At 48.6% G+C, this 103233-nt stretch overlaps 3 protein-coding genes across 15 annotated transcripts; 1 reads left to right on the forward strand and 2 right to left on the reverse strand.

Annotated features, from left to right (window-relative positions):
* Window positions 1–2971: 2971 nt before the first annotated feature.
* LOC122366841 lies at window positions 2972–6397 on the forward strand. Its single transcript, XM_043339454.1, has 5 exons — window positions 2972–3429; window positions 3602–3693; window positions 4149–4276; window positions 4524–4696; window positions 4945–6397. The coding sequence occupies exons 1-5, from the start codon at window positions 3025–3027 to the stop codon at window positions 5119–5121; spliced, it is 975 nt and encodes a 324-aa protein (XP_043195389.1). The 5' UTR covers window positions 2972–3024; the 3' UTR covers window positions 5122–6397.
* A 75-nt stretch (window positions 6398–6472) lies between these two features.
* Window positions 6473–34931, reverse strand: LOC122366847 (regulator of G-protein signaling 7-like). Its single transcript, XM_043339476.1, has 14 exons — window positions 34480–34931; window positions 33835–33931; window positions 33553–33603; window positions 24877–24986; window positions 24382–24498; window positions 23945–24016; window positions 23233–23418; window positions 22777–22952; window positions 22033–22236; window positions 21525–21746; window positions 21126–21254; window positions 15185–15398; window positions 14406–14448; window positions 6473–6721 (listed from the first exon to the last, which is right to left on the reverse strand). The coding sequence occupies exons 1-14, from the start codon at window positions 34594–34596 to the stop codon at window positions 6690–6692; spliced, it is 1770 nt and encodes a 589-aa protein (XP_043195411.1). The 5' UTR covers window positions 34597–34931; the 3' UTR covers window positions 6473–6689.
* A 590-nt stretch (window positions 34932–35521) lies between these two features.
* On the reverse strand, window positions 35522–71237 carry LOC122366842 (SEC14-like protein 1). Of its 13 annotated transcripts, none has more exons than XM_043339455.1 (19): window positions 71079–71167; window positions 68975–69066; window positions 68542–68691; window positions 62377–62508; window positions 59437–59565; window positions 52494–52618; window positions 48803–48915; window positions 47812–47886; window positions 45787–45905; window positions 41463–41652; window positions 41090–41178; window positions 40676–40813; window positions 40206–40439; window positions 39739–39870; window positions 39162–39309; window positions 38691–38833; window positions 37412–37575; window positions 37014–37162; window positions 35522–36342 (listed from the first exon to the last, which is right to left on the reverse strand). In XM_043339455.1, exons 2-18 carry the CDS (start codon window positions 69035–69037, stop codon window positions 37057–37059), a joined length of 2250 nt encoding a protein of 749 aa, XP_043195390.1. In that variant the 5' UTR covers window positions 69038–69066; window positions 71079–71167; the 3' UTR covers window positions 35522–36342; window positions 37014–37056. The 13 variants fall into 13 exon arrangements, with proteins under 13 accessions (XP_043195390.1, XP_043195391.1, XP_043195393.1 ...); XM_043339456.1 differs by having other exon boundaries at window positions 70987–71148; XM_043339458.1 differs by having other exon boundaries at window positions 70968–71139.
* Window positions 71238–103233: the final 31996 nt, after the last annotated feature.

Raw genomic sequence — 103233 nt, forward strand, 5'->3', positions numbered from 1 at the left:
AACAAAGAAATGAAACGTCAAAACAATTTTTATTTAATACTGCATTGCCTATAATCCTACCAAACAAAAAATGTGATTTATGATGACCATCTGAGCAGCCGGTTTTCGTGGAACTTGAAGTTGATCGTTGATCAGCGGATGACGCTTACGAATGTCTCTAAAGAGTTCGAATGTTGAAATTAAGCCAAATCTCGGTAAAATGGGTTCAGATTTTAATTCATTTCAACTTTTGTCTTCGCGCATTTCCGTTTGGTATAGGTACCAATATCCTGAGTGACGTTTCATTCGATATGGGCTGTCGCATGCAATCAGGAAAGAGCTAGGTCATAGGTGATTTGACTGTACTAGCGTTTTCCAAGTCATTAATTTATAAGGTTGGCACGAATGGCTACGGATCAAGGAATATGTCTGTCTGCTATCCAATTCCATTTTCCACGCCTATCTGGTGACCACCGAAAATGACCTATTTAGAGGATCCTAAAAGCATTGGGCTAAGACGGTGGCTTTCGACGGTGATCGTATAAATATAGGATTGTGTGTAACTATTGAGCCAGGAACCAATGTTTGAAGGAGGGATGGACGTTTAGAACGTCAACTTTTATTTGGAGTTTTGTCTTTCGGAGGACAGTTTTAACGAGACTTGATCAAATTTGCAATTAGTTATTATACGTAAGTATTTGAGCATCGCCGTATGCACGATTTTAGGCACACCCAGTTCACCAGTAAAGTCTATAGGAAATATTTTACTTTACATACATATTTTACTTTACTTTTTACTCGTATACCTAAACAGCACAGTATAAGACAAAGACAGTTCTATTTATATATATTTTAAGTACAGCTCACAAGATAGTTCACCAAGGTCGCAGTTTTGCTTACAATGAGTTGAACTGAAAATTGGTCCATTTAGTTGCACACGATCACAGATGAAAGTGAAACCCACATCAGATCGATGATTGTTCCTAAAAAAAAATATAGGGGAGAGAAAAGGAAGGGATACCTAAATAAGGTAACCCGTCAGTGCACAATTAGGTTACAATTTTCAACTCCATTTTTTTATTATCATGAGAGGTGGGCGACGTGAAAAATATAGCAGCTCTGAGCGAAATCTATAATTTGCCGTTACTTTATTTTATTGATTTCATTTCGCTTCAATTTCACGTACCTACCTATAGATTACCATAAAGCGGGCAATGAGCGGGCCAAGGCGCCAATCCGGTACCGAAAACATAGTCTTCCAGTTTCCACACAAAAACATGCGCAGCTTTCTTCGAACTTGTGCCGATGCCTACCTGCATAATTAACTTATTACCTATTTTGAGTATCAATACATACCTATAGTACATACATCAGAGTCATAATTTCTACAAATGTATGCGAAAAGGACTATAAATGAGTACCATAAAGCATAATACCATAAAGCCATGAAGCAACCATAATGCCGTAATGAATTATGTCGTAATAAATTATGAACAACGCAGCGTAGCTGTAGTATTTAACAACACTTATACCGTACGATTTAATATGAGGATTGAAGATGCATTGAAAGGAACTTATTTTATGTGACTAACCTTATAAAAATAAAACAATAGCAAATAAAACAAATAAAACAATAAAACATAGGTCTTAGACTAATCACTTATCCGCGAATGCTCATAAATAAACAAATGGCTTTATCTAAAAAAATAACTTTAGCAGATAAAACACTTTTTTAATTTACTTACAAGAGACTAAGGAGCTAACTTGAACATATACCACCAGACCAAAAAAGTCTGCGTAGCACAACGGAGAGGCCCTGAACGCTATGAGGATCTGCGATAAATTAACAATATCGATGAACGGATAGCTTGTTTAGGCTTTATGCATTGCAAAAGAAATGCATTTTCGAAACGCTGAATGTAAAAAAAGTTTAAAAATAAAAACATTCACCTGCCGTGACTATGACTAGATAAAGCTACGCCTACGGTATATTTCGAGGTGCCCTCCGTTGCTGACCTTGCCGCCTGTCTGGCAGGTGATGCGGCCGCGCCGCCCGGGCGGGAGCTGGTGGCTCGCGGGGCCGACGGCGCGTCGCTCTCCGGCCAGCCCGCCGCCCCCGACGCTGCGCCGCTCGGGACCGATGTTACGGAGCCGGTCGGTGTTACGGAGCCAGTCGGTGTTACTGAGGCAGTCGAGGCGACGGAGGAACCCGTCGCCGCCCCCACCGCCCAGCCCGACCCGTCTGCTGATGGAGAGGCCGGTCCGAGCGAGATTGAGGCCGACGGGGAGGCTCCTCCGACTGACCCAGCAGCCGACGGGGAGGCCCCTCCGACTGACCCAGCAGCCGATGAGAGCAGCACCGTGGCACCGTCGGCCACAGAACAGCCAGCGACACCGGCAGCGGAACCAGAGACGGAACCTGAGGCGGACGAGTCGGGAACACCCCCGGCCACCGCCGAGACATCGCCTCTCCCAACGGAGCCATCGTCTGTAGCGGAAACTGAGACGGCACTGCAGACGGAGCAGCCGACCACTGCGGCCCCCGCGGCCTTCGCCACAGAACAGACTCCCGCTGATAGTGAAGTGGTCACAGAGACTGCCGAACCCGGCTCTACACCAGCCACAGCACCGCCCACGGAGCCAGCGGCGGAGGGGCTGGCCGGGTCCGAGCAATCCGGGGAGGCGGAGAAGATAAGGTTACCAGGTAACTATTGCAGCGTGAAACACCCATTTCAGTATGCATCGGTTGTATTTAGTGCACGCTGCCACTGGCTCTTACCTTTAAAAAAATGAGAAATTGTTTTACCGTCAAAGGCACCACCTGCCAGCAACCTAATTATACCGTTTACTGCAACATATAAATTACAACCGATAAAATTGTTCTGTGCCTAATCTGTTTCGCGTCATTCCATCAACGTCATACGATTAAGTTTGAATTGTGCAGTGTACTCCAGTCTCATTTTGATCGGCATGTGATATTTCCTTTCAGAGGATGACGGCAGCCCTGGAGCGACGGTGAAGGACAGGACCCCTGTCTCGGCAGGAATGGATGAAGACCCAGGGAAGACCATGAAAGACGGCAAACCTAATGGTGCGGAGAAGGATGGCGACAAAGGAAAAGCAATGAAGGACGATGACACTGCGGAGGTCGCCAAGGGCGCAGGGAAGACAGCGAAGGACGACGGCTCTGAGGAGATGATGGAGGACGCCGACCCTGCGGCCCCAGAGAGGAAGGAAGGCCCTGAAGGCACAGAGGAGGAAAGCGACCCGATGGAGATGACAGTGAACCTCAATGACGTCTACAGTCAGGGCGTCACGTCTCACATCGACGGGCCTTCTGTGCTGTCTGACAGCGTGCACACCTCGATGAAAAACCTGTTCCTGCGGCCGCGCCAGGTGGCCTACCAGCTGGGCCGGCACACCGTCAGCACGCACGTCACCCAACTGGAGGTGAGGCATTGTCGCCAGGCGGGTGCACACCTGATATTAGCGCCTTAGCGATGCTGATCATACGCAGATCATATCCATGACTCAATCGTTATTGGATTCAGTTGCTATTCGGTATCTGCTGTTGTAGCGATGTTGTCGTTGACGCGTCTTACAAACCACAATTGTTTCACAGGTGTCCGGAATCGATAAGATGACTATTTTGAGTGTCAGCAGCAACGTGGACGACATGTCTCTAAACGTCACCTTCCAGTTCCCGGAGATCACGTCAGTGCCGATCGTGGGGTCGTAAATCTCCTCACCTAGTGCCGCTATTTGCTTGGGTTTATCAGCCCCGCGTTAGCTTTCAGCATAGATGACAGTAGAACTGTTATCTATGCTGTTCTGCTGTTATCTATGCTTTCATATAATGTAATGTGTTTGAGACACGACAAAAAGTAATTTGACTTCTTTTGACAAGATTTTATGCGACACTGTATCATCATGCCTGTTCCAGTTTTCGCCTCGAATTCGCTGCGGGAGATATGTATGGAACAATCATAGAGAACTTGACTTAAATTGGGCATTTTATTTGTATTTTATTCATAGCTATAAGTATAGCTGACTGGTATTGGGACCCGACTGAGATCCAAGCCACGTTCCCGTTTACTCATAACGTTTCACATGCATTCATGGTAAACACGAATGACTTAGCAGCTGACTTATTTTCTGTGCTTGTAAAGGTTCACCGGTAGATTCAACGCCACTGGTTCGATCCTGAAAAAGAAGCAGGCTGGTGTCCTGGTGCTTCGTGCACCGTTTCCCAGCTACGGAAGCGGCAACATCAAAGCGGTCATCGCCAATACCACAGGTATCGACAAGTGGCATATTATGCGGCATACGTCGTCTTTGTTTTAATAATTAGCATTTCTTCTTTGCTGTTAGTGGTGGCGGTTAAGGTCCCGAAGCTCATCTCGGTGATGTATTGTTATTTGATTGAGCACATTGCTGCTGCTGCTGCTGCTGCTGCTGCTCAGCAATTGTATGTAATACACCACGAGTCTGCTGCTGACAATCTGATAAGGTCCACCGTTTGACGCCGCTCTGTTCGTGCCCAGCCGTCAGCCAGGCCGAGCTTAGCCACTCGTTCAACGACAGGAAGCTGTCCATCGAGCTGCTGACCTGCCACCTGACCTTCGGGGATCCGAAGGTCTCCCTGACCGACGTCCGGCTGCCGAGGGCCCTGCGCAAGCTGCACTTTGAGCGTCTCTTTAGGGTGGCACTGGGAAAGGTAAACGATTGTCCCGGGTATGCGCGTTGCTCGTATATAATCATTACCTATGCTACCAAAATCCAGCATCCGTTGCACTGAACCGTCATTGAACTGTGATCAACAGTGATTTGAACCGTTTGTGTTGAACTCGAACCAGCTTCTGGAGACGTTCTCTGCCCGTTTGTGCATGCCGTTACGTTACTCGCTGTACGTCCGTCTGTCTGCCGCCGTTCGCTGGTGACCGTGTCTGACTGCGGCGCCGGCAGACGATCGCTCGCCAGCTCCCGGCCGAAGTGGAGCCGCAGGTGGACAGGTCGCTGCACGACGTCATCACCTCCGTCCTCGACCGGGTGACGCTGGACGAGGTCGGCGCCAGCGACTTTGCCACCCTGGTAGCCGGTCCGCAGGCCTGGCTAGACGCGAAAGCCAGCGACAAAGAGTGAAGAGGTATCCCGGCATTCGGCAGAAAACTCGTGCAATTAGATCGAGAGGTTTGAGGGAAGGTCGGAAGAACGGTGCTTCCAGTGTCACGGGGGATAAATACTCGATGAGGTTCACTGATGTCTTCCGATAAAACATGTATCGTCAAGTGCCGTGACTACTCATGTGGCCTCTGTAAGGAGCTGCTCGAGAGCGCGGGACAGCCGAGATCTACAAAATATAGCGCAGATATTGTTCACTATATAAAAAACGCCGCATCTCAGTTTCTGCGCGCTGTTGTTCTCGCCTGAATTATCATTATTCGACTGATGCGACGCGGAAGGGGCGGTGTATTTCTTTGGGTAGGCCATGTTTCCCAAAGTGACGTATTTTTACACGCCGATGTGATCGCTAAGAATGTATCTAGATGCCACCTTAGCGGCTTACCTACTAAATGAAGCCTGCTTGCGCAAGTTGAAAGCGGCTGGAGGAGTGGTAGTCTCCACACCGTTGGGGATTCGTGTTCGACTTCTATATTTGAGTTCATGTGTCGATACCGATCAGTGTCACATCTCGGTACAGCTACTCAACTCAGAGATAGTGGATAGCTCATTTCGTGCCAGAGTGGATTATTTATTCAGCTTCTCATCTTCCCCTCTCACGGCTATTTTAACATCAGCAAACGACTACGAGTATCTTACTGTGGCTCGGTGCTTACTGGACGGATGATTGAACGAAAACTATGCTGCCAGTGTGTGATTGTTGCAGGTCTGTACAGTGAGCAGTGTGATAGCTGTTTACACTCGGATGGTCCGGTGCGAGTCATGGCTGAGATATTACGATGTGAAATGTGGATAGACATATGAGATAAAGTGTTAACTAAAAAGTTAGATCCTTTCGTGGCAAATGGGAGCGCGTGCCGGTCGACGCTTGATGTGTGGTGCAGTTGTTGAACATATAAACAAGTCACACTTCTTTCGTTACGCATTGAGCAATGTATCGTAGCGCACGTGTCCTTATTTGTGATTGATTTATTGTCCGTGACATGTCTCGTGACTCGTGCACACTCAACTTTGTCTTACTAGTTCTGGTGTCATGAAAATACAAAATTGTCAGCATTATGTATTACTATTTTTTACTAAGCATTAATTCATTCATTACTGTCTGTTCCTCATAACAATCTACAGTAACCCAGCATGGAAATCAAGCCATATAAAACTATGGGGAATGGCAACGCTCTAACGGACTCCCAATATCATCGCATTCCAGTGTTGACGAAAATAAAATGGCGAAAATAAATCAAACGCGGCATATGACACGACCCGCAGACGAGGGTATATCGGCTGCCCAGTATCGCAGTCGGTACGTGGCACAGCCGTCCACATCCACCGGTGGAGCACCCCATTACCGTCCTTAGCATACTTTCCCCCACATTTTACGTCCTGCCACATGTAATTACAAGGCAAACCTTTTTAGGACCGCCAATAGAGCCACGCCGTCAGACAAATGTGCATAATGCATAATCGCATATAATATAATGTGGCATTTCTGCCTTCTTCGAACTAAACGTTTTACTTTGTGTTGAGTCTTGTCAAAAATGTCGTGTCCAGCTCACCGTTTTATCTGCAAACAGATGTTTTGTTAATATGCAGCGCAGCGCACATCGTTTATAGCTTCAATGAAAAAGGTTTGCATCGTTGGTATAAATATCATATTTTAAGTCAGAATTTGTTATTTAGAAATAAGAAACATGTTTTACTTTTAAGGGCTAACACACAATTGATGCCCTAATCACTCTAATGGGACCCCTTTACGGCGCGCGACTGGCGGCCCTGCACATGAGTTGCGGAGGCGAGGACGGCCGAGCTGCCTGGGGCCGACGGCGAGCGCCCGGGGGCAGTAACTGACGACGGCCGCCGGCTGATTGGTCGGTGGAACAGACAGCGCCCGGGGCGGTCAGGTTACCCGAGCGCGTGTCTTTCCTTGTAAGGACGGACCGGACGGACCGAGACAGTCGCATACAGAACGTCGACTGTGTCTCCGCAGCGTGAGGTCTCTCTAAAGGCTGACGAATAATAATCTAACAAGCCGGCTAATACCATTTTACCAAAGTTCTCGTTTTCTTACAACACGAACACTGCTTCTACCTTAGAGATACAAGACGCATGCCTGTGTGCGGAAGATCTATGGATAAGCTACCAATGCAGCGGTTGTCCATAGGGGAAGAGCGGACTGGAAAGCACGAGTATAAGGTAAGACCGGCCTTGGACGGTGCCGACCCCTTAATCCTCGCCGGCACAGGGGGGAGGGGGGTTGATGCATCCCCCCTAAGGTTTTTCGCGAATAACTCGCGTAAAAAGCGGCCGAACGCGACGAAACTTTCAGTACCCTAGCATTAATCAATTTTACACCTACCCTGAAAATTTCATGAATCTTACCCCAATGACCTTTGACCTGTGACCTCTTTTCCATGACCATTTTTTGTTGACCTGTGGCCGCCGCCGAGGTCGGACGTGCGCGCGAGCTCTCGCCCACTACCCGCCGGGTCCCGTGTGCGTTTCGGTGCGGTGCGGCGGAGGCGAGTCGGGGCGCTGACAGAGCTGACGGCTGTGCTGTGATTGATCGGCGGCGGCGGCGGCTGCGCTGTTGTGAACCATGGACGAGGACAGTGTGAAGCGTGCACTGATCAGTGCAATCAAAGAAGGAGCTTTCCAGGATCTGTTCCGCACAGAAGTGAAGGAAGCTGTCACGGCAGCCGTTCGAGAAGCACTAGCTCAAAAGGACGCGGAGATCCAGGAACTAAAGGAAGAGCTAAAGGAGACACGAGAGCAACTGAATGATCTAGAACAGTATTCCAGACGTCTGTGTCTCAACATAACCGGGATCCCTGAGGGAGGTGCAAACGAGGAAACGAACCGACTGGTTATGGACACAGCCAAGCTGGCGGGTGTAAATATCTCTCCACACGACATAGACACGTCTCATCGCATCGGCGGGACTGCGAGGCCCGGTAAGGAACGCACAATAATCGTGCGTTTCACCTCATTCAAAGCGCGACAGGAGCTATATAACGCTCGCAGAGAGCTTAGAAAGCCACGCCCTGTACCAGGGTCCAGTGTCTCAGCCGAAACTGCTGGTAAAATTTTCCTGTCGGACAATTTAACTCGTGCAAACCAGCATTTGCTTTTCCAAGCCAGACAGCTGAAAAAAGCCAACAAGATCTCAGCAGCTTGGTCTGACGTCGGACGGCTGAAGATCCGCGTCTCCCAGAACGGACCGACCAGGATCATCAAGTCCATCGACGACCTGGAGAAACACGCTGGCGTTCAGCTGCGCGATGTGGCGGCCGGCGCATCGAAGTCGGCGGACGGCGCCGGGGCGGGAGTCGGGCGCCGGGTCACCCGTCAGCAGGCGGCCCAGGCTTCCCAGTGATCCGATGCGCCCTGTCGGTCTCCCTGCCCGACGGCCCTCGCGACGCCGCTGACGCCATCGGGCAGCTGATGCATCTCAGCGCGACGATTTCCGACTGAAGCCCTCTCTGGACGCAGCATTCCGGTGCCCCGTGAGAAAGGCGCCTATCGATAAGGTTAGTCGGACTCGGATCAGAGACTGTGTCATGTGTGTGAACTCTCGGGTTGGGTATTGGGCCGCAAAACCGGCCACTCTGCAGTCCGGGAGCGTGTGGAGCCTTGGCCGTGTCCGTGCCACAGTGCGACCGGTCGGTCTGGACTGTCTGTAGCCCCGAGCGCATCCCACGGACGCCGGAGGCGGCGGTCGGCTGGCCCGACTGTCTGGCTGACCGGGCGGGGCGACCCGGTGCACGTGAACTTTGGTGGCGTCTGACGCTGCTCATACTGCTGTCAGCCGGTGGGCTGGGCTGTGACACCGCCGCGCTCCTCGGTCGGACCGGCTGGCCGATGTGTCCTGCTGCCGAGGCACCGTGTCGGGTGTGGGCACGGGCGCTGCCTTGTTAGCCGGACTTGGGATGTGACGCGGGCGGGTGCTGGCGGCCGGGGTCGGTGGCTCGTGCTGCCTGCTGGGGATTGCGGTGGGGTCGGGCGGGGATCGGGGTGTGTGTAGTGGTATAGACGTGGGGTTTCACTCAATCATCAGTCGTAGCAATGTTGCCTGTCACTTCCGTTTATGTCGTATTATGTTTACGTTTCGTTTCCTTCGTTATCATGTTTTTTTTACGTCGTATTGTTGTGGTCATTTTGCTTGTATATGTTGTTGATTATTATTATAACGTTCTGTCATTACCATGTTTCAAGCATATAATTTGATAATCACTGCAGCGCGGCCCGCCGCCGCCGCCGACGTGCTTCGTACACCGGATCGAGTCCACCGGAGCTGTCGCCGCCCCCTCGGGCGCGCCCGCCCGCCGACTGAACACGCCGTTGACTTTACTGCCTCGTAAATTCGCAGCCGCCGTCCGCTCGTCGCCGCTAGACAGTTCCTATCCTATCCTATCCTATCTTATCCTATCCTGGCCACATCACCTGCGAACTAAATTATTATCGCTAGAAACAAGAAAATGTCACATAACTCTTAGCATCCATACAACACACAAACACTGGAAACGCCTAGGGGAGCACAAAAATTTGCAAAGCTTGCTTGTTATAGGTGGCGTAGAAACAAATCCTGGGCCGAATATCACACACACTCTAAATGTTTCACATATAAATATCAACAGTATAACAGCGACGCAAAAGTTAGACGAGCTTCACCAATTCATCAACGCTAACGACATTAAAATCATGGCCCTAACAGAAACAAAACTGGATTGTACTGTTGCAAGCAGTTTGTACGCAATTGAAGGATACCACGCTCCAATAACCAAACACAGAACCAGACATGGAGGGGGAGTCGCAGTCTATGTACACTCGTCTTTGCCTGTGCAGAGGTTAATAGATCTAGAAGTAGGAAACCATGAATGGCTTTGGGTCAAAGTAAAGACTAAAGCTTTCACTCTAATCATATGCTGTCTATATTTGCCACCAAACCAACCAGTTGAAAAATTAGACAATTTCATTGGAAATTTCTCGGAAGCCGTGCTACAGGCGCAAAGACATGCACCCACTGCCACATTAATTTTAGGAGATTTCAACGCAGGAAACGCATACTTAAGTGAACAATTGCAAATTCGCAGCAGTGGAGTTACACCATTTGACAATGCGCTAAAAGACGCCGCTGATGGATTATGTTTGCACGAACTAATAACAGAGCCAACGCGTTTTTCAAGAAACTCATGTAATTTAAGAGACTTGATATTCACGAATTGTACAGAAATAATCACTAAGAGCGGTACATTATCTCCATTCGCTAATTTGGATCATTGCCCAATATTCGCATCGTTAAACTTCATGTTGCCCTTACAAAATCAAGCGGACACCAGACTGATATGGGACTACACAAATATGGACACAACTCGTCTTACAAATCTTTTAATGGACACTGACTGGGATCGTTTACTTGACAGTGACGTAGACACAGCGACAACAAATTTTACGAAAACAATATACGACGCAGCTGTTGCCTCAATACCGACTAAACGCGTGAAAATACAGTCCAACAAAAAATCATGGGTCACTTCTGAGTTGAAGAGGAATATAAGGAAACGGGATAGACTATTCAAGAAAGCCAAGAACACAAATCTGGACTACCACTGGGACAGATGGAGATACCAGCGAAACAAAGTAACGCAGCTTAATAGACGGTTAAAAAAATGCATACATGCAGAACGAAGTTAAAAAACTACTGGTGTTGAAGCCCAATCCGTTAAAATATCACCAGACATTGCGTAAGCTAATGGGAAAATCCAGAACTGACATAATTCCACCGCTAGAAACACCAAATGGCGACATTATCACAACGGACCCCGAAAAAGCAACAATACTCAACAACCACTTTGCCGCCCAATCGACACTCAACATTTCAGACTCGCAGCAGCTTCCAGATATTACACCCGAACAAATAGCCACACCTAATCTCGAAAACATCCGGACAAGTGAAAGGGAGGTATTACAACTGTTGAACAGTCTTAACGTCAACAAATCAACTGGCCCAGATGAAATTCCTGTGAGATTATTGAAAATGACAGCTCTTTTAATTGCAGAACCTTTGTCTCGTTTATTTAACAAATCACTTGCAGAAGGCAAATTTCCATCAACATTCAAAGTTGCCCACATAACACCTATCTACAAGAATAAAGGATCCCCCTAAGATTTTACTTGTTATAGACCAATTAGTATCTTATCAGCTCTTTCAAAGGTATTCGAAAAAACAGTTTACAGAAAAATGTATTCTCACTTTATAGAAAACTCACTCCTCACGGAAAAACAAAGTGGTTATAGAGAAAATCACAGCACTGAACAACAACTTCTTTATCTAACAAACAACATGTATAAATCGTTAGACACAGGAAAACAATTCACAGCTATCTTTTTGGACATTGCAAAGTACTTTGACAAAATTTGGCATAAAGGCTTGTTATTCAAATGCGAACATGATTTTGGAATAACTGGAAAACTTTTAGAATTTTTGGAGTCATATCTCAAAAACCGTATTCAAATGGTACGCATAAACAACACACTGTCAGAACCACAGACCATAAATGCAGGATGCCCGCAGGGCTCCGTCCTCGGACCACTTTTAGCTCTTATCTATCTTGACGGCCTTTCAAAGCAGACACAGCACAATATTTTATTTTTCGCTGACGACACATCACTTTATGCCTCACACTCAGAAACTGACTTACGCGAAACAGAACAATCGCTCCAAAAAGACCTGGACTCTATTTTCGAATACGGAAGAAATTGGGCTATCACTTTCAACGCCGACAAAACAGTGCAACAAACATTCACTCACAGACAACATTCCAAAATGCCACCGACTCTTTCGTTCGGAGGGAAAGCAATACCACTAGCAAAATCACACAAACATCTCGGTTTAATTTTCTCTGACGATCTTCGCTTTCATTGTCATATTAACGAAATATGCAAAAAAGTTAACATATCCCTCAGTCCATTGTATCCTATTGCACAACATTTGCCAAGACCCATCCTTCACCAAATATATACAACCTATGTAAGACCACACTTTGACTATTGTGACACTGTTTACGACGGACATATCACAGTACAGGACACGACACGACTGGAGACATTGCAAAACAGAGCGGCTAGACTGACGACAGGAGCACTCTTTAGAACACCCTCCGACAAATTACGACTCGAGACAGGATGGGACAGACTAACGACAAGAAGACGCATTCATAGATTGTCACTATATCACAAACTCGTTAAATCGAAACCAATTTTACCGAAGTACATACAAGAACTTATAACAAACACAAGGGTGACAGACACACAGTTGGTTTTAAGAAATGCCCATGACCACACGATCCAACGTCCGAAAACATCATCATATCAACGATCATTCTTTATCACCACAAGCAAAGAGTACAACGAACTACCGGCAACATTTAAATCCTTATCCATAGTAGAATTCAAAAAACACATTGTACACCATATTGGCTCCCCCCAGCCACCAAAATACTACTCGTTTGGGTCAAAGACAGGCAACATCCTACATTCGCGACTAAGAAATGGAATGTCCGATTTAAATTCACAACAATTTAACATTCAAAAACAAGATTCTCCGGCATGCCCTTGTGGTCACAGCATAGAAAGCGTTCGTCATTTCATCACAGCATGTCCATTGTTTTTACCTCAAAGACGCATCCTTTACCAAAAAGTATCGCAAATACTCCATACTAACTTTCATGAATACCAAACTAATAAAAAATTGGAAATCCTTCTTCATGGCACCAACCTAAATAGTGGCGACGGCCGGGCGGTGGCTCAACACTTCCAAACGTTCTTACTTAATTCTGGGCGCTTTACAATCCCAACACTCTGACTACTTAATTACGAGGCGGGATGGGCGTGTCTCGGTGGGGTGGCGTCGGCAACGGGGCTCTCTGGACAACCTGTAATGCGCGACGCGTTCGGCTTGGTGGCGGCGACCGGCGATTTAGTTTGTTTGAATCCATTTTAAGTTCTTGTATATGTGTGTATGTGTTTATTTGCTTGTATGTTCTTTAACAGAGCTGGTGCCTCGAATTAAGCACTTTCGAGTGCTTTTGCACCAGTTCTTACTTATCTTGATTTTGTGTATTCTTTTGTTTCTTAATAAACGTGATGATGATGATGATGATGATGACCATGTTTGGCCGAAATCGCGATTCGGCGTATGTCGGCTCGCATTAGCCGCGCGTTTGCAAGCTTTTCGTGGTTTCAAACGTTCACACATGTGATTTGATGTTGCTCCTATGCAGTAGGGTGGGTGTCAAGGTCACCTGAAGGTCAGGTCAGGTCATTGACCTTTGGTGACCTCGGTTCACTTTTCGAGTTTTACATGTTTCTAGGCTAGTTTTTGGAGCTGAATTCCAATTTAGCAATCATTTGAACATTTAAGAAATAGTTTTGGTGCCTTCGTAACATGTTACGAAGCTGTCAGAGGCGGATGACAGGTACTACGAATACCCGTCACGACCCCTACCGGTTGACCTGACCTGACCTGACCTGACCTGACCCGATCTGGTCTAAACGCTTAACGACATCATCTGTGATAAAAACTAACACGACATTCATGATCAGCACCCCGGAAAACCCCTTAGCAGCCACGCTTTACGACTTTCTAAGGTCCCGATATTCCCGATTTTTGGGTCATTGACCTGACCTGGAAGGTCAACCGATGACTTAGGACCCTAAAATTGGGTATCATTGGCTTCCTCTCGTGACGGGCAGCACGCTCGTTTTTTTCGCGAAGCTCTAGCTCTATCAGGGGCCAAACGCGAGGGGGGTCGTACCCCCCCCCCCCCCCCCGACCCTTGTGCCGTCGAAGGACTCAAAATGGCCTGTGCCGGCGAGGGTTAAGCCCTTTAGTATTTTACTTTTCCTCATAACTTCTCTCTGAGAATCCCCGGGCGATATGAGCTATGGCCTATGTCCCGGATGTGAATATCGGGATCAATATAATTAATTCATCCAAGGAGGGCCTTTGGCCAGCTCAACCATTGGGCCCTTTCGGGTGTGGAAAGTCATGGTCAACGATTTATGCACAGTACATACACACGCCCCGTGTGGAGGGCACACAATCCCCGTGCTACGTATAAACGCCACCGGACCGGGGTCACGGGTCATGGATCCATAAAGTCGCTTGCTGCATGCCCTGATGGCGCTTGTCATGCAACATGCTTGCCAATCATGCTCGCTGTGCTTAAGCAACTTCAGTAAATGCCTACCTTTCTTCTTCGCTGTTTTTGCAGCCGGACCGGTTTCCTCAGGCTGAAACCACAGAAGGAAAAGTTACGAAACGTCACGACACTTCCCTTTAAAATACAAATATCGCAGCAGATGATAACTCGGTTATAAGTGGTTATAGACTATAGTTCCATTTCGTGGTGGATGCCGACATAATAACTTGGTCTTCAAATGAAAAAAAGATAAAAAAACATGTCAATTTCTCTTTACTTTCGTACTGCCGCGCGATACCACTCAGTTATATAACTCGACATGCATTGAACCCGACATGATATCCAGTGATGCATCGATATGATAATAGATTTTGCTGGCATATCTATATGCTGTTTCATATCTATGGTGTTCCTTGGACAGGCGACATGACATGAAGTCTACAAATATATTTAGGAAGCAATTACCTACATATAATCAAGTGGGCCGGTTTCGTTTTTAAAGAACTTCTGCGCTTAAAAAACGGATCGACATGATTATCTACATGATATCTACATGATTATTCACCTACTCGCCAATTTCAAACGGCTCTCTACACTTGCCACGCATGGCGGCGCTCGTGGCGGATAATCCCTTTATAAGACAAATGGCAACAGCTGTACCATCCATAAATAATGGGAGACAAGCATCACCCTCGTGCAGTCACATTTCTTTTTGCTTGATTTCTACCAATCATTTTTGCTACTTTGTTAAAAAATCGAAGTGCGGGAAACATCATACCTGCAGGCCGCAGGGTCGAACATGCACTGCAGCCGGCCCTCTGACATACCTGCTGGTGTCGCTGCTGGGCGGCAGGACTGCTGAAGGCAGCCACCGTCGGACCGGGAGCTGTCGAGGGCCCGTTGCGCGGCGAGGAGGAGGTGACGGGCGCTGAAGCCGAACCGGCCGGAGAGAGCAGGGGCGAAGAAGGTGACGGTAGCGTCAGCTTGGGCAGGGAGACAGCCCGGGGAGACACGCCCAGGAAGATACCGGCGCTGGCAGCGCTGAAACACGCGGCAAAGCCGAGATATCACGACGGTGAACACGATCAGTACTAAAGGAGAAGTGAAAGCTCCTACAATTGTACAATTGTATTCGCACAATTGTACAATTGTACAATTGTACATACAATTATATTCGTTCTACAAAGAACGAATACAAGCAGCGCCGCGAAAATATGTAAACGAAAATATGTCGAGGGCGCGCCTGTTGATGCGGCGCCTTTCAGGTGACCTTGGCCTGGGCCGGTCACGTGGTGCTCGGGTCGGCCGCGAGCCGGGCGGCCGGAGTCAGTGGTTTTCGGAATACAGTGACGGCCGGATGCGCTGTGTGTCCGACTGCGACGGGTCCGGTCAGCTGCCGCGACATGGTGGCAGCGGTGGGATCGGTCTTGTTAGTCGGTGTGGCCGCTTTCTGTGACTATTAGACAGTGTCTCGGTGATATTCGGCCATGGGGAACCCGGACGAAGCAGCCGACGCTGGCAGCCAGCCGGTGATGCGAGTGGCACTTGGGGATTTTCCGCTGTTTGACGGCTCAACGTCTCTGGAGTCGTTTCTTCAACAGTGTGAGCGCTTATCTCACTTGGGTGGTATTCCGGTGTCGCAGCTGCCGAGTATAATCGCAGCCAGATGCCGCGGACTGGCACAGCGAGTCGTCGAGGGCGCAGCCGCTGGGGCAGAGGTGACGACAGCCCTTCGTCACGCCTTTTCTACTACCTCTACAGCGGCCGCTGCCACGCAGCTGAGCGGCCTCAAGAAGGGCAGCATGTCGGCCCTCGAGTATTCTCTGGAAGTGAAGAGAATGATACGGCTGGCATGTCCCGAGTTTTTCGACGCGACAGGGAAAGTGAAAAACTGTTGTGGCACCAGTTATCAGGCGGCTCTCTACCGACATCTGCTGGTGGGCCTCAGTGACCAGGAGAAGCTCCTCCTCTCTCGCCAGGGTGTTGCGACGTTTCAGGCAGCTGTCGACGAGTTGTTGCGAGAGGAAGCTCTTCAGGACGGCGGTGTTAGGGCCGAGGGGCCCAGAGTTCACTGGGCCGAGTGTGATGCTGTGGACGCGGCCGACGACGGCCGGCCGGAGCCGCCTCGAGCCCGGGAGGATCGGCGTCAAAGCGTGGACCGGGTGACGACTTCTCGTCGCTACAACGTGCCTCCGGGGCGCGACGGATGTGGATTCCGACGACGATCACCAGGCCCGCCGCTGGGTCGAGGTGGCCGGTCTCCCGGCCGCTCCCCGGGGCGGCGGCCCTTTGGTGACGAGTGGCGGAGCCGCGGTGACTCACGTGGCCGGTCACCGGGCGGCGGCGCTTCGGGCGCCCCGTCACCGCGATCTTCGCCGGGCCGGCGGGCCGGGGGCCGGTCCTCGGTCGACGGGCGGGATTCGTCCTCACCAGAGGACGAACAGCACCAGCGCAGACGTCCGCCGCAATGCTATGCGTGCAGAGGCTTCGGGCATCTCAAACGCGACTGCCCAAACGTGCGCCGGGGCGGACGGTGGTAAACCTTCCTATCACCAAAGTGAACATCAACGGTTTCGCGGTGAGTGATTGCCTTCTAGACACCGGGGCGACAGAAAATCTCATTGACAGTAGAGTTTTCAGTGTCCTCGCCCCTAACGCGAAACTGGAGCCGCCCGTCCCATTAGTGTCTGCTTCTGGACACAGTCTGAACACGCTGGGAACCTGTCGTCTCAGTGTAGACGTGCTGGGGAATGGTGAAACATTGACAGGTGTTGATTTTGTTGTTGTGCACAACCTGACCCATGATGTTGTGCTCGGGTGGCGGTTTTTGTCTGATAACCATGTTGTTCTTAATTGTTCCCCTTCTCAAAGTGCTAAGATTAAGTTAAGGCTGAAAAAGGCTGTCAATGTTCCCCCTCGTTCAGCGGTGTGCCTAGAGGTTAAGATAGATCGGAAGTTGTCGGATGCGGAATATCTTTTCGTTGGACAGCGGTCCAGTAACGTAGAAGTGGCTGATGCTTTGTTGAAACCCCTCTCCGACAACGTGATTCCAATATACATTAGGAATCGCACTAATCAGATGATTACAATGCACAGGCGGAGTGTGATCGGGTATGCAGAAGCAGTCGCAGATGTTGATATGTGTGAGGGTGACGCCGCTGCCGCTCCTGATGGCTGCGAGCCTGCCGATGAGCCCAACATTGAGGTGAACTCGGTTTCGGCGGATGATGGGCGGTTTGTTGGCAAGGACACAGATGAAATTTTGTCGGAATTTGTGATAGGTGACCCGATAACAGGCGCACAAAGGGACAAACTCGCCGCCTTACTAGCTACATTCCCGGAGGTATTTTCTCGCGGCTATGCTGACATTGGCAAGTTTAGGGGTGATGACGTAAATTTAGAATTACAGCCAGGAACAAGCCCTCAATTTGTCAAGCCCTATCCTATTCCTTGGTCTCGGGAGGAGCAGTTAAAATCTCAGCTTGATGAATTACAGTCCTGCGGGGTGTTAGAGGAAGGTGAGCCGGCGGACTGGAACAGTCCTATTTTATTGATTCCAAAGGGTTCGAACGAATATCGCATTGTACAGGATTTAAGGGCGCTGAATAAATGCTTGCTACCAAAGCGATTTGTTTTTCCTGAAATAGATGATTTCGTCTTTTCTCTGGGAGGTTGGAAAGTGGCTTCATCACTAGATTTGCGCCACGCCTTTTGGTGTCTTCAGTTGTCACACGAGTCGAGCAAGATTTGCGCATTCCACGCACTCGGTAAGACGTACTACCCTCGGAGAATGCCCATGGGGTGTATGCAGTCTTCGTACTTCTTGCACCTTGCAATGCGAAAAGTGTTGGGGGACATTGAAGGATGTTACCTTTACAGTGACGATATCCTATTGGTGTCTGAGACCGTAGAAGACCATTTTAAGTTACTTCATACTGTGTTTGAGCGGCTACAGTCAGCAGGATTGAAAGTAGCGCCTGAGAAATGCAAATTATTTCAGACATCTCTTAAGTATCTGGGCCATTTGATTACCCCAGATGGGATCGGGATGGATCCGGAAAGGATTCGCGTGATCCGGGACATGCCGCGCCCCGAATCGTTAAGAGAAGCGAAGAGAATTTTTGGTTTATTTTCTTGGTTTAGAAAATATGTCCCCTCGTTTTCAAGTATAGCCGAGCCGCTGGTAAAATTATGCAACGCCGAGAATTATTATTGGGATGATGAATTAACTCGGTGTTTTGATAATCTAAAAGCAGAGCTGTGCGGAAATAGAATATTGAGCTATCCAAAGAGGGGCTACCCTTTTCTCCTATATACGGACTCTTCGTCCACTGGGTCTGGTCAAATGCTCGCACAGATTTTCCCTGATGGCAGAGAGCGGGTGATCGCTTTCAGTGGAAACAGGTATAGCCGGGCTCAACGGAAGTGGACCATTTTCGAGTTGGAACTTTTCTCTTTTATTCAAGGGGTTAAAAAGTGGTACAAGTATCTAGCCGACGCGGAGTTTAAGTGGCTTTGTGATTGTAAAAGCGCCCTACAAATTTTGAAAAACAAGGATTGCGTGAACCCGAGGTTGATTCGATGGAGAGCATTTTTGAGTCAATTTCACTTCGAAACCGAGCATAGGCCTGCATCGCAAATGCAACATGTGGACGCAATTTCGCGTTTTCATGAGCGGACTGACGGGAAAATGTCTGTGTCAGATGAGGATGTGTCAGACGAGGACTCGGTTCACTCCCCCCCGGAGGGAGTTGACAAGGGCGGTGCATCAAGGCAGCCGCTGAGCCGGCCGGAGCGCGGCTGTGGCGCCTCCGGCGGCGATAGACGGGCGTCTGGGCGCGGCAGCGCGGCGGGTCCGGCTGCCGCGGATGGTGCCGCCACAGAGAGCGGTGTTTCAGGCCGGTGCGGGCCGACAGCACCGGATCCTCAGCCGGCGAGGGAAGAGGCGTCTGTGGGCGACGGAGGTGCTGGTTTTGCAACTCCTGTTGAAGCAGATCGTCGTGGCAAAGCCTACGAGGATTCAGAATCAGGGGAAATTAACCTGATTTCTGAAGATTTTCTATCGCAGTTGTCGCTTACCAGAGAATCGCTGATTTGGTACCAAAAACATGATAGGGACTGCAGATCCATCGCTCACCGTCTGCGGCATGGTAAATGGCCTCGATCCACTCCCGTGGCGCTTAGACGGGAATGTATAGCGGAATTCTCGCTGCAGAACGGGGTGCTTGTCAGATATCAGCGCGAGTTTGAGACGACGCCTGTGATCGTGTGGCCGGCGGCCAAACGGTTCGAGCTTCTGCGCTGTCATCACGACGTGAGCACAGCGGCGCACTGCGGTGCGGGTAAGATGTGCGAGGTACTTCGCCGCCGGGTGTGGCTGCCAGGTATGAAACGTCTTTGTGAGGAATACGTCCGTAGCTGTAGACGCTGCAGCAAGAAAAAGGACACACGCCCTCAAAATCCGCCTTTGATACCACAGGGGGCTGATTGCCCAAATGCGGTCCTAGTCATAGATATCGTTTCTATGCCTCGTAGTACCATTTCATCAAAATGTCAGTTGCTTACTTGTATTGACAAATTTTCAGGATTTGTTAGTGCATACCCGTTAGAAACGGGTTCGGCGGACTGTGTAGCTGATGCACTAGCTCATCACTTTCTGACGTTTGGTCCGCCTGAGCGTACGGAATGCGATGCTGGTTCGAACCTTTTGAAAAATAACAGGGTTAAAGAAATGTGTACCTTCTTTGGGGTTCAGACCAGAGTCAGTGTGGGCTATTGCCATCAGGCAGTGGGCAAAATTGAACGGCGACATTTAGACATTAAACGGCGTCTCAGAGCACTGTCGTCTTCCAATGGGGCCGATTGGGAGCTGCTCCTTCCGGGAATCCTGTTTTCGTTGAACAATGAGCCATGCCGGACACACGGATTCAGCCCATTTTTCTTGTACTTTTTACGATACCCTCATAGCCCTATTTCTGATTTAGCTACTCGTCCAGTGCGAAAGTACTCAGATGATTTCATTTCTGAAAGGTTGCGGTTATTATCGGAGGTATTCCAGCGAGCTCGGGAGCGGCAGTCTGAGCGAATGTGTGAATACAAACATTATTATGACCGGCGGCACCGAGCTAAGGATGTAGAATATCGACCTGGTGACCGCGTGTTGTGTAAAAATTTTGGAGCTAGGTCAAAGATGGATGATCCTTGGCTGGGACCTTATGTTGTAGTGCAACGTGTGGGCCGTCGCCATGTAGACGTACAGGATGATCGGGGTCGCATTCGTCGTACGCACATGCGAAATATGAAGCGTGTGTTTGAGTGTCCTGTGTGAAACCGGAAACGTCGAAAACAGGGTGTTTATGTGCGCCAACTGTTCTGTTGTACTTATGTGTGACTGCATCATATTTTGTTGTGCTGTGTAGAAAACGTTTTCGTTTTTTTTTTTTGAAAAGGGGGGAAATGTCGAGGGCGCGCCTGTTGATGCGGCGCCTTTCAGGTGACCTTGGCCTGGGCCGGTCACGTGGTGCTCGGGTCGGCCGCGAGCCGGGCGGCCGGAGTCAGTGGTTTTCGGAATACAGTGACGGCCGGATGCGCTGTGTGTCCGACTGCGACGGGTCCGGTCAGCTGCCGCGACAGATGTAGCTACGCTACGGTCAATGACTATGGCAAATCTATAACACTGAAACTCCCTCGAAGAGTTAAGTGTATGCCATGAAATGTGGAAAAACTGGCGACGAATCAGTCCCACCAGACGACAGGGTCCTACCTCACCTGGGAGTCTCTGCACAGTTCCCCTGCTCCTGATCTGAGCGGGTCGCCGTGCCCGTTGCCAAGCTCAATTTGGAGGAGGTCGTGGTCAGCGTCTTCTTTTTACCGACACCACCGAATGAAAACAGCTGCCTGCAACATCAGTATTTAATCACATGGAGTCATGGACAGTGCTCATAACGAGCGAGTACGGAGATTTAAGCACACTCCTCTATCACGGCGGAAAATCTTAGATTTAGTTACCCAGCCGATTTTTGGGGGGCATTGATAATATAGCAATCAGCGTATTCGGATCCCACTGTCTAGTTGAGCGTATACATTTTTAGTCGACCTAGGGCTAAAACTTTCCCGACTTATGGGAGTAGGACGTGGAATGCAAAACTGAAACCAATGCAAACTGACCGTTTCTTTGACGAGGGGTTGACGGCGTTGGTGAGCAGGTTGCCGTAGTGTTCGGACCGCAGGAAGCGCGGGTAGCAATCTTTCTTCAGTAGCAGCTCGTAGACGTGGTCGGCAGCCTGGTCGAACGTGAAGCGGCTCGGGTTCTTCATCAGCTTCTGGGTCTTCTCCATGGTTCTGCCGTCTATGTTGATCTCACACGGTGCACCGGGACGTAAAAACTCGCTGGAACACACATACATTTTGTGTTTAACTTCTATTGTGACTGATCTAGTCAAGTGCAATAACCGATAATCTCTAGATCCATAAATGCAGTAATCCCACGCTTTATCTAATCGGTGATCTTTGGGTTTAAATACGGTATTCCTATTACATCATCCACTGAGATAGGGATAACGGATTCAAAGCACTTTGATCGGTTTGACGGTGATGCATACAGATGTGGAAGCACCGGTTTTTGTACACGAGCTAACGGGACTCACTGCGTTAGATGGATTTATTGGTATCTTACGAGTAAATGGCGCTGACTCGGCTCTCCACGTCACTGAGAGCCGCCTTCCTCAGCTGGTGGACGGCCGTCCAGAATCGGATGTTCTCGTGACTGTGCTCCTTCTGCATACATTTGGTGATCTCGTGAAGGCCAGTCGGGTCGGCAGCCAGCTCATCCAGACTAATGGCCCAGCGGCGCACGCGCCACTCCGTCGGGCACTCCACCCTGTCAAAACACAGCCGAAACACCGGAATCGCTCACCATAGTGACACCGTAAGTATTTATCGCAACCGTGTGCACGGCAACGGGCAATATATTGTGCTGGCCATGGCTTGATTGACCCGCTCGTTATCTTTTGAGTTGTGTGCACTTCCTGTATCGGCATGTGAGCACGAGCGAATCTTAATTAGACGAGCTCTACAGTGCACACCACAGATGTAGGACTATTTCGAAGATAACTGGTAAATGAAATTATGACGAGCTGATCAGAAACCTTACGAGATGTCTGTACTTATTAGAGACTTGGTGGATGGCTCGGATTAAATTTCAAGCATATTAGCGTCACTAATTTATTCAACGAATAAGTAGCGAGTATTGCGAATAGCTAGCAAAAAAAAAAGTTATATAGCACACATACTCGAAACAGGGTACAGTAAGATGAGAGCCTCTCCATGGAAGCATTCATTAACGCCTTTGATATGATGTGCACTGTGTGGGATGCAGGTGAGAAAGCAGAGCGTTTGGACACTGCGCTCACTCACTCACAGGGGCTGGCCAAGCTCCATGAACGTGGGGTCGTCGGTGAGCCACGGGTTGCTGGGCAGCACGGGTGACAGCAGCGGGTCAAACTCCAGGTAGGTCTCGTAGCTGGCCACCAGACACTCGGCGGCCTGGGACACCTTGGAGCGCGCCCGCATCAAACAGCCACGGAGATGCCGTAGCTGAAATGCAAATAAATGTTAAATTGATGATAAAAAGTTGCTGATATGTCGTATCAAAAGCATAATGATAGAAAGAAGTCGGCCAGCGTTGAGTATACATAGTACATACGGTATCCGTATGCCAAACAATACAGGAACATATAGATAATGCGATGACATGAATGCGAGAGAGAAGATGAAACTATTGTGCTGAGTCGATGCGTATCATTTGAGTTTTCCGAGCACAAATGCCAATCTCGGTATGCTAACCCTACTCGACAGACTAGTGACCGGATCTGACCTCCGCAGTGAGGCTGGCCCGGCTGTTCCGTTCGGTGCCGGTAGCGGCCGCCCTGCCCGGCTGCACGGGCCGGCACTCCAGGCTGCTGGTGAACCCCGGCGGCGGCATGTACACCCGCCAGTAGGCACGCTCCTGGCTGTCCGCCACCAGCTTGTCGCCTCTGGAGCGCTCCTTCGCAGCCTTCAGCTGTGGGTCGTGGAACTGCTGTCAGCGCACGGTCACCAATACGCTCCTTAGTGGCCGTTTGCTGTCGGTAGGGTGTGGAACTGCCACGCCGTCGTGCAGAAGCAGAGGTTCACGTCTAAGGACAATCCTCGGCGCCCATTAGCAGTCGGCAATAAGCAAATGACTGTCAATTCCGCTTTCACAGTGCTAATACCCAAACTCAGGATGTCAGACCGTATGATGATTTGCCTGTTTGAGCGGGTAAATCTACCCATCATATAGCAAAACAACGGCATTACCTGGTGGTTCGATGGTTGGATATTTAGGTATTCAGATGTTACAGCTTACGCATAGGTATTACGCACCCAAAATACAAAAGCAAATGGGAAGACTTGACGTGGATCTAAAGGAAACAGTCCAATGGCCGTTGTGTCTAATGAACTGCATTTCCATTAATCTGAGTCGGTAATAAGCTAATAAAGTATCGTTCGTTCCACCCACGTTTAAAAACGCCACCTAGTTAAATTAGAAGTAAGTACGCACTCACCTGTTCTTCCGCTTGCATAACAATAAATTCCCATTTTGACGAGAGCGTTTTCTTCAGCTGGTCGTATGCTTCCTGAAATCAGAATTACCCTAAGTAAGGAAATTCACAGAAACTAAGCAGTTGTTAGCGAGTAGTCCTAACTAACAGGTTATTGAATTTCTTATCACTTTTTTAACGTGGACACATTTATTTGGGCACGTAGGTACAATATGGTACATAATGAGTATACACGATACAAAACCAGAGCCATGAACGTAACAGCTCCCGGGAGGGATCGAAAAACTTAGATGACCTAAAACGATCTCAGTGGAGTCAAATACGAGTATAACATGCGAGCGAGCGCAGCGCTATCTACAATTAATTATGTCGCATAATACCTACAACTTCATCTATAATATGTATATAATGAATCTCTCAGCAAGTAATAGCTTATTTACCATTTCATATTCCTCCAGCGCGTCTTTTTGTTTTCCTCTGATCATTTTCTTCTGGATGTAGATGGCATAGTCTGTGGGGTCGGGCACGTGATTCTGCGACGGCCAGTAGTAGGGAGTCTGCAACGCGAATCATGTGGCGGTTATCGATAGGTATGGATCGTGAGGCGAAGCGTATTCAAGTGAGAGAAAGCATTTTTATTTGCGTGCATTAGCATGAATAACTAGCCTATGTTTTGCAACCGAACAACCACATTACCTACCAACCATGGCTTAAAAATCAATTGCTTAATTAAATAAATCGATCAACTCACAATGAAGATAATAAACAAAAATAGGCTTATGCAGCATCACAAACACCGCAATTTTTTTCCAAATGTCTCAAAGTTATTTTTACCCCAATAATTTATCTCAAGCATCGGTCACAGCCTCCTTCCTATTACGAGTCAGCTAAGTGATAAGCGATCGGTCAGTGTCCTTGCGCATGGACCATCTCACCTGAAACCTGTACAGGGACGAATCGTCCCTGACCTGGAGAGTCTTGCCCTCACCAACGGGGAAGATATATCCGTGCTGGCAGAGCAGCGAGGCCAGATGCAGGGCCTCCGCTGCGCAGAGCAGGTGGGGATAGAAGAGAGAGAGAGAGAGAGAGAGAGAGAGAGAGAGAGAGAGAGAGAGAGAGAGAGAGAGAGAGAGAGAGAGAGAGAGAGAGAGAGAGAGAGAGAGAGAGAAGAAAAGCGTACCGGCCTCTGCCTTTTATGTAATATAGCGAGCACCGCTGCACCATATTTATCTACTGCATGCATATGATGACCCTGCAAGTGACTTATTTTCAACGGCCTCGCACTACAGCTACGAAGACAGGGTCCGCAAACGGCAAATGCTTCTACATAGTTAGTTCCGCTCAAAACCCAGAGTTAAATAATGAATCAAAAACTAAGGCCAAATTTTTGAATAGAATATACTAGGGTTACCCGCGTGCTCCGCAACGCGAAGGGGGGATTTTTTGACCCGTGGGTATTGGGTTGGTCTGTGTCGATTTGGTTGGTAGATATCCATTTCGTTCGATTGCTTTTTGACGGCCATGCATTTCGTAAGAAAACAAAAAGATACATCGCATCGAGGTGCCCGTGTCGTATTATCATGCGTTCTACTTTAGAATGATTCTAAAACTGGCGTGAAGTCTTTTGAGGGCCATCGATGAATTTCGCTAAAAATGACAATGTAATGGTTTGGAACATTTACATTTTTAAGGATACTGTTGCTAATCATGCAAAAATGAAGAGTGAATATTGGACAGCATTGAATGCTCTATCCAATGGTACCATATTCAATTGCCAAAGGTATCAGGTTATGCAGCAAAACCCGTGTAATTAATAAAGTTGCACATCATTGTCAAACACCATTTTCTCCTGTGATTTGCACCACCTTGATTTGGATCAATCAGCTTTTCACAATTTTTATATGAGAGGCGGTACATTTCTCTTGCAAACAGGCGTTGTTTCAACTCGCTCCATGTAACGGTCACCTAAAAATAAAATAAATTCCAAAATCCGTCAAAAACCGCAATTTTTTCAATAAAAGTATCCTCATGGGTGCACGTGGCGCGTGCATCCCCTGCACCGCACACCATTCAATAGCCCGTTCGATTCTCTACACGATGCTGTTTTCCCCGTACCGATCGGGCCCACGGTTACCGAGATATTGTACGGGGATCGGACCCGTGTCGGGCAAATTTAGCCATTTTCGCCCGATTTTGCAAGCCGATTTATACATGTAAAGTCTATGACGCGAATTTGCACTTTTTGGGCACGCGCCACGCGCTCCCTATAAATCCGATCGAGCTGAGACCCCTCAAAGGCACGTCGCGCATCCTTGATCTATAAGTTGTGCAAATTTCACCGGGCTAGGTGCAACGGTCTGGCCTGTAGTCCACGCAAAGCACCACCAAGTCGGGACCTCGGTAACGGACAGACGCACCCTCCTCAAATAGTAATATATCAAATAGTAATATCATAGCAAGCAAGCGGCTGCGCCACTTGCTTTGCTGCGTGGTAGGACAAAATTGCGGCACCGGCCAATTTGCTTTCGAATGGTGTTCGATTCAAATCGATGTGTCGTCTAGAAGCATAGATATGGACGGAAATGTGAAGAGAATAAAAAAAAACTGTTCTGAGGGCTTCGTTGGATGAAAGTGGGGTGATACGGGGTCAAGACGGGTCAAAGGGGTCAGCCCCGGTCACTTTGGGTTAGGCCAGGTCACCTAGGTCACCTCTCGTCCGATGGGATCAGCCCGGGCCACTGTTTAACTTTTGCCTCCACCACTACCCCTACCACTACCCCTACCACTACCCCTACCACTACCCCTACCCTTACCCCTACCACTACCCCTACCACTACCCCTACCACTACCCCTAACCCTACCCCTACCCCTAACACTACATCTACCACTACCACTACCCCTACCACTACTACTACCCATACTCCTACCTCTACCACTACCCCTACTACTACCCCTACCACTATCCCTACTACTACCCCTACCACTACCCCTACCCCTACTACTACCCCTACCACTACACCTACCCCTACCACTACTCCTACCACTACTCCTACCACTACCACTACCCTACCCCTACCCCTACTACTACTACTACCCCTACCCCTACCCCTACCACTACCCCTACCCCTACCACTACCACTACCTACCACTGGGTCATGTCAGCTCACATAATAATTGGATCCATTTAACTTTTTTTAAATCAGACTTTAAATTAAAAGTGCTTCTAGCCCTGCTGCTATTCGTGCCATTCCATTAGCCTTAGTCGAGTTTGTCGGAAATGGCGCCTTGTGACAAAAGTGGCGCATTGCGGCAAACGCGGCGCATTTTTACCCGGTGGATGAGCATGCATCTTTGCACCAAATTGCACCCACATCGGACCATATTTGACAAAACTGTGCGATTCGGGGCAAAAATGACGCCCTGTGACCAATGTGACGCCTTGCGGCAAACGCGGTGCATTTTTATACTTGTATCATCAACTGTTCCCATTGAATGAAAATCACCACATTCTCTCGCCACTTTTCATTCAAATTAATAACTTGCCGATCCGCCAATGCGAGGCACCCGCCGCCGATCGGCATGCATTCAGCTCACAAAGTTTGTCGACCCCGGCTCTCAATGAAGATCTACGAACCGATCAAAATTTCATTGGCGTTCTTCCAGCGCGCGCCACGTGCCAACCGTGCACCCCAGCGAGTCGGAACCTGGAAAAGGCGCTGACCCGCTCTGTCACCTATAAGGTGTGCAAATTTCAACTTCCTACGACGTACCGTCTGCCCTGTAGGCGAGGTTAATTGAACCCACTACACGATGCGCGGACACACAGACTCACAGACAGACGGATTCTGTTGGAATAGTAATATAGACAAGCGGCTGCGCCACTTGCTTTGCTGCGTGGTAGGAAAAAATTGCAGTACCAGCCAATTTGCTTTCGAATGGTGTTTGAGTCATGTCGATGTGTCGTCTAGAAGCATAGATATGGACGGAAATGTGAAGAGAATTTAAAAAGAGCTGTTCTGAGGGCGTTGTTGGATGAAATTTGGGTGATACGGGGTCAAGACGGGTCAAAGGGGTCAGCCCCGGTCACTTTGGGTCAGGCCAGGTCACATAGGTCACCTCTCGTCCGCTGGGATCAGCCCGGGCCACTGTTCTGCTTTTGCCTCCACCACTACCCCTACCCCTATCACTACCCCTACCACTACCCCTACCACTACCCCTACCCCTACCACTACATCTACCCCTACCCCTACCACTACTACTACCCATACTCCTACCCCTACCACTACCACTACCACTACCCCTACAACTACCCCTACCACTACCCCTACTACTACCCCTACTACTACCCCTACCCCTACTAATACTCCTACCACTACCCCTACCCCTACCACTACCACTACCCCTACCACTACCCCTACCCCTACCCCTACCAACACCGCTGGGTCATATCAGGTCACAGAATAATTGGATCTTATCAGTACTAAAATATCAGACATAAATTGTTCCCAGCCCTGCCCCTATTCGTGCCATTCCATTACGCTTAATTGTATTTGTCGGAAATGGCGCTTTGTGGCATATGTGGCGCACTTCGACAAACGCGGCGCATTTTCACCCGGTGATTGAGCATGCATCTTGACACCAAATTGCACCCATATCGGACTATATTTGACAAAACTGTGCGATTTGCGGCAAAAATGACGCCCTGAGATAATTGTGGCGCATTGCGACAAACGCGGTGCATTTGTAAATTCCTATCACAAACTGTTCCCTTTGAACGAAAATCAACACATTCTCTAGCCACTTTTCATTCAAATTAAAAACCTGCCCATCCGCCAATGCGAGGCACCCGCCACCGATCGGCATGCATTTCGTCCACAAAGTTTGTCGACCCCGGCTCTCAATGAAGATATAAGAACCGATCAAAATTTCATTGGCGTTCTTCCGGCGCCCGCCACGTGCCAACCGTGCACCCCAGCGAGTCGGAACCTAGAAAAGGCACTGACCCGCTCTGTCACCTATAAGGTGTGCAAATTTCAACCCCCTACGATATACCGTCTGCCCTGTAGGCCGGCTAAATTGAACCCACTACACGACGTGGCGGACAGACAGACAAACAGATGGATCCTGTTCAAATAGTAAGATAGATGAGAACGTTCTAAGCCCGGTACCAGGAGCCACAATAAGCATTTTAGTCGAGGCCGGTCGGTCTCCCACCGTCTCACGTCTCTCTCTCTCTCTCTCTCTCTCTCTCTCTCTCTCTCTCTCTCTCTCTCTCTCTCTCTCTCTCTCTCTCTCTCTCTCTCTCTCTCTCTCTCTCTCTCTCTCTCTCTCTCTCTCTCTCTCTCTCTCTCTCTCTCTCTCTCTCTCTCTCTCTCTCTCTCTCTCTCTCTCTCTCTCTCTCTCTCTCTCTCTCTCTCTCTCTCTCTCTCTCTCTCTCTCTCTCTCTCTCTCTCTCTCTCTCTCTCTCTCTCTCTCTCTCTCTCTCTCTCTCTCTCTCTCTCTCTCTCTCTCTCTCTCTCTCTCTCTCTCTCTCTCTCTCTCTCTCTCTCTCTCTCTCTCTCTCTCTCTCTCTCTCTCTCTCTCTCTCTCTCTCTCTCTCTCTCTCTCTCTCTCTCTCTCTCTCTCTCTCTCTCTCTCTCTCTCTCTCTCTCTCTCTCTCTTCGCCTGTATTTTAGTAGTCGCAGAGGTCATTTAACACGCGCACCGACGGGGGGCGGATATCCGCCCCCCCCCCCCTGAGGTTTTTCGCGGATAGCGGGAAAACCGCGGCGCGTAGCGCCGCGAAATTTGATACGACTACCTATTCTCTCATCAATTTTACACATGGTGTGTCAGTTTGAACCTCCTAACTTTTAAGGTCAGGTCACCAGGTCACTTTGAATGACCCAACCTCAAGTCACTTTTTTGCAACTTTGTCACCGTGCCAGAGCTACAGTAGATGTCGGAGGCCTTTGAAAGTCGCAGGATGTTATTAGATCATTAGTAGCTACAATTTGTTTATCTCGGAATTTTGATGTCGGTGACCTAAGGTCAGGTCAATTTCGCGACCTCCCCAAAGTCAATGGGGGAAAAATCAACTCCCTGTTTTTACCACTAAAACCGGTCGGAATGGCCCCATATACCATACATGACTTCATATACGATCAACCTTCACTACCTTGAGGTCTATTTTGCTGTTGGGCAGCTGTAAGGTCATGTGACGTCATCAAAGGTAACCAGCGGTTTTTTTTGCCAATAACTCCGTACAGGAACAAGGTACAGCCGCGCGGATGGTCTCATTGTGTTCGGCTCGTCAAGACACATCGAATGATATACATGATGACCTCGAGGTCACGTGACCTGAGGTCAACCTTTGACCTTGACCTTTCGAGGTCAACATATATATCATTCCATGCGGATTGACGAGAGGATCACGATGATGCCCTTAGTTTGTTCCTATCTTGACTAATTCGAAAGTTATTCGAGAAAAACTCTCCATATCTAGCGCCGCCATTTTGACTTTTTCGACCCCTGTGACGTCATCTTTGACCTGACCTGAAAATGACCTTAGTGAAAATTGTAGACCTTGCCCGTGCGTATCCTATGCCGTTTACCGCTTGTCGCTATCTTGCTTCGTTCTCGAGATCTCAGGGGGGCGGTCATCCGCCCCCCCCCCCCGTCGCACACTGGTCGGAAACGCTCCAGCGAGAGGCCAGCGGCCTTTCCGCAAAAGTTTTTTGCTTGTTATTCCACAACTAGTGAAGCAAACTTCATAAAACTTTGCATACCTTCTCTGTCATATGTAAGCTATCATTTGGATGTCAAGCACTAAATATATGACGTGAATCTGTTAAGTTATGACGTCATAATTGAGTATAATACAGGATCTAGCACCACTTTAAGTCAACAAGGGAAATTGGGAGCTACTATTCGGGCACCGGGAATGGTTTCATGCACTCCTTGCAAGGTCCAGTGCTTGACTTTAGCATTGTTGACTTTGCGTGACGTCATTTATGACGTCACTAAGGCCATATAAGTTTTTCGTCAATAACTCCTGATCAGATGGAGCTAGAGAGTCGGGAAAGTCACCATTGGACTCAGGAAGACCTGCCGAATCGAATGATATGCGATATGACCTCCTTCAACCATTTTCGTGACCTGAGGGCTCCGACCTGACCTTGACCCGAGGTTAACACCTTAACCCTCGCCGGCACAGGGGGGGTGGTTGATGCAACCCCCTAAGGTTTTTCGCGAATAACTCGCGTAAAAAACGGCCGATCACAACGAAACTTTCAGTACCCTCGCATTGATTAATTTTACACCTAACCTGAAAATTTCATGACCCTGACTCAAATGACCTTTGACCTGTGATCTCTTTTCCGAGACCATGTTTGGCCGAAATCGCGATTCGGCGTATGTCGGCTCGCACTAGCCGCGCGTTTGCAAGCTTTTCGTGGTTTCAAACGTTCAAACATGTGATTTGATGTTGCTCCCATACATTAGGATGGGTGTCAAGGTCACCTGAAGGTCAGGTCAGGTCATTGAACTTTGGTGACCTCGGGTGACCTCGGCTCACTTTTTCGAAATTTACATGTTTCTAGGCTAGTTTTTGGAGCTGCATTCTAATTTAGCAACCATTTGAACATTTACGAAGTAGTTTTGGCGCCTTCGTAACATGTTACGAAGCTGTCAGAGGCGGTTGACACGTATTACGAATACCCGTCACAACCCCTACCGGTTGACCCGACCTGACCTGACCCGACCTGGTCTAAATGCTTAAAGACATCATCTCTGATCAAAACTAATACGATATTCGTGATCAGCACCCCGGAAAACCACATGGCAGCCACAATTTACGACTTTCTAACAGGTCCCGATTTTCCCGGTTTTCGGGTCATTGACCTGACCTGGAAGGTCCCCCGATGACCTAGGAACTTAAAATTGGGTATCATCGGCTTCCTCTCGTGACGGGCAACACGCTCGTTTTTTCCGCGAGGCTCTAGCTCGATCAGGGGCCAAACGCGAGGGGGGGGCGGTCGTACCAACCCCCCCTTGTGCCGTCGAAGGACGCAAAATGGCCTGTGCCGGCGAGGGTTAAGTTGACTTCACCCGAACACCAAGTATAGCATTCAACGCGCCTGAGCTAGACAAACACTATTATGCCAAAATCGCGGCAGTGCGACCATTTTTGGCAAAGTAATTAACCTAAAACCGAGCCCGTGCCTTGTGGCACTTACCTGACCTAAGAGGTCACTGGCTGACCTAAGACCTTAAAATCGGGTAGTACCTAATTTTTGCGTCTTATAACGGCACACAAGCTTGTTTTTTTTCCGCGAGGCTCTAGCTCAATTAGAGGCGAAACGGCGAGGGAGTTGTACCAACCCTCCCCGGTCAATGTAGAAAACCAATCGGTCCGGCCAGGGTTAAATACCGGAATTGTGATCTAATGTAAAAAGACGACCCAAGGTAACCCGACGTCAGTGACAGGTGTCCTATATTTGCAGCGTCTTATATTCACGAAGGTTTCAATTTCCACTTTCTTCAGCCGAGTGATGGTTGTCAATAGCAAGGCTCTCTAAATGCAAGCCGTAATCGCCACGCAATACCTATGTGGAAGGCTTTTGATGTCAATACATACATAAATGCATACATAAAACGCGCTTTTCACAAAATTCATAAACTCAAGCGCATCTGTTTTTAATGACCAGTCAACTACGCATGGATGCGTGCAGCCTGCAGGCCACACAGGTCAGCGTAAGCCGGGCGCGGCGGCCGAGCCGAAACTGGGGCGGGGCGGGCGGTAGTTGGGTAGGTAGAGCGGCTCCTGCAAATTTTGCGCAAATATGCGCAGTTAGCTTTTATGTTGCCCTGGTGTAAATTTAAATCCTACTTCATCTCACAAAAAAATCAGAGTGGAACTAGATGGGACTACCTGTTGTTTCCTTACCTAAACTTTGCAGTTATATTCCAGCATCACTGTAGGAGAGCCTTCATAAAAAAGCTATAGTACATCTTAGTTAGGGAAAAAGTATGCCAAAAATGTTGCACTGACCAGTCGGCAACTTCATAACGAACATTTTGATGCATAATATGTGGGATTTCAATTTGGTGTCTATCAGCAATAAGACTCTGAATATCCGGCTCAAGAAACCTCTTGCTCCGCGTCAGTTTCCGAGTTCTGGGATACCCCATCTTCGGGGGCTGATTACAGCTATTTTTGGTCACCCGGATTAGTTTTTTTGGCCTAAGTATAATAATTTGATCAATTTCAAATCGATCTATATAAAAAATAATCCGAAACTCCGGAATCGCCCGTGGCCTCTCGTGAGGGCGTTTCCGACCAGTGTGCGTCGGTGCGAAGTTGGCGCAGACCCCCGTCGGTGCGCGGGTTAAAATCAATCGTTTCACGTAGTTACGTTATTTGTCACTCAAACCGATTAACGTTTATGTTTATGTAAACGTTCATCTGATTCTGAACGTTTAGGTAACGTTTATGTTGCATCGATAAATGCCTTCAAAAGAGGCCCAGCGAGATCAGTAAACGGGTCGGTATTGAACGTAAAAACCACGGAATTAGCTTCCAGCTGCATTTTCTATACGGTTGTGAATGATACGAGTTTAATTTTGCTTACCACTCTCATCGATGCTGAGGTTTGACATTAGCCATTCCATGATATCATAGCCTGAAAGAAGGGTAACTCACGTTAGGGAAGGGTAGGTTCTCTCCAAAGCAGGGCGAACGAACTGATTGGTATAACTTACATATTGTAGAAAAGGTAATTAAGCTCTGATGTTAGTTTCCCATGAGCACAAGAATTCGTAGTCGGCAGCCGTTTTCGAACTTTTGACTAAAAAGCCCGGTGGTTTGGGCAAACGGACAAATCGAGCGTCGCTGTCAGTCAGCGCTATCTCACCTGTGAAGGCTGAGGGGATGGTCGTGAGGAACAGTTTCTGGCTGCGGACCGGCACCCCGGTCTCGGGACTCTGCATCTCTCTCACTAACGTCTCCATCTGAAGGAGACAAGAGGCCGAGTACGTGAGCGATATCCTATGTCCATGTGATGGAGACAAGAACATGTGAGCACGTGACTTGAACTGAAACGTCTCTATCTGGCGGAGACAAGGACTGAGCATGTGAACGGTATCCAAGGTTCATCTAACGGATATAAGGGCTGCACGTCAACCGTATCCATCTGACGGGAGACGAGGGGAGTACGTGAACCGCATCCACAATGGGAGCACGTTAACCACATTTATCTGACGGATGCAAGCGACCACTTATGTTTATTTGTTTGCCATACTTTTTGCCAGACGAACATACGAACACCGCGTCCATCTGATATAGACAATCGGTGCACCTGTACCGGCATCTCATGCGGAGGCAAGAAGTGCAAGTGAATTGCAAGCATCCATCTCACGAAGACAGCCGGCAAAAAGAGGCACAAGATGGTAACAAAGCGGGTATTGACATCTACATGTATACGACGGCAATACGCTGACAAAGCGAAAATCAGTACGATGGGAAATTAGAATCCTTCCGTCTCCTTGTAGCGACTTACCCTATAGTAGCAGGCGTTCAGGGGCGATGTGACATCCTCGCGAGGAGCTAGCACGCCCGTGCCGCGGTGCTCGATCCGCCTCTGTCTCATCACCAGGGTCGCTGCCGTCGCCCCCATCGGTCTCCGCTGGAGCAGGCGTAGTTAGCGCCTTGACTCGAACGGTCAGTTAGGCAACTCGGCTGGATCAGTCGGAGTTAGTCTTGGCTCAGGCGATCAGCTAGGCAACTCGGCTGGACCAGACGGAGTTCCTAGAGCCTCAGACGGTCAGCTAGGCCACCATCCAGTTTCAGGAGCTGTAGCGTCTGGGTTAAAGTTCATCGCCGCCACTGGAGCATTGCCATTAGGAAGAACGATGCATCACAATGACAGCTTAGATGCATGACAGCCAGTCCAAATCTTCCCGTGCCATTAAGGAAATCAGTAAGTTTCTAGCAGAGACCAGTTAAGAGACACACAGAAGAGAAGTCCAGTGAGGGATAGAAACACAGACGTTAGACAGAGAACAGCAGCGGCCCGGTCGGCGACTCCTTTCGGTGCAGCGTCCAGACGGTCACTGAAGTTCGACCGCAACCCGGCGGCCGGCCGGCGATCCCGCCAGTAGCAGCTGCCGCCGGATGTCGGGCAGGTGGATCCCACAAATGGAGAGGCTCAGACGAGAGCCGGTCCCATCAGACAGGTCAGGCGACCACCGAGATAGCGGGGCAGGGGAGTGCGAGCGGTCAGAGGGGAGTCGCGGACCTCTCCGGTGCTTCTGACGAGAACACTCGAATAAGTGGCGCGCTACTGCATGACTCTTTTCAAACGCACTTGTTGATACATATAAAACAATGTAAAACATGAAAAAGATCAGCACTTATATTGGTTTTCTTATTTTCTGCACTCAGCGCAAAAATGCCAGCCTTCATTGTCATGATGAAAAAGCGGCCTATTAGGATGCGTCGTAACGAAAAAGCCAAATGCGCTATTCATTGTCCCCCCCCCCCCCCCATATCCAATCGCTCGGACCTCCCAGTTGCTCCCGTCGTCTCAAACCATCATCAGCTTAGTGTGTTATTTTATTGCCACCGATCGACTTCATGACATCACAAACACATTACAGATGCCTGGACACCTGTTAATTGAGGGGAAGCCATGTCAGTCCCGGTCACTCGGCCTGCCCGGCGCAATTATGTCACATTCGTCTGAATTCGCCACCGACCATGTATCGTACTACATCGCACCAATTCGCCAGCTCGGCACAGACAACCAAAGCAGCAGCATGACAGCGACCGCCGCGCCGCCCTATAGTCCATCACAAAATTGTACTGCTGCAGCCGCCCACAGGTGGCGAGACGAGCGCTACTGCTCTGACCGCCACTGGAGGGTTCTGCCAATAGTCGGTAATAGTATAACATGTATCATTAATATAGATATACGGGGATATTGGTAGCACGCCTAACAAGTTCGGCACGGATGCCGAAGGGGTCAACAGTTCCACACGTCGAGCCACAGCGAGTCGCATTTGTACCAAACCGTCCCGCGCGACTAACATATGGGGATCACATCGACTGCTTAACGATTAACCACGGGGCGCCGCAGGAGAATTATGTCACCTCTAACAACTACATTATACTGACGTCCATTTCACTATGCATCGCCTCTAAAACTCGCGCGTCTGACGGAAAATAATTTAAACGCGTGTCGGAGCCTATGAGCGTGCGCTCCGTCGTCAGTGATTCTAACTAGCAGGCCGTGGCGGCGCTCTCTGGCGCCGCGCACTGGATCGGTCCGGTGGCGCCGGTGACTGCCGGCGCGCGTCCCGTGCAGAGCTGGTGTGGACGGCCGGCCGCGGACGGGGCCGCCCACGGGTCGAGCGGCGGCAGACTGTGGGCCAGAGCGAGACACAGATGACTACAACAGGAGAATGTGAACCAGGGGGACACAGTTATGGATACAGCGAGATAATGTAAGCTAGAGAGACACAGAGAGGACACAGCAGAGTTCTAACTACCTACAGCAATAGGCTGAGTTTCAGCGCTCAAAGAGGGACTCACTTATGCGGCACTGGGTTGTGGACCACGGCGTATGACGTGCACATCATTTTACTGCAGCCGACTACCGATTAACTGCATACGCTGAAGGCACTGCTAGTTTGATCCAACAGACCCGGCGGGTCAGACGGCAAAACGCACACTGGCTCCATGGCAATGCGGGGTCCACTGGCGCGGTTGGAGTGAAACAAGTCGTTCGCCACTACATTGACTTACCAATCCTGCAAGCAAATACGAGTAGGCAGTATCGCTTGCGATCTTTTCGCGGTTCGTAGCAAGAAGCGGCCGAACGAGTACTTTTACGGAATATGACTACTAACAGTCCGGGCGGGGGAGGGAGGAGCCGCGCTCTTGACGAGTACCTCTGTCTAGGCTCGCTCTGGCCGACCGCCACTGACCTGCTCCGCCCTGGGGCTCCGCTCCGGGGAGCGACTACCGGCGTCATCTACTGACGGCCGATGACCTACCCCCCCCCCCCCACTGACCTCTTCCCTCCCCACTGACCTGCTCCGCTCTGTGACTCCGCTCCGGGGAGCGACTACCGGCGTCATCTGCTGACGGCCGATGACGCCGCCGTCGACGGCACGCGGTGAGAGTGGGACGACAGCGACGAGAAGCCCGACGTGCCCGAGTTGAGCGACGTCATCGAACCCCTGTGGAGAGTGAGGGCGCCGTCAGGGGTCGGCAGGATTCACATACGTTCACGATGCCAGAGTAACAAGCGCCATTTTCAACATCAACGCATTGCCATATCACCGATACGATACTCTAATCACAGACCGTAAAGGGCGCAAAAAGCTTAGTAGCTAAACACCCAGCCAAACCATTTCATCCTCATCTAATCACAGACCACTCATGATCACCTTCTGATAAACCCCAACCACCCCGCCCGCGTCACCCACTTGTAGTCGGCCGAGCGGAGCGTCTCGTAGAAGTACATGATGCGCGCCTTGTGCGCCGTAATGGAGTCAATGAGCTCGAGTGGCGAGCCGTGGTGTCCGCTGGCCGACTCCTGGTAGCGCCACTGCAGGATGTAGGTGCCCAGGTGGGCCGTCACGTGTGTGCCCTGTCAGTAAAGGTCACATGACTCGTCAGCACAGGAACCGACTGCGAACGGGCGGAACCGACTGGACGGTTGTAAAAGGTTACGGCGGGGTTACTTACTACGCTTTTATTATTATTTTACACGATCGTTTGGTGAGTCCCAAACACATTCGATCTATTAGGTTTCCGGTTACAATCTGAGGCCTGTTTCACTAACAAATAAAGTGTGTAATTACAAAGAAAAAACTTGAGTTTAAAAGAAATAATTACCAACATTTGAAATTTGGATTTCACGAAACCTTCGGGCATGAATTTTGAGTTTAACATTTGCAAACTTTTTTACAAGAAAAAGTTTGCTAGAAAACACGGGAATCGCAAACTTTCTGTTTCACGAAGACCAGAAACTTGAAAGAAAACATCGTAATTACAAACCTGAAATTCCAGTGGTCCTGACGTTCGGAATTTTGATACTTTTTGTGCAATGATGCAAAGCAATCAATTATTTAAAACAAATATGATATGCTGAGTCATTATATGCTCTTTTTCACTTAGCACATTCCCTACGAACCAGCTACGAGCAATAAATAAATATCGTCATGTTTTGTCATTCGCGCGCCATAATTGCATTCAACAGTCTTCTGCTGTCAAATGTTTTTTACGTGTTATTTTCATTCAATAATAAGATATTGTGAACTATCATTTATACCACTCAGAAACAGCATCATTATTTTTAATTTATTCCTGTAATTTCTGACATGAAAACTAGACATAGTTTGATAAAAAGAAGCAATATCTGTAACATGGTAAAGTTCTTGATTAAAAACAATTTTATTGTTTACAAGTTTATTTACCAACTCTTTTTATTGGAGGTGCCGCTGGTGATGAAGTTTAGTGAAACCCGATTTTACATAGTTTGCAAAAATACTTATGAATTGTAAAGTTCAAACACTTGTAATCGCAAGTTTTTAGTGAAACAGGCCTCAGACGGAAATCCAGCACCAACATGACATTTATATCCATGCAAACGGGCAGCTGAGGTGCCCAATGCGAAAATATGCCACTCAGCCGCTTATCCGCAGAAGTTACGGTCTTTATCTTCTTGCCCCAGCCCGCAGTCGGTCGGCACTCGGCACCCACCTGCACACTCTCTCCGTCGTGGCAGATGAGTGTGGGCTCCACTCGGAAGTAGTCGACGCCCTCCTTCCAGTTTTTGTCGATCACCGACCGGTGCTCGGCGTCCTCCGACAGCGGGTTCAGTGAGTCCAGCACCTGGAGCGGACCTGAGGAGGAGGGCACATAATGCTGGTCATGCACAGAGTCAGAAAACGAAGAGAGCACACTACAGAGTCAGTTAACGGGAAACACACCGAGTCAAAACACGGAAAACACACAGGGGCGAAGCATCGAAAACTCAGAGAGCCAGAACTCAGAGAACACAAGTGATCGGACCGTTACTCAGTCACATCGCTACCAAATAAAAATGTACCATGACTCTGCCACTCAGTGCCTGTGCTGTTTTGGATAAAGCTCACATATCACAACCTCCGACTCGCCATTGCTATTTGAACGGTCCTAACAGCCGGCCATCCCCTAACCAACAACACTCACCGGAGTGGGCGTGCGCGTGCGCCTCGTCTTTGTGTGTGATGGGCACCTTGGTGCGCAGCACGGAGAAAGCCACGTCCGACTTCATGATGTCAAAGTCCCAGCAGATGACCGAGCCGCGGTCGTCGTTCAGAATCAGCACCTCGTGAACCTGAGCCAGAGAAGGCCGGTCAGCTACCGCAGGTAGGCGACGGACCGAGAGGCGGGCGGACAGGCGAGAGGCGTGTAGACTGAACTGGATGGCAGAGGAGCGAGCTTATAGACTGAACGGGAGGACAACGGACTGGATGCAGTTGAAACAATTACGCCGGCCAGTTCCACCCAGACGTCACGGAAGATAGATTCACTGACAAAACTTCACAAATTAACAGAGCAAGACTAATTCACTGGTCAGACGGAGCTCCGCCGGACTAAATCACAGGTGCGACACGTCATAATTTTCCCCACGCCGACGTTCTAGTGGAAAGCAGTGCTCAACTGACCAATCCCACCAGGCCGACAGCGATACGGAGCTCGCAAGAATAACAAAGGCTAGATAGTCTTTCACTAGGAGCTCTACCAGGTGGATTGGAGCGCTCACCTGTCCACGCGCCAGGCTGACACAGTGGTAGATGGAGTCCATGTCGCCACACAGCTCAGCCCGCTGCTTCTCCAGCTCCTCGATCGGCATGTACATGGTCTTGGGGATGAGGCCGCCCTCGCTGATCCCGCACTGTGGGAGAGACGTGTCGGGGCCGATCCGACTTCAGATATAGTTAGAAGCAGCCAGCCTTGTGGCCAAGAAGATACTGCCACCTAGCCCGAGCTCGATATGGATTTCAAAGGTCAATGAGATATTATAAAAAATAAACAAATCAGGACGGACTAAGTTGCGAAAGACTCGCGACAGTTGACAACAAAGATGATGTAAATGTTTTAAGTTTCAGTGATTCCGCACTTAAAAGGCCATCAGATTCGGCACCCATTCACGAGCTGTCAAGAGCACCAACTATCACCGGGCACGTGATGCTCCAGTACCCCCACAACCACCACCCCTGTCTGACCCACCTCTGCCTTTCCGCCAAGGAAGACGGGGATGTGCTGCTCGGGGATGTACACCTTCAGGCCGTGCTCGAAGTCGTCGTCGTCGCAGAAGAGGAACTTGTCGCGTGTGCGCTCGTCGATGAATGTGGAGACGAGTGTCCAGAGGATGGGGAAGACGCGCGGCGCCTGGATGATCAGCACGCGGCCCATCGTCTCCGGGTAGTTGGCCTCCATTATCTCGATGATGCGCAGCAGACACTGGCAGCAAGGAAACAAGACCACGTTGGGAAGCGAATTTCAGCACGAAAGGCGCGACGAACTTTAGCAATCAGCACACTCACTCATTTCTGATGCATTTGTGCATGCTCTGGTCGTCAGATGAACCCTCAGTAGTTTGATTTTGATTATTGCCAAAAGTTCTCCCGGTTGTCCAAAGATAATGTTCATTTTTAGGACAAATATGTCAGCCCCGCGGCAGCACGGCGGCGACCTACCTTGATGCCGGGGCGCCACAGGTGTCTCATGTTGAGTCCGTCCAGGTCTGCCAGTAGCGTCCACGAGCAGATGGGACGGCCCTCGCGCATCGTGGCCTCCTCCGCCAGCCGCAGACCCTCCTCGCAGATGTGCAGCACCTGCGCAAGGGCGGTTAGAAGTCAGCGACAGTGTAGATACTCAGCTATCGGCAACTGCGATCATGCCATGGTTTGGCATTGCATGTGGACCCCTGCTACCATCCACTACTGTGAAGAAATTTTGGATGATCTTCGTGCCGGAGCAGCGCCAGCAAGAACCACCGCCGGTCCACCCCGGCCCATATGCACTGATGTTACCGCCGGTGGTGTCAGTCTCCCCCTCCCCCCCATCCTATCCCCTGACGATATATTCGGGTCTCACTACTCGCAACTTACCAGCTTGAGTAGGCCCTCCTCTCCGATGGACTTGATGAGGCCCTTGACGTCCATCTGTCCCAGCCGAAGGACGTATAGAGGACGGCCGTCTGTCGAAAAAAAAAAACAATGTGAACATCGTTGAGCCCGTTTGATACGATACATCGTCGAAATACATGATATAAATTGCAGAAGACCAAACGCTAGGCTCATACCGAGAGCTCGACCAGTGTCCCACACAGCCAGTAGACCCACTAAGGCATCTAGAACTCACCCGTCTGCATCTCTCACGGGAGTCAGAGGTGCAGAGCCAACACAGCTGAGTCACGGCCTACCCAGTGGAGTCAGTAGGTACCAACCCATGATTGGAGTCAGCACCCACCCGGTCCCTCACCTCTGTCCGAGTGGTGCCAGCCGCCGGGGAAGTGGTCGCGCACCACCGACGGCGACTGATACTCCTGCAGAATGCGGTCCACCTGGTACTTTTTACGCCACACCAGGCTCGCGCTGATCATCTCACGGGCACGCTCCACGTGAAACTCGCGCGCGCGAAGGAACCGCAGCAGCGTGGCGTCGCCCGGGGTCTGGGGTAGAGAGATGGCAGCGGTGAGCGAGGGGATACGCGGGGCAGGGGAACATCGTCCCGGAACTCGGCAGACATATGGGTGAGGAATGGTTCGGGTCTTTAGTGTCTCTACATAATTATATCGGATATGGCATTATTACGGAGCGAGCGAAGCGAGCGTAGTCTTTCCTTAGATTAACGGAAATTTCTGAGTATGAGTGGCCGGCCGGCCGGCCGTGGTCACGATTCTACGACGCTTATATCTCAGCAACCACTTGACCGATTTACACGCGGTAATTTTTGTAGGGTAGCTTCATTCCATCTACCAAGTATTGGACTATTCCCGATGCATGTGGGTGACCCCTTATGCACGTGCCACGTGCAAAACGAAGAGGTGTCACTTTTGTAATTGTTGCAATATCTCGGTAACTACTTGGCCGATTGCGCTGAAAGTTGGCATGTAGGTAGGCACCCACTAGGCAATGCACATCCGTGTGCCAGAATCGGGGTGCTGCTGCACGTGCGCACGTGCAGGGGTCGATTCCAGATCTCGAGAACGGCTGGACCGATGGCGCTCAAATTTGGCACATGGTTAGGGACCGGTTACTAGGGTGCCGTGCAAAAGTCAGTTGGGACCCATTTTGCACGTGCGCATGTGCAGGGTGCCGCTTCCAGATCTCGAGAACGGCTGGGCCGATTGTGCTGAAATTTGACACATCGCTAGCATAGGCGTAGGAACAGGGGGGCCAGGTGGGCAAGTGCCCACCCACTTTTCGAGGTGGGGGGACCAACCATGTGTTTTGGCCCACCCACTTTTTACTCGAGGCCCCTCGTCTCGATTTGAGAGGACGTCGTCACCTTCCAGAATAAACAAACTCGGTAAAAATAAGTTCCACGAATCCCCACGCACGGACTCCAAGGGGCCGTGATGGATCCAAGGAGGCCCTCTGTTCATACTTGTCAGTCGAAGCCCCTGAGACTGATGGCCTGAGAGGCCCTAGTGGATCTGAGGAGGCCCCAATATCCACACTGGTCTGGGGAGGCCCCTGACACTGGCGGTCTGGGAGGCCCCTCTATCCACACTAGTCAGAGATCTGAGACTAGTGGTCTGGGAGGCCCCTCCATCCACACTAGTCAGAATAGGCCCCTGACACTGGCGGTCTAGCCGAGGCCCCCTACCCTCACTAGTCATAGGAGGCCCCTCTATCCTCAATAGTCAGAAGAGGCCCCTGAGACTGATGGTCTGGGATGCCTATCCATCTACACTGTAGCCAGAGGAGGCCCCTGAGACTGATGACCTGAGAGGCCCTTATAATCACACCAGGCAGAAGAGGCCCATGAGACTGATGGACTGAGAGGTCCTTCTATTCATACTGGCCACAGGAGACCCCCAAAACTTTCGGTCTGGGAGGTCCCTCAATCCGGCACCAGTCAGAAGAGTCCCCTGAGGGCCTGGGAAGCCCTTATATTCACACTAGGCAGAGGAGGCCCCTGAGACTGATGGTATGAGAGGCCCTCATATTCACACCAGTCAGAAGAGGCCCCCGAGGCTGATGGCTGTGAGGCCCTTCTGTTCATATAACTGGCCACTGGAGGCCCCTGAAACCGGTGGTCTGGGAGGGCCCTCTATCCACACTAGTCAGAAGAGGCCCCTGAGACCGATGGTCTGAGAGGCTCTTATATTCATACTGGCCACAAGAGGCCCCTGAGACTGATAGTCAGAGAGGTCCACTCCTAATGAATCTGAGGGGGCCCTCTATCCACATTTGCACTTTTCTAGGGAGGCCCCCGAGACTGATGGTCTGAGAGGCCCTTTTATTTATACTGTCCACAGGAGCCCCCTGAGATTAATGGTCTGAGAGGCTCTTCTATTTATACTAACCAGAGGAGGCCCCTAGGATTAATGGTCTAACAGGCCCTTCTATTCATACTAGCTAGAGGAGGCCCATGAGACTGATGGTCTGAGAGGCCCTTCTATTCAAACTATATATACATATGTAGTGTCTCTTAGGGCCCTATATCGGTGGCTCTGGGGGCCCCACACCGGCGCCTCTGTGGGCCACCACACCTGTGCATCTTAAGGCTCTATAGGTACACATCTGAAGGACCCACACCGACACCTTTCAGGGCCCCACACCAGTATCTCGGAGGCCGGAGCTCTGAAGGCCCCACACCGGTGACTCTGACGACTCACCGGCTCCTGAGAGCACCATGTTGATGCCTAACGGCTCCACAAGGCCACTGAAGGCACCACACAAGCTCTCACTGAGCTCTAATATCCATGTACCGGCCTCTGAAGGATTTAAGCCAGCGCATTCATAGCTCCACACCAGCAATTGTAAGGGCTTCACACTGAAGCATCTGAGGGTTCCACACCGGTGTCTCTAAGGGCCACATACTGGCATCTCTGAGGGCCCCATACCGGCGTCTCCGAGGGTTCACATCTGGCGGGCACCCATCAGCGACTGAAGGTCCCACACTGTCGACTCCGAGAGCCCCATCTGCGTCTGGGAGCACCATGCCGTCTCTAAGAACCACAGCGGCTCCTCCGTACGAAAGATGGGCGTCTGCATGCCAAAGGGGAGCGGTTCTGAGACAGTAGGGCACCTACGTGCAATATCTAGAGGGGCGCCTATAAAGCCCATATCAATGCGAAAGAGGGGCGCCTCTGAGGCCTACATATATGGGCATCCACATGCAATAGAGGTCTGCGACTGCAATTGATCAATGCAATGGGGGTGCATTTATAAGAAACAGGGGAGAGGCATGGCAAAGAGAGGCGCCTTCAAGTGTCCATAAAAGAAAGACCCGTATGCTAAGCGCACATTGTATGCGACAACGGGGCGACTGTGGGACATACAGGGATGTCTCTGATGACTATACATAGGGCGCTTATATGCCAAAGAGGGCGCCTATGCAGCTAATGGGGGCACCTGGGAAACGAGGAAGACATTTGTGTGAAGCGGGCCGCCGTCCACTATGCGGAGCGCTTGCGGTCCGTACGGAATTTAACACAGAGAGAGCCCTATGGGCGCATGCGGTCTCCGTCCGGAGTCGGTCAGGAATGTCTCCGCATCCGGACAGCAAACGGAGAGCTCACGCACACTCGATATCAGTTGTTACAAAAAGAAAATATGGCCATTGCCTAGCATCACAAGATATTGGTGCCATGCCAAGGAAATAATATTAATTTACTTTGTCTTGAAAGAGTTGAAATTCAATCTTAAATTTGCAATTGAGAACTCAAAGACGGGCGACGGGCCATGTCCGGCCCGCATCCATTCCGTCTGCGTTCTCCGCACAAAGTTCAACACGTCGTACTTTGGTAGGTACTTCGTCTCTGCTGCGACAGCCGCGACAGCTGCACTTCGGATGTCGATTGATAACCCGATTTCGAATTTAGCTCGAGGGAGGTCACGCGCGACTTGCATAACGTGACTTCCGAGTCGGGACTGAATATAATTACGCCAATTATCAGCGATATGTGTCCACACAACATGGATGCGGTCCGCACACGATTTCCGTACGGACCGGATGCGCCCACCTTAATTCCGTACGGACCGCAAGCATTCCGCACAGTGGACGGCGGCCTTAAGGTTTTTCAGGGGTCATGCGCCGTTTGCGGCAAATAGATTCTAAAAAAAATCGGAGGGGGAATAAGTTTTAAAAATGGTGCGGACTTTCCGCACTGTTCGCTTAAGCGGTTACGCCCCTGGGTAGGTACATCTGCCCGATCTCAGAAGCTAGATTTGGAGGTCATACTTGAAAGCAGCCAGCAGGACGAGGCAAAAGCTGGAGGGCCCCTGAAAATAGGAGGCCCCCTGGAAAAGGAGGCCCCTTGACAGGGTGGCCCACCCACTTTTCATGACGTTCCTACGCCCGTGATCGCTAGAGACCGGTTAGTAGGGTGCCGTGCACAAGTCAGCTGGAGGTACCCTGTCGAAATTTCGCACGTGCAAGGCTCACCCTCTCGCTCGCTCCGTTAGTCGCCCCAAAAGGCGTTATACTGGTATATTAGCATGTGTTATGCTGACATGTGAAGGAATCTCTGTGCTGTGTTATATGGTAATGCTATAATGCTAATGCTACGACAGCGGGTAATGTTCCGGACACTAAGGTCGGTGATTGTGCCAGCAGTAGCCAGGTAACTGACCTTGCCTTTCACCAGCTCGGAGACCATGGTGCGCAGCTGAATCAGCTGACTCTCCTGCAGCGGTGTCAGGTTGCCAAGGCAACGCTGAATGTAATCCGCTTCCAGCTGACTCCTGCCGTCTATCGACAGAAAAATACAAAGGTCGGTTTTTAGTAATGAAAGAGCGTCACGGGGTGTAGAGGCATTGAGTCACGAAACAAGGCCGTCACCACGGGCACCACAACGATCATCGTGAATGTTAATTAACGAATCTCTCCTCGTCGTAACGAAACGAAAATCTCCGCGTCAAAACAGCGTCTGTGTACAGAGCACCGCGTCCTGCGCCTACTCTGCGAACAAAGGGAACCCAGAGCACACCCGCACCGGACCATCAGACCATCAGTCGTCACAATAGACACATCACAGTATGTACGGAAACGTTCAAAGGGGGAAAGCAGTCATGCCATTGCACGCACGTGTTCCACGGGTGACACTACAAAAAAGTTTCATTTGATCCCTTCTAAAAAGGTACTAAGATCATCGTCGCATGATGTGTTGGACGCCAGCTGACAACGCTAAAGACAATGAAAATAATGATCCTTCTAGCACGCATGCTTCCGGAACACTAAAACCTCAGCCGGCTACGTGTATCAGGTTATTAGTCGTAAGGTGAGCTAACGTACTGTTCTTTTTCTACGCTCTAAGCAAACACTATAAAATGATGACGATGAATCAATTGACACTTTTCAGATTGAAGTGACCTTAAAACAGTAAATACGATTAAGGTGAGACTAAGGGCACTTGAGCAAATAGAAATAGTGCCCAAGAATTCATGTCACATTCATGGCATGGTAATCCACCATCCGTAGCATAAAATTAAGTGGGAGTCACGGCTCCTTTAAATACCAAAGTTATCCCTTTCTCTTGATAAGCATGCTCATCCAATCCAATACGCGGACATCGGGTTGACCAGCGCCTCTGAGCTGTGATCCAGGACCATAATGCAGCTTGGCAGTTCTGCAATGCCCACAGGCGTTACCAACGCGATCTTCTCAACTTTTTTCGGACAGCCCCCAAGTCCCAACACGTTTTCAATTGGCGACAAGTTTGATAACAACACCATCCCACCCAGAAATAGCAATGTTGGTGTCGGATAAATAGGTATCGACTTGTAAATCGCGTGACCGCAGCTGCTAGTCAGCCTCCTTTTCAGTTCTGTCGAATGGCCTTCCTTGATAGTAATCTTTAGTCATGACAGGTTTTGACGCACAAATGACAGATGTCTTCCTCCTGAAGTTTTTCTTCTTTTCGAGCGTCTACCTGTCCGCATCGCTGGCTCGACTGCTCCACAACAGACACGTATAAAAACTCGTGTCCTAAGTGTCTCGTCAGAGCGTATGCATCGGCCAACATAGCCGGAGGTCCGGTTCTGGTGAGTAAGGGGTTAGAACGGACGCACACGCAGGGTGGGAAGGGGAGGGGAGGCACCCACTCACCACCACCCTCGCACGAGCACACAGTGGCCTGACTGGCGCGCCGGAGCGACTCCTCGGCCCGGGAGGCCACCACTGCGCGCAGAAACAGGGAGCTAATGTACCGAGAGGCTGGCGCTGCTGTGAAACTAACTATCATGGCCCGGGCGGCACACATAACTTCAACCCCAGACACCTTGACCGGCTGATGTAAACAAGATGCGCATTGTGCGCCTTAACACCAGTGCCCAGTTTTGAATGACTCAGTATTTCATTTCAGACATACTGAGAGCACAAAGGCGAGTGGTGAAGGACATGTCAGAGGGGGACAGGGGGGACATGGCGGACAGAGGGAAAAAAGAGGAAAGAAAAAATAAAAAGGGAGGACGGAAGGTCAAGAGAAGATCAAAAGACAGGTCAGAGGATGGCAGAGCGGGCAGCGAAAAAAAGGTAAGAGGAGAGAAGAGAGGGCATGAGGGAACAGTCGGGATGACACAAAACAATAGAAAACCGCGGCAGTGAGGCAGACATAGGACAGAGGGGGAAAAGGATAAAGAGGACAGAGGATACTGACCGAGGACGATGCAGGCGGAGACGGAGTGGCGGCGGCCGGGACTCAGAGCAGGCGGCAGCGGCCGGCGCGGCGCCGCTGCGGGCGCGGGTCGGAGTCGTCAGACGATGACGAGGAGCGTGAGCCGGCCGCCGAGGACCGGGACGACTGGGCTGCAGTGGAGAGACGGGTCAAAGGATCGGCCGGGCCGGCCGCCTAGGACTAGGGAGACTGGGCTACAGCGGATAGAAGGGTCAGAGAGTCAGCCCGCGCCACTGCCCGGATACCACTGATGGCTGCAGCTTACAGAGGGATGAAAAAAGAAAGACCAGTGGGCCTTACAAAATTGTCCTACCGCCGACCGCCCCCCAAACTCTCCTTAGCCTGGGTTCAGATACACCAGTCAGGTAGGCACGTATCCAACGAACGGCGGCCGCTGACAGCGCAGATCCACACTGACTGATTCGGTGGGTAATACCAGTCACAAAGTAAGAACAGTGATTGATGGGCGATGGCAGCATAGATCCGAGTGTGCGGGACATATGCGGTCTCTCCGGGTGGTGGCTAGTTGACGATGGGATAGATGGCCACGGTGCAAATATCGGCTGTGGATATAAAACTGTTTAAAGTTAATACAACTAATTGGTGTCTGTTCGCCAGTAGGTTCTCAGGAAAAGTGAGACTAACATTGTAAGGATATTATGACTGTGGCTTCCCAATAAGCTGCGTTAATACCGGCTGCTAGTAATAATGTTGTTGAAACAGTAGCATGATAATGCAATGACAGCATTTCTAACGGACGGTGGCGGCTGCACATTATTGCGTTTCCTCCATATCCAAGTCGGTATCCCCGCTCTTCCCGATCCCGTCCGCACTTCTGGATATCTATCTGCCCCTCCACAAAGCCGCTCGCAGCACCCTCGTTCCGTCGGGATACCCACTCGTATCACACCTCGTCCTATCAATACATCCGCCCGTATCCCCATCCGTCCGCCCATTCGTAGCGCCGACTGACCCGTGTCGGCAGTGGATCGGCGCCGGTGCAGCTGCGTGGCCGACACCAGCTGATTCTCAGAGTCATTGTCGGCGCCCGACAGCTCCAGATCAGACAGGTCCGTACGCACGCGTCTGAAACACATCGACGGAGCGGTCAGATCATGTTACTACCCACACACGTCTGCAATACAGCGCCAGAGTGGGTCATCGTTGGAGTTTGCCGGCGTGTCAACGGCGAGGTCATTAGCAGGTCTAGTCATGTAGCTCAGTGCACGGCTAAAACACAGTGCTGGACCAAGTCGGAAAAGGTCGATGGTGGTGTGGCACGAATGTAACCGTGTAAGGTAGCTAGATGTCCTAATTGAACATAGCTCATTACTGCAAAGGGGACAGCAGGATGAGTAGGAAATACGACAGATCACTAATGGATGTATAGCATTCGGTGGCACGACTCGCAGGAGAACGTTAAAGTTTGGTGGAATGTAAGCTGGTGCGCGAACTGTCAGTGATTGATTTCCAGGAAGCTGTGAGCGGAACAGGAAAACGCTGGGCGAAAACGAAACATAATGCAACTCAACCTATCGTTATAAAAACGAAACAAAACATTTCATTTTCTTCACGTTCATACTCCACACTGAACTGACAACATCCATGATCCAATCTACGCCTTCAAATAAATATTGTTTAGTCATGCGGCCCGATAAGGTAAGCATCACGTGCCAGGGCGGCACGGCACGGCCGGCCGGTACGATCACCTCGCTGCAATCATCAGACATCGGGCACCTGATCGTGCCGGAGCCGAGCAACGGTCAGCGAGCGGCAGCCACGGTAACTGTACCGTCCACAGTAAAACAGGGATGTAATGGACAGCGGCGGCCGGCCGGGGTCGGGCCAGGCCAGCTGGGGGCCGAGACAGAGATTGGGGCGGGGACGGGTGGGCGGGAGGGGGAGAGATCAATAGAGGCGGGCGCCCGAGACGCATGGAAGCGCCGGCCCGTCACCACCAGCGCTGGACGAGTCGGGAGCGGGGCGCGGAAAGGGTCGTAGTTAAAATACCCCGCTGGGCATGCTTATTTTTTTTTTCTAAGCCGCCGCCCATGATCAGACGACCAGGAGTGTCCACCCACTGACCCACGCGACAACAGCACCTTACGTTAACACCTCCCAAGACAAAAATATGAAGAAAGTCGCGACACTCCCTGCTAAGAAAAAGGAAAGCAAACAAAAACAAAGCTAAATACAATACTTAGTAAGTTAGTAAAATGTCATAAGAAGAGGCAAAGAAGTCAAGACTAAATGTAGCTTGACTGGCCGCTACACCATTCCGAAAGAAGATAGTGAGAAGGAGAGAGTGATCCAGGGGTTAGTGGTAATAAGCGCATGCAAAGCTTGCATTATAGAAGAGGGACAGAGCCTAGTCACACCCGGAGGAGTCAGATCCTCACCGAAAAGGGATACCGAGCTAAGCAAGCTTGTTGCTCGGTAAACCCAGGTCGGTGGGAAGTATCGTAGGGCTGATTTACGTATTGTTACGTATCCAGGAGAACTTAAGTGTGACTTGTAAGTACACAAAACAAGACGAGACGACCGGTATACAAATAGCAAGTAATGTAAATAGCAAGAAAGCTAGGTCATTGAGCGATGGCGATGATTCAAAGACATACAGTTAGTACTGTACGTACTGTATGATGTTTAGAGGGAGAAAAAGCAAAGCTTAACAAAAAGAAAAGGGCAAAACAAAAATGTGGGATAAAAGTTCGAGAAGAAGTAAAAGACAAACAGGGAAAAGACATAAGGACCACTAAATACCACCACCTCTTGTGGCGATCTAGGTACCCAGTTAGAACATACCTACCCAGTTACAGAGATGTACAATGTTCCAAAATTAGGTATGCATAAGTGATATGCATTAAAGACAAATTCTGTAATTGTTTACATATAACTATGTACTGTGCAAGTATGTACCTGTGAGAGAGCGGGTAAAAAATACATTATCAGGTAAATGTACGTACATACCCACAGTAAATAAAATAGGGGATCATTTCATTGGCAGGTATTCGTATGTTTACGAACGCAGGTGGAACACAAGAACAATAATGTCAGTGTTGGCAATGGTATCAGTATTGATCGATAAAAAACTGCTTTGAGAAATCCTTGATTTCTCTCTTTGTTAGTGGAACTGCTTCCATATCTGTGAACTTAGTACCTTATTTTTTTTTTGTTATCTTAAACCTTATATAACGGTTTATAAGGGTAAGCTGGAATACAAGACTAAAACAGGTGTCGAGCACGCCATGAAAAGGACAATTATCGCCCGACGAACATGGGTCCGAGTCCGGGATGCTTTGAAATACAGCAATTGTTACATTCTTGAGGGCTATTTGTCAGCGCTTTTTGTTGATAACGGTACAAGACGATTGTAACAGCTGTACGATCGCACCAAAATTTTGATGCATAATGTTCCTGTGCTAATTTTAGGTAAATGTAAGCCTAATATGCTGTTAACTTGACACAGAACCAAACACCAAAAGTATGCATGTTCCACGTTGGCCATAAAGACGAAAATACATTGTTATCGGAAAATGAATGAACACGGCAAACAGGTCTTCGACTGAGACGAAGGGACAATATTCTTGTCATAATTCAATACTGTGAACGGGGCAAACTTCTGAGTTCGTTCTGTGGTATTCAGCATGTTAAATAAGAAACGCTCAGCCAGTCAAAGGCTAATGACGCTGGCACTTAGCAGTTAACATGATGTGAACTTTGCTAGCCAGTATATCAAACGGGTTTGATATACTGGATACTGAAGTTCTTTTTTTTTGTTATCAAAAGTGAAGTTAAAGAGAAGAATATTATATGCCGAAACCCCGATAACCTCTTTTTGGAAGTAACTGGTCCTCGCAGATGTGTCTTATATTGCTTAATAACCCGATTCTGTAAATCAGAGTTTGTAGTGCGATTTTCAAAAAATAAAATAAAATATTTGTAGAAAGATTACCATTTTTGTTTTTTCCCAGTCGAAAGGAAATTGACGGAACTTTATTTCTGAGCAAAAATAATGGCAAATTTTAATGTACTAGGGGGGTAGCCAGAAAGTTTAAAAATTGATGACGTCACAGCTAAAAATCAAAATCATTTTTTTGAAAATCCGAGATGGCCAATTAATTGCCCATTTCACCGCCATCACAACGATGTACAGGTTTAATGCATTTCCTTCATTACTTTAGGAGATATAGCACCTCAAAAATCACTCTGCAGAGTGACCTCGTCAAAATGCCCGGGGCTATATCTCCTAAACCGCTGACCGTAGGGGCCTGGCGTTGTCACCATTGACTTCAGGGCATAAGAGAACCCTATAGACAAGATTTCATCAAAATCAAAAATGGTCGGGTGTTAGGCCTTGGTCGATCTATCGTGGAATGCCCCACCCGGCAAGGACATGACAGGGGGGGGGGGGGGCAAGAAAGTCACAGAGTCACCGGCTTTCCGTTGTTCGGTGCAGCGACTAGCCACTCCGGCCACCCTGTCTACCTTACAGACCACCTGCAACGGCGGCGCGACCCCCCTGCCCGTTGTCCTACCTTTGTTCTTGGTCCTCGGTGACTGTGACAGCAGGCAGGGCACTCCACCATTACCTACTCCTCCTATGCCTACCTCAGCTGGTAACATCTGACCACCTCTAGGGACCCCTCAGCCCGTTGTCCTACCTTTGTTCCTGGTCTTCGGTGACGGTGACGGCCGGCACTGCCGTGCTGGCACCCTCGAACGGCGCCACGTGAGTGATGCCCTCCTCCCGCAGCTGGGCGATAAAGTGCTCGATGATCTCCTTTCCCTGGAGACAAACACCACCACAGCCACGTTATACGACGAGAAAAGGGGTGTTGGTGAATGATAACAAACAACGGGAAACATTTCCATAAGAAGGGATCACATACCAAAAGTTATTTGTTTACAGTCGACTGACGACATTGTGCCGACATTGACCACAAAGAAAGGTCAGAAGAGGAAACGATCTACATTCTCTCAACACACGGTCAATGAAGACGCACAAAACGCGTGCTTCTGATGGCAGAACCATTTTACTGAAAACACCCTCTTAAATGGCCCTTGTTGCGAACGAATCGAATCCGGCCCCGATCGACCGGTAAAGTTACGAATATGCAAAATCCGAATAACACGGAAGTCGAATTAAAACTTGTTCCGAATCGATCAATCTATATTGTCCGCCATTTTTCCTTCTAATTTCAACGAGTTCATTCACACGACAACAATAGGACCGACGAAATTCCGACTGCGTGAAAATATGCAAAATGGCGCGTGCCATAAAACACTGGAGCCGCTACGGCGGCGACATCCTCCCCCCCAATAGTGACCCGTCGTCACCCTTGGCACCATGCCCATCGATACACACACTGGGCAGAGCGCAGTTGCACCACTAATCACCATCATCATCACTCCCCTCGAGGAGACACACTTTGCTAGCAGGACGGCGGAGACGTCCTCTAGCGGTCACTATATCCACAGAACGGACACGACCATCGGGTCCAGGGTACACCTGAGCGACTCGAGCCAGCGGCCACAATCCCTTTGGCGTGTCGTCGCCGGCTAGCAGCACCAAGTCTCCGACGCGCAGGTTCCGAACGTCTGACGTCCATTTGGTGCGCTGAGCGAGGGTGGGGACGTATTCCCTGAGCCATCTTCGCCAAAACTGTGCGGCTATGGCTCGTGCTTGCCGCCAGTGACTCCTGACATTCATTCGTGATGAGTCACTGAGCTGAGACGGCAGGAGACACGCCGGTCTGCCGAGAAGGATGTGACTGGGAGTGAGCGCTTCAAAGTCACTGGCCTCTGAGCTGACGTGCGTCAAAGGTCGACTGTTGATTACTGCCTCTACTTCTGCGATAGCGGTCAGTAGAGCTTCTTCATGAACGATGAAGTTTCCAAGGACTACTCGGAGTGCTCGTTTCACGGTTGCCACCATTCGCTCCCAAATACCTCCCATATGGCATGCGGTGGGAGGATTGAAAAACCAGCGGATATTGTCTTGGGCGAGCCGATCACTGATGCAGCCTTGATTTAGGCCGGTTAGAAGACGTCGGAGTTCAGCTTCCCCTCGGCGGAAGTTGGTTCCGTTATCCGAGTACACCGAAGCTGGCCTACCGCGACGAGCGACGAAACGCTGGAAGGCCATGAGGAACGATTCGGTGCTTAAAGATGTCGATAGTTCGAGGTGGACTGCTCTGGTAGACATACATGTCACCAACAGACAGTATCGCTTCTCCGTCTTCCTGCCTACTTTGGTGAGTATCGGGCCGAAGTAATCGATGCCGACGTTGCAGAATGGGTGTGTCACAGCTAAGCGCGCTTTCGGAAGCGCAGCCATTCTTGGCGTTTGAGGCTGGGCTCGTCTTCGTCGACAGAGCGGGCAGGCTGACAGGATCTTCCGCACTGTCGCCCGTGCCCTGGGGATCCAGTACAGCTGTCTGGCTTCGTTGATGACGTGTTCGGCGCCAGCGTGCAGAAGCTGGCTGTGGAAGTGCGTGACTACTAATCGAGTCACTTCACTGCTGCGAGACAGGATCACTGGATGGCGAGCCGTGGCTGGGAGTGGTGCGTTGAGGAGCCGACCACCGACCCGAATGACACCGTCTTCATCCAGCCAGGGTGAGAGTGCCAGCAGACTACTCTTGCTAGAGACCGATCTGCCGTTCTTCAGGTCGATCAGTTCCTGATGATACTGATCATTTTGCATCTTGCGCAGAATAAGGTTTTCTGCATCGTTCAACTCTGTCACCGAGAGCGTGCCAGCACGGCGCCATTCTTGCTCTTCTTGAGAGCCGTGTCTGGCCACGAAGTTGCAGAGAAACCGCATCAGCCAGGCGACGGAGCGTTTGTAGCGAGTCCAGCTTGAGAATCTGCTGGGGTCAGGGAGAACAATCCCTGTGCTGAGATCAGTGGAGGTGAGATTCACGACCCTGACCTCGGGATCACCATCGTTTATGGCCTTTTGGCGAACCTCTGAAGGCCATTGATCCGGCGGCTGGCGAAGGAAGGCAGGTCCTTGAATCCAGCGGCTATCCGGTGTCAACTGAGAAGCCGGCAGACCCCGCGAGCAGTCGTCCGCCGGGTTTAGGTATCCTGGGACATGCCGCCACCGCGATGGTTCTGAGCCTTGGCGAATCTCTGCTATTCGGTTGGCGATGAACGTGTGGAAGCGTCTACTTTCGTTGTTGATGTATTGGAGAACCACCATACTGTCGCTCCAAAAGTTGACTCCATCAATTGCGAGCTTCAGTTCTCTTCTGATGGCGTCTGCCAGTCGAACGGCTAGCACAGCCGCTTGAGTTTCAAGCCGAACGATAGTCATCTTCTTTAATGGAGCGACTCGAGTCTTGCTCATAACGAAAGAGACAGACACAGTGCCATCAGCCGATGTCTCTCTGAGGTAGGCCACGGCCCCGAAGGCGAGCTCGGAAGCATCACAAAATATGTGAAGCTGCCGATCACGTGCAGGTGAGTCGCATGCTTTGAAGCTCCAAGGAACTGTGAGTGCTTCTAAGCACGCCAATTCTCCCGTCCAACGAGTCCATTCTTCCGCCGTCGTTCCTGTGAGCTCACAGTCCCAGTCGAGTTTCAGTGCCCACAGTTTCTGCATCACGATTCTTGCGAGAAGAGTGAATGGAGAGGCGAATCCGAGTGGATCGTAGATGGAGGCAGCCATCTGAAGGATACCCCGTTTTGTAGGAGGCACAGTTCGGTGATGAACATGCAGCCTTAGCAGGTCAGTCTCTGCGTCCCACAGCAAACCGAGGATGCGTTCTGTCGGCAGCTGCACGGTCAGATCTGCCGCTGATGGCGTACGCTCGGACTCTGGCACAGCGGCGAGGACGTCACGAGCATTGCTGAGCCATTTGGTGAGTCTGAAGCCTCCTCGAGATACGAGTGCTGTCACTGCTGTGAGGCTAGAAATAGCCGAGTCGCTGTTTGGCTCCGAGCTGAGGAAGTCGTCCATATAGAAGTTGCAGAGGACCGCTTCTGTCGCCGCTCTGTCCGAGTCAGTGTCAGCCGCCATGTCATTGGCGGTCTTGCGAAGAGCATACGATGCCGAAGCCGGTGAGCACCGGGCTCCAAAGATAATACGGTCCATTTGGTACACATCAGGAGGCCGGGTGGTGTCCAAATCTCGCCAAAGAAAGCTGAGTGCCGGCTGATCGTCCTTCACTGCCGCCACCTGATGGTACATCTGTTCGATGTCGGCCGAAACGCCGACTTGCTGCTCCCTGAATCTCAGAAGAACGCCGGGAATCGTCTGAAGGAAGTCAGGGCCAGTGAGAAGCTGACTGTTCAGAGAGGTTCCTCTGTAGCTGGCTGCAGCATCGAATACCACACGGATCTTTCCTGGCTTGTTTTGGTTGACCACTGCATGGTGCGGCAGGAACCATCGTTTCTTGTCTGCTCTCTCGAGTTCTTCTGGGCAGAGCATTCGAGCGTATCCCTTGTCCAGATACTGTCGAAAGGTATCTTTGTATGCAGCTGCCGTCCCTGGTTGGCGGAGAAGTCTTTTTTCCGTGCTCTCAAGCCGATTCAGTGCTGCTGTGTAGTTGTCTGGCATGGAGACGTCGTCTGATCTCCACAGTAGACCGGTCTCGTACCTGTCCCCGCGCCATTTCGTCGTCTCAGCGAGCAGCTTCTCCGCGCGCCTATCTTCAGCTGATGAGGCGACGTTCTCGCTGAATTTGGTGCCGAAGGACTCGGTGGACCACCATTCCTTCACCAGAGAGCTCAACTCTTCTTCTCGAGTGTCAAGTCGTGCCATGTGCATGACGTGACGAGCACCAGGCGAGACCAGCTGTGTGATGTTGCCGCTTAGACACCAACCAAAGGCTGTACGAACGGCCACTGGCTGGCCTGGCCTACCAACGCGTGCCTCGTGCTGCACTATTGCTTCAGTGACGTTAGCGCCTAACAGTAGTTCGATCGGCTTGTCACTAGTGTCTGGAATGTCGAGATCGGAGAGATGGAGCCACTCATGTCGCCGACTCCAGTCGATTGTTTGCGGCTGCACGTTCAGCTTAGGAACGGAGTATACCTCTTGTACGGTAATATCCGTTCTTCCGTTTCCATCCGACATTGGCGATACCTGCAGTTCAAATCGGTGCACAGTTCTCTTCTCGCCGGCCCCTTCGACGTTGTTGAGTTGCAGCTCCTGGCGTTCTCCGATGATACCCAGGCGCTGCCTCAGCCGATCGGTGCAGAGAGAGGTTTGTGCTCCGGCGTCCAGTAGTGCGTGCGTGTCACTGCACTCGCCGTCTGGCCCGTACACACGCACTGGTACGACTTGAAGAAGTGTAGGCGTTCTGGTCGCATTCAGCGCGGCTCCGATCGTGCGATTAGTTGAGTGCTGCTCTGCTGGATCCATATGTTGTTGGATTTGCTCGAGCGCGGCAGCCTGCTCCGTTCCACGACGCTCGAAAACACGCTGGCTGCCATGTAGTAGCTGGTGGTGTCTGCCTGCACAGCCGGCAGAACTGCACTGTTGGACAGATGTGGACGGGCACCTTCTCGAGATGTGTCCCGTCTCCAAGCAGCGAAAACATCTGTCATTGTCAGCGATGTATCGAGCTCGTTCCGACACCGACTTTTGGGCAAATGCATTGCAGCGAGCCAAGTCGTGTTGGCGATTGCAGAGGGGGGCACGCCGGCTGGGAGCCATGCTGAGTGGCCACCGTGGCGAGAGCCGAACGCGCACTCGATCCATGCCTCTGACGCGACGCCGGCGGTCGGCGCTGACTGTCTGCCGCTGAGCTGATGCCGCTGTTCCCTTCACGCTCAGACATTGAGCTGCTGAGTAATATCCGGACTTGTAGAGCTAGCCAGTCATCTAAATCCGACAGTGTGACTTGCCTTGGCTCCAGCTCTACTGCTCGTTTTCCCCACTCGTGACGAAGTTGAATCGGCAGCTTCACGACTGCTCGTCGCAAGTTCTCGCGGCTCGTGACGTCACCATGATAGCCGAGCGATTGGAGAGTCGTAACCGCGGAATGGAGACGAGCTTGAAACTTTTCTAGGGCTGCTGCGTCGAGGTGCTTCAGAGGCTGGCTCTCGAAAACAGCCCTCAGGTGTGCGAAAACGATATCGTCACTCCTGCCGAATCGACTTTGGAGAGCTTGTAGCGCCTGCGGGTAGAGCTCGCCATCGTACAGCATCCCTTCGATTGTTTTCTGCGCCAGACCAGTGACTGCCGACTGTAGATGAACGATTTTTTCTGCGTTTGACAGCCCTGGTTGCTTGTGAATCAGCGCCTCGAAAAGTCCAATCCACTTTGGCCACTCCAGAGGCTCACCCGAGAACTTCGGCAGTGCTATGCGCGGCACGCTGTGGAGATCGGTGTGACGCGCTGTCGTCTCTCTCTGTTGAGCTGGTGAGGCCTCAGGACTGTTCAGCCTCCTGATCCAGTCTGCTGTTCTCAGGTTGCTGTCACCAACGTTCGCGCGTTCATGCTCAACTTCACAATCGGCAACAGCAGCTTCGTCTCTGATGTCATCAGTTCTATCCAGATTGACTGTCCCTGACTCAATGGCTTCTTGCCGCAGTCGAGCTTCAAGTTCGGCTGTTTCAGCCGCTTCTCTAGCCGCCTGAATCTTCAGGTTAAATTCCTTTTCGCACTGAAACGTTTTTCTTCCTGGCGACTCTTCAAGGCGGTCAGACGGGCCTGAATCACAGCCTCATGTGACTGAGCCACAGCTGCCGTCGAACGATGGGACGACGCTGCACCAGCTTCAGAAGCGGCCTCGTCAGATCTCGATTGAAGGTAAGTCATTATCTTTTGAACGATACTGTTCCGCTGCGCTTCGATTTCAATCATGTATTCGTTTGCCTTCGATTTCTCTTCCTCGTCCGTCAATACCAGCAAGTATGACTCATTGGAGTCCGTCACTGTGTCCATTGCACGGTCAATATCACCGAGCAGCTCTTGGAGAATGGTACGACTGCCTCGAACTGCGATCAGATTCTCGGCTCGATTGCAGATGCGTGTCAAACACGACTTCTTGTTTGCTCGGATCCGCTTCAATCTTGCTGCTTCGGGTGATTGATCCATGTTGATTATTTGCTGATGTTGAGCAGCACGATCATTCAGAGCATACGTTGTTATGCTTAGAAGCCATGCAATGCGCGGAACGTTACGTTATCTGTGGTCATTACGTTAAGTGCGAACGATGCGAAACTCAAAACGTAACTGAATTCACGATAATGACGTTAGAGCGAACGACGATATAACGCTCAAAGGCTACGTTATTCGTGAACATTACGTTAGAGCGAACGAGACGACACACAAATTACGTTATCCACGACCCGGAGGACCAAAAAATGTTGCGAACGAATCGAATCCGGCCCCGATCGACCGGTAAAGTTACGAATATGCAAAATCCGAATAATACGGAAGTCGAATTAAAACTTGTTCCGAATCGATCAATCTATATTGTCCGCCATTTTTCCTTCTAATTTCAACGAGTTCATTCACACGACAACAATAGCACCGACGAAATTCCGACTGCGTGAAAATATGCAAAATGGCGCGTGCCATAAAACACTGGAGCCGCTACGGCGGCGACAGCCCTACAACAAGGCCCTCTACTAGGTCCACCTCACCTTGGATATGCTGGCCGAGTACTGCTTCATGGCAATCTTCTCGACCGTGCTCTCGAAGCCGAAAAACGACTTGACGTCCAGACTGGCCGTCTGTTCAAAACACGTCCAGTCGGGGTTTTCTGGGTGCACCTGGCAAACAAAAATACAAAACTAGATAAACACAAAACTCAGGCACCGATTTTCAGATAACATCGCAAAGTGAACGAGTAAGAGTTGTTGAGAAAAAACTGCTTTGATAAAATAATTTGTTACGAAATTGTTCTCGACAGTTGATTGTTGGTAGGCACATGGCCTCGATAATTGCATTGGTCGCTGGTACAATTCCACTCTGATATTGAACATATGCCCATTAATGATTAAACTACGCAATGGTGAATATTATGGGAATACATGGGTAAGCGCAATGCATTAACAACGGATATGTATTATAGTCAGTAAGGGGTAAAAATCAAAAAGACCGTAGGAAAGCTGTCCAGTACACCGCACGTCTTGATCTTCACATGGACCCAACATATTCAATTCATCGCGTGTCTCTCCTTGTGCCAACATTGTTTATAAATCGTTCGTGAAGTTTCGTCAGAACGCATACTTCTTGCTTCATGGTTACTTCCGTAGATGCCTTTAATTTTTTTAGAAGAGTCGAAACTACACATATATGTAGTTTCATTTTTATCGTGAACAAACAGGTTGAGCGCAGGTTATGTGGCTTTGTGACGCCTCACCTCACACTTTGCAATAATCCGTGTTATCATAATATGTAAACCGGCAGCAGAGTAGGACGGCAGAATGGAAAGTTCAAGTCCTATAAAACGCAGAGCTAAGTCTCGACGACGTGCCAAGTCTGGGCAGCCACCGCAGGCACCCGTATCGTGTCAGTCTTTGGGTGAATAACTACGTGGGCAAGAGACCGGCGACAGGGACTCGCGGTACATGGAATAAACGCGTGTGCGGCCATGGACACGTTGACATCGGGCACTGTCCATATTTGCTCGCTAAATACGTCATGGAATTTAAAATGAGCTCCGTCGCTGACGTGCAAATCAGAGGCATCGGTTGTGTAAATTCTATCACACTATCAGTGACGAAGGTTGCGAATCACGAAGCAATAAAACCACCACTTGTTGATATTTTATATAAGCGTTTTAGAGGTTACGATAACGTGATCTAATGCCCCTGGTATGAAATCTGAGGCCCAAACGTTACATGCTGCCTGCGGAGAGCACGAATGTGTCAAAACATCGAAATACCTGAAACCAAGGAGCTTTGCAAAAACCCTCACCTGGCACGCGAGGATTGGTACATAAACACTCTATAACGCAGTCGCTTGACCTTTAGGGCGCCCCACGTCAACCGGGCCAAAGGTAAATGTCGATTAAATGTTTAATGACTCACTCTCCTGCGCGGAATCGGAAAGACGTCATTTACGTCACGAGATCGGGTGAGCGGGTGACGTGCCGACTGCCGGAAACAGCTGCCGCCTCCGGGGTCACGATAGTCCCAGAGGTCGTAGAGAGAAAGAAAATGTGTAAAGATAACCGATAAACATGAGAAACATGACAGATGATAACGTAGATAAATATGCTATCGGATGATAAAGCATTAGCCCGATAATGCTGAGCTTTTTATTTCGTTTCAGTTATGTAAGCGTCTTGACATTCAAGTGTACAGTACTGGGCAGTGGGTATGCAAATCTTTCGGCCCTGCGCGTTTTTTTTTTTTTAGAGACTTTGAACTGCATTCTTCATAATTTTGACATATCTAATACCAGTTTCAAATAGTATCTCTCATGTCGAGATATCAGTAATATGCCCGAAATCTGCGGTGTATCTCTTCCACCAGCCCTTCGGTTTCCAAACGATGCTATCGTCATTTCCGGCCGGCTGGGTTAGGCGGAAATGGTGGCCGCTGAGATACCGGGGAACGGGCCGGCCGTTCGCGCCAAGGTCAGCCGACGTCCCCCCTCCCCCTCCCCGGTATGGGACAGTTCGGCGTGGAGCGAGCGGTGCCGAGAGCAGGCCTGTCAAAGTCGCTCGGCTTGGACACATTTTCCCATACTGCCTATATTGGAACAGTCCCTTCGGTAGCAGTAGTTATTGAAGCTATGCGACTGAGAAGTGAGGCCAAGGCAATACATAGTTTGTTTGCTATCAAGTACCGGGTAGTACAGTTCGGCTAAAATTGCACTGATTTATAAATGCAACGTGATACATTTTACGGTAAAACAGCAGTCGGGGGCAAAAGTTGAATAAAATTCACAATGTGCGCCCACTTTTGGTTCATGCAACCGTTTATACGTAAAAGCGATTGAAACCAGTGGAAGATGTATGTAGCGTAAATTACAATGTTTACGTCTCATCGGCCACTGATGAAAATGCAGTTATTTTATTTTTGCTCTGGTTTTTAATCAGCTGAAAGTAATCTTCATATAGTCAAAATAATATAGTGCTTTGCGTCAAAGATCAAAAAGCCATGAAGCCAATCCGAGCACCCAGTGACGGTCGTGTATCAAGAAGCAGCATTACATATTTACCCGTCCCACGCCGTGCGGGCGCCGGGCACTCACCGGATACCGGCAATTTTCGCTCCTGACCACCCGGGCACTCACCGTATACCGGCAATTTTCGCTGCTGACCACCCGGGCACTCACCGGATACCGGCAATTTTCGCTCCTGACCATCCGGGCACTCACCGTATACCGGCACTTTTCGCTGATGACCACCGGGCACTCATCGTATAGCGGCAATTTTCGCTGATGACCACCCGGGCACTCACCGTATACCGGCAATTTTCGCTGCTGACCACCCGGGCACTCACCGGATACCGGCAATTTTCGCTCCTGACCACCCGGGCACTCATCGTATTCCGGCACTTTTCGCTGCTGACCACCCGGGCACTCATCGTATACCGGCACTTTTCGCTGCTGACCACCCGGGCACTCACCGTATACCGGCAATTTTCGCTGATGACGACCCGCGTGGCGTAGCTCTCGTTCCAGGCCTCGATGTGCAGTGTGCGCGCGCGTCGGTCCAGCGAGTTTTTCTGACGGAAGTAGATGTACTCGACGCCCATGATCTGCCAACACGCAGGATACATCGGGTCATGATAGAGCAACAGCACGCACATGTGCTTCCACGCCCGCATACGGCGGCAGTTTTTCCGACAGACTTTTCAGAGTGTTAAAGTTTTCGCTGGATGTTCAGGTGATTGGTCCTAAGTTAGACCAAAAGATATGCCATTGCACCGGCAATATGAGTCTCCTGAGATAACGACATTCCTCACATCAATGGAAAGGGGTTCCCAACAGTTTTGCTAACTGATACGTTGCAGGCCAAATATAAAAATATCGTCATGCAGATTAAGCTATTCGCTAAGTAGAAATTAGTTTAGGGGGAATCGTGATTAAAAGCTAAACATGTTTTATTATTGCCCCTGCAGGGGCCATTACTGGGCTGCTCGCGTCTTGTAAACAAGATTTGCGGAAGGAATCATTCTGCACCGCCCGACATAATTCGCCGAATTTCACGGGTATGCCATGGCCCATGCCTTCTGACTGTGGACGGACTATGAAATGTGGAATCTGCCAGCCGGGTTACTCTATACTTGTCAGTATGACGGCACGGCAATAACCATTGCTATAACATTTTTAAGCACGCATTTTCCGAGGCCCATCAACGTCTCTTCATTACACGCATGTATAAGTCAAAGTGTCTGCCACCGCCTCAATCGATGCGAAACGGTCCGGCAATCTGGCCCAGTACGCCCACAGCGACCATGTGCCTCTACCGACCCCATCTGTGGCGAGTGTTGACGACCCGACCGCGGCGGTCGGCCGGTCGGCGCAGCTGTGAACGGCCGGCCAGCGCGCCACACTGCAGCACGCGCCGCCAAGGTCGCTGGGTCACAAGGCCACCGGCCCGGAGTGACTGCGATTTCTCGACGGTGCGTCACGGGACGACTCGGACCCGCCGGCGGCCGCCCTGCACCGGTCAGCCGCGACGGTCCTCACTCCTCGCACCGCAGCGCCAGTCCCGGACCCGGGCGTCAGACGAGACCAGTTGAGACGGATTGTTATGAAAACGAGCAGCGGGTGGACCGGATAGGCGGCTCTACAAGCCTACGCGATGCTCAGGAGACAGGTGTATGTATGTCAGTAAAAGATACGACAATGGACCGACATACTGATTGTCGCAAGGTACCATGGCAAATGACTTAATTATTAAATAATAATGTCAGAAAATATTCGCACAGGGCTCAGAACAGACGGAAAATGTCCCCAACAAGACTTAAGACTTATAACAGTTTGAAGTTTCTACGGGCCTGAGACTGACTTGTGTAGGACTACCGGTCGGTGACCGCTTGTGCAGATAAATGTGGGGTCGGTGACCGCTGATGCAGGGCAATGTGGATTGTGGGGTCATTGGCCGCTGATATAGGGCAATCTGGATTGTGGGGTCATTGACCGTTGATACAGGGGAATGTGAATAGGGTTGGGACCTATCTGCATGCTCTGTATGTTTTGGTAAAATAAAAAAGCTCAGAATTTTTAATGATTTAATTTAAAATCACTTTGTTAAAAAAATGCCTAGTTAGTTCAGAAATTAATTATTTGTGGCTGAAAACAACTTGCTTCTGATTGGTCGGGCTAATCATGACGTCACATGTAGGTATATAACTGTCTGTATATTTGGCGCAGTTGAGACATACATTTTCTATGTATTTTCCTATGGTAAATCGGAGTGATTGGTCGTGTTTTCAGCGTCTCTTTATTTTGCGCTGGTATTGCGTGGCTAAGAAGTTTTATCAAGAATGGCATATACTAAAATGTTCCTTTAATAATGGAGCTTCAATATCTGTGAGTTTTATTGGCAAGCGATAACTGATTTCGCTGTTATTTTATCTGGAAATTACTCATTTTTTTAGGTCAATATTCAAAATATTTTACGGGAACAAGTTGGCACTTTTCTTGATTTTTGCACTCAAATCGCGTGCGATTCAACTGTATTGGAACTTGCAAAGAAGCTTGGTGATTAATTAACTGTGTTGTTATGGCACTGTTTGCAAAGCATGGATAATGAAACTCTGCCAAAGACTTAGCTACATAGCAATGCCTCAAGTAATACGCAAGAGGGACAGAATTCAGAGTCCGATCGAGAAGAATCGGTGCAAATGCTACGAAGACCAGGCAGCTCTGATACAATAGCTAGTCGTCTCACTACTCTCACTCCATAAGACCAGCTGATTCCTGACAGCACCGACTCGGATGCAAAGATCGAGCTCATCTTCCAAGCCAGAAACCAGTTCTTTGATGGAAGATGTGATGCTGCCTCTGTCTCTGCTTTGTTTTGTTGGCCACTTTGGACGGGGCGGAGCTCCGCTCCTTGCGTGAGCGGTTATTCGCCTGTCATCCAGAAATAGTTCCTTCGTTTGCTGGCCGTTCCCTGATTAGGTGCAATACGGGGAGCTGTAATCAGGGAAGTAACTTTCCATATGAAAGGGGTGCAGGTGCACCCCCGTCCCCCATCCACTAGAAGTGCACCCCCATAGGCTAAGCGGCGCCCCACACGCCGCCCCACACGATTAGCTCTAGAGCAGATGGCGAGGGTGATTTCTCGGCTACATTCCATCTCGGCGTCGTGATGCTTGTGGGCTTGGAAAGCGTCCAGTCGTATGTAGGGTAGTGTAGGGGTAGGGTTGAGTTCAATAAGGTCCTTACATTTGAAAGGTTTGAACAACCCGCAATCAGCACAACATACCACAAGTTAAATAAAAAACTACCAAACTCCGCCCAACTAATATTAATAAACATTACAGCCAAACTAATGGCCTAAATAAAAATATATCTCAAATCCTAACAGTTATCGCGAGTGATGGCGCCATGAGTTGCTATTATTCAAAACAGATGCAAATAAACATGTTTGTATGTCCTATGTATGTTTGTTTTAAAAACGTTGCAGCGGCGCTGGGAACTGCAGTCTTAGATCTGGGTATGTTTGGCATCTGCAACTCTTCATATACCTACACATTAACCCTATTTCGGACGGGGAGACCTTTTAGGATTTTCTTGTACAATTGCCAAACGCCGCGAGACATTCAGCTCATATTTGGTGACTTTTCCTAAATGCTCATTTCGCACATCTCAGCAAAAAAAAAAATGCCGGGTCAGGTCAGGTCAGGTAACCAGAGCGGGTTTGTTGACCCCACCTCAGAAAAGTTTGCAAACACGTCAGAGCTTGAGTTTTTCACGAAGTTATTTCCTTTCATCAAGTCTTCAAAACAGTACCTGCAGTATGTGTCGTTTGTATATCTCAGAATTTTTGATCTGTGACCTGAGGTTAGGTCAGAGTCGTGACCTTTACATTGCAAGCCTATGGAAAAGTATTGAAATGCGACCTGCACCTCGAGTAAACGAGTCAAAACCACCCAATTCTTTAAGAATTATGACAAATTATCTTATCTGTAATGATCCAGGTGCCATTTACTGACAGGGACACCGGAGAGGGTTATCTGAGCCGAGATCATGTGAGGTGATATCTACCAGTATAGCGCCTTTTGGGGCGACTAACGGAGCGAGCGAGAGGGTGAGCCTTGCACGTGCGAAATATCGAGGGGGTACCTCCAACTGACTTGTGCACGGCACCCTACTAACCGGTCTCTAGCGATGTGCCAAATTTGAGCACGATCGGCCCAGCCGTTCTCGAGATCTGGAAGCGGCACCCTGCACGTGCGCACGTGCAGAATGGGTCCCAACTGACTTGTGCACGGCACCCTACTAACTGGTCCCTAACCGTGTACCAAATTTGAGCGCCATCGGTCCAGCCGTTCTCGAGATCTGGAAACGACCCCTGCACGTGCGCACGTGCAGCACAGTGCTGGAAATGAGGCCGCTTTCTGGTCCCGGCGTTTTATTCTCCGGGTGAGTTAGCCCCGTCTAGCGCTTAGCCTTTCGGGACCCTCTCAGAGCCGCGGTTGTTTTCGCCGCTCGGCCCATTCGAGATGCAAAGTTGATAGTCGCATGAAGTTTATTTGGGGCCTCTGAATATACGACTTCGAAATTAATCGATTCTACAAAACCTTTTACTTTCATCTATGTGCATACATTTAACAGTAACTCCAGACTAGACTGGTTTGGCAAGCCCTAAATAAGCTTCGTGTGACTATTAACTTTGCATCTCGACTAGGGCGAGCGGCGAAAACAACCGCGACCCTCAGTGGGTCCCGAAAGGCTAAACGCTGGACGGGATTAACCCGCGAGGAGAATAAAACGCCGGGACCAGAAAGCGGCCTCATTTCCAGCACTGGTGCAGCAGCACCCCAACTCTGGCACATGGATATGCAGTGCCTAGTGGGTGCCTACCTACATGCCAACTTTCAGCGCAATCGGCCAAGTAGTTACCGAGATATTGCAACAATTACAAAACTGACACCTCTTCGTTTTGCGCGTGGCACGTGCATAAGGGGTCACCCACATGCATCGGGAATAGTCCAATACTTGGTAGAAGGAATGAAGCTACCCTACAAAAATTACCCCATGTAAATCGGTCAAGTGGTTGCTGAGATATAAGCCTCGCAAAAGCGTCCGCACGGCCGGCCGGCCGGCCGGCCGGCCGCTCATTCTCAGAAATTTCCGTTAATCTAAGGAAAGACTACGCTCGCTTCGCTCGCTCCGTAACCATACATCAATGCTCACAATGCTTACAATATTGACAATGCTTTTGCTTACAACACTAACAATACTTACGATGAGACCAGCAAGCACTCTGCCGTTACAGTTCTAACTTCTGTTTCGAAAAACGACGTTACACACATTCGCTGCCAGCATAAGATGTATTGTTTGACAGTAACAAAATACAATTGACATCTGAACCCCAAACGGACCGCCATCCACTCAAATTTTATTACCCTGACCGGTCAGGGGGCGAATGGAGGTCATTTCCTGGGCATTACACTCAGCCCTTGCACAAAATATCTCACCTCACAGTGATCATTACAACAATAGCACCGACTTGATAGTGGATTTCAAAGTACTTGCATCAGCTCTTCCTGCTATTGCAGACGATCATCTCCTCAGGGTAATGTTGTTCGGGACATGAACGAAGATCGTTTTCGGAGTTTCATAAGTGCTACTGCAACAGCCTGGCATAAAACAGGACTTGTACGCTCTTCTCTGCACTTTGCCCTTCAGTATATCACAAAAGAATTGTTTAGAATCCATCTTACGCTTCTTTCACAGTCTCCCTTGCCACCGTAGGGCGTAGATAGATTGCTGTTGCTGGTAAGTTAAGGCACGGTAGATAGAAATTACCTCGGTTCTCAACGCCTTAAGTTATTTTCATAAAAAAGAACAAATAAATGATCAATAAGATGACAGGAATGTAAACATTTTAATCGTAAAGTAGTCCAAATATTGCAATGAGCTTTTGCTTTTCAGCATCCTCCGATTCATCATCTTTATCATTTGAAAATTCGAGGTACATAAAATGTTTATCACGCGCTCATGTTAAGTGGGAATATAGTACACGGCAGACACATCAATTTTTGACACTGAACATTTCATCCGTAAATGTTTTAGCATAATTTAAAGTTAAAAACAGCGCGAATGGCAGAGTGAAGCAAACAACATCTTTCACCCATTGATATAACATGTAATCTGTGGTGCGCCAGATGCGCCATTATTTGTCAACCGCAGAAGGTGACATGTGACGTAACAGCATCAAGAGCATCTTTTTTCAAGAACTTTTCAAAACAAGTTTCCTATCTTTCTTCCCCCATTTCTCTCAGCTTATTGATTTTATGAGGCAATGGTATGCACCATAAATTCTGTGAAAATAGTTTGATCATTTTCATGCATTCTTAAAAAATCGAGTTCCCAACCCCATTCTAATGTCCGCGAGACCAATGGTGCAGGACACTGTGAGATTCCACCGTTCATAGGGGACACGGTGGTGTCGGTGAGCGGTTAAAAGCGGTGTATTAAAAGCGGAGTTCTATAGCCTTGGTGTATATGTGCGACAACCGACACAATACACCGCTTTTAACCGCTCTGAAACGGCATTGGGGGATCTACAAGCGCTCTTTAGTAACAGCGACAAGTTCATGAGGACTCACCTTTTTCAGGAGGTAGGGCACGTCTACGTGCAGGCTGCACTTGCGCTCGACCACGTGCTCGGCGCCGTCCTCGCTCTTCTCTTCGACCACCTTTTCGGTGTTGGCCAGGATGGGTATCATGTCGCAGGTGGGAAACCGCCGCTCGTACGCCTGTGGGCGCAGACGGCACGGTAAGGGTCAGCCGCAGCTGCGATGGGAGTAGGACGATCAAGGCAGTCCCAAAACCGAGCGGCAATGTTTACTCGATTTCGTCTAAATATATCACAAATTCCATTTAACAAGCACACAAACGAGCGAACTACTGGTGAAACAGTAGATAAAATAGCTAACAATACCGAAGCAAGCGATCTGAGATCGTGCATTGTCCTTCTCAAGATGTAGCATTATGAAATGAGACACGCTGGTCCAGGGTAAGCCAGCAGTCAGCACTCACCTCCATTACTAGTTCGAATGGGTATTTATACACCCGAATGGGTGATGTGTATTTTTGCACCATGCTTGCTGAAAAGATGTGCACTCCCGGGCCTGTGAAGAAATGCAGGGCAAGTAGTTAGTTTCAAGAAAGACAGAGTTGAGGAAAAGGTGAGGTCAAAATGATGGCCTAAACGAATGAGAACACTGCTAACAAGATAAAAATTTAATGCATTGTGCATGCATACATGTGTGAAATATATGAAATAATTGTATAAAAATATTTAAACTATATTCAAAGAGCTGAAACGTAACAATATCAGAAGACTTCAAATCGCTCCCCTAAACGGTAGAACAAACACATTTACAGAAGAGGCGAGAGAACAGAGAGAATACAGTGTTACTCGCTAATTTCAGTCATAACGAAAAATGACGACTGAGTGTAATCGAAAAATGTAATCGGTTTCTGAGTATCTTGCCAGCAGCTCTCAGTAGGTCTGGCTTCAAAACGTAGTTTGCTACGGGAGGTCATCAACAGGGAATATTGAATTAGGCCACCACATCGAACATACATCTCACGTTTTGTTCAGCTGTAAGCTGACCTTGCCACAGGGAATACACACAGGTTATTGGAATCAAATAGGACGACTTAATAATATTACCTACAGGGTTGCTAAAATGCAACATTTTCAAATAGCTCTCAGCACCCTATAAGCAGGGCTGTGGAGTCGGAGTTCGAGTTAAAGTCGGTTGGAGTCGACAGTTCTGCCCGGAGACGGAGTTGAATTCTGCATGTTATTTTTGATACAAATTTGCAATGCAAAGCCTTGGAACGCACAAGGGATCGTTTCAGGGAAGGGAAGACATCTCCATCGTGAACTTGATCCAGCATTGATTTCACGTTGATTTTGTGTTATAATTGGTTGAATCCAGTTTGATTGTCAACATTGAGGATCAATCGACTTTCGACATTGATGAACTTTGACTTTCGACTTTCGACACCACATGGATTTGATCGATGAAAGCCATGAAACAACAGCCGCTGATATCAATTAGCTGATATCAATCCGCAATCGAACAGCACACGCAACAGCACTATCATTTGTGTGAAAACCCAATGACATTAAATGGTAAATGATGCAACGTGTTTGCATAAAGGTAGCATTTGAGTTACCATTAGTTTTGATTGGGTCAGTTCTTTTTTTTTACCAAAGAAAAAAACTTAATTTAAGATCAAGCTTTCTTTTTAAAATCACGGCAACTAACCACTATAACAAACACTAGCCTATCCCTATTCCATCACACTTGGCCATTGATTCAGCAAGAATCAGGATAATTAACATCATAAAGGGAGGGCAATGCTGCCATGCAAAGGCAAAAACTACTAAGGTCGGAGTCTGACCTCACATTGTAGTTTTTGCTTTCGCACGGCAGAATGACCAGAAAAAAAAAATCTGATCACAGGGTGAAGTACTTTTATGTGCAGCAAAAGCTTAGTAGCTTGTTATGTTGATTGAGACCTAGCAGTTGATAACTTTAACAGCCTTTTTTAACAGTACACCAAATGTATAATCGTCACTTGTGTTGAGCTAGAAATTTATATAGATAGATAGATAAATTTAGGCAGGTGTAACACTTGTTTTTTACAACCAAGGAGAGGTGCTATGCCCAGAGATGCTTTCAAATCAAACCACACCAAACCTCCCAATACTAATAGACAGTTCATATCAGGGTATATAGAACAACGTTTATATACTTTTGCGGTTTAACTTAAAATTGTAATACTCAGCAATCAGCATGTCCGACAGTTTTGTGACTAATTTGTTGCAATTTGTCATCATAAGTAACATAAAAATACGAAATAACCTAATTGCACTGAAATAATAGCAATATAAAATATACAGAGGTTAAACCTAGACAAATTCAAGCAGTCTCAATGCTAAATAATATATGAATAGCTCAGCACATTAGTGTCACACACATCGATCCACAATATGAATAGTAATCCTACATACCAGCTTGAGCTGCATTTACCTAAGGAGTGCTTGTCACCAGCTTAAATGTGATAACCTTATGCAAATGCTTAGTGCCATTCCAAATGATGCACAGATACCAACCGAACTCACCTAAGTTACCCCAATTTCTGAATATTTATCCTACAATACTCAGTCCACCCAGCTCCCCACACAAATGTGCTACGCGGGTGAGTATTGAAGCATCCAAGAGCGCAGCATCCAAGGGACGCAACATCCAAAACCTTAGCATCCAGCGATCAAAACGTCCGAATAACATCCTAAACCGACCCCTTAGGGATGATTCAGACTCATCCAAGAGCGAAACATCCAAAACTGCAGCATCCAGGACCACAGCATCCAAAATCGTATCATCCAAATTGGCAGCAACCAAGGACGAGGAATTGCAGCATCCAAGAGTGAAACATCCAAGGGTGCAGCATCCAAAACCGTATCATCCAAAAAACATTTTTGGCACCGCAGCATCCAAGACCGTATCATCCAAAATAGTGACATATGTTGTACAAGCTGTAAACTATTAGTTCAATGGCTGTCCGATAGGTGGTGGCACGTACGGTTCATAAGTGACGGAATTGTATGACATCACTGAGTCTCTATACAGTGGCATCCCTATAATGACCTTACATCCTCAAGACGGAGGTGCGTAGCTGCTGGTAGCGACATCGCTGCGATACCACTACAAACCTGACAGATGACATGAAGACGCATTGCAGCGTATCCAAGCGCGGCACGTATGTAGGTAGGCTGAGCCGCTGAAGTGTCGATAATGGAGACCGATACCGAAAGTGGGTTTATTAATTGCCCTTTGTTTTCACACCAGAAGTGCCTAATAAGTCGTGAAGTGTCCACTATCCCCGTAACCAAGCCTCCGCAAGGATCTTCATCTCACCGTCAGATCGCGCTTATCATCGTCAGCTCCTCCCGTTCCTTTACAGTTAACCTTTTTCCTGTCCTATGTGATATAGGGCCTGTTCCAGCGCCTCCAGTAGAAATTCTTGACTGGAGGCTCTACCAGAGGTTTCACTGGAGGCGCTGGAACGCAATCTGGAGATTTCTGGAGGTTGGCGTCACAGATATCAAAAGAATGACGATTGTTCTTTCTTGAAACGCAAAATTTGTTTTCAATTTTATTAAGAAAGATTAACAAAATTATAGCAATGTAATTTTCTTTACATTCAAGTTGTAAAATAATCAGTCAAAAGTCCTTTGTTTACATTCGTGATTGTCACATGTGCACCATAATTGTAGACCAGAGCCTCCAGAGAAATTTGGACCTCCCAACTCTCTGGAGGCTACTGGAGGTTTCTGGAGCTTTGGCGAGAGCTTTCTGGAGCTTTCTGGAGGCGCTGGAACGCTCTCTGGAGGATTCTAGAGCTTTCTGGAGCTTTCTGGAGGTTTCTGGAGGCGCTGGAACAGACCCATATTCCATGTTCCAGAGGGCAAAAAATATAAAATAGCCGTTTATACCAGGGGTGCGGAGCCGGAGCCGGAGCAGCCGGAGCCGGCATATTTTGCCCAGAGCCGGAGCCGGAGCCGTAAAACAATATAGCCCGGAGCCGGAACCGGAGCCGGAGCCGTCAAAAAAGGGGTGACTCCGGCTCTTTTTTTAAGAAGAAAAAATTATTGACCTAGTTCGGCTTGACAGTACAAGGCCATGTGGTATTTACTATTCAAATTAGCCTTGTTATGCAAATACAGAGGCAACGTGTACCAATCCAATTTCAATCGCCCTTTCTCTTCCACCCGTAGGTATTTAATTAATCGCATAGGGGATGTACCTACTGAGAAGGAGCCGGAGCCGCCGGAGCCGGACCATTTTACTCGGAGCCGGAGCCGGAGCCGGACCGTCTGAAATTTCCACGGCTCCGCATCCCTGGTTTATACGAAAAAAGTTTTAGGTAACAGATTTTGACTGAAGGGAGCCACGACATTACTTTTACCAGCAACGTGTTCCCCTCGTCGAGTCGCGTCGAATGAAATTCGGACTTCTAAGGTCATTTGGAAAATTTGACCTCGGGTCAGGGCATGGCCTGACCGGAAAGGGTCATGCTGCATATCAGTTGATCCGTATCGCCGAGTTGAACACATCTGACATGTTTTTACCGCTCTAGCACGTCTGTCGTCTCTTATATGTATCAATTAAAAAGAAGTAGTTTAAAAAAACTGCTGGTGACCCTTCATGATCTGAGATAACCTCAGGGTCACACAAAGGGGTAACGGGTGCAATATTCGGGTGTGTCATGTTTTCCAATAAACCGATGTTTGAGTGTTTATAGATAGCATGGGCGTCGAAAGCGGGGGGACGGGGGACGCCCCCCCCCCCGGCAGTCGATGAATCCGGGGGGGGGACGTCCCCTAAAAAAATCGGCCATAAAGGATTTCAAAAGTGACTATTTGCAACGGTCATTCAACATGGAGTCATGTAAACAGAAATAAGCCATTTAAAAAAAAAAAAATACCTACTGATGCTGGTCAGTTCGACGGTACAACTGAGAACTCAGACACTTCAGCGGCTCAGGTACAGCCCACCGCTAAAGTAATGTAGGGTTTTACCAATCTCAACGGTTGGCTTTGACAGGCGATTGTTTAATGCGGAGTGATCGAAAAGAAGATGTCAATAGCTAAAGTTGCAGCTGCAAGGGTGACGATACATAATCATATACCTAAGCTATATTCAAAGTTTCATTGTAGTCTGGCTAATCGTTCCTAAGCTTCATAAGCAGAACATACTCATGACTGAAACCCCACATTACTTCTGCTGTGGACTGTACCAAAGGCTGAAGTCACCCACCAAAGGCTGAAATTCGGTCCTCTGGGTGGGGTGACAGCTGCATAAGCCACACATTCGAATATTCACAATACTCAAGCACTTCTAAACGGCCATCCTCCCGTGCTAGGCAAAACGACAGCCGAAGGGGCTCACCAGTTCACCATGACCTTAGAGTACCTGATGCTGATGTGAGAGGTCAGAGGACCTCGCCACGGTCTGGGATTTTTTTTTTATTGGTTTAGGACTTTTCGGTCTGACGAGACCATTTCAGAGCCGGAAGGAGATGGGAATTAGGGGGAGGGCGAGGGGGGACATTTGGTCTGGGCGAGCACCCTGATGAGTCGACGAGGCTGAGCCCGTCCAGAGGGGCAGGCCGACCAGCACCCCAAGCACACACCAGTCACCGCACGGCGCACCCGGTTACGGTCGTGCTCTTATCGGGGGTTCCCGCATGGGATAAAGTTGCCCGTCCAGCCCGGAACAAGGAGTTGAGGCGTTGAGGAGAGGGATTTGACTGTCCTGAGGATAGGAATGACGGAACGGTGTGTGGTATGAGAGGGTCCAGGAGGTTTGAATACTCAGTGTGGGTCTATATTGGTCTGACCTCTTTACTGATACAACCACCGTCCACCAGTCACAACGGTCAACAGAACCTACAGCTCTTATCCCACCTGCCCACGATCGGCTAAAACGGCTTCATAAATTTCGACTAACCAGTTAAGAGCAATGAGCATGACTTCAAGCCAGAGAATGTCGACTCTGACTTCGGAGTCGAAGTACAAACGACTTCGGTGACTCCAGCTCCGACTCTGGCCAGAGCTGTCAAGTCAAGCTGACGAGCTGTCAAGCTCCGGCTCCGATCCCGCAGTCCTGCACTTGCACTACACAAAATTACAAACTTCTAGGAAATAAGTTATACGGTTAAAGGACCACATTTTTTTTAGAGGGCTATTTGACTTTGTGACCAGACCTTAGTTAACCCTATTCCTGGCGGGCTCCGCCGGGACAAGAAACTGGCGGGGGGGGGGGCCGATTCGGCCCCCCCCCCCTGAGATCTCGAGAACGAAGCAAGATAGCGACAAGCGGTAAACGGCATCGGATACGCATGGACAAGGATCTACAATTTTTACTAAGGTCATTTTCAGGTCAGGTCAAAGATGACGTCACAGGGGTCGAAAAAGTCAAAATGGCGGCGCTAGATATGGAGAGAGTTTTTCTCGAATAACTTTCGAATTAGTCAAGATAGGAACAAACTAAGGGCATCATCGTGATCCTCTCGTCAATCCGCATCGAATGATATATATGTTGACCTCGAAAGGTCAAGGTCAAAGGTTGACCTCAGGTCACGTGACCTCGAGGTCATCATGTATATCATTTCGATGCGTCTTGACGAGCTGAACACAATGAGACCATCCACGCGTCTGTATCTTGTTCCTGTACGGAGTTATTTGCCAAAAACCTTTGGTGACCTTTGATGACGTCACATGACCTCACAGCTGCCCAACAGCAAAACAGACCTCAATGTAGTGAAGGTTGATCGTATATGAAGTCATGTATGGTATATGGGGCCATTCCGACCCGTTTTAGTGGTAAAAACAGGGAGTTGATTTTTCCCCCATTGACTTATAATGGGGAGGTCGCGAAACTGACCTGACCTTAGGTCACCGATATCAAAATTCCGAGATACACAAATTGCACATACTGGTACCCTAACTAAAGCCTGAAGAGAAGAAATTGATCGGTCAAAAACTCTAGCTCTGGCGTGATTGCAAACTTTTCTGAGGTAGGGTCACCAAACCGCCTCTGGTGACCTGACCTGAGGTCAGATCAACTCAAAATTTTCAGACATGTTGCGTAGAAGCCTTTTAGGAAAAGTCAGAAAATTTGAGCTTCCCAGCTCAACGCGTTTGGGAGAAATAACCAAAAAACCTCAGGGGGGCTCCTGAGGCCCCCCGCCAGGAATAGGGTTAAGGAGCCGTTTGGATGCCATGCCACATTTCGAGTCGGGAGACGTCACTGCAGACTTCGAAACTCCAAAATGACTTTATTAAGCGGATTGATAAACTATGGATATCTATGGAGAAAATCCGGGAACAGCTCAAGCCAGTAGCGGCGGAACACCTTCAATTAAGGGGGGGGGGGGTGGGCACTGCCGACTTTAGGTCCCATTCTTTCCATGCGTCGCCTATAGGGCTCATGTTAAAATGCCAAAATCAAAAGGGGACACGGTGCCCCGGTGCCCTCCCCGTTCCGCTGCCTATGGCTCAAGCGGCCACAATAAGCGGCTGGATTTATTATTCGAGGATTTATTCAGCAGATTCCACTGTACAGCATTAAAAAATAAGTCCACTGCAGGCCTGCGTTGCTAATGGGTAGGTACATCGAATAGTGACTATTTGCTTAGTTTTGATATGGCCCGAGTTTTGATATGGCCGTGAGGAAAACATTGGGTTCTAATACCGCCCGGTCGGTATTAGAACTGCCCTACCGGCCGATTACCTACTGACCGGCCCGAATTTATACAGGCCGGCCTTACGGTCATTATTGATACGGGCCGGGCAGCATTAATACGGGCCGAGTTTTCAAACGGACCGAAACGTTAAGCATACTAAGTGTTAAGTGTTCTACAAAAAGCAAGACTGTAGAGCTTTTGCGTGTATAGATCTTTTGCGCTGATGTTGATATTTTATTATACAGAATAATTATATTTTTAAAAACACTTTGGATTATGGGGCTGCGGATTCCGGCGAGGGGGGAGGCAGGGCATGTGCAATTGCAGACGTTGAAAATCCCAAGGTGTGCAAACTGCAAACACTAATTTTTGCACATCCACATTTCATTGCGGGCTCATGCGGGCTAATAAGGGCTCTCACAGGCGCTTGCTTGTCTCAGCCCGATGCTCGAGGGCCCCAGCCCGAGCCTGATGGCCGCGCACCGGAACTTTAAGTCCTAAACAGGTACAGTCCACAGCAGAAGTAATGTGTGGTTTCAGTCATGGGTATGTTCTGCTTCTGAAGCCTAGGAACGATTAGCCAGACTGCAACGAGACTTTAAATGTAGCTTACATGTATCTTCACCCTTGCAGCTACAACTTTGTCTATTGACGTCTTCTTTTCAATCAGTCCGCATTTAAAAATCGTCGGTCAAAGCCATCCGTTGAGATTGGTAAAACCACACATTAGGTACTTTAGCGGTGGGCTGTACATACGTGCGGGTGTTAACTTGCAGGTTATCTCAGGGCCCCATGGGCCAGTATCGAAAGGCTCTCGCCGACTCTTAAGGGCCCCAGCCCCCTTAGGTCTCTTGGGGCCGAAGTCTGAGGGCACCGCACCGGTACCTAAAAGCCCAGTTATCCCAGCTGGCCCCGCCAGTTTCTAAGGGCCCTCACCGGCTCTGGAGTGGTGAGGATGACCCGGATACCATTTACTGAAATGGATAGGTCATCTGAGGTCAAATATGGTAAAAAGTAGTTTTTCCACGATATAATGGTGCTTAAAACTAGTAAATAGTGTGGTACCAAACTGTCATGACATGTCGATCGCTAGGTGCAAAAAGACCTGCTTGGGTCAAGACAAGACCTGACCTTGACGTGGGTCGAATAGTGAAAGTGACCTACCGACTACCGAGGTCTATCAAATACATATTTCGAACCATCTCGACGGGAAAAGGATGGTACAAATTTTATGTCTAACGAGTTCAAAACGATTAAGCTTAAACGGTCGGAGCCATGGGTGTAACTTTGTATACTTTTGAGGTCCCATGTGGGACCCCAATACGATCATTTGGGACCCCAATTGTCATTTTGGGACCCCAATAGTGGAGGCCCCCGAGACGCACCAGCTACTTTACAAACGGAGGTCCGATGTTCATATAGAAGGATCTCTGTATAAATAGGAGGCCCCTTGGACAAATCGGAGGCCCTGTTGGACAAATGGGAGGCCCCCTGGACAAATAGGAGGCCCCCTGAACAAGTAGGAGGCCCCCTGAGCAAGTAGGAGGTCCCCCGGAAAACAGGAGGACGCCTGGAGAAATAGGAGGCTCTTTGGACAAGCAGGAGGCCTTCTGGACAAATAGGAGGCCCTAGACAAATAAGAGGCCCCTAGACAAATAGGAGGTCCCATGGACAAATAGGAGGCCCTCTGTACAAATAAGAAGCCCCCTAAACAAATAGGAGGCCCCATGGACAAGTAGGAGGCCCTCTGTACAAATAGGAGGCCCCCTGGAAAAATAGGAGGCCCCCTGGACAAATAGGAGGCCATAGACCCAGGAGGCCACTTTCACAAAAGGAGCCTCCCTGGACAATTAGGAGCCCCCTGGACAAATAGGAGGCCCCTTTCACAAAAGGAGGCCCCCTGGGCAATAAGAGGCCCCCTGGACAAATAGGAGGCCCCTGGATAAATAGGAGGCCCCCTGAACAAGAAGGAGGCCCCCTGGATAAAGAGGAGGCCCCCTTAAAATAGGAGCACTCTGGATAAATAGGAGGCCGCTTGGAAAATAAGAGGCTACTTTAACCAATAGGAGGCCCTCTGGACAAAAACGAGGCCCCCTGAACATGTAGGAGGCCAGCTGGACAAATAGGAGGCCTCTTGGGCAAATAGGAGGCCCCCTAGAAAAATAACAGGCCCCTTGGACAAATAGGAGGCCCCCTGGACAAATAGGAGGCCCCCGGGACAAATAGGAGACCCCTGTACAAATAGGGGCCTCTTGAGCAAATAGGAGGCCCCATGGACAAGTAGGAGCTAGAGGCCCTCTGTACGAATAGGAGGCCCCCTGGACAAATAGAAGGCTCCCTTAATAAAAAGGAGGTCCTTCCAAAAAGGAGGCCCATGGACAAGTAGGAGACCCCTGCACAAATATGAGACCCCTGGTCGAATAGAAGACCCCTGGATAAATAGGAGGCCCCTGGACAAATAAGAGTCCCCTGAACACGTAGGAGGCCCCCTGGATAAAGAGGAAGGCCCCTGGAAAATAGAAGCCCGCTGGAAAAAGAGGGGACCTTCTGGACAAACAGGAGGCCTCCTGAACAAATAGGAGGCCCCCTGGACGAATAGGAGGCCCCTTGGACAAATAGGAGGCGCCATTAACCAATAGGAGGCCCCCTAGACAAATAGGAGGCCCTCTGTAACAGTAGGAGGCTCTCTGTACGTGCAAATAGAAGACCGGCGCTCGACCTGTAGAAGCTTAGCTGTTACAAAAAGGAGGCTCTCTGTGCAAGTATGTAGTCGAAGTAGGAGGCTCTCTGTACTGTACCTACAAATAAGAGGCGCCCTGGGCAACTTAGATGCTTCATAAATCGGAGGTCACCTATAAAAAAGCGGGACTCTGTTGGAATACCTGTTTGAATAAATTGTTTATTTAAGTTATTTAATCCTCGCCCGCACATAGGGGGGGGGGGGGGCAGTAGAGATGTCAATCGGATACCAACTTTTTGGTATACCGATACCAAACCGATACCAACTTGGTATTTGGTATTTCAATCGTAATGTGTTTGGCATTTTGTTGGTATCATAAGCCCTCACTAATGTATAAGAGGCTAAGAAATCGGTAAAAAGTTGGTATTTCCCTCAGTTTCCCAAGTTTGTTTGGTTTCGGTATTTTCCCGTGGTTTTGGTTGGTATTTGGTTTGGTATCGGTATTCCGACTTTCCGTAATTGCCATCACTAGGGGGCAGTGATTGCCACCCCCACCCCCCAGGTAGTTTTTCTGCTCTGCACTCACAATTTTGATTGCTAGAAGCCGGATGTTTTGTATAGCTGCTTCTCTAATTCCTTTCTTAGTGTCCACTGAAAATTTCAAGTTCCTGTGGTTTTTGATTTCGGAGATGTGACCTTATTCTTCAGGTGATGTCATAACCCAAATGACAAATACCCAATATCTTGCGTTGGCTATGGCCTATGGGTCTTGTGAGCTTTTGACACCTTGATTTCGGCCTTTTTTGCCAGTCTTACCCCACCTATCATGGATCATGTTGTTCGACGATGTAGAGATGCCAGGGTCAGGGTCAAGGTCAACCTAGGTCATCTAAAAATATTGCGTTTTAGGCAAGCTGAATTTACTTCGCGAAGTTTCTTTGACTGTATTTTTGGTAAAAGCTTTTCTATAGGGACACATCCACAATCGGTGCACACATCACTATACACACAGACACACACAGACATACAAGCACATATCATTGACCTTGACCTAACTTGACCTGAAATGACCACAGCCAGCAAAAACCTAGTCGGATAGTGTGACAAAGAGGTTCTAGCTGGCTTGGCACCACAATACGGCAGCGTCATCGGTATATGATGAGCAGCGCACTTGATATTCCAACGGACAACGGTGACCCCAAACAGCAACATTCTTTAGTTTGACCTGACCTGAAAGGTCAATGACTGACCTGATGAGGTAAAATTTGGTATCATTGGATTCGTCTCTTCCCAAAGAATCTGTTGCTCTTGACCGCGAAGCTTAAAATCTTGTAAGAAAAAATTGTGGTGTGGTGATGTCGAATAAAATACCTACACAAGCAGCGGGCCAACCCATCACATACCGATGACGCTGCCGTATTAGTGCCAAGCCAGAGAACAGCTCTTTGTCACACTATCCGACTAATTTGCTGGCTGTGGTCATTTCACGTCAAGCTAGGTCAAGGTCAATGATATGTGTTTGTATGTCTGTGTATGTCTGTGTATGTACTGATGTGTGCACAGATCGGTTTGTGTGTCCCTGCCTATTCCTACATGAGATCATGAACTGAGAAGCTTTTACTAAACATGCATTCAAAGAAACTTCACGGAAAGTAAATTCAGCTTGCCTAAAACGCAACAATTTTAGATGACCTAGGTTGACCTTGACCCTGACCCTGACATCTGTACATCGCAGAACAACATGTTCAATGATAGGTGGGAGGTAAGACTGGCAAAAAAAAAAAACGAAATCAGGGTGTCAAAAGCTCACAAGGCCCATAGCCAACGCAAGATATTGGGTATTCGTCATTTAGGGCATGACAAGACCTGAAGAACAAGGTCATATCTCCAAACCCAAAAGCCACAGAAACTTGACTTTTTTAATGGACGCTGAGAAAAGATAGAAAAGCAGCTATACAAAAAATCAGGTCTCTAGCTTTTAAAATGTTAAGTGTAGAGCAGAAAAACTAATTTCGGGGGTGGCAACCCTCACCCCAGGTGCGGGCGAGAGTTAACCCGCGCCCCGTTGGGCTCTGCCGAGCAACGCGCCCCGTTGGGGGGGGCCATTTTGGCCCCCCCCCTAAGATCTCGAGAACCACGCAACGTAGCGACAAGCGGCAAACGGTGTTGGATAGCCCTATCAGGGAACTACCTTGTGACCCAATTTTATTGACCTAGGTCAAACCGATGACGTCACAGGTCAGGTCAAAGGTCCAATTTTCACCGTTTACAGGCATTTCAAGAAATGCGTTGTAAAATCGAGTAAAATGCATTTCATTGAAAATCATCGATGGGGAAATGTTCTTCAAACACATATTTTGCTAGTTGAGGTCACTGATACCAGGTCAGGTCACTGAGGTCAGGTCACTGGGGGGTCACAATATGAAAGTGTCGTGTGATACATGTTTTATGGTCCATTTTACATGACAAATGCGATTATGTGGGTCAGGCAGCCTTTGGGGCCAGCTTAGGTCACGTTTTGGTCAAGGTCAGGTCAAGGTCAGGTCAAGGTCAGGTCAAATAAGGTCAAATTTCAAAGTTGATATTTTTGCATAAAATAGGTATCGAATCGATGCAGCTCGTCACGGGGAGTTCACTGGTGGTCTTTGTTTTGCCGTACGAGGTTTAGAATCGCTAAAAATTGAGTTCAAAAATTTGACGTCATCATTTTTGAACAGTTTTTTCGCTATAACTTGGCCAAAAAACGAGATATCGATCTGAAATTTGGTATGTATATAGAAGAGCGCAGGGACTATCACATATATTCCGGTTTTTTTCGAAATTCGGAAAAATTTTGGATTTTTTTTTTAGTTTTTCTAAAAAAATCAATTTTTTGATTTTTTTGGGTCAAAAACCCAAAATTTTGAAAATCCGAGATAGCAGTTTTGTAGCGCCGCTTTTTGTCTATTAGACCATATAAAGAACTTTGAAATTGCTTGATAACTGTAGATTTGGTGAGCGTTTCAAGATTGCATGTTTTTTGCTCATTTTTGCTCGAACATGACCTCAGTTTGACCTCAATAACTCCTGACCTAAGGTGACCTAAGACTTGAAATTTGGTGTGAAGGTGTCAAATTGATGCCCGGAAAGGTACTGAAAATTTGGCGGCGCTGCGCGCCGCCGTTTTCTTGCTATTCAGGAAAAACCACAGGGGGGGGGCCAAAATGGCCCCCCCAACGGGGCGAGGGTTAAATGTTTGACTAAAACGTTTTGTAGCACGCGGTGGTATATGGTGCTTTGCGCGCAACAAATGCCGCACTTTCAAATAAAGTCGCTAGGAACAGCGGAGATCCCAAAAAGTAAACAAAAGTAAAAGTCTAATATCTTGAAAACCGGTGAATATTTTTCGATGAAATTTGGTAGATATTCGTTTTTGCTCTTTCTGAACCGAGCGACATCACTTTCATGCCAATTCATTAACTTTTTTGAAGGTGGGAGGGTCCCTTTAATAGGGAACTCGTCCCGATTAGCGACCACGGTGAGGGTCGCTAATAAGTCTATGGGTTTTCCCATAATAAAAATGGCAAAAAAATGCGACGCCTGCAAATTTGCAATATGGTTCCAAACAGGCAACTTATACGCAAAGCACTCAATCATTGGAACAGGAGCGTTTGTCCAACACCTTTATGAAGGTGAAAACTGATCACGTGATGCACCAAAGGCAAAAATAAGGCGAAAACCCATATATCGCGGGCTATCTCGCATGATATTCGAGGCCCGCCCTGGATTCGGCATCGGCACCCCTGCAGTCGGTGACGACAGTTGGTATCACCCGCCACACATCGCAAACTTCAGCAACACCTCATTTTAATTTCTGTCTGTTTCCTTTCTTTCTCTTCTTGAGCTATTTGCGACCGTGTTGGGCGCAAATAGGAAATATGGGTTGCGACACATTTTTGACTACCATGCAGTGCACACTGCACAGTAACAAGATTCACTACGGGAAAACGGCAATCAATTGAAAAAGGATTGTCGATTTAGAATAAAAAAGGTGCATTATCTTAATGTGCATCGCTTTTCATCAGATAGGGTCCAAATGCACACGTTTTGGATAAGAAACTGGCCATTTTTATCGCAACTCCCCTAAAACGTTCCACCAGAAGCACCAGCAACCGGAAAAGAATTTAGTTTGATAACCAAAGTATGGCAGACCTTTTGACATTGTTTTTACCCCGATTTATCTTCCCAGCTTTTCTGTAGGGAGGTATGTCGCAAATAGGAAAGGGTCGCTAATTAGGCACCTTACCCTACAGTGGGGGAAGCCGGGGGAAGCCCGGCATAATAAGCTCTTTTTTATTTTTATGACATACCTTGCGTGATGTATAAAATGTTGATACCCTGTTAGCTTGATAAGTTAACTAGCCGTGTTGTCCCAAACACGGTTGCCTGGCCGTGTTGTTTATGTTTTTTTTTTTAGATTTCACCTCTGTCGATCGTCCCCCCCCCCCCAGTCAAAAATCCGTGGCGACGCCCCTGCCTGCAGCCTCAACGAATAACTTCTAGTAAAGTTATCCATCAAACCAAATACCATCGACCTCCTAACCTTTCGGTAATGCCACCAGGCGCCAACAGCTAACAGCTCTGTCCGCAATTCATTGCTTTGTTAAGTGCATCTGTATCGGCCGAGCAACGCGTTGCCACGCGGCGCGCAGCCGGCGCCGAGTGCAGCTGCACCTAGCGAGCGAAGACCTAGCACGCGGCGCACCGATTTGGCGCGCTTTTGGTTCCCGCGCTTTCTTGCTATTTGGCGGGAGACAGAGTGGCGGCGGCGGCGGCGGGAGCACAGAGCAGCCACCGGCAGTCGGCTCTGGTTGTTAATAAATATAAGCGGGATCCACTGTATCATAAGCGTAGGAACCATGGGTGCAAGGGTGCAGCTGCACCCACAATATTTCTCCAGTGGGTGCAGACAATGTATTCTGCACCCCCAATAATCTGAACCAAAAACCCCTTTTCTCATCAACACTACTTTCCATGCAGCACGGCAAATTCAGGATATGTTGCCCATCTTTCGAAGCATTTGCTTTTGTGATGGTCTTCAAAACTTACATTTGTGCTGAAGAAAAAAGGGAATGGAGCATGTGATTGAACACATACCGAGCCGATGACCCACTGTCACAATTTTTAGCCCGATATTTTCGAAAATGGCCAAGTTGGCCGCTTTTACTTTTTGCGGTAGTCAATATTGACCATATTAACCCTCGCACGTGTGCGGCGTTTTCCAGCTTCTCGTGTGTAGGAGGAGGGGGGGGGGGGTGATCGAGCTAGAGCTTCGCGGAAAAAACGAGGGTGTTGCCTGTGACGAGAAGAGGCCGATGATACCCAATTTTAAGGTCCTAGGTCATTGGTTGACCTTCCAGGTCAGGTCAATGACCCAAAAGTCGGGAAAATCGGGACCTGTTAGAACGTCGTAAAGGGTGGCTGCTATGGGTTTTTTGGGTGCTGATCACGAATATCATGTAAGTTTTGATCACAGATGATTTTTTCATGCATTTAGGCCAGATCGGGTCAGGTCAGGTCAGGTCAGGTCAACCATTAGGCGTCCTACCGGCTATCCATAGTAGGTGTCAACTACCACTGACGGCGTCGTAGCATGTTACGAAGGCACTAAAACTACTTCGTAAACGTTCAAATGGATGCTAAATTCGAAATCGGCCCGAAAAACTATACCCTAGAAACATGTAATACTCGAAAAAGTGAACCAAGGCAATCAAAGGTCAATGACCTGACCTGACCTTCAGGTGACCTTCACAGTTCACACCCACCGTGATGCATGGAACGAACATCATTTGACATGTTTGGACGTCTACAATCACAAGAAGACTGGAAACGCGCGGATAATGTGAGCTGACATACGCCAAATCGCAATTCCGGCCGAACATGGTCTCGAAAATCAGGTCACAGGTCAAAGGTCTTTTGGGTCAGGGTCATGAAATTTTCAGAGTAGGTGTAAAACTGATCAACTCGAGGGTACTTAAAGTTTCGTCGCGTTCGGCCACTTTTTGCGCGAGTTATTTGCGAAAAACCATGGGGGCTCATTCGAACCCCTTACACATGCGACACATGCTTCCAAACGCACTTATCGGTCGGTACCTTTTCGACATGGTATTATACACCCCCCTCAAAGCTCCTAACGAGCCTTCGCTCGGGTGTCGCTCCCTACCCCCCCCCCCCGCTTCACCGGCCATGGCTGGATTTCTGCACCCATGCACCCACAATGTTCCAGCCGTTCCTACGCCCATGCACTGTATAGTACCTAGTGGCGTCATATTACCTAGTGACGTCACATCGTGAAGATGTGCCGCTAAACACGACGCATTCGCCGCCTGTCAAGTGAGCCTAAAACTAATAGTTTATAACAAATATGCCAGGTGGCGCTTCTGAGTCTCTTGAGTGGATCCATCTTTTCTGTATTGTTTTGGATGATACGATTCTGGATGTTGCATGCTTGGATGTTTCGCTCTTGGATGAACCGTCTTTGGATGATACGATTCTCAGATATTCTCGTGCTGCCATTTTGGATGATGCGGTTTTGGATTCTGCATCCTTGGATGTTTCGCTCTTGGATGCTCTGAATGCTCCCAAAAGGGCCGATTTTGGATGTTATTTGGAGGTTTTGATCACTGGATGCTGCGGTTTTGGTTGTTGCGTATTTTGGATGCTGCGCTCTTGGATGCTTTAATAGCCCCCCAGTAAAACGCCTTTTGGGCAAAGAACGAGCGAGCGAGATAGTGAGCCCTGCACGTGCGGAAGGGCGAGAGGGTGCTTCCAACGGGCTTGCGCAAAGCACCCTTCTAACTGGTCGCTAGCGGTGTGCCAAGTTTGAACGCAATCGGCCCAGCCGTTCCTGAGATCTGGAAGCGGCATTCTGCACGTGCGCACGTGCAAACGGGGTCCAAAATGACTTTTGCACGGCACCCTACTAACTGGTCCCCAACCGTGTACCAAATTTGAGCGCAATCGGCCCAGCCGTTCTCGAGATCTGGAAACGCCCCCTGCACGTGCGCACGTGCAGTAGCACCCTAACCGCAACACATGGAAATGCATTGCCTGGTGGGTGCCTACCTGTATGCCAAGTTTCAGCGAAATCGCCCCAGTAATTACCGAGTTACTGAAATGGGAACAAATTTGGCACCTCTTATTGTTGTATTTTGCACGTGCACTGGGGGTGACCCACATGCATCGAGAGTATCCTATTTTGGGTAGAAGGGATGCTGCTACCCTACAAAAATTACCGCAAGTCAATCGCCCAAGCGGCTGCTGAGATATGAGCCTCTCAAAATCACTACTTTTGCAAAACAGCTTGAACACCCTTGACTTTTCACGTGGCACGTGCCACGACGGTCACTGAGATGTATCAAAAGTAGTCAATTACGGGGTAGAAGGGATGGGGCTACCCAACAAAAAAGACCGCAGGCCAATCGGTCCAGCGGTTGCTGAGATATAAGCCTATCAAAAGCGTTACAGGCCGGGCCGGGCCGGGCCGCTCATACTGAGATTTTTCCGTTATATTGAAAAGACTCACTTCGCTCGCTGCGCTCGCTCGCTCGTAACCAGATGCTATGCGCCTCTGCCCTCTAGTCCAAGGCCCCTCTAGTCCATGTGAATTGTGAATGTCACCAATGATATAGGTAAAGCTGTGACTGGATGGCATTGATTCTATAGTTTTATGGTCAACGGTGCTGGGTCCTGGACTCCTGACCGTGTAGATTTGGGAATTTCAATAATTTTCAATATTTATGAAAACTTAAATAAGTCTTAAACAAACAAACCTCATCATAATTAATGCAGCATTTCAAATATGGCCTGATTGCATTCAAAATGTACATGAAAACATATGTGGACCATACAGGTGCGATTATTTATAGTCACCGTGGGTACGATGGTATATCTCAGTGTATATAAATAGTATATCTATGGTACGATGAGAGCGATGTCGCTTAATTCTAGAGACTTTTCAGGTATTCTCATTTCGGCTGATCTGGCATTTAAAATTATACCGAGATGTGATGCGGGCTTTAGCAATAAAGCCAAGCGAGCGGGAGCGTAGCACCAAGGCTATAGAACTCCAGGTAAGGACACCAGCCGTTTGACCTTGAACGCCGCCGGCCGGCCGATGACGTCATTGGAGGCAAGCCGGCTCGGCGGACACACAGGGCGAATGCATAACGGAGGGGCGTTGAAACGTTGCGGGAGCCAGGGAGATATTTTAAAGTGGTTGCATACCACCATTGTTTGTTGATTGATCTACAGACTGCATCCTTTTAATCCTCGATGCATCCTAGGCCTGGATGGTGCGTATGTGCATTCGTGGAACGATCACCCCGTCCGACGTCCGTGGTCGAAGCTGTCGCCTGTCATAGTATTTAAGACACTAAGACGGGTGCAATAACGGCGATCCGATCCCGTTTCTGGCGAATTTAGAGGGGTCGTAAGGACCCAGGCCGAAGCTGACCGTCTATTTTTAGGGAAACGGGGTGGGTGAATTGACAACCGATGGCGTCGATTGTTGAGAACCGATGATGAGAAGGGATCCCGTCGTCGATTGTTGTTTGACAGACAACACATGTTGTACTGGGCGTATGACCATCAGAGGTAATGCCTGAACGTAGGCAAGCATAATTGGTCTGTCATATTGTTTAGGAATATAAAATGCTAATGGAGATCATTGAGGATATGATCTCTACATTACGGGAATTCACTAATTACTACGGCCCATAGGTGCACCGCCGGAGCTGTTGTTTTGCCATCGGTCCCAGGCAACTCCAGGGGGGGGGGGGACTATTAAAGCATCCAAGAGCGCAGCATCCAAAATACGCAACAACCAAAACCGCAGCATCCAGTGATCAAAACCTCCAAATAACATCCAAAATCGGCCCTTTTGGGAGCATTCAGAGCATCCAAGAGCGAAACATCCAAGGATGCAGAATCCAAAACCGTATCATCCAAAATGGCAGCACGAGAATATCTGAGAATCGTATCATCCAAAGACGGTTCATCCAAGAGCGAAACATCCAAGCATGCAACATCCAGAATCGTATCATCCAAAACAATACAGAAAAGATGGATTCACTCAAGTGACTCAGAGCGCCACCTGGCATATTTGTTACAGACTATTAGTTTTAGGCTCGCTTGACAGGTGGCGAATGCGTCGTGTTTAGCGGCACATCTTCACGATGTGACGTCACTAGGTAATATGACGCCACTAGGTATTATACAGTGGATCCCGCTTATATTTATTAACAACCAGAGCCGACTGCCGGTGCACCGTGGGGACTTATGCCATCGTAGCACGCATTAAGTGGCAAGTTAAAGTATTTCGATTTCCACTTTTTTGTTATTCATTCCACGTAGAATTGTCCAGCGCATCAGAATCACACCTTAAATCGTCTGTAAAATGATTGTTTATGCCTAAAAAAAAACTATCAAAGTGTAGCTGGTCATAAAGTTGCCTGTCCAGCCCGGAGGGGGGTTGCGGAGTGGAGGAGAAGGACTTCAGTATCTGAGGATAGAAGCACGGAACGGAGGGCTGTCGTTTTGCCTAGCACGGGAGGATGGCCGTTTAGAAGTGGGAGTCTTGCTTGAGTATTGTGAATATTCGAATGTGTGGCTTATGCAGCTGTCACCCCACCCAGAGGACCGAACTTCAGCCTTTGGTGGGTGTACGGTCCACAGCAGAAGTAATGTGGGGTTTCAGTCATGGGTATGTTCTGCTTATGAAGCTTAGGAACGATTAGCCAGACTACAATGGAACTTTGAATGTAGCTTAGGTATATGTATCGTCACCCTTGCAGCTGCAACTTTAGCTATTGACATCTTCTTTTCGATCACTCCGCATTTAACAATCGTCAGTCAAAGCCAACCGTTGAGATTGGTAAAACCCTACATTACTTTAGCGGTGCAGGCTGTACCTGAGCCGCTGAAGTGGGTGAGTTCTCAGTTGTACCGTCGAACTGACCAGCATCAGTAGGTATTCTTTTAAAAATGGTTTATTTCTGTTTACATGACTCCATATTGAATGACCGTTGCAAATAGTCACTTTTGAAATCCTTTATTTATGGCCGATTTTTTTTTAGGGGACGTCCCCCCGGATTCATCGACTGACGGCGGGGGGGGGGGCGTCCCCCGTCCCCCCGCTTTCGACGCCCATGCTATCTATAAACACTCTCAAACATCGGTTTATTGGAAAACATGACACACCCGAATATTGCACCCGTTACCCCTTTGTGTGACCCTGAGGTTATCTCAGGTCATGAAGGGTCACCAGCAGTTTTTTTTAACTATTTCTTTTGAATTGATATAAGAGACGACAGACGTGCTAGAGCGGTAAAACATGTCAGATGTGTTCAACTCGGCGATACGGATCAACTGATATCATATGCAGCATGACCCTTTCCGGTCAGGCCATGCCCTGACCCGAGGTCAAATTTTCCAAATGACCTTAGAAGTCCGAATTTCATTCGACGCGACTCGACGAGGGGAACACGTTGCTGGTAAAAGTAATGTCGTGGCTCCCTTCAGTCAAAATCTGTTACCTAAAACTTTTTTTTTCGTATAAACCAGGGATGCGGAGCCGTGGAAATTTCAGACGGTCCGGCTCCGGCTCCGGCTCCGAGTAAAATGGTCCGGCTCCGGCGGCTCCGGCTCCTTCTCAGTAGGTGTATCCTCTATGCGATTAATTAAATACCTACGGGTGGAAGAGAAAGGGCGATTGAAATCGGATTGGTACACGTTGCCTCTGTATTTGCATAACAAGGCTAATTTGAATAGTGAATACCACATGGCCTTGTATGTACTGTCAAACCGAACTAGGTCAATAATTTTTCTTCTTAAAGGGACCCTCCCACCTTAACATTAGATTTGAGTTGAGATAGCCAAAATGGGGTCCCTGGCTCACAATTACCGGTTTCGGCCCTCACAACATCGAGAAATGCCTTAAATCGGAAATATTGAATTTCAAAATTGCAGCATTTTGATTCAGAGGGGCTAATGCTTAGGAGTACCCCTCTGAATGTGTGACGTCAGCGCAAATATCTAACGATTTTTAAATGTTTGCCTAAAACGTTTTGTAGCACGCGGTGGTGTAGCATATTTACGTCTGGACAACGAGTTGCGGGGAAAAGTGCTGATTGTGTTGCAGTTTTAGGAGCCGGTGATTAGGCTGGGTTTTTGGGTTACTTTTTCGTTCCGATTCATGTATTTCATAGTGTTTGGCTTTTGAATATTTTAGTTCTTTCAGATAAATATTACTTGCCTTACAACTTTTGTAAAAAACGTTTCATTTTTATAAGCCGACGTTCAGAGTCCTAAAAATACATCAGCACTACAATCATTGTAAACAAACAAATGGAGCACCACTTGGCTCTGTTCCAAGGCCATTTTTAGTTTATCTGGTGGTTTTCTTGCTCTTGTACGTCGTTTTGTTGGATGTTTTGAATCCCTTAAGATTGACTTATATCATAGTTAAGAAGCATGTTGACTGAAAACAATCTGAAGTATCCAGGACCAGGAGGCTGACAGTCGTGACAGAGGTCCTGACTAGTGACTACTGAGCAATATCAATATCAAGTTGAACAAGTTATGAAATTTTGGTTGATAAACGCAAGTTGATCGGGCTCATATATCAGCAAGAAAAAGTAAAATTAAAAGAGCTTATTGTCCAAAAACAAGCTATAATATTGCAGACCTTGGAGCAATACTGAAGAGCACGCTGAGCAGGATCATGCCAGAAAATGTTGACTGATGAGCGCATATTGATGTATTGGTATGAATATTGAATGATAACTTACAACAGCAAGATGAATTAGTGCTAACTATCAAGTTAAAATCTAGAATGAATGGACTTGGGCAGTTTTACTATGCTTAGATGCTATGCAGATTGTAATGTGCATCAGGTACTCAGTGTCTGGCAAATGAAACATGTGATCATTCCATTGCTACTGGAGGAGAAAGCTTGGATCACTAAATCCACTTTATGTTGATTTTGATGTTAATCATCATCACTGTATTTCTTGAAAAAAGGATTGTAGTAAAATTGTCAATGTGACAATCCATACAACGATGTGATCATTATTTACAGTCACCGTGGTGATCATATTATGTGTTCATATAGTCATTTGTGATAGTCATTATTGGTCCAATATACAATGGCAAAGCTCTCAGTCTCAGTGTTTCTTCCTGTGGATGGCCAGCAGTGACTCAGAGCTTAGAAGTATTAGTTTTCTTCACAGGGCTGGGATAAAAAGTACTGAGGGTAATCTTCCACCAAGGAACTCTACTTTGACATGGTATGGGATGTAGGCACAAGTAGGTAGGTGCTCAGTTCCTATAGTCAGTAGTTGTGTATGTTTAGTCGGGTTAGCTTAGATCAGATTGTTAGTTTTTTAATTTGCCAAATGTCCATAAAAATGTGACCTGAGCAATGAGCACTGAACCTGACTAACCTGACAGGCAGCTGACCTAACCTCAATCATCACACATATTTGCAGCCTACCCAAGACCTGCATGGCAGTAGCACCCAGTTAGGTAGGTACTCACCCTAACTCAATCTTAACTGCTAACCTTCAACTTGCCAAAAGTTAGCTCACATTGCCAAGCTGTGTCCAGGGAAACAGTCAACTGAGGAACTGGCTCATTGGGTGGCTGGTGTGAGTCTGTGCATTTAAAGTGTTTCTTCTCTGAAGCTGCTCTGCACTGCTTTATGTCATGTTAGATGCTCAGAAAATGTGGGAAATGATTACTAAGCTACCGTAAAACGGGGTGTTAAGGGACAGTTTTGAGGTGTTTTGTTATAGAACTCAAGAAGGGTTGGAGATAGAAGCATCAAATTGTCAGCATTTTATGTGGAATTTGGTGCTTTACATGCCTGCCACATTAAAGTTTTTAAGATTTATGCCTGCATATTATTTTTTATTATTTTTCATCACTGTCCCTTAGCACCCCAATGTGGGGTGTTAAGGGACACCTATATTATTCCAAGAAATGGTCATCAAATGCCCACAATTGGGGTGTGGAAGGGCACACAATTTATTTATTGAAATGTTTTGCATATTCTGTCACAAAACAAGTCAGGTTCATTCACCACTAATGACCTTTTTAGCCAATTACGTGTAATGCAGTTTACGCTTGTGGAAAATGTGCTAATTATAAGGTAAACAGAACCAAAAAGTAATCTTCTGTCATCAATAAAAACCCATGTTGAAGCTAGTCACTTGTCATTATGTTGCCCTCTTTGTTTTAGCCTTTTTATGATGACATCACATTTACCTACATCAGTCTCCATTGACCCATCATTGTAAACGAGAGTGTTGAGATGTTTTGTTACATAACTTTAGATGTGTTAGAGATAAAAGTATGAACTTGCCAGCATTTTATGTGGAATTTTGTGTTTTCCATGCCTCCTTAATTAAATTATATTTAGATATTATTTTTTATTTCTTATTCCCTGTCCCTTAGCACCCCACATCCACCTCAAAATATGCATGTATCCGGAAAAGAGGAAGAGGATGATGAATGAATGGGTGGATTTGCACAAGTTTTTCAGGAAACATGTGCAATACATGTGACAATACATCTATGCATTCATTTTCCCTGTACACCCACTAGTTTATGTGGTACACACAGAGTTTTGGAGATGTTTCAATTTTGTGAAAATGTAGCATGATTTTCAAATCCATTTTTGAACCAAATCACTTGCATGAAAAACCATACCATTTTCTCCTATGGTCAAGAGCAAAACAGTGTCAACTACCACACTGAAGTTTTTATTGAACCTTCTCAAATTAGGAAGTTAATATGACTCAAAGTTTTTCCCATGCAACTGTCCCTTAACACCCCACTGTCCCTTAACACCCCACTGTCCCTTAACACCCCATTTTACGGTACTTAAGTGCTTTGTTAATGCTCGAGACATGAACAAGTACAGATCCTGCAGGGTACAGCTATGAGTTAGGTGCTAGGTGAGTATGTTATGTGAATGTGCTGTTCCCTGTTTGACCGTAAGTATACAAACAAGCACAGGGTCCCAGTTATATTCAATCACCACATAAACATACAACAAAAACGGCCATATAGCCTAACTCCAAACACACCACAGATAACTTAAGCCTTTGAAGGCACAAAAATGTTTTGATTAACAGGACAGGTTTACAATATATCCTCTGTCCTTGGGGGATCTTGCTGCCAAGTTGAGGTATGATGACTGAACTTCAGGATTGATCAACCTTTTCTTAGCCACTGCTTATATACGAGAAAGACCAAATGTGTGTTTGTTTTGATTTACAGGACATGTATACAATATATCCTCTGTCCTTGGGGGATCTTGCTGCCAAGTTGAGGTACGATGACTGAACTTCAGGATTGATCAACCTTTTCCTAGCCACTGCTTATAAACGAGAAAGACCAAATGCTTGTTTGTAAACTGCGTTGAAAATTTAATGATCCACCTTCAATTCTGACATGAAGGCACAAATGAAATAGTTCCCTCTCCTTTTGGAATACACAAAGCAAAATATTTAATAAATTTTAGTGGATGGACAAGAGCAATTAGCATAGCCTTCCCTCAAGTTAACTTCTGGCACTGTTGATGAATTACACTGACGCTTCTTCGCTTCATAGTTCATATTTTGTAACAAACGCGCTAAAACTGCAATATAACAGCACTATATGCTTCTTGACAAAATGCAATAGTATTAAAAATTTAGCCCTGATGGCATTCATTCTTAGTGGAAACGTAATTACAAAATATTTTGTAGTAACTATTAAATTCCGGCCGAAAACAGTGCACGGTTTAAAAAAGAATCATTCCAATGACGGTCCATTCTTGCGGTCCTGAAATCGCCACTATTTCCGGCCTCTCCAACGCAAGTCGTTGTCCAGACGTAAATATGCGGTGGTGTATGCTATTTGCGCGCAACATCTGCCGCAAACGCCGCACTTCTAAAATAAAGTCGCTAGAAACAGCGGAGATCCCAAAAAAGTAAACAAAAGTAAAAGTCTAATATCTTGAAAACCGGTGAATATTTTTCGGTGAAATTTGGTAGATACTCGTTTTCGCTCTTTCTGAACCGAGCGACATCACTTTCATGCCAATTCATAAACTTTTTTGAAGGTGGGAGGGTCCCTTTAAAAAAGAGCCGGAGTCACCCCCTTTTTTGACGGCTCCGGCTCCGGTTCCGGCTCCGGGCTATATTGTTTTACGGCTCCGGCTCCGGCTCTGGGCAAAATATGCCGGCTCCGGCTGCTCCGGCTCCGGCTCCGCACCCCTGGTATAAACGGCTATTTTTATATTTTTTTTGCCCTCTGGAACATGGAATATATCACATAGGACAGGAAAAAGGTTAACTGTGAAGGAACGGGAGGAGCTGACGATGATAAGCGCGATCTGACGGTGAGATGAAGATCCTTGCGGAGGCTTGGTTACGGGGATAGTGGACACTTCACGACTTATTAGGCACTTCTGGTGTGAAAACAAAGGGCAATTAATAAACCCACTTTCGGTATCGGTCTCCAATCTCCATTATCGACACTTCAGCCTACCTACATACGTGCCGCGCTTGGATACGCTGCAATGCGTCTTCATGTCATATGTCAGGTTTGTAGTGGTATCGCAGCGATGTCGCTACCAGCAGCTACGCACCTCCGTCTTGAGAATGTAAGGTCATTATAGGGATGCCACTGTATAGAGACTCAGTGATGTCATACAATTCCGTCACTTATGAACCGTACGTGCCACCACCTATCGGACAGCCATTGAACTAATAGTTTACAGCTTGTACAACAGATGTCACTATTTTGGATGATACGGTCTTGGATGCTGCGGTGCCAAAAATGTTTTTTGGATGATACGGTTTTGGATGCTGCACCCTTGGATGTTTCACTCTTGGATGCTGCAATTCCTCATCCTTGGTTGCTGCCAATTTGGATGATACGATTTTGGATGCTGTGGTCCTGGATGTTGCAGTTTTGGATGTTTCGCTCTTGGATGCTCTGAATCATCCCTAAGGGGTCGGTTTTGGATGTTATTTGGACGTTTTGATCGCTGGATGCTAAGGTTTTGGATGTTGCGTCCCTTGGATGCTGCGCTCTTGGATGCTTCAATACTCACCCTCTACAGCGATCCCGGCACAGTCAGGCACATTATTTATTAGAAAGGCAAAACACTTGAGAGCTTGAGATTTTATCTTCAGGCCGTAAATCTTTTCTCTTTTGTTCCGTCGCCATATGATTGACCTTTAAATTGTTTGCGTCACACGCAGGGAACTCTCATAGCACCTACATATGTATTTTATCACTATTTTTGGTCCTGACATCTTTTAGTCCCTAGTTGAATTTTCAATTTAGGGACAAAGCTTATCACCGGGAAAAGCGTGTTATCGATTTATCTGGGGCTTAGTGAAGGTATAAATAAGCCCCCGGAAATCAATTGCCGATATAAATGGGCACCTACCTCCTACGCTTCACTATGCTGAAAGAGCAACGGCCATATATATAGACGGATCTTTTATAAGTGGTGGGGTAAAACGGTTTATATAGCCTTGGGTAAAACGGCCGCGGTGTAATTGGTCGGGGGTTAAAAGCCACAAGGATCTGGGGTACTTACCTAAAGACCATTATTCCCATAACTTAACCCGGCCGGGCCCGGGGGGTAATCCCAACCACCGCAGCCCGGGGGGGGGGCGTTTTTCGCCCCCCTGTCTAACTCCGTAAATAAGGGAGCTATGGAAACAAAAGCGATACCAAACGAAAGGTCCTTACCAGACGATTCTAAAGCACCTAAAATTTTTGACCTCAGGTCAATTTTCAAGGTCAGAGGTCAAGGTCAAAGGCAAAAACCGGCACATGTGTAGTGATCTCAAAGTAAGCCTTCTAGAGGATGGCAGGATGCATCAAACCGGCAAAATTGGGTATCAAACGAAAGAAGAGAGTCTGAGGATTCCGAATATGTGCTCAAAATCAAAAATAAAGGTCAAGGTCACGCTCAAAATTGACCTCAAACTTTGCACTTTTTCGTACATCTTGCTTGCTAACTTCCAAGACGTTTTGAAATGTTTGGAGGCTTATCAGTTCCCTATTTGTGGTTCATCTTACGATACAAGGCTGCCCAAAGGTCAAGGTCACATAAGAGTATCCTTGCTAGAGGCTATTTCACTAATTCAAGTTAGTAATAATAAATAAGACAATTTTGCCATCCGGAAGCTCTAAATGAAGGCTTAGAGGAAAATGGATGCCAGATTCGTGATCAGCGAATACAAATCCATCATAAACGACCTTTCATGTGTCAAGGTCAACCAAAGGTCATTTGAGGTCACATGAGGTCAACATAGAATTTGACCTTTTCCAAACAAAATATATATCATTCGACGCGGCTTGACACGGCGAATGCGATGGTACCACTGCCGTAGCTCTAGGACCATTTTTGTCGAAGTTATTTGCGAAAAACTAAAACCACATTTCGGGGTCGTTGACCTGACCTCTGACCTCAGGTCACCAAAACTATTTTTCTATTTTCTCTAGGTCAAACGCTACACAACCGTGCACGTAATTTGTCTTTATCTCTAAAACTCTATTTTTAGCAGCTATTTGAAGTTCGCGTCTGTGACGCCGAAGTTTGCCTTGCAGGGGTCTAGCAAAATCGACCTTGTGACGTCATCAAGGGGGCTAGGTCAAAAATTTTTACTTCAGAAGATGTCAAATTGATGGGAGAAAAGGTACTGAAAGTTTCGCTTTCCTATCCCTAAGCGTTCGGGAGCTATCGCAAATATTCGTCAGGGGGGGGGCGAAAAACGCCCCCCCCGGGCCCGCGAGGGTTAACCCGCGCCGGGCCGGTGCTCTGAGATTCCGCGCCGGGCCGCGGGGGTGTCTGAACACCCCCCCCCCTTCTAACTCGGCTCCTGGGCCACGTAGCGACACGCGGTAAGCGGCAATCGAAAGAACGTCAAAAATAAGGACGAAAACACTTCCGTCATTTTTTGGGTCAGGTCAAAGGTCAGGTCACCAGAGGTCACCAAAGGTCAAATGTTGACTTTCAACATTTTGGAAACTGCCAACGGCTATCTCGGGAACCGATAGAGCTACAGCGCCGCGGAAAAGCGCATTCGATAGCCCTTTTACAGACCTTTCTGAGTAATGTTCTCAGATTTGACCTCAGGTCAACGGTTTAGCCTCCAGAGGGCAAAAACTCCAAAAATAGCCGTTTTTACGGAAAAACGTTTTTTCGGCAATAACTTTTGACTCAAAAGAGCTATGACATTACTTTTGCCAGCATCGTGTTCCTCTCGTCGAGACGCGTCGAATGAACTATAATTTGACCTTGAAAGGTCAACTTGAAAATTTGACCTCAGGTCAAGGTCATGACCTGACCGGAAAAGGTCATGTTGCATATCAGTCGATCCGCAACGTCGAGCCTAACACATCTAAGGTGTTTTCAGCGCTCTAGCACGCCTCTATCAGAAGTTATCATCGAAAAACTGTTAGATTCTGTTCGTGACCTGAGATGACCTCGGGGACATAACGAGGGGTCACAGTTGCGATTTTCTGGTTCAGTGTGTCTAGTTTACCTACATCTCGATGTTTGAGAGTGTCTAGAATAGCGTTCGTGCAAAACAGACGCTTTTCAATTTTCTCCCATTGACTTATACCTAATGGAGAGGCCGCAAAATTGACCTGACCTTAGGTCACCGATATCAAAATTCCGAGATATACATTTTATAGATAGTGTTGCTCTAATCAATCGCTGAAAGTTTCAAGGCAATCGTTCAGTCGGTGTAGCTATGACGAACATTCTTATTTTTTCTGAGGTGAGGTCACTTGGCGTGACCTGGTGACCTGACCTAAGGTGACCTGGGTCTGAAATTTTCACAACATGTGCGGAAAAGATGCACAAACAGGTGTGCCAAAAACGGCGGCGCTCCGCGCCGCCGTTTTTGAGATATCTGCGAAAAACCGCAAGGGGGTGTTCAAACACCCCCGGCCCGGCGCGGGTTAACCGAAGGTTTGTTGTCAATAGTTAAAACACTATTCTTTAGAATTGTGTTTTCTATTGAAAAACAAATATATATCTTGTTACGCGGAGTCTAATTGTAAAAGTAGGAGTCTCCGATCTCCCCACCCCAGCCCCGAGGTGTTACGATCGAATGACTGTCACGTTCGTTAGCCAGAATATCAGAGTTATCAGTGGATCACCGGCAGTGCGCCGCAGAGGCCAGTCACCAAGCTCGTTCCGGTGGGACAGCCAGCCCTGCCGCGTAAACGGTTACCCCGGAGATGCCCTGCCCTGCCCTGTAGACGAGGACAGACGAGGACTTGCCCCGTCCGCCGTCCACTACCGGTTGTTTGGTGGGGGTCTTTTGTTTTGTTGGGTTCGGGCACTCGGTCAGACGAGACCAGTTCAGGGCCGGAAGGATGATAGGAATTAGGGAGAGACATTGGTCTGGGCAGGCACCTTAGTGAGTCACTGGGGGCGGAGCCCGTCCCAAAGGACAGGCCGACCACCCCCCCCCCCCCTTCCAAGTAGGTAGGTACTCACTGCACCCGGCTACGGGTGTGCCCCCTTGGGAGTAGCGGCGCCGCTCCAAGGAAGCAGCCCGCATGAGATAAAGTTGCCTGCCCACTGCCCAGCCCTGACTGAGGGTTGCGGCTTGGAGGAGAAGGTTTTGAATGTCCTGAGGATGGAAACGACGGACGGGTGGCGGGGGCGATCCTTACAGTGACGTTTTATATATAGCCTTGTGGACTGGGGTGAGTGACTGTGGTGACTGGTGACCGCCAGCCCGGGCAAAGCAATGCAAGTGAAGATGCGGATGAGTTAGTCCAGGACTCCAGAGGCGGGCAAGGAAAACAGTGAACTTTATTTACTGAACAATAGCAATCCTCGATGGTGTCGGTGGCTGCTGACCGCTCTCACACGAGTGTTTGATCAATGCAGTGGTGGGCTGTGGCAGGCTCCTGACCCATGCACCTCTTGACAGCCACTGCAACATTCCATCCGCACTCCGTAGCAGCGGTCAGGCGGACTCAGTGACGTCAGTCTCCGCGTGTGACGTCACTGACGGCTGTCGCACGCGCCGAGCGGCCACTGCAGTGGGCGGCGCTGGCTCATGTGGCTGCCTACTCGACGCGTCGGCACGCGGGGGAGGGAGGGGGCAGTGGGAGCAGGGGGCAGGTCTGGTTGCCGTGCCGCCCCTACGGACGGGGGCGGAGGCGGTATCACATTGCGCTGGGCGGCTGGCACTGCCGGTGTCGGGTCGCACCGACACCCGTGCCGGGCCGGTCGGCGCTGCGCAGTCCAGTGAACCTGCATGGAACGGCCGGGCAGGTGTGCTGAGGAGACGGCGGTCTCGGAACTATTTGGTGAATTGCGAACTGTGAGCGGCGAAGTGACCGTCTAAGACAAGAGACGTCGAGATTTTGACGTCTAGACTGACGACCGACAATTTCAGTTGATTGATTGCACCTTTCCCGATTCATTTCACCTGGACAATCTCTGATGAAGCTGGGTTGTCGTTGGGACTCGTCTCTCTAAGCAGAAGTCACTCGTGTTCAGACGTCAGTCGCGCTGCCGCTGAGCCGTCGGCGCGCGCTCCCTGCGTCGGTCCGTCGGCGCGCGGTCTCCGCGTCGGTTCGTCGGCTCGCGCTCCCTGCGTCGGTCCGCGTCGGCGCGCGGCGCGATGCGGCTGCCGGCGGCTCTGACGGGCCGCGCCGGCGGTCTGCTGGCCGACAGTCGCGGTCGGCAGAAACAGAGACACGAGCGACGGTCGGCGCCCGTCTCCAGCAGCGGCCGCAGTAGGGGCAGGAGTAGCCAGAGGCGCCGCAGTCAGCGCCGTCACGCCGGCGAAAAGGTGAGGGACAGAGCCGCCGCACTGGACCTGTGCTGACCGAATGGACCCATCACGGGCTATTGCGCGGACAAGGTAGGTAGGCCAGGCCATGGCCAGGCGCTGGAGGAAATGCTTACATAATCATAAGTGATGCGAAACTCACATTATTGCGCTGAAATTAAGTTTCACAGTCCTTTCGTTTGGAGCAATACCAACGACAACGCTCTCGTATGAAGAGGCGAGAAAGGCGAAACTTTTATAGCCCACGTCCTACTTCGGCTTCAGGATTTCCAGGCCTTGCTGGGTAGAGTGTCATTCAGCTCAGTTCAGGGCATCAAGCGGTAGGCAGTGTTCGGAAGGCACGATCTGCAAACTGCCCCTCCCCCCATGCCGAAGGGCCCCAGGCCCCAGCCCAAAAAGCTGCCCTACATGCACTCATACAGGCCTGCTGAGGCCCGAGATGGGCCATCCAGGTCTTTTCAATGTTCATTTCAGGTCATTTTTGGACGATCTTCGGCGGTCTAAGGATTAGGGACCCATTTGAGGACCATTTGAGATGGCCGAAGTCCGCCTCAAATGGCTCTGGCTAATTCGAATGGGCAGGACACGGGCCCGCGTGTCCCCACCTTTGTGTGCGCCGCCCTCACCCTGGACGAAAGGGGAGTGCGGCAGCTGCATTCCAGGCGTCTTTCGTGATGGCTCGGAATGCTCTGGCCAGACTCCAGAGAAGGATGAAATCTGGCATATCTGATTTTTATTCAAGCTAGTCTTTGTGGCATCAATTGCAATTTCAGTTCAGGTCAGGTCCTTGAACTATGATGCTATGCTATACCTAACCTTAGCCGGCCGAGGGTGAGGGTGGGTGCCGCCCCGCCCCTCCCGGCCCTCCCCCTATAGTTTTTTTTTCGCGACAGCTCGGAACACGCTGACGATAGAGAGCTGAAACTTGACATACCTGCCTGACCTTTGATTCAAGTCAGATCTTGTGAAACCAACTGCATCTTCAGGTCAGGTCAAAATGCTCGCCATAAGCTATACACCGGGTAACGATCGCCTTGAAACTTTCGGCGATTGATTAGAGTAGCAGTAGGTATATGTGAAATGTATGTCTAGGATTGTTGATATCGGTGATCTAACTTCAGGTTGGTTTTGCCGGTGCCCTCTTTATAACTATAAGTTAGAAGTCAATAGGAGAAAATGGAAGTCGTCTCTTTTGGACGGGCGCTATTCTAAACACTCTCAAACATCGGCATCAGGTAATCTTGACAGTTGACATACTGAATAAGAAAATTCCCCCTGTGACCTCTTCTTAGGTATGTCAACGAGGTCATCTCAGGTCATGAAGGTCTCCAGCAGTTTTTGGCAAAAACTTTTCATAGAAAACATGCTAGATGGATGAAAACACCTTAGATGTGTTTCGGTTAACAATACGGATCGGCTGATATGCAGCATGACTTTTCCCGGTCAGGTCATGACGTTGACCTGAGGTCAAACTTTCAAAATGACCTTTAACCCTCGCCGGCACAGGCCATTTTGAGTCCTTCGACGGCACAATGGGGTTGGTACGACCCCCCCCCCCCTTCGCGTTTGGCCCCTGATGGAGCTAGAACTTCTCGGAAAAAAACGAGCGTGTTGCCCGTCACGAGAGGAAGCCAATGACACCCAATTTTAAGGTCCTAGGTCATCGGTTGACCTTCCAGGTCAGATCAATGACAAAAAAATCGGAAATATCGGGACCTGTTAGAAAGTCGTAAAGTGTGGCTGCTAAGGGGTTTTCCGGGGTGCTGATCACGAATTTTATGATAGTCTTGATCATATATGATGTCTTAACCCTATTAGTGGCAGGCTTCTGGCTACCCCTATTAGTGGCAGGGGGGGCTGTTTACGACCCCCCCCCCCCTTGATATCTCGAGATCTAACGGGCCGATTTTCAAAATTCAAACGGCATTCGATTTCGCTCAACGTGATCTACATTTCTAAAAAATAAAAATTAAAAAAATGTCAATAGGGGGGGGTAGAGGGGGGTAAAAACGGGCAAATTGCAGATACATTTTAGACTGTTTATCACGGCAAGGTTTCTGAACCAATCTTAACGCAACTTTTGCCGATCGATAGAGAATGAACCAGGAATTCACATGGATCCTAAAAATATGCATTTTCAAAAATCATAGGCGGATACAGATCATTGAGATTGGGGGTACACAAAAAGTATAGTAAATAAGGTTTTTGTTGGTACTGTTTCTAAAAAGGGTGGTAATGGTCTTGTTATGTTACAATTTTCTTATGAGAGAACGACTACAATTGTATTGGTCATGCATAGGCGGTGTCAGGGCACCTATGTTGGGAGGTAAAACATAACCTCCCTTTTTGGACGCCTGGATCCGCCTATTATAGCAAAAACGTGTCAAAAGAGGATGCACAATAACTTTGTATATGTTATCACATGATGCCTTTCATTCACTGTTCGTAAAACTGGTGCAGCATCGTGATCTTCGCCCAAATGACTCGCTTCACGAATAGGACCCCCAATTCCCAGTGCTCTTGAGCCGCCCCTGGTAAAGTTATGAACTTGAAATTTTCAGGGAATGTGCCCAATTTAGTTTTAGGAAAAGTCTGAAAATTTCAGCATCGTAGCTTCAGCGGTTTCGGAGATATTCCCGAAAAACCTGAGGCGTGGATAAAAACAACCCCCTCTGCCACTAATAGGGTTAACCCTCGCCCGTAAACGGTCTTTTGCCACCTTCGCCCATGCAGGGGGGGGGGGGGTTGGTGCGACCCCCCCCCCCTGGCGTTTGAAAACGGAGCGTCGTAGAGCTTAGCGGAAACGACCAACGGTTTGCTCTCAACGAGATCTCGCGATTGGTGGTATATTTTTTGGTCCTAGGTCAATATTTGACCTACTTATGACCGGTCAAAGGTCAAATTTTCGGAAAAATCCAACTTTTTCAGATTTCCGCGCCGATTGCGGCAACACGGTAAGAGATATCGACTTGAAACCTTCACTATCGTGATCCTTGATCAATTCTCTATCGTTTGGTGTGTATTTCGATGTCATAACTATAAAAATGATGCGTCGGGAGCATCGGAAGTCTGGAAGGTCATTTGTGCATCGGGTCACGTCAGGCGTGTGACGTCACTGACCTGACCCTGACCCAAAATGAACTCCAAGAAACAACCGACGATGCCTGAAATGGATAGCAAATTCGAATTCAGGGTATCAAAATACCCCGAAAAGGCATTCAAGTGCAAGAAGTCATTACAGGTCAACCGAGGTCACTGACCTGACCTTGACCTTTAGTAACCTTGAAAAGGTCAACGGACATTGTGCCAATGTCAAATCAGCCAGTTATGATTCTAAAACAATCCATCAGTGTGTCAGGTCAGTCGGCATTTATACCAATGTGAAGCAATCTCCAATTTAGCGTAAATCTGGCAGGAGGTTGTTCCCTTTATGACGTCATAACTCCGTGACCTGACATGACCTTGACAAA

Source organism: Amphibalanus amphitrite, unplaced genomic scaffold, assembly GCF_019059575.1.
Source record: "Amphibalanus amphitrite isolate SeventyFive unplaced genomic scaffold, NRLGWU_Aamphi_draft 000834F_arrow, whole genome shotgun sequence".
NCBI classification, from domain to species: domain Eukaryota; kingdom Metazoa; phylum Arthropoda; class Thecostraca; order Balanomorpha; family Balanidae; genus Amphibalanus; species Amphibalanus amphitrite.

What these genes read in the sequence shown, in the direction of transcription:
- LOC122366847 (XM_043339476.1), bottom strand. Translation starts at nt 34,596, where the DNA reads ATGGGGGCGACGGCAGCGACCCTGGTGATGAGACAGAGGCGGATCGAG. An exon ending in CATCCCCTCAGCCTTCACAG is followed by an intron (nt 33,604 to 33,834) that starts GTGAGATAGCGC and finishes CCCTTCTTTCAG; the next exon opens with GCTATGATATCATGGAATGG. An exon ending in GGGCCAGCCTCACTGCGGAG is followed by an intron (nt 22,953 to 23,232) that starts GTCAGATCCGGT and finishes TTTGCATTTCAG; the next exon opens with CTACGGCATCTCCGTGGCTG.
- LOC122366842 (XM_043339455.1), bottom strand. Translation starts at nt 69,037, where the DNA reads ATGGTGCAAAAATACACATCACCCATTCGGGTGTATAAATACCCATTC. An exon ending in ACCGAAGACCAGGAACAAAG is followed by an intron (nt 48,916 to 52,493) that starts GTAGGACAACGG and finishes GATGTGTTTCAG; the next exon opens with ACGCGTGCGTACGGACCTGT. An exon ending in CTGGCACCACTCGGACAGAG is followed by an intron (nt 41,179 to 41,462) that starts GTGAGGGACCGG and finishes TTTTTTCGACAG; the next exon opens with ACGGCCGTCCTCTATACGTC.
- LOC122366841 (XM_043339454.1), top strand. Translation starts at nt 3,025, where the DNA reads ATGGATGAAGACCCAGGGAAGACCATGAAAGACGGCAAACCTAATGGT. An exon ending in CGCACGTCACCCAACTGGAG is followed by an intron (nt 3,430 to 3,601) that starts GTGAGGCATTGT and finishes ATTGTTTCACAG; the next exon opens with GTGTCCGGAATCGATAAGAT. An exon ending in TTAGGGTGGCACTGGGAAAG is followed by an intron (nt 4,697 to 4,944) that starts GTAAACGATTGT and finishes CGGCGCCGGCAG; the next exon opens with ACGATCGCTCGCCAGCTCCC.